The sequence below is a fragment of the Eubalaena glacialis genome, chromosome X (genome assembly GCF_028564815.1).
Source record: "Eubalaena glacialis isolate mEubGla1 chromosome X, mEubGla1.1.hap2.+ XY, whole genome shotgun sequence".
NCBI classification, from domain to species: Eukaryota; Metazoa; Chordata; class Mammalia; order Artiodactyla; family Balaenidae; genus Eubalaena; species Eubalaena glacialis.
The window spans coordinates 94,602,874-94,747,052 of record NC_083736.1 but is presented as its reverse complement, the minus strand read 5'-3'; the positions used below and the strand labels follow the sequence as shown (position 1 = coordinate 94,747,052).

At 40.4% G+C, this 144,179-nt stretch overlaps 5 protein-coding genes across 5 annotated transcripts in view; 2 read left to right on the top strand and 3 right to left on the bottom strand.

Annotated features, from left to right (window-relative positions):
* Positions 1–5,788, bottom strand: part of LOC133081853 (nuclear RNA export factor 2-like) — a 10,051-nt gene extending 4,263 nt beyond the window's left edge. The window contains exons 1-15 of the mRNA XM_061178181.1: positions 5,637–5,788; positions 5,250–5,403; positions 4,556–4,639; positions 4,336–4,440; positions 4,139–4,219; positions 3,931–4,000; positions 3,698–3,784; positions 3,469–3,578; positions 3,167–3,276; positions 1,283–1,358; positions 840–908; positions 700–755; positions 449–556; positions 284–342; positions 60–175 (exon numbers count right to left, since the gene is read on the bottom strand). Of these exons, the coding sequence (XP_061034164.1) occupies positions 60–175; positions 284–342; positions 449–556; positions 700–755; positions 840–908; positions 1,283–1,358; positions 3,167–3,276; positions 3,469–3,578; positions 3,698–3,784; positions 3,931–4,000; positions 4,139–4,219; positions 4,336–4,440; positions 4,556–4,639; positions 5,250–5,345 (1,227 nt within the window). The 5' untranslated portion in view covers positions 5,346–5,403; positions 5,637–5,788. The remainder of the gene's footprint in view (positions 1–59; positions 176–283; positions 343–448; positions 557–699; positions 756–839; positions 909–1,282; positions 1,359–3,166; positions 3,277–3,468; positions 3,579–3,697; positions 3,785–3,930; positions 4,001–4,138; positions 4,220–4,335; positions 4,441–4,555; positions 4,640–5,249; positions 5,404–5,636) is intronic.
* A 25,605-nt stretch (positions 5,789–31,393) lies between these two features.
* Positions 31,394–93,925, bottom strand: LOC133081852 (melanoma antigen preferentially expressed in tumors-like). Its single transcript, XM_061178180.1, has 5 exons — positions 93,766–93,925; positions 93,416–93,683; positions 33,800–34,099; positions 32,743–33,345; positions 31,394–31,907 (listed from the first exon to the last, which is right to left on the bottom strand). Exons 1-5 carry the CDS (start codon positions 93,923–93,925, stop codon positions 31,394–31,396), a joined length of 1,845 nt encoding a protein of 614 aa, XP_061034163.1.
* BEX5 (brain expressed X-linked 5) lies at positions 93,127–95,415 on the top strand. The gene is made up of 3 exons (XM_061178850.1): positions 93,127–93,247; positions 94,376–94,442; positions 94,877–95,415. The coding sequence occupies exon 3, from the start codon at positions 94,907–94,909 to the stop codon at positions 95,243–95,245; it is 339 nt and encodes a 112-aa protein (XP_061034833.1). The 5' UTR covers positions 93,127–93,247; positions 94,376–94,442; positions 94,877–94,906; the 3' UTR covers positions 95,246–95,415.
* Positions 95,416–109,891: 14,476 nt separating this feature from the next.
* TCEAL2 (transcription elongation factor A like 2) lies at positions 109,892–110,617 on the top strand. Its single transcript, XM_061178756.1, has one exon. It carries the CDS (start codon positions 109,907–109,909, stop codon positions 110,585–110,587), a length of 681 nt encoding a protein of 226 aa, XP_061034739.1. The 5' UTR covers positions 109,892–109,906; the 3' UTR covers positions 110,588–110,617.
* A 12,356-nt stretch (positions 110,618–122,973) lies between these two features.
* Positions 122,974–123,576, bottom strand: TCEAL6 (transcription elongation factor A like 6). The gene has a single exon (XM_061179095.1). It carries the CDS (start codon positions 123,574–123,576, stop codon positions 122,974–122,976), a length of 603 nt encoding a protein of 200 aa, XP_061035078.1.
* Positions 123,577–144,179: the final 20,603 nt, after the last annotated feature.

Sequence of the window (144,179 nt, the reverse complement as noted above, 5' to 3'; positions counted from 1 at the left end):
CCACCTCCGACCCACCTGCGGCTTCCTGGGCCCGCCCGACGGAGGAAGCAGGCGCTCACCGTCTGGAACCACATGTCCACCACGAAGGAGCTGAAGTCATGCTGAGTCTTGGGCAACACACAGAGGGTGTGCACAATGTCACGTTTTGTGTGCTTCAGCAGCTGGACCCGCAGGTCTGTGAGGGGAGGGTAAGCGAGCGAAGGTCAGGGGCTGCCACACCCTGGGCCCTATGATTGACCCCTTCACCGCCCTTTCCCACCCAGTCTTCCCAACACACACTCACGGGGGTCCTTGAGCTTCTTCATATTCCTGCTGTCCTTGAAGTACTCGCACAAGCTGCTTCTAGGAGACAAAGAGCAACAGTGGGTGGTGGGTGTTTGCAGGAGCTGGCCTGTGTCTGCTGGGGAGTCACACGGCCCGGGAGCAGAGTCTGGGCTGTGATACTCACATGGCTGCATCCTCGGAGTGGAAGGGAATGGTCAGGGAGAAGCAGGCCTCCTCATGATAAGCACCAAGGAGATGCTGTCGGTCTCCACAGTCATGGATCAAGTAATACCTGAGCGGGAGTAATGAGGACAGTTGATCTCTGTGGTCTGGACCTCAAATGAGACTTGAGAACTCTGATGAGCAGGCCTGTGCTTAGGTGGCCTCAACTGTCCTAGCCCTCCTCCCCTTGCTCAGATTCCCAAGGGTACTTACTGCTGCAGGAATTGCAGGACTAGACTCTTCAGTGTCTCAGATCCTTTATAGCTTTCCTGTAATCAAAAGGCATTTGAGACTGTGTGGCTGATAAAGCCTCTCCTGCAACTCGCCAAATGTTGTTTGATCCTCTTCCTCACCTTGCAGGGCTTTATTACGTAAGGAGTGTCAACGTCAATGATAATTGGTGAGGGTAACTCCTGGCCATCCTGGAGAAGGGAAGAGGAAGTCAGGAGTGGAGACCAGGGGAGTGGCCCTGGATGATCCGGGAAAAGGATGGGCCCAGGAGGGTGAGGGTCAGAGGTCAGGTGTGAAAGGGCCCCTGGAAATTCCATGGGAAAGCTTACAGTGGATGTCTTCATCATGAGGTCTTGGAAGTCTCTAGTGTTATATGCAACGTGTGTGTGTGTGTGTGTGTGTGTGTGTGTGTGTGTGTGTGTGTGTGTGTATTTAACAGTATTTTTCCAGGAATTATACCCATGTCATTTTCAGGAGACCATGTGCCCCAAAATGGTTAAGGCTCTGATGCCAACATGTAATCTAGGCAAGAACCAAGGGGCTTGAGGGCAGGTGCAGCGGTCACCGACATTAGTACGAGGCAATGATTTTCATAGTCACTTAACAGGCATAATAACTTCGGGAAACATTCTCTGATGGCCCTGTCCAAAACCAAAAATAGAGAAGAGGTGGTTGATAGTTCAAGGCTGCAATGCTTCCTTTGAGTTAAAACAGTAATACCATAAACAGAGATCAGTGTGGTCTGGCCCACCCAGCAGCCCCCTTTGCCCACCTCTGCTTCTGATTTTAAGGGTTTTCGGTCCACTTCCCTGTTGAGCACTGAGCATCTGTCATCTTACTGTGTGAAAGGCACTGTCTCCTCATCTCTCTCAATACCTTCACTTTAATAGTCCTTCCCTCCCTCCCTTCCTCTCCTTCCCCTGGGTAGCTCCCACCCAGACTACTCGGACTCCCTTCTCCAGTGCCACACGGACCAGCATTTCAAACCCATGCTGCAGGGCTTCCTTCCCCTCCCTTCCTTCCTCCAGGGCCCCACTGAAGGCTGTGGAGAGAAGAGGGAATGGGGTGGGAGCCCGGGGCTCTGCTACCTCACTGAGGGTCCAGGACTCTGCCAAGGCCCGGACACCCCCGAGGGATGGCCCACGATGCGGGGGCAGGGAGGTGAGTGAGGCGGGGCTCAGGAGGCAGGAAGGGAGATGGAGGGGGATGAAGACAGAAAGAGAGTGAAGGTAGGAGGGGAGAGATGAGAGAGACATAGGGGCACAGAGACAAGGGAGAGAGAGAAAACAAAGGGAAGGGAAAGAAGCTCTCCCATGGTCGGGGTCAGGGAAGAAGAGAGAAGAAAGGGGAAACGGCACACCTTTTGCGGCTCTTCACCTGCCCCAGAATCGCCCAGACACACCAGGTAGGAATGGAAAATATGCCCATGTTGGGCTGGGGGGCCCACTGGATGCTGGCTGAAACTTTGTCACCTGTGTGAGCTCAGCCAGACTTGGGCATGGGAAACAGAGCAGCCATGGGGGAAGATCTTCCCCAGAAGGAGGAAAGGGTCAGGTCCCAGCTCAGTATGGGGCTGAGGATCCGTGGCCCACTCTTATGATCACCGTCTTCTCTCCCGATGACCCCTGCACCTGTCTGAGTTGGTTCTTTATCTGAGGAATCATACCTGTCTCAGGCTGCCCAGGGCTCCTGTGAAGGACCAGATGGGATGATGTGACGTGTGCAGGGAGGGATGGGAAGTGCCCCTGAGAGCCCTGTCCTTCTGTCTCCTCTACCACCTCTGCCCTCTGCCTTCCACTCCTGCCTCAGGAAGCCCTCTGATCACTGGCGGGGGCCCACGTCTGGCCCCTTGACTCAAGGAGCCCTGCTTTTTCCCAAGGAGGGTCCAGCTCCTGGCATTGGGCCAGCAGAATGGATGTCATGACAGCAGCCACCCACGGCCTCAGCCCTCAGCATGGCGCAGGAAAGCCCCCATGTCAACCTGAGAGAGGAGGGGGGACCCCTTTGGAGGAAGGGGAAGAGGGCCCCTCTCAGAACGGGGGAGGCAAACGCCATCTCAGCACAAAGAAGGAAGGCTTCTCTCAGCATGAGGCCCTGGGCTGGAGGACCCTTCTCAGTCCAGGGCGCCAGCATCTGGATCAGGGCTGGTCGCTCCTGGTCCTGGTGAGGAGGAGAAGCCCTGCTTCCTGGGGCACACTCTTGGGAGGCCTTGGTGGAATATAGCTGGGCACAGAGAGCTGGAAACAGACCCCAGAGCCCCTGCAGAGGTGAGCAGGTCAGGGGAAGGGAACTCCTCACCGGTGATAGGCACAGAGAGAGCAGAAGGTGGGGCCTGTGATCCTCCCAGAAGACCAGGGCTGCCACCTTTGGCAAAGGGGCACTGTCACAGATAGTCTAGGCTCCCATGGGTGAAGGTCACCAAGAAGGGTGACAGGGTGTTCACACTGACCTTACATAGGTGGACCAGTCTGGGAAGGTGCCACACAATGGGTTCCCTTGCAGCCACAGCTCTTCAAGCTTCAGCCCTTTCATCTTGCTCAACTCCCACACAGACTTCAGCTGAGAAATATGGGGCGGAAGTGGGAAAAGGAATCCCAGGGAAAGAGGGACATCCGGATCTCTGCACCCCCAGCGCTCTCCCTCCCTTCCCCACAGGTACCTTCACCTGCCTCCTGTCATCACTCTGATGGCCACTAACACGGCCCCCCCCCCAAATCTCAACCCAACTTTGATCTGGCTCCCCCTTCTCACCTTATTTTTGGAGAGGTTCAGGATCTTGACCGTGGGGGCCATCTGTAAAATATCAGACAGGCCATCCAGCTGGTACAGTTTGTTGCTGCTCAAGTTCAAGGACAACAGTTTTGGGGCAAGAAGAGGTAGAGTGAAGGTTACTATCTAGGACCTTGGAGACAAATCTGCCCTCCACCCCATCTCTTCCACCCCCTACACTAATACCAGCACTGGGCCTACAGCCTCACCTCAGGGAAATTCTTTTCGATGATCTGCAGGGTGGCAGCCACGCAGTTTCTTCGATTCAGAATTATGTCAATACCATGGCCCAACAAGCCTTCAGGAAGGAGATGGGAGGGAATCAGATGGCTGAGTGGGGTCTGGGGCCAGCACCAGACCCGCCCCACGTTACCATCCCTAAGTCTCCCTCCAGGAAGACCCCTCTGCCCTCGCCCGCCCTAGAATTACTGCTGTCAGCCGTACCTGGGTCAACGCGGAGCCTCTGGAGGTCAAGAGCTTGCTGGGAGACATCAAATCGTTTGCTCAAGGTCAGCTGCAGAGAGAGAGATGGAGAGAACCGCTCTGAGGCTGTGGTGGTGGCAGGGAATTCGGGGGCGAGGGGGACGGGGGGCTGGAGGAAGGAGAGGTGGGTCTGAGCGTTGGCACACAGCATGCCTTGAGTCTGCATTACCTTTAGCTGCTCCATTTCTTCTGGCTTCAACTTATCCCGCACAGAGTAGGGAACAGCGGAGGGGCTGACAAAGACAAGTATCTGCAGGAAGAAGAGGTGGGGTAAGCACCAGGAACTCTAGTTCCAAAGAAGACAACCAGCCCCTGGCCTGTACTCCTTCCTCAGGATGAGGTACAGGTAATGCCCGCGACACACACCTTTCGGCTCTCCTCGTCACAAATCTTGTTGCTGACATCCATCAATGCAGACGCAGTGCTTGCTTCCTGGACAAAGAACTGAGCCCCATTGTGCATAAAGTGGAACTACAGGGATTGAATGCAACAGCAATAGTATCAGAAGCCAACAGACCCTGCTGAACCAGGTCTCTCTCTCCCCCTTCCCTGTGCCCACGCGTCTGGCTTCGGCATCCTCTCTTACGTCCACTGGAGTGAAGGGGACACCGCAATGGCTCTGGATTGAGTTCATTAGCCATGTCTTGTCATACTGTATCCCACAAGGAATCTAAGGATGAAAAGAAGGGATGGGAGAGAGGACAGACAACAGGGAATTTAGGCTGGAGGACGAACCTTTTCCTGTTCTTTTCCGGCCTTCTACTGAGCTTGAAAGGGCTTCTAAAGAAGGGACCACTGGCATGATTTCTTATGGGTGTGTGTAATATGGATTTCCTAAATACTCTTTCTCTCCAGTCAAACTCTCTTCCAAATAATCAAGGTGTCAGAGATGATCTTCCTTTTATAAATTTCCAGGAGATCCTACCCAGTGCAGACACTGCTTGCCCCTCAGACAAGGTCTCCAGAGGCTCGACCCTCCATCTCCCACACTCAGCTTGCCAAACTGAGACCTCCAATGTGGCGTTGCTCTATATCCTTGGCAGTAGTTTCCATCTTTGCTCTGAGACAGGCTCCTCCGTTCTCCTCACAGTCAGCCTGTTTCCTTTACACTGCTTCTCTGAATCTGCCCTTAGATGAACAGGATTGTTAACTCCTGGTCATAAGAAGGACAGATTACAAACTGTCCCCAGTGAAATAAACCAGCATCTCTACATGAGACCAACACAACTCCCCCTGACTTTTCTCTCCTGCACATTCCATACATTTTTCAGGATACTCACTGTGACCCTGAACCAGCTCCCTGGGGTTCCATCTTGTGTGTTCTCCTGCATTTCTCTCTCCAGAGGTTTTCTGTTTCTCCACACAGTCATATGCATGCGGCCTTCACTGTGCCATCTCACTCTCCTCTCGTTGCCTCGGATGGTACAGGGAGAGCTGCAGGGGGGATGTGGAGTGAAGGAGGGTGAGTGGTCATACGTGCTAAGAAAGTCTTCTGTACACCCTCGTCTCTTTGACACCAGCACTACAATTAGGATTGCTCAACCATTATTTCACTTCTAGCATGCTTCAGTTTTGCAGTGACAGAAGAGAAACAAGTCCACGGAGAGTGAGAGAGGTGCATAGTCCCAGGGGCTGCTGTGTACAAACCCTGCTGCCTGGTCACTTACTGTCTTACTTCGGGGTCCTCCTGGACATCCCTCTTCACCACGTTTCCATCATCCTCTTGGAGGTGTGAGGGCTGAGGCTCACATCCATCGTGTTCATAATGAGGGCTCCTCTTGCCAGAATTACCTGGGAAAGAACTACAACCTTTCTTTCTTCCTTGAGGTGGTCTACCACCATCACTGTATTCTGAAAAGAGGAACAAAAATACAGGTTTGAAGACACATCTGTGGTGCACTTACCACGTACCATGTCTTAGGCTAACAGGATGGTAGGGCAGGCACAGTGCCAACCTGGCCTAAGGGACCAATCCCACAAACCTCAGAAAGGACACTCTTCTGCCTGTGCAGAGAGGACAGCCTTATCCGACAGATGGCACTATCGGGGGAAGAATCGAGGAGGAGCAGGATGAGGAAGAGGAGGACAAGGAGGAGAAAGAGGGAGGAGAAGGAGGAGGGAGGAGAATGAGGAGGGAGGAGAGGACAACTGCGTTGAAACTTTTAACACAGTGGAGCAGGACTGATAAGGAACCGAGGTGTATGCGTCCATGGGTTAGACTGGACACCAGTCGTATATGTACCAGGAAGGCACCCGAATCTTGCCTTCTCTCAGGACTTTCCAACAACCACACCAATACCTCTCTCGTGCTTCCCAAATCCAATCAGCCACCAAACCAATTCCACTAACAACCAGCAAGCTAGCTGGACTTCCTTTGCCAGTGCACTAGGAGCTTTAATGTCAGGTGGCACTGATGTCACAGCCTCCTGAACTGTCTCCCTCCCTCCAGCCTTGCCCTGAACAATACTCTGTTTGAAAGAGCCAGGGTGAGCTCTCTTTTGGGCCAGCCTGAAATGCCTTTCAGCTCAGCAGGCAACTCTTCCTCACTTCAGCTCTTCTATAACAAAGGTGTGAATGGTAACCTGGAATGATGTGTCAACCACCGTTTCCAAGTGTTTAGGGATTCTTCTTTTTGTTTTCTATTACTGGTCTCTAATTTGATTCCATCGTGGCCAGGGAATACACTCTGGGAGATTTCAATTCTTCTTTTTTTATTTTTATTTTTTTTTAATAAATTTATTTCTTTATTTATGGCTGCGTTGGGTCTTCGTTGCTGCACACGGGCTTTCTCTACTTGCGGCTAGCAGGGGCTACTCTTCGTTGCGGTGCACAGGCTTCTCGTTGCGGCGGCTTATCTTGTTGCGGAGCATGGGCTCTAGGCGCGCGGGCTTCAGTAGTTGTGGCACGCGGGCTCAGCAGTTGTGGCTCGAGGGCTCTAGAGCGCAGGCTCAGTAGTTGAGGCGCACGGGCTTAGCTGCTCTGCGGCATGTGGGATCTTCCTGACCAGGGCTCGAACCTGTGTCCCCTGCACTGACAGGCGGATTCTTAACCACTGCACCAACAGGGAAGTCCCTCAATTCTTTTTGAGTTTACTGAGGCTTGTCTGATGGTCGAGGAGATGGTCTAACTTGGTGAATGTTACAGAGACCCTCGGGGAAAAACCTGTACTCTGCTGTTGGTGGGCGGACTGTTCTATTTATGTCATGCAGATCTCGTTAGTTTCCTGTGTTATTCAGGTCTCCTATATCCTTGCTGATTTTCTCTCTGGTAATTCTGTCACTTGCTAAGAGGGAGGTGGGTGTGGAAGGCCCCCACTATAATTATAGATCTGGCTCTTTCTCCTTTCAGCTCCACCAGTTTTTGCTTCATGTACTTTGAGGCTCTGTTGTTTGGTGCATACACATTTAGGATCTTTATGTCTCCCTGGTGTCCTGATCCTTTCATCATTCTGTAAGGCCTCTCTTTGGCTCTTGTTCATTTTTTTTACTCTGACATCTACTGTACTGGATACTGAAGCCACAGGCACGCTTAGAAAGTGTCCTGGGTATACCTCACCTTGTATTCACTCCTAGGAGTTGTGTTGCTGTTCACCCCCACCCCCGCCCACAAATTCTCCCCTCCAACATATCTAATTCACCATGGGAAAAGATTTGGAAGTTTTTCGGCACCTGCAGAAATAAGATCGTGTCAATTCTCTTCCCCATAGGTGGATTCACTAAGGGTATTTTATTTTTAACACATTCCACTGAAACAGTGAACCAGCAGATAATCATACCAGTGGCTTGTGGGGAGGGAGGATTATGGTAATTACACTGTTAGAAACCAGCTTCCTTTGGGTTGTAATACTTAAGGCTCTCTAGGTTTGTGGGCTGTGCCTTTTGTACATTAACTATTCCATGTTGTCTCAGGTCACGCTTATGAGTAAAGATCCGTCCAGGGCTGATCACTCCACGATGGAGTGACTACGACCAGGCCTCAGATGAACTCCTCTGGGGAGCCGTTGCTTTCCCTGTGCGGCCCGCTGTCAGGGCAATCCTGCTACTCACAACCTTGGGACTTTCCCTGTGTGGCACTGGAAGTGAAAGTAAACACAGATAGGGCATTGGACCCACAAATGCCACTTGCTCAGTCCCCAAACCTCGGAGGGGGCTTGGCGTGCTCTCTTTCTCCCACACTCCACATCCAACTGGTCAGGAAATTCCCTCGGCCCCTCTCTCAAAGTATGTCCAGAAGCCAGCCACTTCTCACCACCTCCATTACCACCACCCTGGCCAAGATACCAACATCTATCTCCTGGACTGTACTGCTGTCCAGCTGGCCCCTCTGCTTTCATCCTGGCTCCCTTACCTGTCTGCTTTCAACCCAGCAGCAGAGCGCAAGTCAAATCATTTCACTCCTCTGCTCAACACTACATAACAATGGTTTGAAGCCCACCAACATGTTCAAAAGCCAGGAGTTCATAATGATACTCATCAACAATAACAACAACAAAGAGGAAACTTATTGGTGACCTTTGGAGAATGCCAGGCAACCAACTCGTTTTCAGGAAAATCCAGCAATGAAAGGGAAAAATTCACATTTTAAAGGGAGCAGTAAGGGCATGTGGTCTACGTACGGTGTATAGGAAGAGTCAGAGTCATTTGCAAGAACGCACATTCCTTCCGAAATAACGTTGCCGAGGGGAAAGCGTAAAAGGGAGCTAGCTAACATCTACCGCAGTCCCCCCGCTGACCAACTACATCGGGTGCCTAAACAGGGCTAGAGACCTCCCTCAGCAAGGTGATTAAGACATAGGAATCTCAGGCATTGCCTTGTTTTGGAACTCTTCCAGGAGAGTGGGTATGTGATCAAAAGCCACAGAGGGGTCATCACACACACACGCGAGCCCACACACACGCTCACACGCACACGCATACATTCACTTACTGAACATTTGCAACTCAGTCTGATCCCTGTCTCACAGTCGTGCTGCCAGAATCAAAGGCGATCACAGGAGTATTATAAAGCAACTAGTGCCTCCCGCTCAGGCTGCCTGGGTTGCCCCTCAGGCTCCACCACTTATGAGCTGATCCTCCCACGAAGAAATAGTCGTTAGTATCCTTTATGACATCATGTGTATTCATATGGTGACTTCCTGTGTCGTTTTGGAATTCTGCCTACGTCATTGCTATGCCACTGAGTACATGGCAACAGCATCCCCGCTATGGTAGGGAGAGAACACGGTGAGAAGTAAGCCAACACTTGCCCAGCAGCAACCAACATTTGCTCAGTGTTGGGCAGACTCACTAGATTTCTTTGACCTCTTCACAAATACCCCATGACGTTTGTATCCACGGTTCCTTCTCAGGCTCACAGGGGTTAGATACAATAAATTTTCCAGGATTCTCAGCCAAGTAAGTGGCAGAAGGGGGATTGTGTCCTCACCTATCAGTCTCCCTCCACATCTTAAGTGTTCCTCCAGCTACTGCACTGGTTCTCCTTTAATGGTGAGCTTTCAGGTCTCGGGGACAGATTTCTGTGAGCAGACCTGGGATGATGTTTTGTGACCAGGTGCTAGTCGCTCCTGCTTGGGTGGGTCCAGGTACCTCGGACCAAGTGGAGATATCTGTCTTGAAGTAGAGGAGAAATCAGTCTGGATCACAGGGTTTGCAGATTAGAAATCCCTTTGGGCTGGCAATGCCTGGTGTAGAATAACAACTAATTAATATCTGTTAAATGAATGTGTGTAATGGCGACTTGGGATCATCAACAAAGCCACATTTGAGAATCCGCAGATCTCAACCATTTCCACCCACATCTATTTATTTCAGACAAAAAAAAGAAAAAAGAAAAAAGAAAAACTGGGCTGCAAAACTGTTTCATAACCTGCTTGTAAAACTCGCATGTGTTGATTCTTGCTTTTGCAAAATTAATATTTTTCATTCATGTACAGTTAGAAATAGAGCTAAGCCCCTCCCTGTTGACTAACACTAAAACTACAGCTTTTCTGATCACAGGAAGGGAGGCTTTTGCAAACAGTGGGGACACAGAAACAAGGAGAAACTTTCTTTGAATCCAGCAGACACAGCTTCTTCCAGGATGTCTGATGGGTGGGGGAAGAAAGTTCCGGACCCACAGGCATGACTGTGGGTGCTCAGCTTTGTGACAGACAGTAAGCATGGCTTACTTCTCAGAGGAAGAGAAAAGTGTGAGTGTGCATGGGTGCGTGTTAATATTTTGCATTATAAGCATTTATAAAAAGGTTACAGATACATGTATTCCAAATCATGTTGGTAAATGCACTGCCCCCCTAACTGGATCCTACTCTACATTTTCTGGATCCCACTGTATTACATATGACCAGTTTTTGCTCCTTGGTCTTAGTCTTAATATGCTTTTTAATGATTTTTTTTTTCATATTGGTGTTTGACTGATTTCTTTAAATTACGAAAGTACTGTGATAGAGTTCTCTGTACCAAAAAAAAAAAAGGAACAATACCCATGGGTTGACCAGGGTTATAGAGCATCCCCAGTGGTGGAGGCCAAAGAACCCAGTGGAGCACAGCTTGGGCTTCAGGGTAAGTCCAGGACTTGAGTCTCTGTTCTTCAGCTTCCCAGAAGAACCATACCAATATTTTTCAATGTAAAACATAGTTTTCTAAGGACGTGTGATGACAGTTACAGCAATATGCATTTCCTCTAACAGTGTATGAGAACCTAATTGCCTACAGTATGCTTAAACCATTCAGAAGTCATTCTTATACTTTGACCCAAACATTTCCCTTTTTGAATTTATCATACAAAATGTTTCCTGCCTAAATATATACCTACAGCTACACGGCTGTGCTTTACAGGCTCTTTGGCACAGAAGGACGATGGGACCAGAGTGGCTGCTATTGTCACAAGAGGGGTAGAAATGATTGTCATTGGAATCAAGCACAGGTGGAAAAGAAGGGACGTGAGTACCTGACATACAGAGTGTAAAGGCCAAGGGATGGATGTAGGGGCCGGAAAAATGAGGGTGAGCACTGGGAAGAGAACGAAACACAAATGAAAAAAGCCTCTAAGGACTGAATTCATCCTGGCGATATGCACACACCCTCTGGAAACCTTCCTTTCTTTCCATGTGTAGCTTGTCTGTCTCTGTTACTTCACCTTCAGTTTGAACACCAGAGAAACAGTTCCCACACAGTCTGAGAAAGGAGAGACAGTACAGGGCAACAGCGTCCAACGATAGGCCTCTCAGACAGAAGGCTGGAGTTCAGGGCATCTTGGTCCCAGACCCCACACTCATCACTGCCTACCCGACTTTGTGAGTCCCATCCCAGTGCTCGTTTCAGTCTGAACACAGAGTCACACATTAATGATTATGGGCAAAAGATTTGAGGTCAGATCGATCAGAGTTTGAATACTGGTGCTAAATTCTATGGTCCAAGGCAAGTAACTTTGACCTTACGGTGACTCAGTTCCTCCGCCCCCCCCCCCCACCCGGCCAAAGTGAAGACAGTAATAGTTTTTACCTCATGAGGTAATTGTGAGAATTGAGTTGGTATGTGGAAATACATGGAAAGCCCCTGGAGAAGTGCCTGTGACCTAATGAGCACTACAAATAAGCTAGCTATTCCTAGGTCAAGTACTTAATACAGTATCTGGTGTTCAGTAAGGGATGAATGTGTATTAGTAGCATTTGTTGTTATGAAAAGGAAAATGGATGGCTGTATGGGGGCAGGTTGCAGTGTCAGCTACTAATGTATCTTATAAAGTGGCAATAGTAAAACCGGGCAGCCCCAGTGGGAAGCAACCTGACATACTGTTTAAGGGGACCAAAATTAAAAGTTCAGAGCCTGAAACAGGCATGTGGAAGGATTAATGGGGCGGGGGGGGGGCTGAAGTTCCCATTTCCAAACGCTGCACAAAAAAAGAAAAAGCATCATTGTTCAAGAAACAGTTTGGGTTTAAGTGGTAGGTTACAAAAAGCAAGACAGAATATTCCTGACACCGCATGATACAATGTGAAAAAAAAAAGTCAGGGTATAAAACTGTATATTACAGTATGGTTCCTCAGAAGAAGATATTAATGAATGTTAATGTTTTTATGGCTCCTCAGAAGAAGATATTAATGAATGCTTATGTTTTTATGTGTAATTATAAACATTAAGAAGTCAAGGCAAAGGAACGCGTGAGAGTGTCAACTATGTTTATAAATGGGTGATTGGAATGCACAATAGTTATTCGTTCAGATCTATGCTTTGCTTGTATAAAAGGATGTTTGTGTCTGGGTCAGCGTCTTCCCAGGTGCTTAGGGTGAAGCACTATACCTGTTGGCTCCGTACGCAGCATAACAAGGACAATTTATCATTGATAAGCAGATATGAGTATCTCCTCGCTGATTAATAAGCTGCAACACTTTACATGACTCACCCAACTTTTCCTGATCCCCGGTTCCTTACATGTAAAAATCAGGGGTTAGGGCTAACCGCCAGCTTAATCAAGATATAGAACACATACCACACTCCCTAAAGGTTCCCAGTTAATCTCCTCTTCTTCCTCTGGCCCCATGCAAACTTTGATCTGCTTTCCATTTCCATACATTAGCTTTTCCTGCTCTAGAATTTCGTATAAATGGAATCACACATCCTGTACTCCTTTGTGTCTGGCTTCTTTAACTTAGCATAATTTTTTTTTTTTTTTTGAGATCCACCCGTGTTCTTGCCTTTTTATTGCTGGGTAATATACCATTGTATTGATTTGTTTACCTTTAATGTTGTTTTAATGAAGTTTCAGGAGGAAGTGAAAGTCCACCCTTGTGTTCAATCAGCCATCTTCCTGGTCACTGTTCTGTTCTTATACAATGGATATAATTTCAACCTTTACCACTCCTTTATCTCTCTAGGGAAATACTACCTTTAGGTCTTTTCCAGGCTTTTCTATTTTTCCTATTCCCTCAGTACCAATCACTCCATGTGTTGCGTTTGTTCTGTCCCTTCCACGCTTACCCTGGGTTGTGACCGTCTCCTGCAGAGAAGACTTCACTGTCGAGTCAGCCCTGGGCTCCTGGGTGCTTGGCTTTAACCCATACCTGGCTCTGGGCTCATCAGTGGTTTAGCCTTCCTCCCTGACCCTACCACTGGTGGCCCCTGCCTTACCACTGTGTTTTCCCATTCCCTCCCTCCCTCGCTCGCTCCCTCCCTCCCTCGCTCCTTCCCTTCCTTCTTTCCTTCCTTGAAGGACAGCATTCTCCGTTTATTACATGGGAATTCTTATTTCATACTTTCCAGCACAGTTATGTATTCATTACGATTGGACTATTCTATGTATTCATTATTGGAATATTATTATTCCAAAACCACAATTATAAGATTTTTAAACTAAATATTGTAAAATACTTGCACTCTCATCATTTAAATGGTTCAGGCAGTTCTCAACCTTGTTTACACACTAGAGTCACTTGGGAAGATTGAAAAAATCACTAGCGCCAGCCTACACCCACAACAATTAAAACAGATTTGGGGGCAGACCCAAGCAATCACATTTTTAAAACTCTTCATGTGATTGCAGTGTGCAACCAAGGTTGAAAACCACTATGTTAAAAGGCATCAGCTTTGGGGTGATGCTTATGCTTGCCAGAAGACCTTAGGAATGCCTGCCACCTCACTTTGCTGACTTTCCACTCAGTGCTCTTTTGGGGACCTAGTGATTCCATTAGCTTACAGTGGGGATTGGTAAACTATGGTCCATGAGCCTGTTTCTGTATGACCTGCAAGCTAAGAATGTTTTTACATAGTCGAATGGTTAAAAAAATCCAAAGAAGAATCGTATTTCCTGGCATGTGAAAATTATTTGAAATTCACATGTCCCTGTCCGTATATAAAGTTTTATTGGAAGACAGCCATGCTGTGTCTGGGGCAGCTTTTGCTCTACAATGCAGATCTGGATAGCTCCATCGGAAACTGAAAGGCCTGCAAAGCCTCAAATATTTGTCATCTGGCCCTTTCCAGGAAAAGGTTTCTGAGCTCTGGCTTAGAGCAAGTGTCCTTAAAGCAAATGCACAGTAACAGTGGTAAATGGCTGACGGTCCCTTTGGCTAAGCCTGGGAAGAAGATTTACTGTAGTAACTTGCGACTTCACCGTAGGGTCCTTCCTCAGTAGTCCACTCATTCATGGTGTTCTGGCTCAAGTGTGGGAATTGAGTAAGGGACTACCATTTGCCATCAAGATAGGTCAAGTCACCAGATCTAATGCTTGATTTATTTATTTTTATGTTCTTATATTTTATTACAAATATTTATTTATATTTTATTGATTTTTACACTGATCAAATGCAACTTTGGAGTATGTTCAGATATTTCAAGATCCAAGGGATCTGTTGATCAATTAGCCACCTTCAAAGATTGCTGTAGGTCAAACCAATGTGACTACCCTTCCAGCCTTGCTGCTTATTAAGGTAAACAGCACTCACCTTGAGGCAGGAGGTTAAGTGCTCCTACTGGGCCTGCAACTCCAGGACCCCAACATCCCCACTGAAATGAGGGGATCTCCCATCTCATCTGTGGCCTACACAAGCCAGCCACTTCAGAACACTTCGAAGATGAAGGTGCCCTCCGCACTAATGTGTTTCTCAGTGCTGTGGGGAAGGGAGCGTCCTCTGAGTCCCTAACAGCATCTGTTTGGTCCACCGACACATTGACTTCAAAGGCATTTCATTCAAGTGACCACAGGCGACAACTCCTGCAACTGTTTCACCATTGTGTGCCATGGAACACCAATATTTCATCCTCTAATGTCAGTTGGATCCTTACTGTCTTCAGATGCACCTAAGCCAAATAACTTTTCTCAGATTCCCACTTCCTTCAGGGCCCTTGGCTTGCAACCAATTTTGGTGTCAAGTACTCTATCAATCAAAGTTCCCACTTGCCTATGCCAGCTATTCGTTCTAATAGCTATTTTATAAAAATAAGACCTTGTTAATAAAATATATTACATAGCTGACAAAAACTCTGTGAGGGCCAGAAAAGCCGGCTTGGATGCTATGCAGCCAGGGGAAACCCACTCACGCTATGGGACTGCTATAGCTGAAACACCACTGCTGCCTGCGTGCTGACATGTATGCATTCCAGGCACTCTGCTGTGACTGCTCCATAAGAACCAGAGACCCCTCCCATCATACACAGTTGACCATGTCACTGAGCCATACGTGGCTCCCATGTCATTCAGTTACGCCTCCAAGTCTCAGGATGGTGCATATGCTTGATACAACCGAGATCCCATTTAGAACCCGAGCTGTGAGGGGTTCTGGTTAATGTGTACACACACACACACACACACACACACACACACACACACACACACTGGTTTCATGTTTTTAGCTTTTTGGTCACTAAAGAACAGGAAAGCATATGAGTGTTCATGTATGTCAGAAGAGTTGCCAATGGAATCCTATTCATAGTTGATTTTATAGAACGTTATAATTTTTGCTTCTGTAAATGGTATATTCAGAATGAAAATGGTACTTTCTATTTGTTACAATCATTTTGTGTATATTAGTCTTATACTCAACAAACTTATTAATCTCTATCTTAATTTCCTTAGCCTCTCTTGAATTTACATGAAGGTAACTATGTTACCTTGACAGCTTTATTTTCACTTGTACACATTTATTAATTCACATGTGTATAGATGCATATATACATTCTGGCTCACTGTACTGCCTAGGAGATGTAGTATGATGCTAAAACAAAGTGGTCATGTAAGTCATCTTTGTCTCTCTTCTGATTTTAAAGGGAATGCTTCCAACATTTCGCTATTAAGTATGATGTTTGATGTAGTTTACTCCTTTTTTAATATTTGTTGTCAGTCTAAAGAAACATCTTTCTATTTATGAATTGCTGAGAATTCCTGTTATTGTCAGTTTTACTGCTGATTGGTTGTTTCAATTTTTGTAGGCCTTTTTTTACTGAATATTTTGTGATAATCCTCCTTTCCTCCTTCCTTTATTTCACTAATGGGCTAAATTAACTTCACAGATCTCCTAATGTTAAACCAACGTGGCATGCTTGGGATTAAACACGACTTTGTCATACTGTGTTTCCTGTCTTAGCCGTGGCAGGATTTAGCTTGCTATTAATTTATGCATACTTTTTGCATTTGTGTAACTAACTGAGATTGGCTAATAATTTTGCCTTCTCGTGTATTCTTTGTCAAGAATACTTTTAATAATATTAAGATTTTCTGTTTCTTTAGCATGGAAAATCGTGTTTTTCTCTGGGATTTATCTGTTTTCTCTAAATTGTAAATTTATCAGCATATCTTTTCCATAACACTGTTGTATCTTTTGAATCTTTGCTGAAACTGAAAGTGTGACAACTTTTCTCATTTCAGAGTGGCTTCTCTGTGCCTTATCTCTAATTTTCTTGACCCTTGTTGCCAGATGTTTCCTTATTATCTTATCTCTCTAAAGTGCTTGCAGCTAGCATTTTGTTGTTGTTGTTGAACTCTGTCATATCTGTTATCAGTTCCACTAATTTCTGTTCTTATTTTTATTATTTTTCCTTGACAAGAGTGGAAAGACATGAGATTAATTTTTATAAAGTAAATGATCCATAACAGGCTTTTCATCTACCACCAGGTTTTATTTTCTAATTTTTATGTTTGAATATAATGAACACTCAAATATCCAATCCATTCATCTGTTTGGAAGAGGCCCGCAGCTTTGCAATGCTGCCACTGCCACCACGTCTATTCAGTTCCACTGTTGGCATATCAGATGATTAAGGAAGAGGGAACTGGAGCACTGAAGTAATAGGATCTCTACTATAAATACAGCTGACCCTGGAACAACAGGGTTTGAACTGCGTGGGTCTACTTATACGTGCATTTTTTTTCAACAGATGTATAAAAAATACACGTGTAGAACATCGTGTACAAGACAGGTATCGAAGTGGATAGCCTATCCTTACACAGGCATAAGGTGAGTGATATTTAATAAAAAACTAATGACGTGTTAGTTTTCTTACTGTTTTATAACTTTGCTTTCAAAGAATTACATACCCATACAGTACGTCTCTCTGTCTCTCTGTCTCTGTCTCTCTCATAGCTGGAGAAACTACGTATCAGCCTATCATCACCACAGGTATGTGTTTTTTTTAGTATAACAATGTTTCCAATGCTGTATTGTGAATATGACTGTGATACTGTATGCCATAAAAGTTTTATAATGATTCATTCATTAGTGTATGGTCTAGGCTACCATGAAGCAATGGTATCCATCACACTAGACAACCATAAAGCAATCATATTGCTGCTTCTTCGTTATCAATGCACGAATCCCTATACCCGTAAAAAAATATGAATTTCTTTTTCACACGATCTTTCTACTTTTGGTGTCTAGTGTTAGTAGTACATATAACATCTACCATGTTTTGTATCATATAAGACAGTATTGATGTAGGAACTGACGAACAGACGATTCATTTTGTAAGCAGATGATGCAAACTTTCGGTATCAATAAATACAGTACAGTACTGTAAATGTATTTTCTCTTCCTTATGATTTTCTTAATAACATTTTCTTTCCTCTGGCTTACTTTATTGCAAGAATACACTATATAACACATATAACACACAAAATATCTGTTAATCCACTGTTTATGTTATCAGGAGGGCTTCCAGTCAACAGTAGGCTATTAGTAGTTACGTTTTGGGGGGACTCAAAAGTTATCTGCGGAGTTTTGACTGTGCAGGGGGTCGGCGTCCCCAACCCCCGCATTGTTCAGGGGTCAAGAGTATATATGTATTTCATTTAAGAGAATAGCATACAATATAGAAAAGAGTATGTAAAGAACATCGACTTTGAAAACATACCTGTGTGGATTCAAATCCTGCTCTGTCCCTTACTGCCCATGTGACTTTACGCAAGTACTCAATCTCTCTGCATTCCAGTTGCATCATGCAGCAGTCAGTGGTCCTGTTTGCCAAGTGTTTCCATTTCTCCCCTGTTCCAGGCCCCTGGCAGAACTGCACTTCTTGCTTTATCCCCTTTGTTTGGGCGGGGCCATAAATGTGACTAGTTCTGGCTAATGGGTTTGAGTGATATGTGAAATAATTCTGGGCCACAACATATGGTTGTTGGTGTGAGACCTCCCCCCAGGCCCAGGGCCCTCTTTCCCTCAGGCACAGCGATCGACAACTTTCTAGATGGTGGCTGCTCTGTCGGTTTCAGTCTCCAAGTCATTCCAGTAAGAAGAGATCCGATCTCCGACATCCACCATCCTGTGATCAATGTGCACCTGCCATGGACATGTAGTGGGAGTGAGGAATAAGCCACTGAGATTTGGGGATTGTCTATGACCACAGCATAGCTCAGCCTCTCCTGACTCACGTGTCTCGTCTGCCAACTGAAATAACACCCTCTCAGGATTTTTCTGAGGGTGAAATGACTTAACTTACATGACGAGGTTATCACAGTGCTTGGCACATAATAGGGACTCAAAACATGGCAGCTTTAATTATTACATAATAATAAAACTGTTTTGGAAAAGTGTGGGATATTTGTATAAAATGAGAGGTATTGCGTCTGCTCATCCTGACAGGTAAGTTGTACTTTGCTTTCCAGAGGGGGCCGCTATATTTGTTGCTATAGATAAGACTGCTTACTGATTTGCACTTATGCACTTGTCTTTGCCACCACGCTAGCAGACATATGTTTAGAAATTGAGGTTACCTCTGAAGACTAAAAAGTGAATAGATTTAAGCAGGAGAGAGACTGGCTGATGAGATAAGATAAAATGCATTTCAGAGCAATAAGTAATTTCTTAAAGAGAAGAAGAATAGATTATAATAATTATAAACATACATTCCCTTGCTCTTAGTAAGCAAAGGCACAAGGTTTTAAAGTGGTAGGAGATTTAGTGTGGACAGGTCTTCCCAGAATATTTTCTGGGAACACTCGTTCCTCAGATGCTCTGTGGAAAAATGTATCATCCCCGCATAAGTTGGAGAAACTATCCCTCCCTTTGACATTCATATTGCATATTAGCATATTATCTAAAAAACATCCTACGGTATGGAAATTCATTTACCTTTAGTCCTGTATGTTCCACACATCTCTGAAGTAGAGTCCAATTTCGTTGTTGCTGTTTTTTTGTGGCCCTAGTGTTTTGCAGAACAAGCTTGGAAATGCTGAAGTGAGAGAAAAATAAAGTGGATTATTTAAGCATCATGTAATATAAATTATCACAAGTGACAATATTCTTGAGCCATGTATCAAGAAGTATTTATCCCCCATAAATGTAAACACAATCTCGCTATCTGCTCAACTTGACTCATTCAATACCACTTTCATGACGGACCAGGATCCTGCTGCTGAGAGATGACATCCAAGTCCATGAACTCCAGCCACCCCGTCCACGGCCGCCCCACCCACCCAGGCCAGGCCATCCTCCTCCTCCACTTCACTCTCTACCAGCAGCTGCTCCCGTAAGTCCAGGTTCAGGTCGCACACACCCAGAGGCTTTCTCTGCCAGCTGTACAACAGTTAGGCCGTATCCAGAAGCCCCCTCCCCGCCCCCACCTCCGTCCAACACTCTCTCTCGGGCCCTCGGCTCTTTGCCGGACCTCGGTCTGACGTTGCTTGGGCACCTCTAAAAGCCCAGTTCCCTGAGTAAACTTCTAGTACCGGCGGGAGCACCTCCTACCCGAGTACCGCCCACCGCAGCAGGATATAAAAGTTGGTGGAAAGGTTGGGATCTGAGCCTGAGTCTCCTCAAAGTCCCCCCTCAGCCAGAGCGCCCACCACAGGTCTAAAGGTCTTCTGCACCTATGGGTCTGACTCTTCTGAAGGTTAAGCCGAACTGCAGTTCAATAGACCCTCCCCACTCTTAAAAGGCAGACCCTCCTGCACGACCGTAGGTGATCACATGACGTCGGGGACCACCTGAACCACCGAACTGAGGAGCCCTCAATCTTCACGTGACTGAGAGCGCTGAGTCTCACGTGACCACATCCTGGCACATGACCATAAGGTCCACTTGACCAACAGCGGTCCAGAAGCTGCAGAGCTCACATGAGTGGAAGAACTTTGGGTGCCACGTGTGGTAGGAGCCACACTGTTGCCCATACATGGATCTACAGCGTTTGGTAGCCCACAACCTTCACGTGATGGAGATTGCTGAGCTTGACATGTACCATGCTGGGAAGGGTACCAGACCATAGCATCCACATAACCCTAAGCAGTAGATCACATCAAGGGCTGAGGCTACCACATGCTGGTAGCTAGTCAGGGCCACATGACAGAAGGAGCCACGTGACACGCAGGGTTTAGGAGTCCACCATGCTCTAGTGACTTGAAGGGCTGGATCTACCACAGGGTCATGGCGGCAACAGGGCCAAAGTGACCACATGCCCTTTGGGTTTAAGAGCCCAAGGTTCTGACCGGACAAGAAGGGCTGGGCCTGTCAGGTAAATATTGTCCACAGGATGGCAGCATCCACATGACCCACAGCCTTAGGAACCCACAACGCTCATGTGCCTGGGAGGGCTGAGTCAGCTTTCTGACAGTAGGGTCCAATGACAGTAGGGTTCTCCTTGATCTGCATGTTTCAGGGGAACATTACCTTCGGGAGGACAGGAGATCTGAGATTGCCCACATTCCTCATCTCCTCCGTGATGTTGGTGCCTCCGAGTGACCTTCTAAGCGCACAAGCTTGGGCTTTACCTACACCCACCCCTCTCTAATGTGTTAATTTTATGTGCTTTTTCCCCCCCCTGATAGCACATGAAATTTAACACATACCAAATGAACACATAAGGATGAAATAAGTCCTCCCCAAAACCACAATCCTGGGCATGCTGTAGAGACTACTGTTAAGAGCCTAAGCTGTGGGTACAGGTAAGCGCTGTTGACTTCAGTTTCATGCAGGTCTAAAGGAAATTAAAGCAAATCTAATGAGTTGTAGTTTTTAATTTCGGAGGAAAAGTGTATAGTGATTACTGCGGGCCACGCGCTTGAAAAGGATAACTCATTTAAGAGAGGTAACTCTATAGATTACGTACTGTTACAGAACTTTACAGATGCGAACACTGAAGTCCAGAGGTATTAAATCAATCAGTTGACTAAAAGGTCACGGATATTGCAGGTGGCACACCAAGAGTGGCCCACAGGCCGTCTGGCTCCAGACTCTGTGTTCTGCTCACCCACCAGGTTCCTCACCGGAAGGAAACATTGGGTTCAGCCTTACTAATTCACAAAATCTGGCAAATCAGCTGCAGTTACTGAAAAGTTGAGATCATGAGAGATCTCTTTGGGATGCCACACTAATTAGACCCAGTCAAATTTGAGTCTATTTCATGGCCTCTATTTAAGGTGTGTGTATAGATGTAAACGTATCTCTAATATGTGAAATATGTGCATATGAGTGGTTTATGAATTGCTTGATGATAGCTGAAAACATTTCCTTCTTTTAAATAAACACTGAAAAGAAGGTATCATAAAGTTTAGTCACCATACTCCCCGTGCCTGAATTACAACAATTACAAGTGAGTGGAATCTGAATTCATTAGATTTTACAGTGTATATTCTGTCTGTGTCTCCCCAGAAAGAACAGAGGAAGGAGTAGGAGAATATATATTGTAGGGTTTATTTTATTGCAAATCCAGAAACACCTATTTTGTGGATTTGTGTGGGAAACTGCAGGATCATCAGTATGTCCAAAATAAGTGTGATCTGATCTTTCTGGTTTGCTGGCTTTGGTAAACAATGCTATACATTGTTCGGATTATTTTGCTAGGTTCCTGCAATGTGGCATGGCTGCATAAATGAGCTGAAGAAAATGCAACAGATCAAATTTTCCACTGTGGTTAAAGTTGAGGTATTTAGAAAAGACAAGAGACTCTGTGGTTCTAGGCCTACTGAAAAATGTCCTAGTTTGGGGTAAAGAATAGTAACAGAAGACAGTTATTCGTGCAGGTCACTGTGTCTCATGTAACTGTGGAGAATTATTTGTGGGACACATAAATTCAGGAGACAAAAAAGGAGGCATATCTTTATTTAAAATAGAGCCTATTATGAAACTTTACGCTGGATTTAGGAAACATCTCCATGTAGTCATAGGATGGAATCTGACACCAAGACCTGATATAGTTGTTATGATTAGATACAGATGAGCAGGTCAACAGTGTAAGATGCAGAACAATTTTATCGAGCCTAACTATGCTCACCTGATGGTGATTGGGGTCAACTTTTTTGACCAAAAGACCAATTCTGGCCTCCTCATTATCCCTCTTAAGTCAGATTTTGCTCCTGTCAGACCTGATAACTCAAATCAATCATTCTTTCTCTGAGATGACGATCAGGAGTTCCTCAGGACCTTTCAAAAACATTTAGTTACATCAGTGGGGCCCTGTCACCACCCTCTACTATATATCGCGGGGGCGGGGGAGGAACTCTATGGTTAAAGATCTGTGTATCTGGGGTCCAGTTTAGGCATTACATTTATCAGGCACTGTGTTGTTTTTTTTTTTTTTAAACCATTTCTCTTGCATGTGATTTGGCAGGATTTCACGGGAACAAATTTTCCTTCTTTTATCTTTTTTGTTTTGAGGTGGCCACTTTGGAAGTTGGTGCCAGTGGTTTTAGGAGGAGTGGCTTTATCTAACACAGAGAAGTGGGAAAGGGGAGCAACAGAACAGTTGTGATGCTGTTTACCTAAAGGTAAATACTCAAATTCTTCTGGTTCTAACACACATATGTACAACTGAACTAGATGTCCTATGTGGCTTTACTTTCAGAAAGCAAAGTTGACTTACCTAGCAATAGTACACAGGAGATAGCGTCAGACGGGGCTGTATCATTATGGAAATTGCATTCAGAACCTGTTTTTCTTTGTTTCTTTGTGAAATGCGTTAAGGTATATGGAAGTAAGTTTAGTGTCAGTGTTAAGCAGTGAGAAAGAAGAGAAACGGTTGCAGTTACTGTCCTGTGGCGTAGAGTTGAGTATCCCTACCCACCAACCATCACGATGTAAAATTCAACAGCCCTAGGTTGAATATAATAGGTCGAATGAGAGGCTCATCCTGTGAGGATTACCATAGCATGGAAATAGGAAATTACATCCACAATTAAAATTTCTTCCGGGCAAAGGATGGAGAGAAGTGAGAAGATAGGGATTCTGTACAGGGTGTTTATTCATGAGCTGTGTCATTTGTGATGATATGACTCTCCAGTACAATTTGGAAACCCCTTCCACGTGAAAACCATTGAAAATAAATTGTGGTTCATAGATTTTCATAGTACTAGTCGAGAATGAACTTTTTCCTGGGCTGCTTCTTTTTATCCACTCAAACATTTTTCCATTCAAAACATAGTTCTAGAGTGTGACGTCAGGAAGTTGGCAGAATAGGAGTCTCCAAATAAACATTTTGCCTAATCAGCCATGGGCGAGAGTGTTTTTGTGGGAGCCCCGGTATCCAGTGATGAAGCCCCAACACCCTGATCCATTAAAAGAAAAAAAAATCCAAGAACAGACACGTTGAAGAGAGTAGGAAGAACAGCTTCACTTTACCAATATCAAACTTCCCCCAAGGCTACACATATCAATGCCTAGATAGATGCACTAGGCCTGCAATTCCTCCCTTGGGGGAAAGTGAGAGTGTGGTGAGCACCTGAATACCCAGTGGTGCTAGACGCTGCCCAGGAATCCCACCTCTTTCTTGCCCAAACCCAGAACCCAGAGGTGATGAGCATGGCTGAATAGTCTTGGGATAGCAAGGAGAAGGGGAAAGGGCAAGGGCTCACAGCAAACAGGGCACCAAGCTCAACAAAGGGCTGCAGTTTCTACTAACTGCCTCACAGACTGTACCCTACAAACCTCATAGGACCCATCACCTACAGAAGCCTCAATTTGCCCACGAGCACATCCAGCACTCCATGTGCCTGTCCCCCTCAGAACCAGCATTCCATGGACACCCCTGCAGAAGGTGCACTCATGCCTCTACAGATCATGCACATGTGCATAAAGAGAACTGGCACCACTCTGCTGGATGGTGAGAACAGACATACCTTAAACACTTCAGGGTACCGAAATGGGGAAAATAAACAGGAGGCTGTCAGCATGTGTCCTGGCTTTGTGCAATTGAGAAAAGGCGTGTATCATCCAAACACTTCCTTCACAAGATGGAACAAGAGGGGCAGAGCAGGTGAATCCACAGAAGAGGCCTCAGAGACCCCCCAGTATCCCTAGCTTGGCTGACTGGTGCAGGTGTTTCTCTCCTGAAGAAAGTCAGTAAAGACTGATGGAGGAGATTGCTTCCTTAAATGTGAAGACACCAACACGAGATTTTCAGGGGCAGGAAAAATCTAGGAAGCCCAACACCCCACCAATGAAACAAGAAAATTTCCCAGTAACTGACCCCATAGAAATGGAGGTCCATGAATTGCCTGACAAGGAATTCAGCATGATTGTTTTAAAGATGCCCAGCCAGCTACAAGACAACTCAATGAAATCAGAAAAGCAATACCTGAACAAAATGAAAAAGTCAACAAGGAGATAGAAATCATAAAAAGGAGCCAAAGAGAAATTATGGAGCTGAAGAATACAATGGATGAATTTAGAAATATAATAGAGAGCTATAACAGCAGACTTCATCAAGCAGAAGAAAGAATTTATGAACTCAAAAAGAAGTAATTTGAAGTTATCTAATCAGAGGAGAAAAAAAAAAGAATGAAAAAGAGTGGGGAAAATCTATGGGATTTTTAAAACACCATTAAATGGACTCATATATGGATGATGGGAGACCCTGGAGGAGGAGGAGGGGAGAGAGAGAGAGAGAAAGAGAGAGAGAGAGAGACAGAGACAGAGACAGAGACAGAGAGGCAGGGGGGGGATTTTATTTATAGAAATAATGGCTGAAAACCACCCAACTTGTGGGAGCAACATGGACACCCAAGTTCACGAAACTCAAAAGTCCTCGAACAGTATCATCTCATAGGAGGTTATATGAAGACACATTATAATAAAAATATCAAAAGTCAAAGACAAGGAAAGAATTGTTTTTCTTTTCTTAACTGTCTTGATATTTTACTTATTTATTTTGAATACTTACAACAATCTAGAATTTTTGTCAACTTTATTAAAAATTAATTTTTATTGGAGTATAGTTGCTTTACAATGTTGTGTTAGTTTCTGCTCTACAGCAAAGTGAATCAGCTATATATACATACACATATATCCCCTCTCTTGTGGATGTCCTTCCCGTTTGGGTCACCACAGAGCATTGAGTAGAGTTCCCTGTGCTATACAGTAGGTTCTCATTGGTTATCTATTTTATATATAGTAGTGTATATACGTCAATCCCAATCTCCCAATTCAAACCACCCCCACTTCCCGCCCTGGTATCCATATGTCTGTCCTCTACATCCGTGTCTCTATTTCTGCTTTGCAAATAAGTTCATCTGTATCATTTTTCTAGATTCCACATATAAGGTGTATGATATGATATTTGTTTTTCTCTTTCTGAATTACTTCACTCTGTATGACAGTCTCTAGGTCGATCCACGTCTGGGCAAATGGCACAATTTCGTTCCTTTTTATGTCTGAGTAATATTCCATTGTATATGTGTACCACACCTTCTTTATCCATTCTTCTGTTGATGGACATTTAGGTTGCTTCCATGTCCTGGCTATTGTAAATACTGCTGCAATGAACATTGGGGTGCATGTATTTTTTTGAATTATGGTTCTCTCAGGGTATATGCCCAGGTGTGGGGTTGCTGGGTCATATGGTAGTTGTTTTTTTTTTTTTTTTTCAAATAAGCTATTTTAAATTTTTTATTTATTTATTTATGGCTGTGTTGGGTCTTCGTTTCTGTGTGAGGGCTTTCACTAGTTGTGGCAAGCGGGGGCCACTCTTCATCGCGGTGCGCGGGTCTCTCACTATCGCGGCCTCTCTTGTTGCGGAGCACAGGCTCCAGACGCGCAGGCTCAGTAATTGTGGCTCATGGGCCTAGCTGCTCTGGGACATGTGGGATCATCCCAGACCAGGGCTCGAACCCGTGTCCCCTGCATTAGCAGGCAGATTCTCAACCACTGCGCCACCAGGGAAGCCCGGTAGTTCTATTTTTAGTTTTTTAAGGAACCTCCATACTGTTCTCCATAGTGGCTGTATCAATTTACATTCCCACCAACAGTGTAAGAGAGTTCCCTTTACGAGGAGAGAATTGTTAAGTCTGTGAGAGAAATGCCACTTGTCATATACAAGGGAACAGCATAAGGCTATCAGATTTCTGAAAAGAAACCTTGCAGTCCAGGATAGAGTGAGATGATATATTCAAAGTGCTGAAAGAAAACAACCGACCACCAAGAATACTCTATTCAGAAAAGCCGTCCTTCAGAAATGAAAGATAGATGATGACATTCCCAGACAAACAAAAGCTGAGGGAGTTATTCACCACTCGACCTGCCTTACAAAAAGTGCTAAAGGGAGTTCTTTGAGTGGAAACAAAAAATTAACAACATGAAAACCTACGGAAGCATATAACTCATACGTAAAAGTAAGCATATAGTCAAATTCAGAACACTCCAACATTGTAATGGTGGTGGGTAAAACACTATTAACTTTAGTATAAAAACGGAAAGACAAAAGTATTAAAAATAAATACAGTTGCAATAATTCATTAGTGCTCACAATATAAAAGATACAAACTGGGACATCAATAACATAAAATGAGGTGGGAAGAGGTAAAAGTGTAGAGATTTTGCATATGATCAAAGTTAAGCTGTTATCATCTTAAAGCAGACTGGCATAACTAAAGATGTTTTATGTAAGCATGGTGTTAACCACCATGGTTAATTAATTTTAGTTTTCTTTCTTTTTATTGGTAAGTCTTTGAAATGCGGTGCATTATCTCAATATGTAAGCAATATGAACAGATTATTAAATAATTTTGCATCCTTTCTCTTCTTTTAATTGAAATATAGTTGATTTACAATATTATATTGGTTTTAGGTGTACAGCAGAGTGATCCAGCATTTTTTCAGATTATACTCCACTACAAGTTATTATCAGATAATGCCTATAAATCCTTGTGCTATACAGTACATCATTGTTGCTTTCCCATTTTATACATAGTAGTTGTATCTCTTAATCCCATGCCCCTAATTTGTCGCTCCAACCTTCCCTCTCCCTTCTGGTAACCAAAAATTTCTTTTCTATATCTGTGAGTCTGTTTCCATTGTGCATGTGCATTCATTTGTATTATTTTTTAGATTCCACATATAAGTGGTATCATACAGTATTTGTCTTTCTATATCTGACATTTCACTAAGCATAATATTGTCTAGGTCCATCCATGTTGCAGCAAATAGCAGAATTTCATTCTTTTTATGGCTGAGTAATATTCCACTGTGTGTCTGTGTGTGTGTGTGTGTGTGTGTGTGTGTATGCCACATTTTTCTATCAATTCGTCTGTTGATGGGCACTTGGGTTGCTTCCATATCTTTGTTATTGTAAATAGTGCTGCTATGAACCTTGGGGTGCGTGTATCTTTTCAAATCAATGCTTTTGTTATTTTTCTGTATATGTATCCGGGAGTGGATTTGCTGGATCATATGGTAGTTTTATTTTTAGTTTTTGAGGGAGCTCCATATTGTTTTCCATAGTGGCTGCACCAATGTACATTCCCACCAACAGCATACAAGGATTCCCTTTTCTCCACATCCTCTCCAATATTTGTTATTTGTTATTTGTAGACTTTTTGATGATAGCCATTCTGACAGGTGCGAGATGATATGCCATTGTTGTGATTTGCATTTCTCTAAATATTAGCGATGCTGAGCATCTTTGCATGTGCCTGTTAACCATGTGTACATCTTCTTTGGAAAAATGTCTATTCAGGTCTTCTGCCCATTTATCTTTGGGTTGTTTGTTGTTTGGGTATTGAGTTCTATGAGCTGTTTATATATTTTGGATATTAACCCCTTGTCGGTCACATCATTTGCAAATATTTTATCCCAATCCTTAGGTTTTCTTTTCATTTTTGTTGATGGTTTCCTTTCCTGTGCAAAAGCTTTTAAGTTTAATTAGGACTCGTTAGATTATTTTTGTTTTCATTCCTTTTGCTTTAGGAGATTTATCCAAAGGAATATTGGTATGATTTTTGTCAAAGAGTGTTCTGCTTATGTTCTCTTCTAGGAGTTTTATGTTTTGAGGTCTTGCATTTAGGTCTTTAAACCATTTTATTTTTGTATATGGCGTGAGGGAATGTTCTAATCTTTGTTTTACATGTAGATGACGAGTTTTCCCAACACCACTGATTGAAGAAACTGCCTTTTCTCCATTGTATATTCTTGCCTCCTTTTCTGTAGATTAATTGACCATACGTGCATGGGTTTATTTCTGGACTGTCTATTCTATTCCATTGATCGATGTGTCTGTTTTTGTGCCAGTACCATGCTGTTTTGATTAGCTTCGTTGCATAGTCTGAAGTCTGGGCGGGTTATACCTCCAGCTTCACTCCTTTTTTTTCTCAAGATTGCTTTGGCAATGTGGGGTCTTTTGTGGTTTCATATGAAGTTTTGGATTCTTGGTTCTAGTTCTGTGAAAAAAGGCATGGGTATATGATAGGGATTGCATTAAATCTGTAGATTGCTTTGGGAAGTATGGACATTTTAACAATATTAATTCTTCCAATCCAACAGCATGGGATATCTTTCCATTTCTTTGTTCATCTTCAGTTTCCTGCATCAGTGTTTCATAGTTTTCAGATAGGGCTTTCACCTCCCTGCTTAGGTTTACTCCTAGGTGTTTTATTCTTTTCAATGTGATTTTAAACGGAGTTATAAAAAAAAAACTTTGTGATATTTCATTATTAGTGTATAGAAATGCAACAGATTTCTGTATTTTAATCTTGGATCCTGAAAGTTTGCTGAATTCATTCATTAGTTCTAATAGTTTTTGGGTGGAGGCTTTAGAACTTTCTATACAAAGTATCATGTCATCCGCAAAGAGTAACGGTTTTACCTTTTCCCTTCCAGTGTGGGTACCTTTTATTTCTTTTTTCGCCTGATTGCTGTGGTTAGGACTTCCAATACTATGTTAAATATAAGTGGTGAGAGTGGGCATCCTTGCCTTGTTCCTGAACTTAGTGGAAAGTCTTTCAGCTTTTCGCCATTCACTATGATGTTGGCTGTGGGTTTGTCGTAAATGCCCTTATCATGTTGAGACATGTTCCCTCTATACACTTTGTTGAGAGTTGTTGTCATGAATGGATGTTCAATTGTGTCAAAAGCTTTTCCTGCGTCTATTGAGATAATCATGTGATTTTTATCTTTCATTTTGTTAATGTGGTGTCTCACACTGATTGATTTGCAAATGTTGAATCATCCTTGTGACCCTGGAATAGATCCTACGTGATTTATGGTGTATGGTCCTTTTGATATATTGTTGGATTTGTTTTGCTAATATTTTGTCCAGGACCTTTTCATTTGTATTCATCAAAGATATTGCCCTCTCATTTCCTTTTTCTGTAGTGTCTTTGTCTGGTTTTGGTGTCAGGGTATTGGTGGCCTTGTTGCATTCTTATTTTATGATGTCTTTGAAACGCCATGTGTTATCATTTCAACAAAGCAACAACATATACAATTCATTTAACCTGTTTGTCTTTCTAAGTCAGAAATGCAGTAACAAAATGGAGGTAGGAACAAGTTATTAACTATTTTTAATAATTATTAATTTTTACATTATTTCCTCTGTTTTTGAAATGCAGTTTATCACTTCAACATGTAAGCAATAATAAAAAATAATTGTAAAAAATTTTTTACTGAGTCTTTAAAATGTGTGTGTTATCATTTCAACAAGGAAACAATGTAAACTTCATTCATTACTTTTACATTCTTCTTTCTTACTAAGTCTTTAAACTGCAATCTGTTTTCATTTCAACAAGGAAAATGCAATCTGTTTTCATTTCAACAAGGAAACACTATACACAAAATACTAATTATTTTTCCATTCTTTTCTGTTATCAGATCGTTGACATTTTCTGTGTTACCATTTCAACATATAAACAGTAGGAACAACCTATTAATTAACTTTATTTTCTCTCAGTTAGTCTTTGAAATGCAATGTTTTATCCCGTTGACACGTAAAGATATAAACAGGTAATTATTATAACATTTTTCTTACTAAGTCTTTGAAATACAATGCTATCATTTTAACACGTAAGGATATAAAGAATTTAATTTACATTCTTTTATCTTTACTGTCTTTGATATGCAGTATGTTACCATTTCAACAGGTAAACAATACACGTAAATTATCAATTAGTTATTCTACATCCTTTGTTTCCTACTAACTCTTGGATACACAGTGTGCATTCAACACCTAGGGTACATCACATTTGAGAGTAGCCAAATTTCTAGAGTTCAGAAGCCACATATGGTTAGTGTGCACCATACCGAGCAGTGCAACTCTAGTGGAAGAGCAGAGGGAGCAAATACATATGCAACAATGTGTACCATGAAGGAAATATACATGGTACATTAAGAACAAGCAGCAGCAGAATAAATCTACTTAAATGGGGAAGTAAGAGAAAACCTATCTGAGGAGGTAACATTTAAGCCATGACCTGAGGCCCGAGCAGCTATCCAACAGCATAAAAAGGCCAACATCATTTGAGCAGACTATGTAAGGGGAAAAAGTGAAAAAAATACTGTGTTATGGGGGAATAAATAATTTCCCAAGTCCTCTAAGAAAGAGTAGAGAAACTGATAAATCATAGGAATGTCTACACTCTGAGTGAGATCAGGGACTTTATCTTTCTTAGCACCTGGAAAAGTACCTAAATCATAACAGATACTTGGTGAATGTGTGTGGAATAAGGAATAACTGAGCCAGGGGTCTGAGACCTGGGAAATCAGGCAGCAATATGCTGATGAAGATACCAGTAGGTAGTGGGCATAGTTTGTTTGTTTCCTTTTAGTTGCATATGGTTTCTCATAAGCCACCTGAGGTAATCAGAAACACAAGAAGTTTGCAGGTCCCTAGAGGGTAAAATTATTCAACAACTACCACCTCTAGGAAGAGTTTCAATTGATCTGACTTGTGTCCAGTGCCCATAAATGGATAAGTGAACCAATCAGTGTGGATAAGGAAATGATGTACCATGACTGGGTCAGCTTACGTCACATACCCAACACTCTGGTTAGTAACCAGAAGACGTAGAGGGCAGTGGGCAAGAGATCCAGAGGACCTTTCAAATTCCTGTATTTCCTTTTAAAAGTTCCTCTTTTATAGAGATCAGTTTACATATCCAGTGTTCCTAACCCCAGTTTCCTAGAACAGTAGAACTTTACATATGTGTCTCTACAAACTTGGGCTTCAGGCAAAAAAAAAAAAAAAAAAGTGAACGCTTTAATGGCCACACATCAGTGTTGAAACACCTCCTTGTACTGTGGACATCACTTTGAACAAGTGGCCCAGTTCATGTCGTCCCGCTGTGCCCCGTGCAGCATCGCCTCCAACTGAGCCTGAACTTCAGCAAGTTTCTGTCGGTCCAAACTGTCATGAAAATTCCATTCCTCGTAGCAATGGACAGGGACAGGATAAATCACATACTTCAGCTTCGTCAAGGATGTCAAGTGCTGCAGAAGGCTCTTGAGCACAGGCATCGTAATGGGATTGAAGGCAAAGCTAAGGACACGGAGGTGGGTACAGTGGCTCAGGGCTGGGAGGACGGCAGAGAGAGTAGAATCAGTTATCATACAATTATTTATCTCCAGATGTTGCAGGGTGCTTGAGACCTTCTCCAGCAGAGTCTGGAAGGGCTCATAAACTTCTGAGAAGATCTGGTTGTTACTGAGACTCAATACCCTTAGGTGGGTGGCCTGAGAGCTCTGGGACAGGACAGTGACATCTCTGTTAGAAAGGCTACAGAAAGGTAGATACAGTGTATCCAACTGAGGTGGCACAACTCTATAGAGAGAAAAAAGTAAGTTTATTTCAGAAGAATGAGGGCAATGAGCCCCAAATCATAGGTACCTAAGGCTCTAGAATAAACTACTGTGTTCATGGTTTGCAATAGGTGGTTAACAATGTGGACTTTGGGATCAGACTTTATAGATTTGTGACCCTGAGAAAGTTACTTTACCACTCTGAGGTACAGGGTTTTAATCCTGAAAAATGTGCACAGCAGTAATTATTATACAGAAGTGCGGGAAAGATTAAGTGAAGAAATTGCATGCACTTAGTATATACGACACAATCAGTGTGGGATCTGATTCACTAATTTGGCGAGGATGGGTCTGGGAAAGCAGCCAACTGAGGGTTTCCTTTGACTAGTTCCCAGATGACAAGCTCTCAGTTCAGGGTCTAAGCCTTGGGGAAAACACAGGAGCAAAATTATCTGGCAGTGTTAACTATTGGGGCCCATCCATGGGCATGTGCATTAGTCCCATAGCTTAATGTTTCTCCATCTGAATGCCTCCCCTTCCTCTCTAGAGAGCTGTAAAGTCCAATAGGAGAAGGACTGAGTCTTTTTCACCAATATATTTACAGACTTATTATAGTGTCTGCCCACGGCCACTGAATGAATGAATGAATGAATGAGCACAGCTTCCTTTTCTAACCTCATCTGCTGCTCACCATAAGGTAGCCCTCTCTCCCCCGGCTAGGTTCAAACTCCCAGCAGTGCCTATGCTGAGGCAAAAGGAGAAATGGGTTACAAGGAGCTTAGGAAGATCCAAGCATGGTCTCTTCTGTCTTAACAATGAGGTGTTCAGGGAACCCAGGTTCCTCCCCACCCCCTCACCTGAGCAGTTTGTGCAGTTGATCTGTGAGGCAGAAGAAAGTCAAGCTGAGCTCCTGGAGATTGTCCAGCTGCCCAAGGCAGAGGAGAAAAGATCTGAAGTTCCTTCTCTTATAAGACTTAAAGGGGATGTTACACAGAGTAAGGCTGTTCAGGTGGATCACCCGAGCCAAAAGGGTGACGACTTCACTCAGATTAGCCTGATCTATTTCCAGGTGCTCAATGCACCCCAGATCCAGAAACTGCAGGATACTTTTGTGGGCAGACATTCTATCGATTCGCAAACCTCTGCAGCAGAGGTGCAAGGACCCAAAGTTCTGCTGAACTTTACTACAAAGGAAAGAGAGGAATTGCTCTGTTCTCAAGGTACTATTGAGGGAAATATCCACTAGTAATTCCATGGGTTCCTGAGCTGACTGAGGCTCAGACCCGGAATTACCAATCCCGAGGCACCTGACACTATGCTGAGCTTCCTCTATCTTAAGGATAGAGTGCTGAGAGTAAATGCATGACTGAAAACAGAAAGGGAATGCGGTCCCAATCTCAGAGCATATTGTCTCACAGTCCAGGTCATGCCTTAAATCTAGGATCCTCAGTTTGGGCCCCCTGTAAGGAAAGGAAGAGACAGAACACATGAGAGATAGCTGATTTTAATATAACCCAGCAAGATCAATGATGAGAAGCAGGGACAGAACACTTTAACCCTGGTTTTCACTTCATTGCCATTCACCAAGAAGTTCTTGCCACACAAATGCAGCGTCTTTCATCCTTTCCCCACCCCCTCCTTCACCTCCGGTCTTTCCCTGTCTCAATGCCCATATTCCACTTCCGTGTAATCGCACTCAGATCCATTCATAGTGTCCTCAAACACCTCTGTTCTATAATCAACTCTATAAGGCAATAGAGTCCCGAAGGTGACCCCAAGTGCTGACCGACAGCTCTGCAAAGACTGCAGTATTCACCGTTGGCTACTGTTGGGAGACGGTTAGGTATTCCCCAGCCCCAGGCTACAGCATACCCTCCTGCTGACTCCCTGTGTCTCTACTGGTCATAGTCTTACCAAGAGGAAGAGTTCTGGGCAGGGAGGATCTGCAGACCATCAATCATGGCTTCCAAGATGTCACAGTATGACTCTCGTGTGTTCAATGACCCAATATGGAGACAGCGAAAAGGCCAAACCCGCACCATTGCCTTTAGCATCGTCTTATGCCCACCCAAGAAGGCAGCATTGAACAATGGAACAAAGAGGTCTCTTGGGATTTCGTCCAGGGCATGGATAGCTGCAGGCTCATTATTCAGCAGACTCTTTGCAGCAAGCTCTAGGAGTGTGACTGTGGTCTTTTGGTCCATCTTCAAAAACCTGCTTCAGAGTAGAGAATATTTAGAAATCCTGAGAAGATATCTATAGTCACTTGTTTGCTTCCAGGGTTAGCTATGGACAAAATACTTATTGAATAAGTATGTGGTGAATCATAGGGCCAACTCAAGTGACCTCTACTATAGGAATAGAATGAAAATGGACTTGTGTGTATATTTAATTATATATGTGTAAACACACACGCGTGCGCACGCGCGCGCGCACACACACACACACACACACTTACATGAGATAAAATGCCATTAGAAATCAGAGGTCAGTTAGCAGAAGACAATGCTGACCACCTAGCTGCCTTCCTCAAATTACTTCCTTCTGAGGAGCTTCAAGATGGCAGAAGATAAGACGCGGAGATCACCTTCCTCCCCACAAATACATCAGAAATACATCTACATGTGGAACAACTCCTACAGAACACCTACTGAACACTGGCAGAAGACCTCACACCTCCCAAAAGGCAAGAAACTCCCCAAGGACCTGGGTAGGATAAAAGAAAAAAGAAAAAACAGAGACAAAGGATAGGGATGGGACCTGCACCAGTGGGAGGGAGCTGTGAAGGAGGAAAGGTTTCCACACACTAGGAAGCCCCTTTGTGGGCGGAGACTGCTGGTGGCGAAGGGGGGAGCTTCGGAGCCACGGAGGAGAGCGCAGCAACAGGGGTGCAGAGGGCAAAGCGGGGAGATTCCCACACGGAGGATCTGTGCCAACCAGCACTCACCAGCCTGAGAGGCTTGTCTGTTCACCCGCCGGGATGGGTGGGGGCTGGGAGCTGAGGCTCGGGCTTCGGAGGTCGGATCCCAGGGAGAGGACTGGGGTTCGATGCGTGAACACAGCCTGAAGGGGGCTAGTGCACCACGGCTAGCTGGGAGGGAGTCCGGGAAAAAGTCTGGAGCTGCCGAAGAGACAAGAGACTTTTTCTTGCCTCTTTGTTTCCTGGTGCACGAGGAGAGGGGATTAAGAGCGCTGCTTAAAGGAGCTCCAGAGAAGGGCGCGAGGAAATAGTTAATCAAGTCCAGGAAGCACAGAGAGTCCCATACAGGATAAATCCAAGGAGAAACACGCCAAGACACATATTAATCAAACTATCAAAGATTAAACACAAAGAACAAATATTAAAAGCCGCAAGGGAAAAACAACAAGTAACACATAAGGGAATCCCCATAAGGTAAACAGCTGATCTTCCAGCAGAAACTCTGCAAGCCAGAAGGGAGTGGAAGGACATATTTAAAGTGATGAAAGAGAAAAACCTACAACCAAGATTACTCTACCCAGCAAGGATCACATTCAGATTTGACGGAGAAATTAAAAGCTTTACAGACAAGCAAAAGCTAAGACAATTCAGCACCACCAAACCAGCTTTACAACAAACCCGAAAGGAACTTCTCTAGGCAAGAAACACAAGAGAAGGAAAAGACCTACAATAAAAAACCCCAAAACAATTAACAAAATGATAACAGGAACATATATATCGATAATTACCTTAAATGTAAATGGATTATAGGCTCCAACCAAAAGACACAGATTGGCTGAATGGATACAAACACAAGACCTATATATATGCTGCCTACAAGAGACCCACTTCAGACCTAGGGACACATACAGACTGAAAGTGAGGGGATGGAAAAAGATATTCCATGCAAATGGAAATCTAAAGAAAGCTGGAGTAGCAATTCTCATATCAGACAAAATAGACTTTAAAACAAAGACTATTACAAGAGACAAAGAAGGACACTACATAATGATCAAGGGATCAATCCAAGAAGAAAATATAACAATTGTAAATATTTACGCACCCAACATAGGAGCACCTCACTACATAAGGCAAATACTAACAGCCATAAAAGGGGAAATCAACAGTAACACAATCATAGTAGGGGACTTTAACACCCCACTTTCACCGATGGACAGAGCATCCAAAATGAAAGTAAATAAGGAAACACAAGCTTTAAATGATACATGAAATAAGATGGACTTAATTGATATTTATAGGACATTCCATCCAAAAACAACAGAATACACATTCTTCTCAAGTGCTCATGGAACATTCTCCAGGATAGATCATATCTTGTGTCACAAATCACGCCTTGGTAAATTTAAGAAAATTAAAATCGTATCAAGTATCTTTTCCAACCACAACGCTATGAGACTAGACATCAATTACAGGAAAAACTCTGTAAGAAATACAAACACATGGAGGCTAAACAATACACTACTAAATAACCAAGAGATCACTGAAGAAATCAAAGAGGAAATCAAAAAATACCTACAAACAAATGAAAATGAAAACACGACGACCCAAAACCTATGGGATGCAGCAAAAGCAGTTCTAGGAGGGAAGCTTATAGTAATACAATCCTACCTCAAGAAACAAGAAACGTCTCAAATAAACAACCTAACCTTACACATAAAGCAAATAGAGGATGAAGAACAAAAAGACCCCACACTTAGCAGAAGGAAAGAAATCATAAAGATCAGATCAGAAATAAATGAAAAAGAAATGAAGGAAACAATAGCAAAGATCAATAAAACTAAAAGCTGGTTCTTTGAGAAGATAAAGAAAATTGATAAACCATTAGGCAGACTCATCAAGAAAAAAAGGGAGAAGACTCAAGTCAATAGAATTAGAAATGAAAAAGGAGAAGTAACAACTGACACTGCAGAAATACAAAGCATCATGAGAGATTACTACAAGCAACTCTATGCCAATAAAATGGACAACCTGGAAGAATTGGACAAATTCTTAGAAAAGCACAACCTTCCGAGACTGAACCAGGAAGAAATAGAAAATATGAACAGACCAATCACAAGCACTGAAATTGAGACTGTGATTAAAAATCTTCCAACAAACAAAAGCCCAGGACCAGATGGCTTCACAGGCGAATTCTATCAAACATTTAGAGAAGAGCTAAAACCTATCCTTCTCAAATTCTCCCAAAATATAGCAGCGGGAGGAACACTCCCACGCTCATTCTACGAGGCCACCATCACCCTGATACCAAAACCAGACAAAGATGTCACAAAGAAAGAAAACTACAGGCCAATATCACTGATAAACATAGATGCAAAACTCCTCAACAAAATCCTAGCAAACAGAATCCAACAGCACATTAAAAGGATCATACATTATGACCAAGTGGCGTTTATCTCAGGAGTGCAACGATTCTTCAGTATACGCAAATCAATCAACGTGATGCACCATATTAAAAAACTGAAGGAGAAAACCCATATGACCATCTCAATAGATGCAGAGAAAGCTTTCGACAAACTTCAACACCCATTTATGATAAAAACCCTCCAGAAAGTAGGCATAGAGGGAAACTTCTTCAACATAATAAAGGCCATATATGACAAACCCACAGCCAACGTCGTCCTCAATGATGAAAAACTGAAACCATTTCCACTAAGATCGGGAAGAAGACAAGGTTGCCCACTCTCACCACTATTATTCAACATAGTTTTGGAAGTTTTAGCCACAGCAATCAGAGAAGAAAAAGAAATAAAAGGAATCCAAATTGGAAAAGAAGAAGTAAAGCTGTCACTGTTTGCAGATGACATGATACTATACATAGAGTATCCTAAAGATGCTACCAGAAAACTACTAGAGCTAATCAATGAATTTGGTAAAGTAGCCGGATACAAAATGTATGCACAGAAATCTCTTGCATTCCTATACACTAATGACAAAAATCTGAAAGAGAAATTAAGGAGACACTCCCATTTACCATTGCCACAAAAAGAATAAGATATCTAGAAATAAACCTGCCTAAGGAGACAAAAGACCTGTATGCAGAAAATTATAAGACACTGATGAAAGAAATTAAAGATGATACAAATAGATGGAGAGATATACCATGTTCTTGGAATGGAAGAATCAACATTGTGAAAATGAGTCTACTACCTAAAGCAATCTACAGATTCAATGCAATCCCTATCAAAGTACCACTGGCATTTTTCACTGAAATAGAACAAAAAATGTCACAATTTGTATGGAAACACAAAAGACCCCGAATAGCCAAAGCAATCTTGAGAAAGAAACACAGAGCTGAAGGAATCAGGCTCCCGGTCTTCAGACTATACTACAAAGCTACAGTAATCAAGGCAGTATGGTACTGGCACAAAACCAGAAATATAGATCAATGGAACAGGATAGAAAGCCCAGAGATAAACTCACGCACCTATGGTCACCTAATCTAGGACAAAGGCGGCAAGAATATACAGTGGAGAAAAGACAGTGTCTTTAATAAATGGTGCTGGGAACACTGGAGAGCAACATGTAAAAGAATGAAATTAGAACACTCCCTAACACCATACGCAAAAATAAACTCAAAATGGCTTAAAGACCTAAATGTAAGGCCAGACACCATCAAACTCTTACAGGAAAACATAGGCAGAACACTCTATGACATAAATCACAGCACGATCCTTTTTGACCCAGCTCCTAGAGGAATGGAAATCAAAACAAAAATAAACAAATGGGACCTAATGAAACTTAAAAGCTTTTGCACAGCAAAGGAAAGCATAAACAAGACGAAAGGACAACGCTAAGAATGCGAGGAAATATTTGCAAATGAAGCAACTGACAAAGGATTAATCTCCAAAGCATACAAGCAACTCATGCAGCTCAATATCAAAAAAACAAACAACCCAATCCAAAAATGGGCAGAAGACTTAAATAGACATTTCTCCAAAGGAGATATACAGATTGCCAACAAACACTTGAAAGAATGCTCAACATCTTTAATCATTAGAGAAATGCAAATCTAAACTACAATGAGATATCATCTCACACCGGTCAGAATGGCCATCATCAAAAACTCTACAAACAATAAAACACATATCACATTATTAAACTAGGAATCTTGTCGAACAAACCAATATCATACAGATGAACAGAATGAAGGGAATTCCATACAAAACATTGTAAAAAAAAAAAAAAAGATAAGGAAACAAAAGTGCACACATATTAAACAGCCACGAAGGAGAAAAAGACTGGAAGTCAACACTCCAAACAAAATTAATTATACTCAAGCAAGCATTGGAGGATATGAAACCCACCTTAAATAGAATATTTTAAAAAATCAAAAGACAGAGATTGACTAAAAAGAAAGGCCGAAGCAAAGATTTTATAACCAACTGGGGTGTCCTTTAAATATCACAGCCTACAGAAAAAGCTTTTCAACTTGTAGAAACTTAGGAAATTCTGCACCCCTCAGCCCTTCCTAAGGAAGCTACTAGAGCAGGGGTCTGCAAACTGGCCCACTGAGCCAAATCCAGCCCACTGCTTGATTTTGTAAATAAAGTTTTATTGGAACACAGCCATGATCAATCATTTATGTATTGTCTATGAATGCTTTTGCACTACAGTAGCAAAGTTGAGTAGAGTGACAGCGACACTGTGACCCAGGAACTTACAATATTTCCTATACTTCTCTTTACAGAACGTTTGCCAAGTAATCTAAAAGAGGAACTGGGATTGTGATCCCACTGCGATGAGAAGGAAAACTTCACCAAAATACCTAATGGTGAGTATTTTACATACAATAAAAAATCAAGGTGGAGGAAAGGGGAGAAGACTAATGTACAAAAGTTTTATGCTGTGAAAAAAAAACACGGAAACTGTGCAACTAAAAATGAGAGAAGGGAGAGAAGTAGAAGAAAATAGAACAAACTTTTTATCATAATGCACTAGGTGAGTGTTAAATGATACTGGAGGAAAAAACGCATAGACCAGAGAGTAAAGTGTTAAGAAAACAGGTGGTTCAGGATGATTTTAAGAAAGCGTTAAATGTGACCAAAAACATGTCTTAATGATAAAAGCCAAAACTCACAATGAAGATATAAGCCTTAGGAATATTTATGCACCAATAACAAACAAACACCTTTATAAAGCAAAAATGCAAGAAGACATAGATAAAATAATAATAATAACAGGAATCAGTAACAGTAGGAGATTTAATACACCAAACTCAGTCTAAGGCTGATCAAGTCATATAAAAAAAAAGAGAAAGCTAATCAATAATGTTATATAGGGAATATATTCTTGTCAAAAATGCATCATAATTATCTCACAGAGTTGAGATAATTAATTTCTATAAAGTAGAAATAGTACAAACAATCCTCTCTAACCCCAATGCAATAAAAGTTAGTAACAAAAATTGAAAACAGAAAGGCCTTTCCACCTGAAAAAACTTTTTAAAGCTTCTCTTAAAAAATGTTGAATATAAGAGGAGATGCAAACTCAAGTTGTAAAGAAATTTTTTCAAAGAATGACTATGAAAAACTACATATTGGCATCTATGGGATACATTTAGAGCGGTGATCTGAGGCAAATTCACACAGTACACACTTTTATGAGTAAAAATGGAAGAATGAAGATAAATGAATTAAAGCATGGCCTCAAAAAACGAAAAAAAAAAAAACTAGGAAAAAAAGAACAACTAAAGAAAGCAAAACATAAAACAGAAATGAATGAGATACAAAATAGAAAAACGAAATCTTGCTTTTCAAAACGGACAAACCCCTAGCTGGCTTGATGAAGGAAGAAAGGGAGAGATCACACATAGACAAAATAATAAATGACAAAGGAGAAATAATCATTGAAACAGAAAATAGAAGAGATTACTTTGCCAACCTCTATGCAAATAAACTTGAAAATCTATGTGAAATAGGTAACTTCCTAGATAAATACAGATTACCAAAACTCTGATTCTAGTGTTAGAAAGCTTAAATTAGGCAATTTTCATAGAAGAAATAAAGTTATTACAGCAATACCCCCAAGAAGCACCTGGCTCAGATGGTTTTACAGGTGAATTCTAGTAAACCATCAAAGAACAAATAGTACCAAAGCTCTATGAGTTATGTAAGAACATTAGAAAGGAAGGAAACTTCCCTAACTTCTTTTATGAAGCCAGTAGCATGCTAACAGGTAAAACGTAGATACCAAAATACTAAATAGAATATTAGCAAACATCCAACAATACATTTAGAAACTAATATACTGTCATCAAGTGCAATTTATTCCATTAATACAGGGCTGGTTCTATATTAGGAATTCCATTGATATCATTCACCATAGTAATATAATTAAGGACAAATATCATATGATTAAAACCACAGATGCCAAACAAATCTTTGGGAAACTTCAACACCCATTCATGTTAAGAAAAGAAAAACCTCAAGGAATGGGAAAGAGGGATGCATTCCTAACATGATAAAAGATATATAATTAATTCCTCATGCAAGTATTTTATTTAGTGGGGGACTACCAGAGGTTTTCCAATAAGGTCAGGAACAAGAAAAGTATGCCCATTATATCATTCCTGTTCAATCTTCAACTACAAGCATTAGTCAGTTGACTAGAGAAATCAATTAGATTTATGAGAATGAATAACAAGAAGTAAAGCCACCTCTGTGTGCAGATGATATTACCGTACACCTGAAAAGCCCTACAGAAACAATGACAGATTAAGTAAAACAATCAGAGAAATCAGCAAGGTAGTAGGATATAAAGTTACATACAAAAGTCAGTGGTCTTTGTGTACACACACACACACAGCTGGAGGACACTTTAGTAGAGAAAATTCCATATACAGTAGCAAAAACAAAGCTTAAGTGCATAGAAATGAACTTAATGAGACCATCTATGCAAGGAAAATTTTTAGACACTCCTGAATGACATAGAAGGAAACTTGAATAAGCACAAAGACATTGGTCAATGTTCTTGGATAGAATAACTCAACATTAAAAAGATGTCGGTTCTCCCTAAACTGATGTATAAATTTAATATAATCTCAAAAATACCAGCAAACGTTTTTATGGAGTTAGATCCATGGATAATAAAATTAATATTTTTTTAAAAATCATGCAAGAATAGCCAGGATATAAGTGAAAAAGAAAACCTATAAGTGGGGAGTAATGATACCAGACATTAAAGCACGCTATAAAGCCTCGGTAATTATAACACTGTGGTACTGGTACATGAATAGACAAATAGTCCAGTGAAATAGAATAGAAAACCCAGAAAAACAACAATAATATATGGAAATTTCAGTATATGATGAAAGGGCATTTAAAATCACTGAGGCAAAGATGGACGTTCAATAAATGACGCTGGAACAACTGAGACATTTGGGAAAAGAATCAATGTAGATCCATATCACACACCATACACAAAAATAAACTGTAAACGGGTTAGGAATCTAAACAAATGAAACCATAACAAAATCTTTAAGAAAATATGGCAGGACTCTGCTTTAACCTCAGCGTAGGGAAAGGCTTTCTAACTGTGACTCAAATTCCAGAGGCAATGAAAGAAAACAGTGATCTATGTGACTACAAAGGATTTTTTTAACGTACAGCAAACACATCATAACTAAGTCAAAAGGCAATTGACAAACTGAGATAAAGTATTTGCAGCATGCCTCACGGACAAATGAATAATAGTCCAAGTATATACAGAACTCTGAAGTATTGAAGGACAAAAGGCTAATATTTCTACAGAAAAATGGGAAAAGATATGAACAGAAAATTCACAAAAAATATATAAAACAGTCCTCAAAATGTAGAGTCAAACTTTCTCATAATTAGACAAATGCATACTAAGACAATGCCAAGATATCATTTCTCACCTACCACATCAACAAAGGTCACAAAAGTAGGGCAACATGTTCTGTTAGTGAGTCTGTGGGGAAACAGTCACAGTAGCTAGTGGGAGTGAAAACCAGTACAACCCTTCTGGAGAGAAATTTGGAAATACCTAACAGAACTACACATGCACTTAACTTTTGGCCCAACAATACTACTGCTGGGAACAAAACTTGAAGATCCATTTCCACCAACACAAAAATACTTATGCCTAAGGTTATTCACTGCAGCACTGTTTGTAGTTGCAGAATGTTGAAAACAAGTTAAATGCCCCTACATATGTCAGCGGAGTCCAATGCAGCTGTAGAAAAACAAAAACAAAAACAAAAACAAAAACAAAAACAAAAACAAAAACAAAAAACAATGAAGCCCTCTATGGCATAAAGAGATTTTTTATGGAATGCTGTTAACTGAAAAAGGAAAAGTGCAAAGGAGCATTATAAAATGCCGTCCTTCATTTAATAAACAAGGGAATATAAGAACACATATATGTATCAGTTCATTTGTGCAGAGTAAATACAGGGAAGATTAAACCAGAAACTAAAGAGATTGGTTATCTACAGGGGGAGTGTGGGAAATAAGTGGGGAACGGGAGGGGGTTAGAAGGCATGAGGAAAGAGTGACAGTTGTCTAACAGATGTTTCTGTGCAGCCCTGACTCTTTGAATCACAGTAATATTTCACATACCCCAGAATTAAATAAAAAATTAAAATCAACTAAGACGTGGGGAGGAGGCAAACTCAAACACAAACACCAACAAATTAACCTAACTATACTACAAATGAATGTCTTAACCACAACTGAAGAGGTGAGAAAGAAAATAGCTAAGCTAAGCAACTTGGGAAAATAGTACTTCTTTGATTGCATCCTCTGAGGCCTAAGGCGTAAAGAACTGTACACAAACACAAGTTATCAAATCTGTTTCTAACAGGTGTATTGGGTAGCATTTCTGCAGCTACTTCATGAATATATCAGGAATGAACAAGTAAGTAAATAGTGAAGATAAGGAGAGCCAGGTCGGACAAAGAAGTTACAAACAAGGCTACAACGGATTAAAATAAGAAGTATCAGTATGAGCTCCTGGCTTTCAATATCTATACACATAGGTAGAGAAATTGAGAAGTATCTGTAAGCACGAGTATATACATACAATATATTTCCTTCATTTGTGGATGGAGAGGGAGGACGTAGCAGCAATGAAACCGCAATAGCAATGAACACACACTGAGATATTGGTTTCTAAATGTCATTTTCCAAGAAAAGGAAGCATGGCTCTTTGCAGAAGTGTTTTGATTTCAGGGCCGTGGTGGGGACAAAAACACAAGACGAACAGGAATACCTTACAATGCCAGCAAGGAAGTACACAAAAAAGGATCAGGTCATGCTGAAAGAGCACAGACCCCACCAAAAGGAGCTTGCAGTCACCAAAGCTGGAACAATTCAAGAAACTAAATAATGATATAATTTGATTATAAGTCACAATATAACATAGTTATTCATGATTCAATACTGACATAAATAATTTGATTAGTTATTTGATTCAATAATTTGAAATAACTTTTATAAAACAATTTTTATAAACAACTTGAAAATTTATAAATAAATAAATGGGGGAGAAAAGACAGCTCTTCAGAATTCCAATGAACCAATGTAGTAGGAATAAGGAAATAGAAAGTCACCATTAAGTCATAATTGTTGTAGGCAAGATCAACAGATGGATTTCAAAAGTCGTGAATAACAGTCTGAGAAGAAATAGGACATTTTCATAGTCTGAAAGTATTTCCTACACGATATTTATTACTTACAAATAGGAAAACAGTACCATTACAATGGAGCAACACAGTTGTCCCTACCTTAATCAAGTGTTGCAAATGAATATCATCATTAATACAACATATGGACATCATGTACCCCCTCACATGATGCTTGCAGAAGGGAACAGAATCGCTTTTGCAGCGCCGTGGTATAAGACCTAAAATTAAGGCACAGTGACATGTATGCCTTGACATTCGGGGGAAAACCCAGAGGGTCTCAAATGGACTAACCACAAGTTCCCAGTCCCCTTTTGTGCTCCCAGGAAGAAGGTCCCCTAGCCAAAGAACCAGCCTTATCATGGGAACTAGCCACAGTGCCTGCTTGCCCCTGACTATCGGGTTTCAGTTCCCTACCAGCTCACAGAAGTATTCAAACAAGCCAATCACATCCTCCCATGTGAACCAAGGGTCACCTCGTCCTCTTGCTACTACAGACTGCCCCCCACAGCCCCTGCTTGTTCACTCTCTTCCAGAGAATGACTCCTGTGAGGCTCTACCTGGCCCGTAGTGTCCTCCTCCCCAGGCTGTGAGTAAACGTTACTAATAAGCTGCTGTGGGTAGTATCTGTCCAGTGTCAGGTGTCGTGTGTTCAGCCACCCCCAGAGCACTAGGGTGGAAATTCCTCCATCACCAATGGGATGAAGGGGAGGAGAATAAAACAGGTATTGTTGCCAAAAATGTATAAGTTCAATCAAATCACAAGAACACATCAGACAAACCCAAGTCGACAGACATTCTATAAAATACCTGACCAGTATCTTCAAAAGCGTCAAGATTGGGAAAGACCCAGAAAGCTTAAGGAACTGTCAGCCTGGAGGAGACTAAGGAGAAATGATGGCCAAATGCAATGTGGTATCCAGAATGGGATGCTGGAATAGAAAAATGAGATTACTGGGACAAATGGTGAAATTCAAATAAAGTATGTAGATTAGTTAATAGTACTGCATCAATGTTAATTTCCTAATTTTGATAATTTTTCTATGGCTATGTAAGATGTTAACATTAGGGAAATCTAGGTGAAGGCTTTCTATACTATTCACAAAGTTTCTGTGAGCCTAAAATTATTTCAAAATAAAGCATTAAAAAAAATTCAGTGGTTAAAGGAATGGTTATTGTATAAACGACACTGTTTAATAATAGTTTAACTAATTGAAATACCGTTAGGAGGATGGATAAATGCTCGTGCCGCATCATCCATTACAAAACTATTTCAAACTGCTTTAGAGAGCCCATTAAAATAAATGAAAGTGCAGACATCTCCAAGATGTAGATGAGTATTTATCTGCTCTTCAGAAGATAACCATTTTAAGTATAAAAGCAATGGAATACCATATATATATATAGAGAGAGAGAGAGACCAGAGAGAGACAGAGAGAGGTGGGGGAGGGGGGAGAGAGACATACATTTCAATACTTACAATTTAAAGTCTGAGATATGGAAACAAACCGCAAACAAAACTGAGGTGCAAAGGAGAAATACAATTTTTTTTTTAAGAAGCGGAAGGCTGATCGAGGGATTTTAAAGAGAGAGCGCGAAATGATTAGCCACACGACTGAAGCGAATCACAGCTGAGGAAAGAGGAACGCACAGAGCGTGGACAGGACAGTGGACCGAGCAATCCGTTCGATTGCCTTTCTTATTAACCCCCAAACCTTGACCCTGGGTAATTTAATTTAGGTCAACAGAGGCGTAATTTATAGAAAGAATGCTGTTGTAACTTACCTGATTGGAACAAGAGTTGGAAAAAACCTGAGCTGTCCAAGACCCCAGCAGTAGGAGCACGTTCCTCCCTCTCGGAAGCTCGCAGTCGACAAGCCTCAGTGTTACCGGCACTGGGCGTCTTAACGCTTCTCTCTCAAAGTTAAACTCGCCGGAAAAGGACTTGGATTGGTGCAGCTCAGGTCAGGTGACCCCTATCACTCAATCTACTGGGAGGCGGGGCCAGATTCCCGACCCCACCCAGAGGGACCGAGGGGAGAGAGCCTTATGCGTGAGAGGGTTCTTCTCAGGCGCCAGCCCCACCCTCCTACATCTCCTCGGCACAGTGTCTCTCCTCGTGGCCTGGGCAACGCCTGGCCAGGGTTTCTGCCAGGCCTGGTCTCAAACCTAGAGAACTGACGTCCAAATTGATAGGCTACACAACAGAGGGTGTGAACTTCAAAACGAGTGGCCACTGATGACAAAAAGCCGTCAGACTTTAGTGTCCCTGGGGCTCTGCTATATATATATTTTAACATCTTTATTGGAGGATAATTGCTTTACAATGGTGTGTTAGTTTCCGCTATATTAAACAAGCGGTCGAGTTCCCACCAAAAGATAGGAAAAATGTATTCTTGCCTCTGTGCAGTAAAGCCAGCATAGCATTTACATTATTTGACAAAAGCAACGGAATGGAGAAAACTGCTGCCCACTGATAACTCTCCTATCAATTGCAAGGATAGCTAATAGTATTTGTTTCCAACCCTCTCCCTGGACTCCTGATTCCACTTCTTCCCTGTCTGCTTCCTTTTCTGGTCCCAATTGTTTACCACCTTTTGGAATACAATACACTTTATTCATATGCTAATTTGTAAATTGGCCATCTCCCGTGGTGGAAAAATATAAATTCCAGGAGGGCAGGAATCTTTGTTGGTTTGTTCATTAACATATCCTAAGTGCCTATAGCAATGCCTGGTTCACCGGATACTTGAATATTTGTTGAATGAATTTTTCTCCAGCCACAGTAGCCTCTTTTTTGTGCCTCTAACCCTAACTCACCAAACATGTTCCCCTACAATTATGTGTTTTCCTGTAACAGCCTGCCCCAGATAGCCCTATAACCACCTTCCTCACTAAACTCACATCTCTGTCACCTTATCAGACAAGCCTTACTTTTCTTCATGACACAGCATTTGATCATAGCTTTTCTGGGTTGTTATTCTTTGTTCGTTTTTTTTCCTTTTTGTTTTACTTTAGTTTACTTTTGTTTTTTTCTGTTTTCTTTCTTCAACACTTTTTCTTTTTTTTTCTTTTTGGCTGCATTGGGTCTTTGTTGCTGCGCATGGGCTCTCTCTAGTTGCGGCGAGCGTGGGCTGCTCTTCATTGCGGTGCGCAGTTTTCTCATTGCAGTGGCTTAACTTGTTGCGGAGCACGGGCTCTAGGTGTGTGGGTTTCAGTAGCTGTGGCACATGGGCTCTGTAATTGTGGCTCACATGCTCTAGAGCACAGGCTCAGTAGTTGTGGTCCACGGGTTTAGTTGCTCCCTGGCTGTGGGATCTTCCCAGACCAGGGCTCGAACCCGTGTCCCCTGCATTGGCAGGCAGATTCTTAACCCGTGCGCCACCAGGGAAGCCCAATGTTTTTTCTTATACTCTAATTGCAGACAAAGAAGTAGACCAGCCATGGCCATTTTAATTTTTTTTTTTTAAAGACACTCTTCGTATTCTTTTTTTTAAAATTAATTTATCTATTTATTTATTTTTGGCTGTGTTGTGTCCTCGTTTCTGTGCGAGGGCTTTCTCTAGTTGCGGCGAGCGGGGGCCCTTCTTCATCGTGGTGCGTGGGCCTCTCACTATCGCGGCCTCTCTTGTTGCGGTGCACAGGCTCCAGATGCGTAGGCTCAGTAGTTGTGCCTCACGAGCCCAGTTGCTCCGCATCATGTGGGATCTTCCCAGACCAGACCTCGAACCCGTGTCCCCTGCATTGGCAGGCAGATTCGCAACCACTGCACCACCAGGGAAGACCCCATTTTAATTTTTGCAGTACAATGTCATCTTTCAGTAGATGGGGTAATGGCATCAAATATCTTAAGACTGGATCCCTGGTTTTATGGCTTTACCACTTAGTGGTACCACAAGCTACATGACCTTGGCCAGGCACATCAACTCTTCCAAGATTTCATTATCCATATTCTAAAGGAGAATGGCAATTTTTTTTTGGAATTTTATTTATTTATTTATTTATTTATTTTCAGCAGGTTCTTATTACTTATCTATTTTATACATATTAGTGTATACATGTCAATCCCAATCTCCCAATTCATCCCACCACCACCCCCAACCCCCCTCCACTTTCTCCCCTTAGTGTCCATACATTTGTTCTCTACATCTGTGTCTCTATTTCTGCCTTGCAAATCCGTTCATCTGCACTATTTTTCTAGATTCCACACATATGTGTTCATCTACGATATTTATTTTTCTCTTTCTGACTTACTTCACTCTGTATGACAGTCTTTAGGTCCATGCACGTCTCTACAAATGACCCATTTTTGTTCCTTTTTTATGGCTGAGTAATATTCCATTGTATATATGTACCACATCTTCTTTATCCCTTCATCTGTCGATGGGCATTTACGTTGCTTCCATGTCCTGGCTATTGTAAATAGTGCTGCATTGGGGTATGTGTGTCTTTTTGAATTATGGTTTTCTCAGGGTATATGCCCAGTAGTGGGATTGCTGGGCCATACGTTAATTCTATTTTTAGTTTTTTAAGGAACCTCCATACTGCTCTCCCTAGTGGCTATATCAATTTACATTCCCACCAACAGTGCAAGAGGGTTCCCTTTTCTCCACACCCTCTCCAGCATTTGTTGCTTGTAGATTTTCTGATGATGCCCATTCTAACGGGTGTGAGGTGATACCTCATTGTAGTTTTGATTTGTATTTCTCTAATAATTAGTGATGTTCAGCAGCTGTTCATGTGCCTCTTGGCCATCTGTATGTCTTCTTTGGAGAAATGTCTATTTAGGTCTTCTGCCCATTTGTTAATTGGGTTGTTCTTTTTTTAATATTGAGCTGCATGTGCTGTTTATATATTTTGGATATTGATCCTTTGTCCGTTGATTCACTTGCAAATACTCTCTCCCATTCTGAGGGTTGTCTTTTTGTCTTGTTTATAGTTTCCTTTGCTGTGCAAAAGCTTTTAAGTTTCATTAGGTCCCATTTGTTTATTTTTGTTTTTATTTCCATTACTCTAGGAGGTGGATAAAAAAGATCTTGCTGTGATTTATGTCAAAGAGTGTTCTTCTGATGTTTTCCTTTAAGAGTTTTAAGGTGTCCCGTTCTTACATTTAAGTCTTTAATCCATTTTGAGTTTATTTTTGTGTATGGTGTTAGGGAGTGTTCTAATCTCATTCTTTTACATGTAGCTGTCCAGTTTTCCCAGCACCACGTATTGAAGAGACTGTCTTTTCTCCATTGTATATCCTTGCCTCCTTTGGCATAGATTAGTTGTCCATAGGTGCATGGGTTTATCTCTGGGCTTTCTACCCTGTTCCATCGATCTATGTTTCTGTTTTTGTGCCACTATCATATTGTCTTGACTACTGTAGATTTGTAGTATAGTCTGAAGTCAGGGAGTCTGATTCCTCCAACTCCGTTTTTTTCCCTCAACATTGCACTGGCTATTCAGGATCTTTTGTGTCTCCATATAACTTTTAAGACTTTTTGTTCTAGTTCTGTAAAAAATGCCATTGGTAATTTGTTCGGGATTGCATTGAATCTGTAGATTGCTTTGGGTAGTATAGTCATTTCCAGAATGTTGATTCTTGCAATCCAAGAACATGGTATATCTCTCCATCTGTTTTTGTCATCTTTGATTTCTTTCATCAGTGTCTTATAGTTTTCTGAGTACAGGTCTTTTACCTCCTTAGGTAGGTTATTCCTAGGTATTTTATTCTTCTGTTGCAGTGGTAAATGGGAGTGTTTCCTTAATTTCTCTTTCTGATCTTTCGTTGTTAGTGTATAGGAATGCAAGAGATTTCTGTGCATTAATTTTATATCCTGCTACTTTACCAAATTCATTGATTAGCTCTGGTGGCATCTTTACAATTATCTATGTAGAGTATCATGTCATCTGCAAACAGTGACAGTTTTACTTCTTCTTTTCCAATTTAGGTTCCTTTTATTTATTTTTCTTCTCTGATTGCCGTGGCTAGGACTTCCAAAACTATGTTGAATAATAGTGGTGAGAGTGGACATCCTTGTCTTTTCCTGATCTTAGAGGAAATGCTTTCAGTTTTTCACCATTGAGAATGATGTTTGCTGTGGGTTTGTCATATATGGCCTTTATTATGTTGAGGTAGGTTCCCTCTATGCCCACTTTCTGGAGAATTTTTATCATAAATGGGTGTTAAATTTTGTTGAAAGCTCTTTCTGCCTCTATTGAGATGACCATACAGTTTTTATCCTTCAGTATGTTAATATGGTGTATCACATTAATTGATGTACATATATTGAAGAATCCTTGCATTCCTGGTATAAATCCCACTTGATCCTGGTGTATGATCCTTTTGACGTGTTGGTGGATTCTGTTTGCTAGTATTTTGTTGAGGATTTTTGCATCTATATTCATCAGTGATATTGGTCTTTAATTTTCTTTTTTTTTGTAGTGTCTTTGATTCTGGTATCAGGGTGATGGTGGCATAGTAGAATGACTTTGGGAGTGTTCCTTCCTTTGCAATTTTTTGGAAGAGTTTGACAAGGATGGGTGTTAGCTCTTCTCTAAATGTTTGATAGAATTCACCTGTGAAACCATCAGGTCCTGGACTTTTGTTTTTTGGAAGATTTTTAATCACAGTTTCAACTTTATTACTTGTGATTGGTCTGTTCATATTTTCTATTTCTTCCTGTTCATTCTTGGAAGGTTATACCTTTCTAAGAATTTGTCCATTTCTTCCAGGTTGCCCATTTTATTGGCATATAGTTGCTTGTAGTAATCTCTTATGATCCTTTGTATTTCTGCTTTGTCTGTTGTACCTTCTCCTTTTCATTTCTAATTTTATTGATTTGAGTCCTCTCCCCCTTTTTCTTGATGAGTTTGGCTAAAGTTTTATCAATTTTGTTTATCTTCTCAAAGAACCAGCTTTTAGTTTTATTGATATTTGCTATTCTCTTCTTTGTTTCTTTTTCATTTATTTGTGCTCTGATCTTTATGAATTCTTTCCTTCTACTAAATTGGGGTTTGTTTGTTCTTCTTTCTCTAGTTCCTTTAGGTGTAAGGTTAGATTGTTTACTTGAGATATTTCTTGTTTCTTGAGGTAGGATTGTATTGCTATAAACTTCCTTCTTAGAACTGCTTTTGCTGCATCCAATAGGTTTTCCGTCGTCGTGTTTTCATTGGCATTTTTTTAAACATCTTTATTGGAGTAAAATTTCTTTACAATGGTGTGTTAGTTTCTGCTTTATAACAAAGTGACTCAACTATACATATTCATATATCCCCATATCTCCTCCTTCCCTCTTGTGTTCATTGTCATTTGTCTCTAGGTATTTTTTGATTTCCTCTTTGATTTCTTCTTGATCTCTTGGTTATTTAGTAACGTATTGTTTAGCGTCCAGGCGTTTGTGTTTTTTACGTCTTTTTCCCTATAATTTATTTTTAGTCTCATAGCTTTGTGGTCGGAAAAGCTGCTTGATATGATTTCAATTTTCTTAAATTTACTGAGGCTTGACTTGTGATGCAAGGTGTGATCTATCCTGGAGAATGTTCCGTGTGCACTTGAGAAGAAAGTGTAATCTGCTGTTTTTGGATGGAATGTCATATAAATATCAATTAAATCTATCTGGTCTATTGTGTCATTTAAAGCTTGTGTTTCCTCATTAATTTTCTGTCTGGATGATCTGTCCATTGCTGCAAGTGAGGTGTTAAAGTCCCCCACTATTATTGTGTTACTGTCGATTTCCTCGTTTATAGCTGTTATCATTTGCTTTATGTATTGAGGTGCTCCTATGTTGGGTGCATATATATTTATAATTTTTATACCTTCTTCTTGGATTGATCCCTTGATCGTTATGTGGTGTCCTTCCTTGTCTCTTGTGACATTCTTTATTTTAAAGTCTATTTTGTCTGATATGAGTATTACTACTCCAGCTTTCTTTTGATTTCCATTTACATGGAATATCTTTTTCCATCCCCTCACTTTCAGTCTGTATGTGTCCCTAGTTCTGAAGTGGGTCTCTTGTAGACAGCATATATATGGGTCTTGTTTTTGTATCCATTCAGCAAGCCTGTGTCTTTTGGTTGGAGCATTTAATCCATTCACATTTAAAGTAATTAGCAATATGTATGTTCCTATTACCATTTTCTTAATTGTTTTGGGTTTGTTTTTGTTGGTCCTTTTCTTCTCTTGTGTTTCCCACTTAGAGAAGTTCCTTTAGCATTTGTTGTAGAGCTGGTTTGGTGGTGGTGAATTCTGTTAGCTTTTGCTTGTCTGTAAAGCTTTTGATTTCTCTGTCGAATCTATTCTTGCCGGGTAGAGTAATCTTGGTTGTAGGTTCTTCCCTTTCATCACTTTAAATGTATCGTGCCACTCCCTTCTGGCTTGTAGAGTTTTTGCTGAGAAATCAGCTGTTAACCTTCTGCAAGTTCCCTTGTATGTTGTCATTTTTCCTTTGTTGCTTTTAATAATTTTTCTTTGCCTTTAATTTTTGTCAGTTTGATTACTATGTGCCTTTGTGTGTTTCTCCTTGGGTTTATCCTGCCTGGGACTCTCTGTGCTTCCTGGACTTGGGTGGCTATTTCTTTTCCCATGTTAGGGAATTTTTCGACTATAATCTCTTCAAATATTTTCTTGGGTCCTTTCTCTCTCTCTTCTCCTTCTGGGACTCCTATAATGCAAATGTTGGTGCGTTTATTGTTGTCCCAGAGGTCTCTTAAGCTGTCTTCATTTGTTTTCATTCTTTTTTGTTTATTTTGTTCCACAGCAGTGAATTCCACCATTCTGTCTTCCAGGCCTCTTATCCGTTCTTCTGCCTCAGTTATTCTGCTGTTGGTTCCTTCTAGTGTATTTTTCATTTCAGTTATTGTATTGTTCATCTCTGTTTGTTTGTTCTTTCATTCTTCTAGGCATTTGTTCTTTCATTCTTCTCGGTCTTTGTTAAATGTTTCTTGCATCTTCTCGATCTTTGCCTCCTTTCTTTTTCTGACATCCTCGATCATCTTCACTATCATTATTCTGAATTCTTTTTCTGGAAGGTTGCCTATCTCCACTTCATTTAGTTGTTTTTCTGGGGTTTTATCTTGTTCCTTCATCTGGTACAAAGTCCTCTGCCTTTTCATTTTGTCTATCTTTCTGTGAATGTGGTTTTCGTTCCACAGGCTGCAGGATTGTAGTTCTTCTTGCTTCTGCTGTCTGCCCTCTGGTGGATGAGGCTATCCAAGAGTGGTAATTGATGTGATTTCTTAAGACTGTTGATTGTGTTCCATCAGATAATGCATATATAGGGCTTAGCACAACACTTGACAGTGATGATAAATGGATAATTATGATCATTATCATTGACTTATGTTATCAGAATTGAGCATCAAGAGATCTGGGGTTCTTCCTAGTCTCTATTGCTTAAAAGTATATTTTTCAATTTCCAAGAAGTCACCTTAAACCACACAGTGCTTTAGATTGTGTTTCAGTCCAAGGGAATAATAACCACTCTCAATACTATTTACCATAGGTGGTTTAAGGAAAATGTAAGTATTTAACGCATCTCAAACCCAGTATCACTTTTTTAATGGGTAATTGCCAGTTGAAGTCCTTAGGGTGTCCAGAAAAATTTCTAAAGAGCCCCAGGGAATGATAATGAAAAAGCCAGTTCTCCCTCCATCAAAGGACAAGACATTAGCCCAGCCTAATGTCAGGTTCCGCCCAGACAATCCCGAACAGAAAACAACTGATAAGTTGAATTGGTGTGCCACTTATACAGACAGCAACTGGGCAGGGCGCAATGATAATGCACTTAACATCTTCCTCTAGGTGGACCATTGCTGGGTGAAGATCCAGAACAGCAGAAACTTTTCAAAAGAAGAATTTTAAGGTAATATTTTCCTTCTCATACCCCTACAAGAATCTTGAAAACAGGTTTCTCATATTTTTAATTTGCAAAGGATGTAATTTCTGGTATATTGTAGATATACTAGTTGGACATGTTTTAGATATCCTTTTTCCTAATCTTGGCACTATAAGTATAGTTCACTCAGTTTATGGAAAATGTTTAGCATATGACTGAACAATTGGAAATATAGTTCTCATCGAAAAAAATTTCAAATGTGAAGAGAATTACCGTTTATAAGTAAAAGTCTGACTTCATTTGTCAATTTTAGTAAATGTATAAATGACACTCTATTGTATCTTCCTTCTGAATTCCAAATCTAATATTAATCGTTGGATAGTAAGATAGAAAGCAAGGTAGAATAAGCCCACTTTGTGGTCTCAGAACTATCTCCCAGGATCCATGCAGTTTCAATAAGAGAGACACTATTTTGAGTTCTATAGTTTCCACTTGTTTCTTTCTTTTAAATCCCACTTCTTTGCTGAGATTTTCATTTGTTTTAAGAGAATTTGTTACTGCTTCATAATTACTTTTAGGATGGTCACTTCAAAATTCTTGTCATTATTCCAACATTATTCACTTCAGCATTGGCATGTGTAGGTTGTCTTTTATTATTCAAGGTGTGATTTTCTTGATTCTTGGTATTGTGATCTCTATCATATCCTGGGCATTTTGAATACCACATTATCAGACTCTGGACCCTATTTATCTTTATTTTTTGTGTGATTCTTGGGTGTAACACAGAGTGGTATGGGTTATATGTTCAGATTCCTGTTCTGATTCCACCCTAGCAAAAGTGGATTACTCTGTCACACTGCCTCAGTGGCAGCTGAACTCCCACCCCAGCCCTGCCTACCTTTCCAATGAACGACAGGCACCAATTCACAACATTTTGTTGCCTCAGAATGGGAGTATAAGCTCAGTTCCCCTCTGGGCGTTGGACACCATGGAAGGGGGAAGGGAATGGCAGACTGAATAATTTGTGGCTGCCTGCAGGGCTGGGGGAAGAAGCTTGGCTAGCTTGCCACTGGTCTCTGAGACATCAAGGGGAAAAGGGGGAAAGCTGAGTGCTAAGCAACCCTGCCTCCCACTACCGGGTTTTGTCTTGATGATTGGTGGAGGTGAGGTGAGGCTCTCAAAAGAGCCCAGCACACAAAGAGGGGTGAGGGAGAAAGTGGAGTGTTGAGTAGTCCCACCTGATACCACCTCATTAATGCCGGGTGGATGTGGAGGTTCAGCTAACCACTGGCATCACTGACACCAGAAATGGGGATAAATGGAATGCTTACTAGTCCCAATCTTCACTGCCTCCTTCAGTGTCATTGTTGTTGAATGGGGGCGGAGCCTTAGGTTGCTGCTGGACCCCTCTGACATTACCCTGACGGACGAATTGAATGGTCATCACCTGCTTCAGAGAGGCAGGGTGGCAGATTAGCCCCCCACCCCGGCCTCTGAAACCTCAGGGGTTGGGGTAAAGTTCTTCCATTGATGTTTGTCTGGAGAGGAGGTACATTATTACCAAACAGGTTTTCTGTGTTTAGACTACTCTTTTCATGATCCTTTGGCTAGAGGAATAGACTTTTCTTAGAGCTTTGTGTGTATCATTGTTGGTGTTTCTGAGGCTTCTGCAGTGCCCTATCTGGGATATTTTGGAGGAAATAAGAAAACTGAGGGAACTTTACTCTTGTGTCCTTGTCCAAGTCCCAAGGACAGTAAGCAGTTCATCTTCTGCCTTCTACCCTTTACATTTTCCTTTGCTTTTTTGCTATGCTATAGCCAGGTTGTTGTTATGATGTCCTCAAGCTTAGCCGGCACTGGAAGTTTCAAGGAAATTGATTTTAATCAGTATTTTTTTTTATGTGACCATTTTTAAAGTCTTTATTGAATTTGTTACAATATTGCTTCTGTTTTACGCTTTTGGGTTTTTTGGCTGCGAGGCATGTGGGATCTTAGCTCCCCGACCAGGGATCAAACCTGCCCCCCTGCATTGGAAGGCAAAGTCTTAACCACTGGACCATGAGGGAAGTCCCTAATCATTATATTTTGATGACTCTGTTGAGCTTACCAAAATCTGCTCATCTTTTGATCACGCACTGGATTGGAAAGCAGTTCCTCAATAAGAAAATGTAACATCAAGCTTGCCGTTGCAGTCCTTTGCTTCTCCTTGAATTTCCTGATGCCTGAGCTGCCATGGCCCATCATGGGCTCTTTCTAAAATGTGGCAGATCAAATTCATTTTCTGTGTTTTCAGGTTTCCAAGTACGATGCTCATTTAACTCTCTAAGTTACATATTATTTTTAAAATATGTTTCTCTGAGTAGTAAGACAATACTAGTTGCAAACCACTGAGTTTTGCTTATTCAAAAGTTTTCTTTACCAGTGAGAGTCTAAAAGATCTGGTCTGGTTTGCTGATGGAATTCATGAATGAAAATTTCAGCTACAGAGAAGAGACTGGTAAACTTTTCTCTCAGTTTAGAGACTGGTGTCCTAGTTTTGATAACTAGGTTCAAGACTGGAAGCCTGTGAAACCTTCAAAATGTGAAAAAGAGTATTATGTTTTTTTGTTTAATGAATTCCATGGGTTGGGAAGGGGGTCATGAAATTCTTGAGTGAATGTGAAAGAATGGAGAGAATATTATATGAAGAACACATAAAGTTCCTATACGAATGAGTAAAAAGGCCAAGTATCCATTCTCTGTCATCTCCTTTTAATGATTGCTATTTTTTTTCCTGCAGAATTTGTTTGCATATGTATTTGTGTCTGATTTAGCATTAGACTCATTGGTCAGGTTGTGGAGCTGAAGCTGTGAGCTCTCTGTCTGTGAATCTGTAAATGAAAAGCTTTTCTTCCTAAGATTGTGAGGGTTTAATATTTTTTATACTTAAAAGGATTTAATAAGTCTGATTATTTTCTTAAAATTAATCATATCCTAGTTTGTTTGGCTTATTGCATCTGAAAAATCTTTAAATAGCTTTAATAAAAAGAAATACAATAAGTCCCAGAGAAGAGACTAATCTTCCACTACTTTCAATTTGCTGGCCTTTCAATATAAGATCAATATACAGAAGTCACTTGTCTTTCTACACACTTGTAATGAGCAATCTAAAATGAAATTAGGAAACATTTCCATTTACAATGGTAGCAAAAAAATAAAATACTTATGAGTTAATTTAACAAAAAAATCACAGAATCCACATCTGAAAAATACAAAATATTGTTGAAAGTTATTAAAGAAGATCTAAATAAATGGGAAAATATCCCATGATTGTGGATCAGAACACTTAATATTATTAGGATGGCAATACTCTCCAAATTGATCTACAGATATAATGCAATGTCTGTCAGAAACACAGCAGATTGCTTTGTAGAATTTAACAAGCTGACTTTAAAATGCATACATATGGAATTGTAAGGAACTCAGATTAGTCAAAACAAACTTGAAAAAGGATAAAGCAAGAGGACTCCCAGTTCTCTATTTCAAGGCTTACCACAAAGCAATGGTAATCAAGATACTGTGATACTGGCACAGGGATATACATACAGCTCAACAGAATAGAATGGAGAGTCCAGAAACAACACCAAGCATCTTTGGTTAAGCAATTTTTGACAAGGGTTTCAAGGCCATTCAATGGGAAATAAGAATAGCCTTTTCTGCAAATGCTGCTGGGACAACTAGAGAGCCACACGCAACAGAATGGAGCTGGAACTTTAATCTCACATGATATACAAAATTAACACCAAATGGATCAAAAAACTAAATGTGAAATCTGAATCCATAAAATCCTTAGAAGAAAATATAGGGGTAAATCTTGATGACCTTGGATTTTGCAAAGAATTATTAGATATGTCAACAAAAGCACAAGCGAGAAAATATAGACATTAGGGACTTTATCAAAAGTGAGACTTTTCTTCAAAGGACATCATCCAGAAAATGAAAATAGCACCCACAGAATTGAGGGAACTATTTGTAAATCATATATCTGATAAGAGACTTGTATCCTTAATATGTAAGGAGCACTTACAACTCACTAATAAAAAGACAACTAACCCAATTTTTAAAACTGGCAAATGATCTTAATAGACATTTCTCCAAGCAACATATAAAAATGGGCAATGAGATACTCAACATCATTAGTCATTGGGGAAATTCAAATCAAAACCACAATGAGATACCACTTCAAACCCACTAAAGTAGCTGGAATGAGAAAGTCAGGTAACACCGAACATTAGTGAGGATACGGAGAAATCAGAACCCTCATACACTCCTGGTGGGAATGTAAAATGGTACAGCCACTTTGTAAAACAGTCTGCAAGTTCCTGAAATGAACAAACAGAGTTACCATACAACCTAATAATTCCACTCTAGGTATATATCTATGAGAAATGAAAACATATGTTCACACAAAAATTACAGATTAAAGTTTATAGCAGCATTATTCATAATGGCCAAAAGTGGAAACAATCCAATTGTCCATCAACTGACTGACAGTTAAACAAAGTGAGGTATATCCACACTACAGACTATTATTCAGAAATAAAAAGGAGTGATTTACTGATATATCCTACAACATGGATCAACATTGAAAATATATACTAAGTGAAAGAAGCCAGTCACAAAAGACCACATATTATATAATTTCATTCGTGTAAAATATCCAAAATAAGCAAATCTATAAAGACAAAGTAGATTATTAGTTGCTTAAGGCTTAAGGGATAGGAATATAAATGGTGACAGCTCAAGGGTTGGGTGCTTCTTTTTGAAGTGATGAAAAAGTTCTAAAATTGGCTATGGTGGTGGTGGCTGTGAATATCCTAAAGACAACTGAATTGTACAGTTTGGGTGAATTATATCTCACTGAAGCAGTTAAATACACAAACAAAACAAAAAAAAACCCCAAGAGACATAAATCTATATATTTCAAACTTAAAATATATTTCAAATAGACAATTTTTATAAGCCTATATCTGTTAAAGAAATTGAATCAATAACTAATAACTTTTTAAAACAGAAAGCATCAAGCCCAGATGGTGATTTATACCAACACATTTATGTTGGTGATTTATACCAACACATTTATGTAAGAAATTAGACTAGTTCTCTATAATCTCTTCCAGAAGATAGAAGCAGAGAGAATACTTCCTAACTCAGTCTATGAGGCCAAAATTAACCTAACACCAAAACCAGACAATCACCGTTACAAAAATAGAAATCTACAGACCAATATTTCTCATGAAGATAGATGCAAAAATCCTCAGCAAAGTGTTAGCAAATAGAATCTAACAATATGTTTAAAAATTATACACCATGACCATGTGGGATTCATTACAAGTATGTAAGGTTGATTCAACATTTGAAAATCAATTAATGTAATCCTTCAAATCAACAGCATAAGGAAGAAAGCTCTCATGATTATATTAATCGATGCAGAAGAAGTATTTGACACAATCCAACACCCATTAATGATAAAAACTCTCAACAGACTGGAAATAGGGGATAATTTCCTCAACCTAATAACAAACATCTATAAAAACCCTGCAGATATCATTATACCTAATGGTGAGAAACTAGAAACTTTCCTGCTAAGATCAGGAAGGAGACTAGGATTTCCCCTCTCACTTCTCATTTTCAACTGTGGACCGGAAGTCCCAGCTAACGCAATAAGGCAAGAAGTGAAAACTAAAGGTATACAGATTAAGAAGGAAGAAATAAAAATGTCTTTGTTCACAGATGATATAATTGTCTGTGTGGAAAATCTGAAAGAATCTACAAAAATCTCCTGGAACTAATAGATACAGCAAGATTTCAGGATACAAGATTAAGATACAAAAGTCATTCACTCTCCTATACAGTATGAGGACATCTACCAAACTCTGATGAATAAAATCAAGAACTAAATAAATGAAAATGTTCCATGTTCATGAATAGGAAGATTCAATGTTATCAATATGTCATTTCTCCCAAACTTTATCTATAAACTCAGCACAATCCCAATCAAAATACCAGAAAATTATTTTGTGTCTACCAAAAAACAAATTATAAACTTTATATGGAGAGGCAAAAGACCCACAATAGCCAACATAATACTGAAAGAGAAGAACAAAGTTGGAGGACTGACACTACCCAACTACAACACTTATTATAAAGCTACAATAATCAAGACAGTGAGGAAATGGTGAAAGATCAGACAATAGATCAAAGGAACAGAATAGAGAGCCCAGAAATAGACCCGCATAAATAGAATCAACTGATCTTTGACAAAGGTGCCAAGACATTACAGTAAACATAGTCTTTTCAGCAAATTGTCCTGAAACAACTGGACAGACACATGCAAAAAATGAATCTAGACACAAACCTTACACTCTTCACAAATATTAACTCAAAATGGATTACAGGCCTAAATGCAAAATGAAAAACTGTAAGATACCTAGAATATAACACAGGAGAAATTTTAGATGACTTTGCATTTGGCAATGACCTTTTAGATATAATATGAACAGCACAGTCCATGAAAGAAATAATTGATAAATTGGACTTCATTAAAATTAAAAACTACTACACTGTGAATGACACTGTCAAGAGAATGGGAAGACAAGACTTTGAGAAAATATTTGCAAAAGACATATCTGATGAAGGACTGTTATCCAAAATATAAAAGGAACTCCTAAAACTCAACAAAAAGAAAATGAACAGTGTGATTAATAAGTGATAAAATATCTGAACAGACACTTCACCAAAGAAGATATACAGAGAGAAAATAAACTTATGAAAAGATCCTCAATACACTATGTCATTAGGGGATTACAATTTAAAACAACAATTGCATACTATACAAAACTTTTGGAATGGCAAAAATCCAAAACACTGACAACACCAATTGCTGTCAAGGATATGGAGCAATAGGAACACTCTTTTATTGCTGGTGGGGATGTAAAAAGGTAGAGCCACTTTGAAAGCTAGTTTGGCAATTTCTTTCAAAACTAAACATACTCAGAACTAAACAAAACAGAAGCTTTAAATGACACAATAGACTAGATAGATTTAATTGATATTTATAGGACATTCCATCCAAAAACAGCAGATTACACGTTCTTCTCAAGTGTGCACTGAACATTCTCCAGGATAGATCACATCTTGGGTCACAAATCAAGCCTCAGTAAATTTAAGAAAATTGAAATCATATCAAGCATCTTTTCTGACCACAACGCTATGAGATTAGAAATGAATTACAGGGGAAAAAACGTAAAGGCACAAACACATGGAGGCTAAACAATACGTTACTAAATAACCAAGAGATCACTGAAGAAATCAAAGAGGAAATCAAAAAATACCTAGAGACAAATGACAATGAAAACACGATGACCCAAAACCTATGGGATGCAGCAAAAGCAGTTCTAAGAGGGAAGTTTATAGCTATACAAGCCTACCTAAAGAAATAAGAAAAATCTCAAGTAAACAATCTAACCTTACACCTAAAGAAACTAGAGAAAGAAGAAAAAACAAAACCCAAAGTTAGCAGAAGGAAAGAAATCATAAAGATCAGAGTGGAAATAAATGAAATAGAAACAAAGAAAACAATAACAAAGATCAATAAAACTAAAAGCTGGTTCTTTGAGAAGATAAACAAAATTGATAAGCCATTAGCCAGACTCATCAAGAAAAAGAGGGAGAGGACTCAAATCAATAAAATCAGAAATGAAAAAGGAGAAGTTACAACAGACACGGCAGAAATACAAAGCATCCTAAGAGACTACTACAAGTAACTCTATGCCAATAAAATGGACAACCTGGAAGAAATGGACAAATTCTTAGAAAGGTATAACCTTCCAAGACTGAACCAGGAAGAAACAGAAAATATGAACAGACCAATCACAAGTAATGAAATTGAAACTGTGATTAAAAATCTTCCAACAAATAAAAGTCCAGGACCAGATGGCTTCACAGGTGAATTCTATCAAACATTTAGAGAAGAGCTAACACCTATCCTTCTCAAACTCTTCCAAAAAGTTGCAGAGGAAGGAACACTCCCAAACTCATTCTATGAGGCCACCATCACCCTGATACCAAAACCAGACAAAGACACTACAAAAAAAGAAAATTACAGACCAATATCACTGATGAATATAGATGCAAAAATCCTCAACAAAATACTAGCAAACAGAATCCAACAACACATTAAAAGGATCATACACCACGATCAAGTGGGATTTATCCCAGGGATGCAAGGATTCTTCAGTATACGCAAATCAATCAATGTGATACACCATATTAACAAATTGAAGAATAAAAACCATAAGATCATCTCAATAGATGCAGAAAAAGCTTTTGACAAAATTCAACACCCATTTATGATAAAAACTCTCCAGAAAGTGGGCATAGAGGGACCCTACCTCAACATAATAAAGGCCATATATGACAAACCCACAGCAAACATCATTCTCAACAGTGAAAAACTGAAAGCATTTCCTCTAAGATCAGGAACAAGACAAGGATATCCACTCTCACCACTATTATTCAACATAGTTCTGGAAGTCCTAGCCACGGCAATCAGAGAAGAAAAAGAAATAAAAGGAATACAAATTGGAAAAGAAGAGGTAAAACTGTCACTGTTTGCAGATGACATGATACTATACATAGAGAATCCTAAAACTGCCACCAGAAAACTGCTAGAGCTAATTAATGAATATGGTAAAGTTGCAGGATACAAAATTAATGCCCAGAAATCTCTTGCAGTCCTATACACTAATGATGAAACATCTGAAAGAGAAATTATGGAAACACTCCCATTTACCATTGCAACAAAAAGAATAAAATACCTAGGAATAAACCTACCTAGGGAGACAAAAGACCTGTATGCAGAAAACTATAAGACACTGATGAAAGAAATTAAAGATGATACCAACAGATGGAGAGATATACCATGTTCTTGGATTGGAAGAATCAACATTGTGAAAATGACTATACTACCCAAAGCAATCTACAGATTCAATGCAATCCCTATCAAATTACCAATGGCATTTTTTACGGAGCTAGAACAAATCATCTTAAAATTTGTATGGAGACACAAAAGACCCCGAATAGCCAAAGCAGTCTTGAGGGGAAAAAACGGAGCTGGAGGAATCAGACTCCCTGACTTCAGACTATACTACAAAGCTACAGTAATCAAGACAATATGGTACTGGCACAAAAACAGAAACATAGATCAATGGAACAAGATAGAAAGCCCAGAGATAAACCCACGCACCTATGGTCAACTAATCTATGACAAAGGAGGCAAAGATATACGATGGAGAAAAGACAGTCTCTTCAATAAGTGGTGCTGGGAAAACTGGACAGCTACATGTAAAAGAATGAAATTAGAATACTCCCTAACACCATACACAAAAATAAACTCAAAATGGATTAGAGACCTAAATGTAAGACTGGACACTATAAAACTCTTAGAGGAAAACATAGGAAGAACACTCTGACATAAATCACAGCAAGATCTTTTTTGATCCACCTCCTAGAGTAATGGAAATAAAAACAAAAATAAACAAATGGGACCTAATGAAACTTCAAAGCTTTTGCACAGCAAAGGAAACCATAAACAAGACGAAAAGACAACCCTCAGAATGGGAGAAAATATTTGCAAATGAATCAACGGCAAAGGATTAATCTCCAAAATATATAAACAGCTCATTCAGCTCAATATTAAAGAAACAAACACCCCAATCCAAAAATGGGCAGAACATCTAAATAAACATTTCTCCAAAGAAAACATACAGACGGCCACGAAGCACATGAAAAGATGCTCAACATCACTAATTATTAGAGAAATGCAAATCAAAACTACAATGAGGTATCACCTCACACCAGTTAGAATGGGCATCATCAGAAAATCTACAAACAACAAATGCTGGAGAGGGTGTGGAGAAAAGGGAACCCTCTTGCACTGTTGGTGGGAATGTAAATTGATACAGCCACTATGGAGAACAATATGGAGGTTCCTTAAGAAACTAAAAATAGAATTAACATATGACCCAGCAATCCCACTACTGGGCATATAACCAGAGAAAACCGTAATTCAAAAAGACACATGCACCCGAATGTTCATTGCAGCACTATTTACAATAGCCAGGTCATGGAAGCAACCTAAATGCCCATCAACAGACGAATGGATAAAGAAGTTGTGGTACATATATACAATGGAATATTACTCAGCCATAAAAAGGAACGAAATTGAGTCATTTGTTGAGACGTGGATGGATCTAGAGACTGTCATACAGAGTGAAGTAAGTCAGAAAGAGAAAAACAAATATCGTATATTAACGCATGTATGTGGAACCTAGAAAAATGGTACAGATGAGCCGGTTTGCAGGGCAGAAGTTGAGACACAGATGTAGAGAACAGACATATGGGCACCAAGGGGGTAAAATGCGGTGGGGTGGGGATGGTGGTGTGCTGAATTGGGCGATTGGGATTGACATGTATACACTGATGTGTATAAAATTGATGACTAATAAGAACCTGCAGTATAAAAAAACAAAAAAACAAAACAACTAATACTAAACTTTCATTGGGTTATTTGTATGGAAATATGTTAATATAAATGTTTCAGACATTACATGAAATTTCTAAAAATCTTATATGTTCTGGTATAATGTTATAAGTCATAATCCTAGTTATTACTTTAAAATGTATATCTCAGAAATAAAAAAAAAAAACTAAACATACTCTTACTATATGATTTAGCAATTGTGTTCTTTGGTATTTACCCAAATGAATTGAGAACTTATACCCATACAAAAACATGCAAATGGAAGTTTTTAGCAGCTTTATTCATAATTGGAAGCAACCAAGATGTCCTTTAGTAGGTGAATGCCTACATAAACTCTGGTACATCTCTATGATGGAATACTATTCAGCACTAAAAAGAAACGAGCTATCAAGGCATGAAAAGATGTGAAAGAACCTTAAATGCATATTATTAAGTGAAAGAAGCCAATATTATAAGGCTACATAATGTATGATTCTAATTATATGATATTCTAGAAAGGGCAAAACTATGGAGACAACAAAAAGATCAGTGGTTGCTAGGGGTTGGGAGGGATAAAGGGATGAGTAGTTAGAGCACAGAGGATTTTGGGGAAAATGACATTATTCTGTATGATACTATAATGGTGTATACATGTCATTATACATTTGTCCAAACCCCATAGAACATACAATACAGAGTGAATCCTAATGTAAACTATGAACTTGGGTAATAATGATGTGTCAATGTAGATTTATCTATTGTAAAAATTGTACCACTCTGATACGGGATGTTGATAGCAGAGGAGGCTGGGGGGTGAGAGGTATCTGGGAACTCTCTGTCCTTTCAGCTCAATTTTGCTATGAAGCTAAAAGTGCTCTAAAAAATAAAGTCCATTAAAAATACATTTCACAACTTCAGATTTGAGATTTCTTCATCAAAACTGAACAAAACAAAAATTAGAGACAGAAGAGAGATAAAATTATATAGAAAAGTGAAAAATAAGTTTGCAATATTTCAAAGAGAAAGCATGAAATTATGGAAACAAGATGTGAATATAAGAAAAAATATTTTTAAAAGATTTTGGGAAAGTGGAGGAGCCAATGGCATTGGCCTGGAAGTCCCAACTGTATTGAACCATAATTATGAGTAAGCACTTGAACAAGCCAGTTGGAAGGAGGAAAGGTTGTAGCCAGAGAGTGGGAAGTTTGAATTCATTGTTTCAGAGATAATGAAGCAGTTTTGAGTTATTTTCATTCACTCATTTAATACATTTTTATCAGATGCCTACTATGTGCCAGACACTATTCAAGGTACTTGAGATAACATCAATAAAAAAAAAAACAACAACAAAGATTCATGCCATTGTGGAGTTGACATTTTAGTAGCCTTTTGCTTCCTGACAAATTACTCCAAAATATATCAGCCTCCAACGATAAACATTCATTATCTTACACAGGGCCAGGAATTCAGGGGAAGTTGAGACTCTTTCATGAGGTTACAGTTAATATGTCGGCCAGGGCTGCAGTCATCTGAAGGCTTGATGGGCTGGAGGATCGGCTTTCAGGTTCACTCACATGGCTTTTGGAAATGGCCTCATTTTCTTGCTAGCTGTTAGCCAGAGGCCTCATCTCCTCACTATATGGGCCTCACCACAGGACTTCTCATGACAGGGCAGCTAGCTTCCCCCAGAGTGAATGATCTGAGAGTGAGAGAGAGAAACTAAGATACAAGTTCTTTTGGAAACAAATCTCAGAAGTAGCATACTAGCATTTCTGTCACTTCTAGATACTGAGGATAAAACAGTGAGCAAAGAGGTCAATACCCCTGGCCTCTTTCAGGAGAATCAGCAGGCATGAGGGCCTGGAGATGTACATACAGTTATAGTAGCTCCAGGGCAGATGAATTAGAGTAGAGGCAGTCAAGGCGTTCTCTTTAGACTGGGTAAATTTGAAGGATGGAAGGCTTTGGTCATGAAGATTTGTCTATGCCCTTTGGGATTCAGGCACCAGATCTTAATATTCAGAAGGATTAACCTCTGAAGGCTGGGAATTGTCAAGTGATGGCCCAAATAAGATCAAGGACTTTTGTCTTGCCCCTGCCCTTGTGCACAATGAGAAATGCTGCCCTAACACAGAAGTGAGGGGCACCCTCACCCCTAACTACAGATTATGATCAGTCATAAACTCTTTTAGAACAAAGCCTTTCTCTGTCTCCATAGTGCCTAGCACAGGGCCTACCACATTGTATGTGCTCAATAAATGTTTTGCCCTGTGCTTGGAACAGGAGATTGTGTGATACATTCCACATATTAGATGCCCCCCCCAATATTTGAATCAATGAATTAAATCCAATAATTCCTACATAACATGTCTCAGCTGCATCAGAGAAGAACCCAGAAAGGACAGGCAAGATGAGGTCTCTACATGATTTCACGATGTGAATGAGGTGAGCTAAGCAGCACTACTGAAGTTGACTGTTTTTTGGCTAGAAAGTCCACTGAGACAAAACATAAAATATAAAAGTGAGTTGTTACCATATACTTAATTTTATTTCCTTCAAGCTATCTTTATTAATATGTCCACATCAATATGTTGCAAAAAGGTAGGGAACATATTAGCTAGAGCCACTAATTTAAACATTTGTTGGCCACAACCTATAACAAAATTGACATTGGAATATAATTGGCATGCCCCTCTAGTTCTAACCCTAGTAAAATAAATATGCCAGAAATATCAAATATATTACATTTGATATCCAATTATCATCTCCAGAAGTATTTTCCAAATCGGATTGCCTTGCAGCTGGTAAAATAATATTTTGTCTTCCTGAGTTCATAGATCCTGATTGGAATTTTCCTTACAAAAACATTTTGATATGAATCAAAACTACACTTTGATATGAATCAGTTTAAAAATATTCAGTAACCTTATTTGTAATAAAATAACCACTGAACCATTTTTTATATAGCCACATTTGGTGGATTTTCTTTGGATGCAAACATTTCTCAATGTATAGAATCATGTGATTGTAAATAATTTTGTTATTAGTATCTATGTTAGTTCAGGTTCCCTGAGAATCAGACACCAGGTTGAGGCTTCTAGGAAAGAGATTAATTGGGGGAAAAGCTTGAAAAAAATAAAGGGGAGGGAGTAGAAGAGGGCAGGAAGAGCCTTCAGACCATAGTGCAGAGATGACATCTGTGAAAAGAGAGAGAGAAAGAAAAAGGATTTGGTAGGAAGACTCTCAGACTGCCACACAGTTCTAAGGTTTCTGACAGGCTGATAGAGATACCATGAGCCAAAGTTGCCTGTTAGAGGGGTCCCCATCCCGAAAGAAAGGATATGCATTGGTAGCCCCCACCTACACTATTACTTCCCACTTAGTGATCATTTGGGAGCATTTCAAGGGAAGCATGGTTTTGGTACAAAGGCAATGGTGGATGGAGGGGGGCAGCAGCTGAGGCTGTCAGTCAGCTAGGCTCCCCATAGCCACCAGACCTCATAGCAGGAGATCTGAGTGGCACATTTTCATAGCCACCACCATTCACCTTTGTACTGCACAGATCTACTTCTCAGTGCAGGTTTAGAGAACAGCTCCTCCCTCATTCTTGCGGGCCTGTCTTCATGAGGAGAAACTTTGAAGGGAGAGGTTAATAGGATAAACTACGGCCCCTACTGTTGCATTTTGTCTTGGGGCCAGAATTCATAATTATTCTTTTCCTTTTCCACTCTCCATTTTAAATTTCCCTCACTCTCAGTTATTATCTTAACAAGTCTTGGAGGCTTATCTAGTTGTGTGAACCAAACCTTCATTCCTGAGGGGCCTGAACCCTTAGCAATAATATTCTCCTCAGACTGGGATTGCTGCATATCCATTAAGTTACAATAGGGCAAGAGAGTACCAGGAGGCACCCAAGTAGATCACCTGGTTCCACATGCATTTCTCCCTGACCCATTGTATAAAAGCAGCCCTACCTCCTCCTATTGATCATAGTCAATTATTCCTGCCACAATGTGATTTCTCTTCTTGCCTGCAGGTCCCTGGACACCAGTAGTCCAATGCTTGTCATTTGACGGGATACCTGCTATGACCCCATGGGCCATTTTGGTGGGAAGTAGACACACTCCTGCTTCTACCCTTGATTCCAGATCCAATTCTTCCAATTAAGGCCAAAGCCCAATATTGTGGTCTATATACTGTATCCTAGAGAATGATACCTATTTTTTTCAGTGTTGCCTTTGGTGCTTTAGCTGTGCCTTTAAACGTGTTCTATGTGGTCAGCTGTTTCTGGATAGTGCAGAGTGTGATATGACCAATGGATCCCCTTGTCATGGACCCATTTCTGCACATCCTTTACTGTGAAATGGCTACCCTGTACAGATGTTATTCTGGGTGGGATTCCATGACCATGAATCAGGCATTCAAAAAGACCTCAGTTAGTGGTGCTTACTGAGGCTGTGCAAGCAGAAAACAAAATCTCATACCCTGTCAGCATGAACCTCTGACCCTTCCAGGATAGAAGGGGTCCAATGTGGTCAACTTGCCACTAAGTGACCTGTTGGTCTCCTTGAAAATAATGATATATTTGGGAAGCAGCCTTGGCTTCTGTTGCCACAGGTTGGATATTCATAACAGGAAGCAGCTAGAATGTTTTAGTGTATAGATTTTTATGCTATTGGGCCCATACATAGGCTCCATTTCTGCCACCATGGCCACTCCTTTGAGGTGCCCATTAGGCCAGTCCTGAGGTAGCCAAGATGGATGCTGGTTAATGTCAATTAGCCAAGTCACTTTGTCTACTAGTTGTCCAGTTACTCTTTTATGATGGATAGTTTCAAGTAGCCATTAACGTAGGATTGATTAAAAAAAATCTTCCTATTTCATGACCACTCCCATATGTCCATTCACATGCCTCTACTCCAGATTACCTTTTCTCTGATCTTTTCTTTCCAGGCTCCTGACCAGATGGCCAGATCATTGGTCACTACATATGAATCCATGTATACTCTCACCTTGAGCCACTTCTCCTTCCATACGTAGTGAATGATCAGATGCACTGCTTTTAGCCCTACCCACTGGGAAGATTTTTCATCCTTGCTTCTTTTCAGGACCACCCCTAAATGTGGCTCTAATGCATTCACCATCAATTTTTACTTGCATCCACCTACCAAGCTGATCCACCTATAAACCAACCTTGAGCTTTTTTCCCTCCTCCTTCAGTAGGTTATATGGGACCACACACTCTCCCCACCCATAAAGCTAAAGGTACAAGCCAAGAGAGAGGCACTGGTACAATTGTGGTGGGCAACATGCGGACCTAAGCTACCTGCTCATGCACCTATCCTGTGCCTTCTGGTCCTCTTTGCAACTAATTCAGATGTTCTGTTTCCAACTTATGGCCTGAAAGAATTCTGTGGATACTGAAAGAATCCATATTAATGGATAGTTCCATATGTATGGTCACTTGGTGTTACATAGTCAAGCATTCTCTGTCTACCAGATCCTGGTACCAAACCAGGAGCTCTCTCTCAAAAGGGATATAATTATCAGCTGTGGATGGCATGGCTTTACTCTAGAATCCTGGGACTTCTCATAAGGTCCACATTGCATCCTTTTCTACCCAAAGCACAGAGACTACTGAATCATGTGGCCCAAGCAACAAAGCTGATGGCAGCATGGGCTGGCCCTACTGCAGAAACCCTTCCTGCATAGAAGACTCCACTGAAAGCTGGAAGCCTTCTATGCTAACTAGGATATAGGCCAGAGCAGTATACCTAAGTGTTGCTTCCAAAACCCAAAGAGGCCTCCCAAGTGCTGTGCGTCCTTATTTGTTGGAGGGGATGCAAGGTGCCGCAACTTGTCTTTTACTCTGGAGGAGGTATCCTGGCATCCTCTTGACCACTGTAATTTAAAAAAGGTTAATAATGTAATAAGTCTCTAAATCTTCTTAGGGTTTATCTCCCACCCTCTAGAGCACATGTGTCTTACCAAGGCCTCTAGTGTAATAGCCCCTTATTGCCCTTCCTTTCCAATCAGTATAATGTAATGGACATAACAGATCAGTATGATGTTCTGTGAAATGGCTTGGCAGTTCAGATCTTGTTTGTGGTAAGCAAAATCTATAAATGAATATGTTATCTATTCCAGATGTGGATGTGAAATTTTTCTTTTCCCCCCAGATTTATTGAGATATAATTGACATATAACGTTGTGTGTGTTTAAAGCTTACAACATGGTGATTTGATACACCTTTATACTGAGAAATGATTACCACCATAGGGTAAGCTAACATCTCCATCACCTCACATAATTACCATTTTTTTAGAATGAGAACATTTAAGATCTATTCTCTTAGCAACTTTCAAGTATATAATACAGTATTATTAACTATAGTTACCATACTATACATTAGATCCCGAGAACTTATTCATATTATAACTGGAAGTTTGTGCCTTTTGACCGACATCACTACATTTCCTCCCCACCCCAGTCCTTGGCAACCACCATTCTACTCTCTGTTTCTGTGAATTTGGCTTTTTTAGATTCCACATATAAGTAATAACATACAGTATTTGTCTTTCTCTGTCTGACTAATTTCACTTAACGTAATACCCCCAAGTTTCAATCATGTTGTTGAAATGGCAGGATTTCCTTATTTTTCATGGCTGAAAAATATTCTGTTGTACATATATACCACAAGTTCTTTAACCATTCGTCTATCGACAGACACCTAGGTTATTTACATGTCTTGGTTACCGTGAATAATGTCATAATGAACATGGAAGTGCAGATTGTTTTTTTGCGGTATTGATTTCATTACCTGTCTTTGTGAATTTTCCATAGTGGTGTGTTTTGCTTCCCTTAGCTTTATCTTTGTGTACCTTCTGGAGGTTTTTGCTTTGTGGTTACCATGAGGTTTACATAAAGTACACTTATAGATATAACAGTCTATATTAAACTGATAACAATTTAAATTCAATCACATACAAAAGCTCTACCAATGTATCCCCCAACAATTTTATGTTTTTGATGTCACACTTTATCTCTTCTTATATTGCGGATCCATTAACAAATTATTTTAGCTATAGTTATTTTTAATACTTTGTTCTTTAACCTTCATACTATAGTTAAATGATTAACATACCACCATATTACACTACTAGAGTATTCTGAATTTGACTATATGCTTACCTTTACCAGTGTGTTTTATATTTTAATATGTTTTCAAGTTATTAATTAGGGTCCATTCATTTCACCTTGAAGAACTCCTTTCAGCATTTCTTGTAAGGCTGGTCTAGTGATGATGAACTCTCTTAGCTTTTGTTTGTTTGGGAAAGTCTTTATCTCACTGTTATTTCTGAAAGATAACTTTGTTGGTTAAGTATTCTTGATTGGCATTTTTTTTCTTTCAGCACGATGAATATACTATTCCAATCTCCCTTGTTCTGTAAGGTTTTGGCTGAAAAATCCACTGATAACCTTATGGAAGTTCCCTTGTATCTGAGGACTTTTTTCCTCTTGCTTCTTTCAAAATTCTGTCTTTGTGTCTTGTTTTAGGTAATTTTATTATAATGTGTCTTGGAGATGATCATATTGCACTAAAAGTTTCAGGTGGCCAATTAGCTTCATGAACTTGGATGTCTAAATCTCTCCCCAGATTTGGGAAGTTCTCAGCCATTATTCCATTAAATAAGCTTTCTGCCCCTTTCTACCTCTCTACTCCTTCCGGGACTCCAATAACACATAGGTTGTTTCTCTTGATGGTATTCCATAGTTCACATAGGCTTTCTTCATTCTTTTTTTCTTTGCTATCCTCTGACAGGATAATTTCAAAGGTCCTGTTTTCTACATCACAAATTCATTCTTCTGCTTGATCCAGTCTGTTGTTGATGATCTCTATTACAGTGTTCATCCTATTCATTGTAATCTTTAGCTCCAGAATTTTTGTTTGGTTCTTTTATTATGATTTCTATCTCTCTGTTAAACTTCTTTTTTTTATTGGAGTATAGTTGCTTTACAATGTTGTGTTAGTTTCTGCTGTGCAGCAAAGTGAATCAGCCACATGTATACATATATCCGCTCTTCCTTAGATTTCCTTCCCATTTAGGTCACACAGAGCATTGAGTAGAGTTCCCTGTGCTATACAGTAGGTTCTCATTAGTTACCTACTTTATACGTAGCATCAGTAGTGTATATATGTCAATCCCAATCTCCCAATTCATCCCACCCTCCCCTTTCCTCCTTGGTATCCATATGTTTGTTCTCTATGTCTGTGTCTCTATTTCTGCTTTGTAAATAAGATCATCTATACCAATTTTTTCAGACTCCACATATATGCATTAATATGCAGTATTTGTTTTTCTCTTTCTGACTTACTTCACTCTGTACGACAGTCTCTAGGTCCGTCCACACCTTTACAAATGACCAAATTTCACTCCTTTTTATGGCTGAGTCATATTCCATTGTATACATATGTACCACATTTTCTTTATCCATTCCTCTGTTGATGGACATTTAGGTTGCTTCCATGTCCTGGCTATTGTAAATAGTGCTGCAATAAACATTGGGGTGCATATATGTTTTTGAATTATGGTTTTCTCTGGGTATATGCCCAGTAGTAGGATTGCTGGGTCATATAGTAGTTCTATTTTTAGTTGTTTTTTTAAATTTTATTTATTTATTTATTTTTGGCTGCGTTGTGTCTTCATTGCTGCGTGAGGGCTCATCCCAGTTGTGGCGAATGAGGGGCCACTCTTTGCTGCGGTGCACAGGCTTCTCATTGCTGTGGCTTCTCCTGTTGCAGAGCACAGGCTCTAGGCATGTGGGACTCAGCAGCCGTGGCACGTGGAATCAGCAGTTGTGCTCACAGGTTCCAGAGCGCAGGCTCAGTAGCTGTGGCACATGGGCCCAGCTGCTCTGCGGCATGTGGGATCTTCCCATGTCCCCTGCATTGGCAGGTGGATTCCCAACCACTGCTCCACGAGGGAAGCCCTATTTTTAGTTTTTTAAGGAATCTCCATACTATTCTCCATAGTGGCTGTATCAATTTACATTCCAACCAACAGTGTAAGAGGGTTCCCTTTTCTCCACACCCTCTCCAGCCTTTATTGCTTGTAGATTTTTGATGATGGCCATTCTGACCAGTGTGAGGTGATACCTCATTGTAGTTTTGATTTGCATTTCTCTAATAATTAGTGATGTTCAGCATCATTTCATGTGTTAGTTGGCCAACTGTATGTATTCTTTGAAGAAATATCTATTTAGGTCTTCTGCTCACTTTTTGATTGGGTTGTTTGTTTTTTTGATACTGAGCAGCTTGAGGTGTTTGTATATTTTAGAGATTAATCCCTTGTCAGTTGTTTTGTTTGCAAATATTTTCTCCCAATCTGAGGGTTGTCTTTTCAACTTCTTTATGGTTTCCTTTGCTGTGCAAAAGCTTTTAAGTTTAATTAGGTCCCGTTTGTTTATTTTTGTTTTTATTTTCATTACTCTAGGAGGTGGGTCAAAAAAGATCTTGCTGCGATTTATGTCAAAGTGTGTTCTGCCCATGTTTTCCTCTAAGAGTTTTATAGTGTCCAGTCTTACGTTTAGGTCTTTAATCCATTTTGAGTTTATTTTTGTGTATGGTGTTAGGGAGTGTTCTAATTTCATTCTTTTACATGTAGCTGTCCAGTTTTCTCAGCACCACTTATTAAAGACACTGTCTTTTCTCCATTGTATATTCTTGCCTCCTTTGTCATAGATGACAAATGGATGATCTGTCCATTTGTGTAAGTGGGGTGTTAGTCTCCCACTATTTCTGTGTTACTGTCGATTTCCCCTTTTATGGCTGTTAGCATTTGCCTTATGTATTGAGGTGCTCCTATGTTGGGTGCATAAATATTTACAATTGTTATATCTTCTTCTTGGATTGATCCCTTGATCATTATGTAGTGTCCTTCCTTGCCTCTTGTGACAGTCTTTATTTTAAGGTCTATTTTGTCTGATATGAGTATTGCTACTCCAGCTTTCTTTTGATTTCCATTTGCATGGAATGTCTTTTTCCATCCCCTCACTTTCAGTCTGTATGTGTCCCTAGGTCTGAAGTGTGTGTCTTGTAGACAGCATATATATGGGTCTTGTTTTTGTATCCATTCACCCACTCTGGTCTTTCGGTTGGAGCATTCTCTGTTAAACTTCTTATTTTTTTCATGTACTGTTTTCCTGATTTCATTACATTGTCTTTGTTTTCTTGTAGCTCACTGACCTTTTTAAAAAGCAACTCTATTAAATTCTTCATTGGGCAAATCACAGATCTCCATTTCTTTGGGATCAGTTACTGGAAAATTATTGTGTTCCTTTGGTGGTGTTATGTTTCCTTGATTTGTCATGTTCCATGAAGTCTTACAATGCTGTCTTCACATTTGAAGGAGGAGTCATCTCTTTCAGTCTCTCCTGACTAGCTTCAAATAGAAATACCTTCCTTAATCTTTGTTAGGGATTCTGAGGTTTTCTCAGTCCCTATTTTATGATTATGCCTGCTCCACACTCCTTGTTCTCTCTTGAGGAGGAATTCTTAAGATTGTATGCCTTCTTTTCATCCTGCAAAGCCACCTACCTTCTGTAGTCTCCTGTTTTCTTCATAATTTATTTATTTATTTATTTTTGGCTGTGTTGGGTCTTCGTTTCTGTGCGAGGGCTTTCTCTAGTTGCGGCAAGTGGGGGCCACTCTTCATCGCGGTGCGCGGGCCTCTCACCATCGCGGCCTCTCCTGTTGCAGAGCACAGGCTCCAGACGCGCAGGCTCAGTAGTTGTGGCTCACGGGCCCAGTTGCTCCGCGGCATGTGGGATCTTCCCAGACCAGGGCTCGAACCCGTGTCCCCTGCATTGGCAGGCGGATTCTCAACCACTGCGCCACCAGGGAAGCCCGTCTCCTGTTTTCTTGCTTTCCTTAGGGTGGTGCTGAATTTTTAATTTTTTGGCTTTCTCCCAGGGTCCTGCCAGCTTTCTGCACATGTTCACTAGTCATCTGCAAATGCTTACTCTTGCTGCCCTTGGGGGCATGCACAGGGAGCCAGCTATGTGATGCAGGTGGGTGTGGATGAGACACATGGAGCATTGGAGGTGCCCATGGGCCAGTTAGGGGTATCTCCAGGTGAGGAATTGCCAACAGCAGCTCAGAGGCAGGCTTCCTGATGGAATGCATGAAGTGGTTAGTAGGATCTGCATCCCTTTGATGCCCTTTGAGACCCCTGGCTGCTGGTCTCCTAGCCACTCCTTGCCACCCAGCCATACAGTACACTTCAGTCTTCTGGATGGGGTGAAAAAGAAGTGGGTCTCTTTGTTGTTGGGTCTCTTTGTGGGTCAGCAACCCACAGAGCTGGGGGAGCTGGGTGCTCACTCACACACTCTTAATTTCCCCCATGGGTGAAATCACATGCTCAGAAGTTCTCTCTAGGCACTGAGCTGTACTGCCTTGGGGGAGGGGTGATATGGGTAAAGTGAAATTGTTCCTCTTACCATCTTCAGTGGGTCCAATCTCGGCATTTTTTATTGTGTGTGTGTGTGTGTGCTCCAACAGTGTGCTGGAATTTCTCTGCTTTACTCCTGGACTTTAACTCACCTGTGAGTGATTGTCAAAATCAGTGTTCTTTGAGGGGAAGACAGTAGAACACTCTTTTTACCATTTTGATGATGTTACTCTCAAAATGTGAACTGCTTCTGATTCTCTTTTCTAAGTAGATACAAAGAACACATTCACCAAATGAATAGCTACATAACATGTACCTTAGGCCTTATAAATCTGCTCTAGCAGTGATACCACATCCAGCACAGCAGCTCTGGGGCTACTATTTGGTTGAACTTGTGGTATTATACTGTTCTTCTCCAGGATTGAATAAGTTTCTGCAAGAGCAAGACTGACAAAGTAAATGGAGATATGATAGAGACCATGCCCTTGTATCCATTAGGTCTTTAACAGTGGCACTAATTTCCTTCTTTATCCCAAGGATGTTATATTATTTAGTATTATTTAATTCCTTGTTCAAGTGGAAGGACATTTTCATAAGTTTCCACTTGACTTTTCCCACTATGAGAGCTCACACTCCACAGGCCAATGACTCAATAGGGCTGTTACTCCAAATACAAAATATATATTACAATTTTATAGTCAGGGAGTGGGGGAAAGCACATGGAAGCTGTGACCCCCAATGTGAGCTAGACTTAACAGAGGAATTCATTCATTACATGGTCTCTCTAAACCCTTGCTCTAACAGTTGTGCCATGATGATGCTTTAGGTCTCCAGATATCAATGTCAAACACAGGTCCTGTGGTCAGTAGTTGTTGAAATGTCTGGGTATTCTTATTTTCCTTGTATACAGTCACCTGAGTGAATAGCTATAGTTCCCTTTGGGGAAGGACTAGCATAATCATTATAGTATATATTTATTATGACGTTGCAAGGTTCTTTCTTCTAGAGACCTGGCTCCCTCTTTAATAAATGTGTTCTGGATGTTAAAATTTGGTTGGGTCCAGAAACTAAGCAAGGGGTCATGACATTTTATTGGGGACACCTCCCTCAGCCTGCTTCTCTTACACTCTTAAATTTTTCAGCTGATAGATATTGAGCAACACCCTTTTGGGCTGTCCAGCTATGTTCCTCCAAGGGACATCATGTTCCATTAACCATCTCCACAAGTCCCTATGGGTAAAGTCCCTCGGTTGCCCCACTGATGTGGCTGATTGTTATTGTAATTGTGGCCTCCTGGCTTCAGGAAGTTAAGACCTGCCTTCATCCCCATGGATATTAATGAGCCCAGCTCTGTGACTGCCTCTCCTACCATCATCCCTGGTCTGCAGAGAGCCACCAATAAACTTCTTATTGATGCTGGTGCCCCTCTCCCTATAGATTCCTGATGGCCTAGATGAATGGTGTGTCCTCTGGGACTCTATCCTCAGCTGGGTCTTTCCGTCTCCCATGAAATAGCCATTCCATCTTGGCCACCTCCCTGAGACTTTGTATTTCTTCCTCTATTGTATACCAGGGTACCTCAAGCATTTCCACTTCATTAAGCATGGGCCATTGTGTTCTCCAGGCTTCTAAGAATCACACTAACAGCAAATTTGCCCTGTCTCCTGGGGTCCTTGCTATCGTTGAATCCCGTGTCCCTAGAAAGTGCTCCCAAGTTAATGAATTCTTGCTTATCCAGTCTTACATTCAGGTCACCTTGATCAAGTACCTGCAAAATCCAATTCCAGGAGTATATCCCTGGCTTCGGCTGGTACATGCTAGGTAATTCTTACATGAAGCAACTTCGAGGTATTATCTCTTTTCTTCCTTATCATTCCTTCCTCAGAATGTTCCCAGATGGGTCATTCTGTGACTTAATACTAATTAATGGTCTGGCAGCCTTGTGAGGAAGTAAGTGCAACTCCTGAGTGTAACACCTATTGCATTGCTGGGGCGAGGCCTCTGTAGTATAGGGGAAGTGCTTACGCTTACTAGACAATCATGGGCCATCTCTGCAACTTCTGAGGGTTCAGAGTAATCTGCAGAACCAACATCCTCAGGGATGCCCTCGGGGACATCAGTCCAGATGTACCCACCCCATGTTTCCGTATTTTGAATATTTTCAACCAGGGTCCTGACATTAATATAACACACTTGCTCTGGTTGAGTACTTAAATGTCTCTGAAGCTCTGCAACTCTATCAGGGTCCAAGTGTGCTACTCAGCTGTTTCTGCTCTTCTACTGAAGGCGATAAGAGCCTCTTTAAAAGCTACCAGAAAGGTCTCAGATTCTCATACTTAGCTTTAATTGCTTGTTGATGACTTTCTCATTGTCGCTCTGCAGAGCATCAATAAAACTTAGCCAACTATTAATAGCCAACTCCACTCTCTTGATAGGCATTATCCCTCCCCTTTCTTTTAAATGTCTGTATACCAGTAAGGGTGGTCTCATACAGGATATTTTTCCCAGCTCAAGACTAATGAAATCTCTAGCCATTTGGCCATCTTCTTGTGCCAAAACCTCTCTGTGTCCCCATACCATTCAGGATATTGATTTGCCTGTTGGGCAGTAAGTGAGCCAGAACACAAACTCCCCCTTACCCTCAATTTTCTTGGGCAATTCCTGACACCATTTGTGTTAACACTGGTCCTCTGAGAAGTAGCCACCCAAATGGGAATAGATGAGCAAGAGATTAATTGGGGTAAACACTGCTAAGGGTAAAAGGGAAGGAGTGGGAGAAGGTGAGGAGAGGCTTTGGATGGCAATGCAGATCTGACGTTGATGAAGGAGAGGAGGAAAAGAAGGAGGATTTAATGGGAAGAGGCTTAGACTACAGTGCCATCCTAGGGTTTCAGCTAGGCTGAAGGGGAGCCCTGGAGCCAAAGACTCTGGTTAGAGAAGTCTCACGTCTCACAGAAATGCAACTACATTAGTACCATTTATTGGCAAAGATTAGCCCATGGGATGCATGGCCTCAACATGATTGTGGTGGTGGATTCAGAAGGCCAGCAGCTGGGGTCATCAGTCAACAATGCTCTCCATCACAGGAGATCTGTGGTGCGTTTTCGTGGTTGTTAATAACAGAGGTAAAATTCCAGTTATATGGATGCTTTACTACTTATGATCCCTTTAGTTTTTTCAGCTTATATTGATCAATGATGCATTATTCCAATCTTGTAAGAATATCTAATGTATTCATGTGTGAATTTACATTTGAATCAGCCATCAAATTGTACCTAAAGATCATCTCACCACAGATATAAGACATAAACTAAAGGTGTCATACAAGCAATACCGGAACTTTTATCAACTTGGATTATAAAATATATACCAGACTATAAATGTGTTCTATAACAAAATAAATTCAATGAGATATTGTGTTATGTGTTGTGATAATTTTAATTTATTCAAGTTTTAAACCAAAAATCTTATGCATCATATCCAGATTGGCTGGTCATATATTTATTTCAGCAGCTGTTATGCCATTTTCTCTTTTGCCACACAATATGGAACTACATATGGCAATGATAAAATTTTCTCACAACAGTCATTTAGCAATTAGGAAGAAATCTCAACATGTTCTTTTTTTTTTCATTTTTGATAGTGTATACAAGGCTTACTGACAAGCTTAGCCTTCTGTGTTTTCAATCATCTTCTAAATTTTGAAGGCTTTGAACGTTCATTTGTGGAAACAACATTAAACATATGTTAAGGCCTTCATTTTCATTGGGTTTTGTACATTTGAAAAAGCATGTTTTAAATAATTTTAATATAAGCAAGTATTTTTTTAGGAATGATGTTCAAACAAAGTTGAAGTTTGCTGTCTGTAGGGGAAAATGTCCTCAGTGTTTTGTTTTTTTTTTTTAACTTTCTCATCCAGATCCAGAATTTGACCATGAATATGCCACTTTATTTTTGCTTCATCATTAAAATCATCCAATATAAGGACATTTGTATTAATTAAATTAAAATGTTACCGAGTCTCAAGCATGAAAAACATCCCATTTGATAAGCTTCATTTCTTTAAAACCCCAACATTTCAAAACTGATATGTTGCCAAAAGTGAAAATAAACCTTCTCCACACCTTACTTCACAAGTAACTGAATTGTGTTAATAAAAAATCAGACTCTGCCTTTTCAATTATCCTATTAAAGTGATGTTTAAATTGAAAAATAAGTTGAGACACTAGTGAGCATTCTATGGAAGGGCAGGCATTCATCATACCACTGCTTTGAGACTCTCATTGGCTTTGATGGATTCAGTATTTGTTGCAATGTGCACAGTTGTTGCTACACCTGTAATGATTTCTAATTTTCCCCTTTTCTATTGTTTTCTAACAAACTCCTAGTCATCACCCACTATGTTGGTTTAATGGCCCACTAATGGGTCTCAACTTGTACTTTTGGAAATGTCTCTCCTGGAAAATGAACTACAAGTTGCCAGTGTTTGGCAAGCTGGCATATCGGTTACATTTAAGAGAAGGAATGCAGATTCTTCCTAATTCTGGCAAGGTAGGTAAGTGGAAATTGGTTAAAGAGGCTTCTACTATAGTTTTATCTGGAAAAATTCTTCCCCACCTCCTCCTCTAGCTAGTGTCATTCTGGGGACGGTATCAAGCACCAAAATAAAAAAAAATAATAACAAACGAAAACCAGCAATGGCTAGAACAAATAATACAGTATGACAAAGTTGTGCTTATCCTAAGTGTCCAATGTTGATTTAACATTAGTGAATTAGTAATTAGTAATTTGCCACATTCATAGACTAAATGAGGGGAGAAAAAGATGATTTTCTAAAAAAAATTTCCAGAAAAAAGTATACAATGAAATTAAACAACCATTCTTTATTAATAAACAATTTAGGGACTTCCCTGCTGGTGCAGTAGTTAAGAATCCGCGTGCAAATGCAGGGACATGGGTTCAAGCCCTGGTCCGGGAAGATCCCGCATGCCCCGGAGCAACTAAGCCCTTGCACCACAACTACTGAGCCTGCGAGCCGCAACTACTGAAGCCTGCACGCCCAGAGCCCGTGCTCTGCAGCAAGAGAAGCCACCGCAATGAGAAGCCTGCACACCGCAACGAAGTGTAGCCCCCACTCACTGAAACTAGAGAAAGTCCGCATGCAGCAACAAGGACCCAACACAGCCAAAAATCAATAAATGAATAAATAAATTTATAAAAAAATAAACAATTTAAAAACAACAGTAAACTTCAGCAAACCTGGAATAGAAGGCTGGTCTTTAAAATGATAAATGGACATCAAACAAACTATAGTAAACACCATACTTAATAGTGCAACTAGAAACATTCTCTTTAAACAGAAGGATGACTCCTATAACCATTCTTGTTCAACATGATACTGAGTGTCTTAGCCAGTGCAGTAAGACAGAATAAATATATGTATACATATATACATTATTAAGTGTATAAAAGTGAAAAGTAAACTGTTAATATGACTGTCTTCATATAAAACTCAAGAAAATCTACAGAAATTTATAATAATAGTATGTATTAGTAGTTTGCTGGATGTAAGACATATGCACAAAACAATTGCAGCAAATACAGTTTTCATTGTGAATATACAATTTACAATAGCAAAAAAAAGTTTTTTAAAGAATTTGAAATATACTATGAGTTAGCTCACTTGGAAGCTATTCCAACTCTCTTATTTGCTTTCTTGTACTATAAAGTCTGGAAAGCTAAAAACAAGAAAGTAGACCTATATGAGTGTGTGTGTGTGTGTGTGTGTGTGTGTGTGTGTGTGTACACGTCAACCAGAACCCCTTACATTTGGGTTCTAAATGGGATCTCGGTGTATCAAGCATATGCACCATCCTGAGACTTGGAGGCGTAACTGAATGACATGGGAGCCACGTATGGCTCAGTGACATGGTCAACTGTGTATGGTGGGAGGGGTCTCTGGTTCTTATGGAGCAGTCACAGCAGAGTGCCTGGAATGCATACATGTCAGCACGCAGGCAGCAGTGGTGTTTCAGCTATAGCAGTCCCATAGCGTGAGTGGGTTTCCCCTGGCTGTGTAGCATCCAAGCCGGCTTTTCTGGCCCTCACAGAGTTTTTGTCAGCTATGTAATGTATTTTATTAGGGACATCTTGTTTTTATAAAATAGCTATTAGAATGAATAGCTGGCATAGGCAAGCAGGAACTTCATAGAGTACTTGACACCAAAATTGGTTGCAAGCCAAGGGCCCTGAAGGAAGTGGGAATCTGAAAAAAGTTATCTGGCTTAGATGGATCTGAAGACAGTAAGGCTCCAACTGACACTAGAGGATGAAATATTGGTGTTCCATTTTCACACAACGGTGAAACAGTTGCAGGAGTTGTCGCCTGTGGTCACTTGAATGAAATGCCTTTGAAGTCAATGTGTCAGTGGACCAAACAGATGCTGTTAGGGACTCAGAGGACGCTCCCTTCCTCACAGCACTGAGAAACACATTAGTGCGGAGGGCATCTTCATCTTCAAAGTGTTCTGAAGTGGCTGGCTTGTGTAGGGCACAGATGAGATGGGAGATCCTGCCATTGACATGGTCACCCTCATTTCAGTGAGGATGATAGAATATAGAACAGTTCCATCAAGTCAAAGCATTTCCCCGTGCCACTTTGTAGTCACAACCTCTATCCACTGATCAGTTTTTTATCCCTATAGTTTTATCTTTACCAGAATGTCTTATAAATGGAATCATATTATAGCTGTTTTAAATGTGTCAACCTGGGTAGAATGGACTAAATTTTCTAGGATTCACTTACCTATATGTCTGTGGTTAGAGTTAGTCACAAGAGAGATTATTAAGGGAGATTTTGAGTGTAGAAGTGAAGACATTGCCTCTTTGTAGTTCAAAGACATTGCTGGCTCACCTCAATGGTGTGAGACATCAGCCAAGCCTGCAACTGTTCCAAATTTCCCCTAGATCCTCTTTGCTTTTCTGACTTCTGGGTCTGGCATGTGTATTTAGATATATGTTTAGGGGTCCCAGATTCTGCATGACACCCATGCCACTAAGTATAGAGGCCCTAAGAACATACTCAGTCTGTTCTCAAGGTCTCCAGCTTGTGCTTATGCATTATGGCTTGTGCTTGTACTCCCCCAGGTTACACCTAGTTTCTCTTTATGACTGTTTGCACTTTGGTCTTCAAGCTTCAGCATCAGATGTGAAGAGACAGCCTTACAGAACCTGCCTAGCTCCCACAGTTGTGTGAGGTCAAATATCCGTAGTGATGAGCTGATTGCAAGGAATACCAGCCCCAAAGAGACACAAAGTAATTTCTCCAAGTCAGCACCCACACCCTCCTCCAGTTCCATGCCCATCTTCTCCTACGAACAGCTAGAAATGGTGCAGGCTGTCTCCACTCAGTCTAAAATAAAATTTGTTTGGTGTTATAAGAGAGTGATGGGAATATACAGGGATAGGAGTGAGTTGAGAGGAGCAGGGGAGTAAATAATGGGATCTCATAGATTTTTTAAAAATCTCTATAAATACATCCAAATTAAATTATAATATATGTAAGCAAATTTTAAACCAAAAAGATGTTCCACTATTCATACTACTATAGTCATTCCCTTTTTTATCACTCAGTACCCAGAACATCTTTCTCTCTCAGTAAAAATTAAGCCACCTTTGTGCTTTGAACATGTGTACAGTAATGTTCTGAATTCCATGGACCCTGTTCCATGACTGACATTTAGATTTACACAAGTTTTTCCCCAATACACACTGTGCCACAGTGTCCATTCCAGGGCATATGTCACAGCAAATTTGAAGGGATGTTTTTGTCACATAGATTAGGAAATGGCACTGTGCAGTCAGTGTGTCTCCACTTTGGTCCTAATGGATGCTGTCCGTCTTTCATCCACTCCAGATGCCTTCATGACAACCACTGGACTACATCAGAGCCACAAAGTTTCTTGCTCTGCCCAAGGTGAGATCTGGGAATTGAGTTGAAGAAAGTAGAGGTTAGATGGCTTGGGGATGAAACTCAGGGCTCCTGGCACTGATGATCCCCCAACTCCCTCCTTTCGCTTCCTACAAACTGTAATCAAGGTCCAAGAAGAGGCTTTCATGAAAAGATCCACGGTCCTGAAAACAAAAACTCTAAAAGAAGCACTGGACTTGTAATCATCATTCTAATCTTCCTCTTTTCTCTAGCCTGTGACTGAAGTGAGAGGTACAGATTGTCCAGAAAGCAAAAGCTTACCTTGGAGGACTGACACTCATCCACCCAAAAGGTCAGTTGTTCTGTCTATTTGTCCTACCCAGAATCCCTACTTCTTTTCAAAATAAAGAGTGATGTTGTTTGTTCTGTAAGTGATGTTAAATGTTGTATGTTGTATATCCTGGATTACTTTTTCCAACCATGAGCCAACAGGGCCAGGACCAAAAGGTCCTACCTCACCACTCAAATCTGGGCAATCCCTAGCACTCACATTACTTCAGTGTAGCCCCAGAGAGTTGTAAATAAAACCTGATGAATGAGGGCACACATTGTTCTGGGGAGGAGACTTGGAGACAAGGCGACTAAGCCAGATGCCATATCTGGAGACTGGCAGAAGCAGGGATGTTATCTGGCTAACAGGACTTTTGCAAGGGATGCCCACTATCTCAATGGAGTAAGTGGAAGTAAGGCAATTCCCACTGTTAATTCACACACTTTTTATTGTTTGAATTATTTCTCAAAGAGCATATAGCACATATTTTTAAGATTTACAAAAATAGGAATTGTATAGTGGCCTTATTAAACTTCTCACATACCTTTCATCAGTCTTCATCCTAAATACCTACCAATAAAATACTGTACTCCTTATCCATGTACCCAAGAAATTTTGACACAAAACAATATGAATAGAAAACATCAGTCAAAGTAACTATATGGGTAAAAACAAAAGTCAGAATTTTATTATGTTTTTGGCTTGTAACTCCTCTTTTTTTCCCTACATTATTTAAAAGACAAATACATAAAATAATCATTATAAATCTATATTAATGGGCACAAAATGTATATAGATGTAATTTGTGACAATAATAACATAAAGGGAAAGGATAAAATTGTATAGAAGCAAAATTTATGTAAAGTATTGAAACTAAGTTGGTATTAATTCAAACTAGATTGCTATAAATTGAAGTTACTAATTGTAATCCCCACAGTAACCTCTATGAAAAAAGTATATAAATTACTTAAACACAAAAGAAAGCAATGGGGGAACTGAGAACAAAATAGGTATAAGATATACAGAAAACAAATAGTGAAATGACAGAGAGAAGTCCTTTCATATTAGTAATTACTAATTAGTAATTAGTAAATGTGAATGGACCAAACTTTTCAATTAAAGTACAAACATTGAAAGAATGGATAAAATAACATGATCAAACTATATGCTGTCTACAAGAGACTCATTGTAGATCCAAAAACACAAATAGTGTGAAAGTAAAATGATAGAAAAGATATTTCATGAAAATTGTTATCAAAGAAGAGCTGGGTGGCTATACTAACATTAGACAAAATCAACATTAAGTAAAAAGAAAAATTATAAGAGATGAAGAAATATATAATATATTGATAAAAGGGTCAATACATCAAGAAGATAACAATTATAAACATATGTACACCTAACAAAAGAGCCCCAAAATATAAAAAGGAAGAACTGATAATTGAAGGGAGAAATAGTTCTAGAATAATAGTTGGAGAATTTAATACTCCATTTCCACTAATGGATGGCACAACTATACAGAAGATCAATAAGGATAATAGAGGACTTGAACAACACTCTAAAATCCAGTAGGCCAGATAAGTATATACAGAACACTCTACCCAACAGCACCAGAATACACATTCTTCTCAAGAACATATGAAACATTCTCCAGGATAGACCATATATTAGGCCAGAAAACAAGTCTCAAAACATTTAAAAAGATTAAAATCATACAAAATATCTTCTAAAACAACAATGGATGAAACTAGAAATCAGTAACAGAGGAAAACTGGAAAATTTACAAATATGAGGAAATTTTAAAAAGCACTTATAAATAACCAATGGGTCAAAGAAGAAATCACAAGGGCAATTAGAAAATATTTTAAGAATGAAAACAAAAACACAATATACCAAACTTATGGGATGCAGCTAAAGCAGTGCTGAGGGAAATGTACAGCTGTAAACATGTACATTAAAAAGAGGGGCACACTAAACCCAAAACTAGCAGAAAGAAGGAAATAATAAAGATTATATTAGAAATAAATAGTGACTAGAAATCAGTCGACAAAATCTTCAACATGGAATTACCCTATGACCCAGCAATACCTTCCTAGATGTATACAGAAAAAAAATTGAAAACAGGTGTTCAAACAAGAATTTGTATACAAATTTTCATAGCAGCACTATTCATGATAGCCATTAGATGGAAATAACCCAAATGTCCATCAGCTGCTGCATTAATGAAGACAATGTGGCATATCCATGCAATATAATATTACTCAGCCATAATAAGGAATGAAGTAGTAAAACTGCATGGGTGAACTTTGAAAACATCATGTTAAGTGAAAGAAACCAGAAACAAAAGGTGATATATTGCATGATTCCATTTATATGAAATATCAAGAATAGGAAAACCCACAGAGACAGAATGCAGATTTGTGGTTGCCAGAGGTTGTGGGGAGGCAGTAATAGGGAATGATTGCTTAATAGATATGGGATTTTCTTTTGGGGTGATGAAAAAATTTATGCAACTAGATAGGGGTGATGGTTGCAAAACACTGTCAATGTACTAAATGCCACTGAATTGTACACTTTCAAATGGTTAAAATGTTGAATTTTATGTTAGATATATTGTATCTCAATTTAAAAAGAAAAATGGTTTAGGTAGTGTGGTAGAGAGAATTCTAAGATACCCCCCACAAGATTCCAGACCCCTGGTTATTCTATCACATGCTAATCAAGGCACTTCTGCAATTCAATTTGGCACATGTAATTAAAGTCCCAAATGAGTTGACTTTAAAAGGTTAAGATTATCTAGGTGGATTGGACTTAATCACATGAACCATTCAAAAGTAGACAATTTTCTCCAGCTTTAAGCAGAAGTGGAAGTCAGAGCAATTCTAAGTGTGAAAGGGATTTGAAGTAAGGGCAGTTCTCTCTTGCTGTGATTGAGAGAACCACATGGTAAGATATGAGAGCAATCTGCAGTTGCTGAGAGCAGTCCCTGGTTGACAGCTAGTAAGAAAACTGAGACCTGCATCTTACATCCCCCAGGAACTGAATTCTGACAATAATAAGAATGTGTTTAAAAGCAGATTTTTCCCTAGGCTTGTCACCAGATGAGGACACAGCAAGCCAACTTCAGCCTTGTGATTCTCTGAGCAGGGAACCCAGCCTTGTTGTGCCTGATTTCTGACCTATGGAAACTGTGAGATGAATTTTGTTGTATATGCCTCTAAGTTTATGGTGATTTGTTACACAGCAATAGAAGACATGGAAATATGTCCAAATATACTGTTAAGTTTTTTTTAAAAAGTCTCAGGAAACTATACATGGTTCAACTAAAATATGTGCATATATATTGTGTTATTTTAGTAACATATTTTAATAAAGAAAACAACTTTTGTAATGTGTTTAAGATTGGGAAAGCCATTAGAATCTCCTTTATTTCTACTACAGAAGGGAGATTTATTTTAAACCATTCTTATTAATATTATCAAGAAAAACTGAGTTTTAATAGCATTTGGGTACAAAGCTTTCTTTAACAAAATCTTACTAAGCTTAACAAAGGGATGTTTTACATTAGCCAATAGAATTTTTTAAACAATAATTTTCCCACTAATCTTTGCTGTATGACTCATGCTGTATTACAATGTTTCAAAATTTTTTAAAGCTTTTGAAGTAACAAAAGAACAAATAATCTTTTATGACCATGAAATTTTTACAACTTTTAGCATTAGAAAAAAATTGTAATCATTAAAAAAAAAACCTAGTTGAGCGGTGAACAATAGTTTCTTGTGCTGAGTAAATGGGGAAAAATGTAGTGACTTTAAAACTATTTTTCTTCAAACTTTCATCTTGCTGTTAAGCATAGTTCTGTACCTTTCTTAAAGGAGAAGCTCACATTTATATAATTCTTCCCTGATTTAATAACATTTTCCTTTATATAAGTATATGCATAGAAAACGATTTCCAATAATATACACCAAAGTGGATGGTTTTATTTCTGAAAAACAATTCAATCATTAAAATTAAACAATTTAAAAAGAACAGAGACTGAAATAAAAGTAGAAGAAACGGAAATTACAGATCAATGAGGGACGTGTGTGTGTGTTTGTGTGTGTCTTAACCAATTTCAGGGTTTACCAAAATAGATTGTTTGCTTGTACAGAAATCTTAGGGAAATGTATTCAGTTTGAAACTTTTCCCTTCAACCTAAAAATCTGTTTTTAAGTGTTACTCTATTTAGAAGCTATGTAACATCCTAAATATTAAAGAACAATTTTAAGTAATATTTCATCCTTGCTTGAGCTAAGAAAGTATTCCTATACATAAATACATACAAAATAAAACTTCTGAAAGACTATATAGCAAACTCATGCACTTTCTACATTATTCAGATCTGTATTACTCTACTTTTAAAAACCTAACCATTAAGGATAATAAAGATATTTAAAAATAGAAGTTGAACTACACTAAGAATTAAAGAAAATAAATCAGCAAATTAATGGGATAATTTTTAAAACCCATCAAAGTGTTTCCCAGACTTGCCTGATCTTATAAATTACCTGGGGTACTTCTGAAAATACACTCTCATGTCCCATCCGAGACCTACTAAATCAGAACCTCCAGAGGAAGAACCTGTGTATCTAGGTGTTATTTCCATATCTAGGATGACATCCCAAAAGGGGCAGATTTGGAAAATCCTGGCAGATGAGGCTTAACAACAACAACAACCCTAAAAACTAAAAACAAATAAATGCAACAAAAACAAAATTTTGCTGTTCAAATGAAGAAGTACAAAGGAGCCATACACAAGGATGTTCACTGAAACTATGGCTATATTAGAAAAAAATAGGGAAAAAATTTAAATGTGCATCAACAGGAAAACAAAAAATGAATTACAATACAATTATACAACGGAATACTATACTGCTGTAAAAATAAAGGACCTACATCTATATATATATCAACATAGATGAATCTCAAAAACATGATTTCTAAGAAAAAGTAGGTTGTGTAAGAAAAGTAGGTTGCGTGTTTGTGTATGTATGCATATATATGTGTGTATGTATATATACACACACATTTAAAGTACATAAAATAACTATGTATGTGTTTATATATATACACATGTATGTATTTATTATATATATTTCAAACTATATATATTATAAAAGTATGGATGTATGCTGTATTCTCTCAATCTAGTTTTATATGATTCCAATATTTCATAAATTAGTATGATTGGTTACAACCTGTGTTGGTGAGGGTGTGAACAATCTTTTTGGAGGGCAATCTGCATATACACATTTATTGAAACAGTACTGATTACTGTAAATATATGGAAATAATACCCATATGAGTCAATTGGGGATTGGTTAAATAAATTATGATAATTTGAACAGTTTTGAGACGTTAAAAACAAGGAGAGTAGTAAAATTGTTACTAACCTGAAAATATTTTTAAGCAAATAAATAAGCAAGTAGCAGACCAGCTTATGGTATATTATTCCATTAAAATAGATGCATGAATAAATTATGTATAATACTGAGTAGAGAACATTTAGTAAGATTATACACTAAAATATTTATCTTTATACATTACAAGTTTATGTGTGTATATATATATATATATATATATATATATATTTTTATATATAAGAAATCTCCAAAGACCAAAACATAGGCTCATCTTTAAGAAAATTTTATATGGAATGAACTGAAGTAAATATTTTTAAATGACCATTCGATCTTCAACTGACTCAAATGGTTCAGAAAATAATATGTCCTTCTACATGAAGAGAGAATGATAACGCAAATGTAGCAAAATGTTAAAACTGGGGAATACAGTGAAGGACACGTGGGGGTTCTTTGTGCTATTTTCAAAACCATTCTGTAATTTTGAGGCTATTTCATAATGGTAACAATGGGAGCTTTTAGGTTTGTTTCATTTTGTTTTTTTGCCTATGACATGGATTCCCAACCCTACCTAATATTAAGAATTGTGTAAAAACCTAAGTGCAAGTTCTCAGGCCTGGCTCCAATCTACTGAACTAGAATCTTCAGAGAATAGTCTGGGAATCTTAATCTCAGGTGTCTGCTATGATCTGGCAGGTTTAGAAAACATTACCTGATGACTATGACAACACTTTTTTAAAGAATAAATGAAATAAGACAAAATGAAACAAAATATAAAATAAAACAAAATTTAAAAAATATAATAAACCAGTGTTGGTGAACACATAAGCAAACAGGAATGCTCATACATTATAGGTGCCAAATTGGGACAATATTTTTCAAGGCCAATTTCTATGCCAGTTAAAAGCATCCATAGTCATGTACAGCAATGACCATTCTAGGAATTTAATACCTTCATATTATTATCAAAACTTTATGTACAAAGAAGTTCAATCAACATTGTGTCTCATAATGAAAACTACAGACAGCCCAATATCCATAAACATGGGAATGGATGTGTGTGTATTATCTTTATTTTGAAGGTAAATATTTGGGCTGATTTAGAGTAAAATGTGAATAGTATAATTCTTGAGGCAGGGATAAAAACGATATTGTCCTTCCACTTTATCTTATTTCTAAATTTTACTGAGGGCTTTTTCTGGCACCTTGGGAGCTTGCTCAGCCCAGGCTTAGGACAACCTAGATGTGCCAGAGATTTTAACATTCCTAGGGTAACATCCACCAATAAAGGACCCACATCTGTGGATAAATGCTCCAGTTTCCCATCTTTTATTGGGATAATTCTGAGGAGCATTGTACATGGTTCCTTAGACTTAGAGGGTCCCCAGCAGGATTGGACCAATTGTCTTTTGGCTATGTCTGTCTCTGGTGCTATATTTTTAAAAAAACATTTTCATCCTAAAATTATATACAAAATAACATTTCTTATATACTATTTCAATGATTTATGTCTTTTTATCTAAATATTTAGTGTCTGTATTTAAGTGTATAACAGGAATAACACACTTCGTTTTTTTCCCAATAGTTAACCAATTATCCCAGCACCATTTCTTCAGTAAACTAACCTTTCCCCACTGATTCAAAATATTTCAGATTACTAATATTTCTCCATATTTGGGTTTGAAAATTGGCTTTCTCTTCTGCTTCATTTGTCCTATATTTATTCTGGTATAATATTGTTTTAATATTGTAGCTTCACAATACTTTTTACCTGTCAGCATAACTTTCCCAAATTACTGTTCTGAATTGTTGGAAGACCTCAGTGTTGCTCTATTTTAGAAGCTATGCTAGAGTCTTTTTGTAAAGTGAAGTTGTACTAATATAATTTAAATATAATTTAGAGGAGATGATAAATTTGTCACAGGTTCTCAAAATCTGAAAATCCACCATCAAGACTCCATTAGACTCACTGCCTCATCTCATAAAAGGACTGCACAGAGGCCCTTCATAAGGGAAACCAGCAGCATAGGTTTATATTTCAAAGTCCTTAAAAGGGGGTGAGGGTGCAATCTGGAGGGTCTATATTTATAGGATGATTCAACAGCAGAAACATGTTGCCAAGTTTTTGCAACTTGAAGTCGGTTTTCAACTGAAAATAATTGCATTGTCTAATTATAACAACCAAAAAATGAATGCATGCTGATGGGAAACAGAACAAAAACAATCACCCACCCCTTCAAAAAGTAAATAAACAGAAAGGGAAATAATTAGAGTGAAAGTGTTTTTAAAAATGCTACCTCCGGGGGCTTCCCTGGTGGCACAGTGGTTGAGAATCTGCCTGCTAATGCAGGGGACACGGGTTCGAGCCCTGGTCTGGGAAGATCCCACATGCCGCAGAGCAACTAGGCCCGTGAGCCACAACTACTGAGCCTGCGCGTCTGGAGCCTGTGCTCCACAACAAGAGAGGCTGCAATAGTGAAGAGGCCCGCGCACCGCGATGAAGAGTGGCCCCCGCTTGCCGCAACTAAAGCCCTGGCACAGAAACGAAGACTCAACATAGCCAAAAATAAATATAAAAATAAATAAATAAATAAAATATTAAATATCCTGTGTCAGTAAGTTTACCATTAAAAAAAAAGAAACGTTACCTCCTACCTATTTTCCAGACTCCCTAGCCTTGCACCCCCCTCCCCCGTCCTGGTTCCAGCCTGGGACAAAACCAACAAGACTGGTAGGGTCAATTCTAGGCTTTACTTGCTGGTGAGTGGAAGGGAAAGAAGTGGGCATTTAATATTATAGAAGAGGAAGACGCAATTCTTTAAAAGCTCCAGCAGAAATCAGGACAAAGGCAAATACAAACGACAAAATATTATGACCCGTTTGGTGTCGAGGATGCTAAATAGGAAAATAAATAAATAGATAAACAAACAAACAAATAAATAGATAAATAAATAACGGATGGGCAGTACCCAGTGGTATTGGTGGGGGGAAGGTGGGAATGAGGAGAAAGGTGGCCCCGCCCACAACCCTCTGCAGCACCGCAGGTACGAACCATAATTGGGGATCTGAGCTCACAGTGACGTAGCCCTTACGAGACCTAGATCCCGCCCTTGGATTAGTCTCTCCTCCCAGTTGCAGTCCTTAGTCGTTTGTGGCTGTTCGCCGCCTCGCTATTGCCTTGAAGACGGGCGAACCTGTACCCAGGAAGGAGGAAGTCGTAGAAGCTGACCCAGATTCTTGGCAGGTTGGAGGGCGCTGACTGGGGAGGGGAGCGGGGGCCTCAGGGCAAAGACCAGAGCGGGTCCAGGACTGGATTCTCTCTATCCCTTCCCCGATGTCCACACGTTTGGTGCAAGAAATGGAGGGCTTGGTGGGAGGAGATCAAGAGGGGCCAAGGGTTAAGAATGGGTACCAGTTGGTATCTCCTAGGAGGTGGGCGATCGGGCGACGCCTGGACGGGAAGGACCAGAAAAGGAGACGGCGAGGAAACGGCCTGATTCCTGCAGGGCGACGGGAGGGGGCGCGCAACGGGTGACCCTGGGTTGGGGATGGCGGACTCTGCATCGGGTCTAGGCCACCGTTCCCGGTATTTCTTCTCCACCCTCCTTCCATTTTGGAGCCGGAAATGGTGGGCTGCGGGAACTCCGGGGAGGGGTGGGGGGCGGGGACCGGGGCGGCTGCTGCAGAGGATAGGGACAGGGATTAGGTCTGGGGAGCACGTCCCTTCTGTGGAGGAGGCAATCGATCGGGCGGGCTACCGACTTCGGGATATAGGCGGGGAACGAGAAACAGTTTCTGGTCCCTGCAGGTCGGTGTAAGCGTGGGCGCTGCCTGCGGACCCTGGGGTAAGCCTGACAAAGCGCTGGCGCCGCAGCGGGGACAGGTTTGCAATGCCCACGTTACCTCTTCGCCCTTCATCCATCTTGATGCATAGAATGGTGGGCAGTGGCCCGAGGGTGAGCTCCAGAAAGTCCACGGGGTCCCAAAAGGTCCTGGCAGATACCCAGATTGAAATTCTTTATAAATGAACCACGTAGCCACCCAGCAAGCTCTTCGGACTCCCCCGCCCCGCAAGTTGTCCATTTGCGTTCAAGAAATGGTAATTAGATGACGGGAAGGACGAGACAGTGGAGATAAGGGGCCTAAAGAAGAGGTGAAACTGGTTTGGAAATAATCAGCTTTGATTTCTTCTGGAAGGCAGGGTAGCGCGTCACAGGGCGGGAAAAGAAGCTGTGAGACAGGATGGAGGAGAAAGAGAAGGCAGCAACATATTTCTAGCAGAGTCCTAAACCAACAACGGAGCTGGTGTCCCCCGATACTGGTCCTTTAATCGAGTGATCAGTCCTGGCCATTGTCGAATTTCTGTCTGCAGGTCTTTAGGTCCGTTGGTGCAGCAGATTTCAAGGCTACGAGAGGAAGACTGCTTCTGATTCCTGCAGGTATGGGAGGTGCCTGGGACCCTTTGGTGTAGGGGTATCAGGGATCAGAACAGAATTTGGGGGACTCCCAGCCATCCCTGCCCCCCTTAAGTGCAGGAGAAACCTGGCCTGAGTCTTTAGAAACTGTGGGCCTGTGGCTGGTGAGGGAAGAAGGGAGTAAAGGGGCAAGCTCTGGGGTGCCCCTGGAGGGCATATGAAGATCCCTGGAGGCTAAGACCTGGTTTTTCAGCGACGGTCCAGCCCACTACCTGTCCTACGTTTTTGTGCCAGGAGTGGCCCTGGGAATGATTTTCAGGGAAAATCGTGGGCTTTGGGGCAGGGCTAGATCTGGGGCACCCCCTAGAGGGCACATGAAGTCTCTCAGGTGGGAAAACCTTTGCTTACAGAGCTCTGAATCCTGTTGTTACAAAACATTCAATCCTTTTATCTACTAGGAAGAAGAAGCAGGAAAAAAAAATCTCAAGATGGAAAATGTCCCCAAGGAAAGCAAAGGAGAGGAGCAGGTTCCAGTGCAGAATGAAGAAGCCCGCCCTTTGGGAGGTGGTGAAGGCCAAGAACCTGGAGGAAACATTAGAGGGGAATGGGCTCCACCTGCCCAGGATTTTAGAGAGGATATGCCCAATAGGCTTGTCAATAACATTGACATCATAGATGGAGATGCAGATGATATGGAAAGGTTCATGGAGGAGATGAGAGAGCTAAGGAGGAAAATTAGGGAGCTTCAGTTGAGGTACAGTCTGCGCATTCTTATTGGAGATCCTCCTCACCACGACCATCATGATGAATTTTGCCTTATGCCTTGAATGCTGAGGTTAATAATCGTAAACCCCCCTGCTTCCCAAACTTGCATTTTCTTGATGTACCCTTTACTGTGAACCTTTCGTGTTCTGTCATTTTTCTGATTAGAGATTTAATTTTCACTTTTGACTTAGTCTGTAAGTTTTTCTGTCAGCAGGGGAGATTTTATCAACTTGCATGGAAAGATGTCTATTACATATTGTAAAGCTAATAAAGCAGTTTAGAAAGCAGTCTGTAGATATACTATCTCATTTAAAAGCATGCATATTATTTATATATATATATATATATACACACATCAGAATGCGTCTTTTTCTTATTTTCTTTATTTTATCTGTTTTTTCCTCATTTTTCCAAAATGAATACACATGTGTCAGAAAAAAATGTAAGATGCAAATAACTTACCAATCAGCTTATAAAGGGAATGGAGACAATAAATACTTGAGGCACAATTTAAAGACATAAATCTTATATTACCTCTGGATCTCTTATTTAGAAGCACAAACCTGGCAATTATTACAGATATGTTTCTTTAAAATCAGCCTATTCGTCTATAAAATGAAGATAGTACATGCTTTATAGAGCTACTGTGGGAATCAAATGAGGTAATGACCGAACTCTGTGGCTGGCTCAGTCGACACATGCAAGGCCCAGCCCTCTAGGTGTCCTTCATATTTAGGTAAGGACCAAAGGAGTAGGCCTACAAGCAAGTCCAATTGACTGCCAGGTAGGAGACACCTTTCTACACCTATGCTGCTGTGTCTCCTTTCCCTGGATAATGCCATGACTGCTAGGCACTCCTTCCCCTTCTGCTAGGTTTTCCTCCCTCCACTGGTCCCCACCACTGCTGATGTGCTGGAGTCTTAAAGGTGACAAAGACCCACTGATTTTTTTGGAGCCCTCAGTGGTCTGAATCCCCAGTTTGCCCATTCAGAAATGTGGAGAATGCCCCTTCCTGCTTTAGAGTTATACTTAATTCAGGTGGGTACTTCCCCAGTGCTGCTTAGGGATCCAAACAGCCCTTTGCGGTTTTTCTCAGACTTTTGTCCTCACCCCCCTTCCCCAAGATAAATCTGAGTGACACTCATGATAGTGTGCTCAGAATTCAACTATCTCTTCTATCCTCCCATGAATATGGCCCAGTCTTCTTGGCAGTCCATTTTCTGCATAGACACTGCTACAGGTTTCACTCTTTGCATACACAGGTGTTGTGGGGGTGGCTTTATGTCCCCAAGACTGTTCTGGTCCACACCACCCTCACCGCAGGAGTCCCTGGTAGTCTCTACTCACACCAACCTACATGGATCCAGAGCAGTTTCCCTCTTCCTTTACTTTGATTTTTGCTCTGCTCAATAAACCTGTAATCACAGATCAGTGGGAAACAGGCTGAGACTGGGGATCCAGGAGATGGACCCTTGTTTTAGGACATGTTCCACCACCCAGTCATCACTGCTCCCTAACTAGACTGCCCTTCTTACAGTAAATATATTGTCTCATTTGTCCTGGTACCCTCAGTGCCTAGCACAAGGTCTGGTAAGTTGTACGGCACTGCAGGTAATTATAACTGAGTTGAAAGTCCTGCAAGCTGGGCCCAGGTTTGCCTCTGATCATTTGTGAGCAAGTGACTTCTTTTCTCTGTAGACTGTAGCTTGCAATTGAAAAAGGAACACAACGGAGAAAGCATTATACATCAGTTTCAACGCATGGACGTTGTAATATTAATATATGTCAGTGTTTATCAACGTGTGTTATAAAGACCAGCTGCATCAGAATCACCTGTGAACTGATTAAAAATTCAGGAAACTAGGTTTTACTCCACACCCACTGCATCCTACAAGTTCATCAGACATCTCTGGACTTAAAGTGGAGGCCCCAACTTTAGTTCAAGTTTGGACACTCCCCTCCTCATTATACACACACACACACACACATCAGACTTTATTTTACCACTAGGCCATCCCCTTTTTAAAGAGACAACTGTTCTATTTTTATGCTGTTATCTTTAGTGCATAGGTTGTAACCTTGGCTGCAGGCTTGAATTACCTCAGATTTTAAAGTGGAGCTCAGGACCCAATTCCAACCTATTGAATCAGACTCATTAGAAGTGAGATCAAAGGATCATTACATTGTAAAAGCACCCACAATGATTCTGATGTACATGTAGAGTTCAGAACAACTGGGTATAATTTGTCACTAAAATATCTTTGGTTTATTTTCTCTGCACTATCCTTGATTGACTGTGTGAGCCTAAGGAAGTCATTTCATTTATCTAGAATGTTTTTCTTGTGAAAGACACATCAGAGAGGAGGAATTACACCCCAAAATCAACACATGAGATCCTTTTAAGATAGTAATGTCAGTGCTCCTCGAAGTTTGCTAGCCTATCAAATGCTTCAGAATCACATGTGGAGCTTGTTTAAAATACAGAATCCTAGCCCCACACCAAAGAACCACACTTTGATAATGGTGCCCAGGTAACTGCATTGTTAACAGGCTCCCAGGCAATTCTGATGCACACTGGAGTTTGAGAATTACCCATGCACATATTTTTATCCCAAGTATATTGAGGACAAACCAATAAAATAACTAAAAGAAAATATAGATATATGTTAATCTGAATCCAAGGAAAAGATCAGAGAAGAGAAGGCCTGCCTATCTGAACATTAGAAAAAGAAGAAAAGATGAAACTATAAGGGGAACAATTGGTATATACTATGTAAAAATATTAAATATTCTGTAAAGCAAGACTATAAATAAAAGTTCAAGGGGAGGGTCTGTATGTCTTAAGATGAACTGAACACCATGTAATGCCTTTCACTCTCTTTACAATATGGGGAAAATATAAACAATAAAATTAATAAAAATTACATTCCTTTTGCACATTTAAAACCTTGCTTGAGGGACTTCCCTGCTGGCACAGTGGTTAAGAATCCACCTGCCAATGCAGGGGACATGGGTTTGAGCCCTGGTCCGGGAAGATCCCACATGCCACGGAGCAACTAAGCCCATGCACCACAACTACTGAGCCTGTGCTCTAGAGCCCACGAGCCACAACTACTGAGCCTGCGTGCCACCACTACTGAAGCCCACGTGCCTAGAGCCCGTGCTCTGCAACAAGAGAAGGCACCGCAATGAGGAGCCTGTGCACTGCAACAAAGAGTAGTCCCCCGCTCACCATAACTAGAGAAAGCCCACGTGCAGCAACGAAAACTCAATGCAGCCAAAAATAAAATTAATTAATTAATAATTTTAAAAAAACTTGCTTGTAAGAGTCTGTCCTAGCCATTTTGGGTTTATCCATTAACAAAGGGGAGTTTATCTGCTTGTCTCAGGGAAAAGGTGGTAAGGTGAAAATAGGGATAAATACTCATTTGCCACTGAGCCTGCCACTCACCATTGGTATTGGTTTCCTGTGGCTGCTGTTTAAAAAAAAAAAAAACACAACAGAAATTTATCCTCTCACAGTTCTGGAGACTGGGAGTCAGAAATCAATGTCTGGGCAGGGCCAGGCTCCCACTGGAAGCTCTACTGGAGAATCCGTTCATTGCAATGTAACCCCTATCAAAGCTACAATAATCAAAATAGTGTGGTACTGGCATAAAGACAGACATATAGGCCAATGAAATAGAATAAACATCCAGAAAGAAGCTCGCACAGATATGGTCAGATGATTTTCAACAGGGTGCCAAGACCATAAAATGGGAAAAGGACAGTCTTTTCAACAAATGGTGTTGGGAAAACTGGATATCCACCTGCAAAAGAATGAGGTTGGACCCTTACATTACACCATATACAAAAATTATTTCAAAATGGATCAGAAACCTAATGTAGGAGGTGAAACTGTAAAACTCTTAGAAGGAAACATAGGGGGAAATCTTCATGATTTCTCCCTTTGGAAAAAGAATGTCTATTTTATGCCTATTTCACCACTGAATTTGGAAACATGTAATTTCTTAATTTCACAGGCTCACAACTGGAGAGGAGTTTTGCCTAGGAATGAATTATACCTCAAGTCTCATCCAGACATGATTTAAATGATATTTAGATGAGACTGAACTTGGAGTTGATGCTAGAATGGGTTAATGCTTCGGGCCTGTTGGGATTGGATGAAGTTGTCTGTTTTTTTTTTTAATATGAGAAGGACATGAATATCGGGGAGACAGAGGGTTAAATGTTAGGTACTGAACTGTGTCCCATAAATTCATAGGTTAAAGCTCTAACTTCCAGTGTAGCTATATTTGGAGATAGGGTCTTTAAGGAGGTAAGTAAGGTTAAATGAGGATATAGGGTGGGGCCACAATCAAATATGCCTAGTATGCTTGTAAGAAGAGGAGGAGAAAAAGGCCAAATGAGGGTATAATGAGATCTGGAGAAAGCAAACCCGCTGACAACTTGATCTTGGAGTTCCAACCTCCAGAACTGTGAGAAATTAAATTTCTGTTGTTAAGGTCACCTAATCTGTGTATTTTGTTATGGAAGACCTAGAAGAAGACCAATACAAGTTATAACACAGATTGATGGCTGCCAGGGACTGGGGGGAGAGGGTAAAGGAGGGAAACTGCTTAGTGAATAAGGAGTTTTACTTTGGGGTGATGGAAATGCTTTGGAACTAAACAGAGATGGTGGTTGCACAACACTGTGAATGTACTAAATACCACTTTATTGTTCTCTTTAAAACGGTCCAATTTTCTAGATTTTTTATTGTGGAAAAATATACATAATATAAAAATTACCTTTTAACCATTTATAAGTGTGCAATTCAAGGGCATTAAAGTACATTCACATTTTTGTGGAAGCATCACCACTATTCATTTACAGAAATTTTTCATCATTCCAAACTGAAACTCTGTACCCATTAAACAATAACTTTCCATTATTCCCTTCCCCACAGCCCCTGGTAACCACTATTCCACTTTCTGTCTATATGAATATGACTATTCTAGGGAATTTACATAAGTGGAATCATACAGTATTTGTCTTTTTGTGTCTGGCTTATTTAACTTAGCATAATGTTTTCCAGCTTCACCCGTATTATAGCATGTAGCAGAATTTCATTCCTTTTTAAGGCTGAATCATGTTCTATTGAATGTATATACCACATATTATTTATCCATTCATTTCTCAATGAACAACTGTGTTGCTTCTCCCTTTTGACTATTGTGAATAATGCTGCTATGAACATGGGAGTACAGATATCTGTTTAAACCTCTGCCCACAATTCTTTTTTGAGTATATACCCAGAAGTGAAATTGCTGGAATATATGGTAATTATATGGATTTTTTTAAAGGAAATGACAGTTTCCCACAATAGCTGCACCAATTTACATTTCCACCAGCAGTGTACAACTGTTCCAATTTCTCCATATCCTCACCAACACATTATTTTCTGAGTTTCTTTTTATAGTAGCATCCTAATGGATGTGAAGTCATATCTCACTGTGGTCTGGGTTAACATTTCTCTAATGTTGAGCATCTTTTTACATACTTTGGCCACTCGTGTGTCTTCTTTGAAGAAATGCCTATTCAAGTTCTTTGTCCAATTATTAGTTGGGTTCTTTTTGTTGTTGTTGAGTTGTACGAGTCCTTTATATAGTCTCGATATTAACCCTTTATCAGATATATGATTTGCAAATACTTCCCAATCCTGTATATTGCTTATTCACTCTCTTGATAGTGTTCCTTGATGCACAAATTATTTAATTTTGATTAATTCAAATTGTCTTAGTTCTGCTGCTATAACAAAATAATATAGACTGGGTAAATTAAACAATAAATACTTATTTCTCACGGTTCTGGAGGCTGGGATGTCCAAGATCAAGGTTTTGGCAGATTCAGTGTCTAGTGAGAGCTCTCTTCCTGGTTTGCAAATGGCTGATTTCTTGCTGTATCCTTACATGGTGGAGAGAGAGAGAGCTCTGGTCTCTTCCTCTTCTTATATGGACAATGATCCCATCATAAAGGCTTCACCTCTGTGATCTCATCTAAATCTAATTACCTCCCAAAGGCCCCATCTCCAAATGCCATCATATTGGGGATTAGGGCTTCAATATATGAATTTGGGAAGGACACAAACATTCAGTCCATAGTATTCCACCCCTGGTCCCCAAAATCTCATCTAAATAGTATCTAAATGAGATATGGGTGGGATTCTAGGTGTGATTCATCCTGAGGCAAGATTACTCTCCATCTGTAAACCTGTGAAACTGAATAATTTATGTGCTTCCAAAATACAATGTGGAACAGGTATAGGATAGACATTCTCATTCCAAAGGGAGAAATAGGAGATTAGAAAGGGGTGATGGGGGACTTCCCTGGTGGCGCAATGGTTAAGAATCTACCTGCAAATGCAGGGGACACGGGTTCGATCCCTGGTCCTGGAAGATCCCACATGCCGCGGAGCAACTAAGCCCGTGTGCCACAACTACTGAGCCTGCGCTCCAGAGCCCACGAGCCACAACTACTGAAGCACGTGCGCCTAGACCCTGTGCTCTGCAACAAGAGAAGTCACTGCAATGAGAAGCCCGCGCACCACAATGAAGAGTAGCCCCTGCTCGCGCAGCTAGAGAAAGCCCACGCGCAGCAACGAAGACCCAACACAGCCAAAAATAAATAAATAAAATAAATAAATGTATAAATAAAAAAGAAACGTCACATGTAAGAAGCACCATTAAAAAAAAAAAAAAAAAAGAAAGAAAGGGGTGATGGGTCCCAAGCAGGTCAAAACCTAGCAAGGTAAATCCCATTACATCTTAAGGCATGAGAATAAACCTCTTTGGTTCCATGCTCTGTCCTTTGAAGTTTTGTTATTTTTCTGAAAAGTTCATCAGCCACTGCTTCATGTTTATTCCTGCACCGTGTCTTCTCAAAGCTCTTGTTTAATTTTTTTAGTTTTGAGTGTGCTATTGCTGTATTCACTGTTCTAAGATACATACTTTAAATGGGAAATGCCTGAGAGATCTCCTTCTAACCCCTCCTTGTTATTCGAATGTGACCTCAATAGGTTTCCAATATGTTCACTTTCCCTCTGACATGGGACACGACACCCAGAAAGGTCTTCCTGGCATTGAAGGACAAAAGGCCACTGAATCTAGTAAAACCTGACTCTTGATCAGTAATGCTTTCAGAGAAAAATTTTGATCAAAAGGGTGAAAATATGAAAACTAATAAACAAAAACCTCTTTTAAAATGGAGTCAGGGGGCCAGAACGGAAAGCTCTCATGCCCTGCCACTCAAAGTCAATTGCAGACCCAACAGAAAGAGAAGTAACTTTACATCCCCAACAGGAAGAAGGTTACTACTTTACTACCCAGCAGGAAGAAGGAAGAATATCTCCTTGCCTGGTACAGCTCAGCCAATGAGAGATTGTCACAGCTCAGCCAGTGAAAAGCCACTACACTTTGAACTCTCAATTTCCTCCAAAGGACTCTTTGTATATAACAGCTCCTCCCAACTCCCCCTTCTACTCTATTAAAGAGCATTCCTCTCCTCTGTTCCCCAGACTTTGCCTGTGGTTTGCCATAGCTTACATGTCCCGAATTGCAATTCTTTGCTATTCCTGAATAAATCTATTCTGTTGGTAAAATAACTGGCTGTTTTGGGACTTCTCTGGTGGTCCGGTGGGTAAGACTCCACGATCCCAATGCAGGGGACCAGGATTCGATCCCTGGTCAGGGAACTAGATCCCGCATGCATGCTGCAACTAAGAGTTCACATGCCACAAGTAAGAAGTCTGCACACCACAACTAAAGATCCCGCATGCCACAATGAAGATCCCACATGCTGCAACTAAGGCCCGGTGCAACCTAAAAAATAAATAAATAAATATTTAAAAAGTTAAAAACTGGCTGTTTTATTGTTTTAGGTCAACAGCACCAATTATCTAACTATTTTGTCTGTGCTTTGGGTGTCATATTCAATAAATAATTGCCATATTCAATGACATGAAGTTTTTCCCACCTTTTTCTTCCTTGGTGTTCAAAGTTTTAGTTCTTATGTTGAGATCTTTGATCCATTTTGAGTTAATTTTTATAAACGGTGTAAAGTAAGGGTCCAACTTCATTATTTTGCATGTGGATATCCAGTTTTCCCAGCACTATTTGTTGAAAAGGCAGTTTTCCCCCCATTGAATAGAAAGTAACTGGAATGAGAAATTCACTAGAGCACCTCATTAGTGGACTGGCTGATGAAAGAGTCAGTGATATTGAAGATAGGCGAATAGAGATTTTTGAGTCTGAGAAACAAAAAATAAATAAAAAATGAAGAAAAGTATACAGACACAGAGAATCCTGAGACACCATCAAGCATACCAACATAGACATAATGAGAATACCAAAAAGAGATGAGAAAGAGAAAATGTCAGGAAAATACATTCGAAGATCAAATATGATGAAAAACACTAATCTATAACTGACTTCTAATCAGAAATCATGGTGATCAGAAGACAGTGGCACATCATTTTCAGAATGTGGAAACAAAATGACTGTCAACCAAAATTCCTTAACCAGAAAACTCTCCTTTAAAATTAAGGATTAATTAAGACTTTCCCAGATAACAAATACTGAGAGAATTTTAAAATATTTAGTACTGTTCTATAAGAAATACTAAACAGAATCCTTCAGGTTGAAATGAAAGGACACTAGATGGTAACTTGAGTCCACATGAAGAAATGAAGAGCACTGGCAAGGTAACTAACTAGGTAAATATAAAAGACAGAGTGGTAGGCCAAATAATGACCTCCCAAAATATATGCATGTCCAAACTCTGTAACCTATGAATGTTACCCTATATGGCAAAAAGGGACTTTACATTTGTGATTAAGTTAAGGATCTTGAGATGCAGAGATTATTTGGATTATCTGGGTGGACCCTAAATGCAATCACAAGGGTTCTTATAAGAGAGAGACAGAAGGAAATTTTAAGCAGAAGAGGAAAAAAGTGATGTGATGATGGAAGCTGGGAGACATTTGAAGATGCTATGCTACTGGCTTTGGCGATGGAGGAAGGGGACACAGTCAAGGAATACAGCCCTAGAAGCTGGAAAAAGGCAAGAAAATGGATCCTCTCCTAAAGCCTCCAGAGGCAATATAGCTCTGCTGATACCTTGGTTAAACCCCATGAAATTATTTCAAATTTATGAACTCCAGAATTATAAGAGAATAAATTTCTGTTGTTTTAAGCCAGTAAATTTGTTGTACTTTGTTACAGCAGCAATAGAAAATTAATACAGACAGTATATGTATATTTGTTTATAACTCTTTCCTCTCCTATTTGATTTAAATAGGATAATTATAAAACAGTGTTCATGGGCTTATGATGGCTAAAGATGTGGTTTCAATGACAATAATACCACAAAGGAGGAAGGAGGGAATGCAGGTATATCAGAACAAACTTTTTTATACCATTGAAATTAAGTTAGAATTGACAAAAGTAGATTGTTTTAATCTAAGATATTAATTTTAATCCCTAGGGTAACCACTAAGAAAATAATTTTTTAAATATTGTAAAAGAAGCATCAAGAGAATTAAAATGGCACAAAGATATTTTTCTATCTTTAAAAAAGAATCAATAGTGGAGAAACAGAGGAACAAAAAAGGCAGAAGACATATAAAAACAGATAATAAAATGGCAGATATAAATCCTACCTTATCCATGTTTATATTAAATGCAAATTGATTAAATGCTCCATTCGAAGGGAAAATTTTAGCAGAAAGGGGAAAAAAAGCATTATCCAATTATACACTATCTAGAAGAAAAACATTTTTAGGTTCAAAGAAAGAAATAGAATGAAAGTGAAAAGACAGAAAAATACATACCATGCAAAGGGTAACAAAAAAGGAGTGGTTATTTTTAATAGCAGATAAAATAGACTTTAATACAAAAAATGTTACTGGAGAACAAGAAAGGTGTTTATAATGATAACAAGGTCAATCCATAAGGAATATAAAAAAATGAACATATATGAACATCAAAATACTTAAAGCAAAAACTGACAGAGTAAAAGGAAAAAACAGACACTTTGATGATAACAACTGCAGACTTAAAAAAGACAATTTCAAAATTTGATGGAACAAGTAGGAAGAATACCAACAAAGAAATAGGACAATTGAATAAAACTACAAACCAACTAGAATAACAGACACCTACAGAATACTCCAAGCAACATCAGAATATACATTCTTGTCAAGCACCCATGGAGCATTCTCCTGGATAGATCATATACTAGGCCATAATAAAATCCTATATAAACTTAAAAGGATTGAAATCATACAAAGAATATTCTCTGATCATAATGGAATTAAATTAGTAATCAACAACATAAGGAAATCTGGAAAAGCTACAAATACATAGAAATTAAACAATATACCTCCATTTAATCAGAAGAAATCATAAGAGAAATTATAAAGTACTTTGAGATGAATAAAAACAAAAACACAACATACCAAAACATATGGGATGTAGTTAAACAGTGCTTAGAGGGAAATTTATAGCTTTAAATTCTTATATAAAGAGAGATGAAAATCTGAAATCAATCATTTAAATTTCTACCTTAAAACACTAGAAAAAGAAAAGCAGCTTAATCCCAAAGAAATCAGACAATTAGAGTGGATATAAATGAAATAGAGAATAGAAAAACAATGGAGAACATTATTAAAACGAAAAGCAGGTTCTTTAAAAATAGTTTTTTTAAAAAAACCTACAAACCTATAAGTAGACTGCCAAGGGAAAAAGGATGAGGATTCAAATTAACGAAATCAGGAATGAAACAGTGGACATCACTCTCAATTCTATGGGTTTAAAAAGGATTATAGGATAATACTATGAACAACTGTATGACAACAAATAAGACCAGATAGATGAAATGGACAAATTCACATAAAAACACAAACTACCAAACTTGACAAATAGAAATAGAAAGAAAAGTAACATTACTGAAAGTGGCAGGGTATGGAACTCCAGGACTTCATCCCCTGGCCCCCAAAAGCAATTAATAAACTGGTAAAAACTATCAGAATCAACTTTTGCAGAACTCTGGAATCTAGTCAAAAAAATTACAACTGGGGGAAATTTGGCGCAGAAAGAAGCTCCTGCTTTGTGGCAAGAAATTTTAAACTGCCTGTCTACCATCATCCATGCCCCAAATTGGCAGTAGTTTGTGGATGGCAGCCCACTATCCTGGTTAAGATTGCTAGTGACAGGAGGAGGAATCTGGATCCTATTCTCATAGAATTGTGTTTGATCTTGGTCTGTCTGGTGGCGGCCTCAAGGACAAGCACAAAATTTCCCTTTGTCACGGTAGACTGAGAGCATTCCCAGGACTGGAGCTGGAACAGTAGCTTCCTGGGTGGCATTTGCCAAAAGTATTTAAAGTCATAGGTATTGGCCACAGCACCCTGGGGCAAGGAACAACATTTGGGATAAGCAAGAGACAGACTGAGAAGCCTAGGTAGGAAGCATTAGGGAAAAGAGATACATGGCGAAACAAGCGCTTTTAAACACTCACATATACTGGGGAATCAAGAAGCTTATGTACATGCCCGAGATTGAACACATGCTCAGAAAAGGCCACAGAAGACCCTAAGCATTCACCTTAGTTGGCCTTCAGGCTCTGCACAAGCAGAAAGTAAAGCATTTAAAAAGTGCTCCAGCGCAGAGCTCATCTGTAAAGACTGGGAAAGTAGTTTCTTTTTTCTTTTGTTGGCTGTAGGCATTTAAAGTAACTCTGTCCGAACACCAGTTGACCACTGAGCTAATGAAACACAGACTTCAGTGGCCAAATATGACCAAAAATGCAGAATTTAAAAAAGTATTTTTTAAAAGTCTCTAAACAAGGAAACAATAACCCACAACAGAGAGCAACAAATCCTGTGAAGTGGGGGAATCTGATTTCTAGAGTTGACACTTGCTAATATTCAAAACACTCAGATTCCAACACAAATTGTGAGGTATATAAAGAAATGAGAAAGTATGGTCCATTCACAGGAAATTTAAAAAATTATTAGAAACTGACTGAGAAAGTTCATGTATTGGACTAACTAGGCAAAGATTTTAGATGAATTGTCTTAAATATGCTCAAAGAGCTAGAGGAAACCCTGGATAATGGACTAAAGGAAATGAGAAGAATGCCTCAGAAGATATAGAATATCAGTAGAGAGATAGAATATAAAGAGAATGAAACTATGAAAAGAAACTAAACTGAACTTCTGGAGCTTAAAAGTACAATAACTACAATGAAGAGCTCAGTAGAGGGGTTCAACAGCATGTTTGAGTAGGGAGAAGAATGAATAAGCTAACTTGAGGACAGGTCAATTGAGATCCTTCAGTCTGAGCAGCAGAAAGTGAAAAGAATGAACAAAAATGAACAAAACCTAAGAGACCCATGAGACACCATCAAGCATACTAACATATTCACGATGGGAATCCAAGAAGCAGAAGAGAGATAGAAAGGGGCGGAAAGAATTTTTGAACAAATAATGGATGAAAATTACTCAAATTAGAAGAGAGACAATAATCTGTGCATCCAAGAAGCTCATTAATTCCAATCAGGATAAACTTAAAGAGATCCAAACCAAGACACCGTATAGTCATATCATCAAAACCAAATATATGGCACTACACTGTAGCAACTATAATATTGTCAATTTTCTAGTTTTTGAGTTGGGTCGTGGTTTCACAAGTGTGAAAGAGGAAAGGGAAGGGAAGGGATGGAAGGAAAGGAAAGAGGGTCAACACGGGTCAATGATAAGAGTAAGCTGTGAACCAAGGATTTTGATGAATCTGTTCATCTGTGGTCCATAATTTTAAATGTTTTAATGCATCCTTTTTTCTTTTTTAACATTTTAGCTGTCTGACATTCTCTCTAGATGAGACTAGTTTAAATGTTGGAGTGCAAGTTTCCAGTGTGGAGAGAAGTGAACAGAGAAGGCGAGAAGGAAGTTGGTAAAATCAGTTTGGGGTTATGGATTTTGAGGTCCCTCAGGGACATTCAGGCGGTGGTGTCCAATAGACAGTTGGCAAAGAAGGTCTGAGACTCAGGGGAGGGAATAACCTGGATATGTAGATTTGGGAATCATCTGTGTTTAGAGGGAAATGAACAGAGACCAGCCAGGAAGAGAGAACACATGGACCGAGAAGAGCAGAGGCTCAGGACATAGCTGCTACTCAAGGAGGCAGCGCAGCTTCCTGGCAGACACCACCACCAGCGCTCTGGAGTCAGGCGGAGCTGGTCTTGAAAGCGGGCTGTGGGGCTCCGTGTGGAGCGCTCTTGGAGAAGTCGGGTACCCTCCCTGTGATCAGCTGTCACAACTGGGGATAATGGGCATCTCAGAGGGATGCTGAGCGAGGACCTGAGAGGCGCCAGGTAAAGCACCTGCAGTCAGGAAGCCTCCCCCGACCTGCCCTGTCGGTAACTCTTCCTTCTCCAACCACCCCGCCCCCCCACAGTCCTCAGCTGTACGGTCCCTCTGGGATGGGGGTGACGGGCGGGATGGGGGGGGAGACTGAGCTCCGGTGACGTGGCGCTCACGTGACTGGCCGGGCACCCTGCAATCTGGTCCCGGAGCCGTCCGCTCGCGTTGCCCGCGCGGAACCAGCTCCCGGAGCTGCCCGGGCGGCGGGCGAGGGGCGAGCGGGCTTAGGCGAGCCAGAGGAGGCGCAGGCCCGGCCTGGGCGCTGCAGGTCAGTGTGAAGGTGGGCGCTGCTGGCGGCCCGGGTGGGGGTGGAAGCGGGTGGGACTAGGATTCGGGAGCAGCGGGGAGAGGGGAAGAGGTCCCGAGATGGGTGAGGAGGGGCACGGGGCGCGGCGTGGGCAGGTGGGAAGGGAGGACCCTGCAACTGGCCCCGCGCCTCCTCGACGCCCCTCCTCTGCGCCCTCCATCCATTTTCTAGCCTGAAATGGGGTCGGGGGGACGGGGGGGTAGCAGTGCAACCGTGAAACGTAGACAAATTCTGGAAATAACCCCCCTCTCACACTCTGAGCCTATGAGGAAATATTGACCTCAGCGTAAAGGGGTGGGGGCGGGGCGGGTTGCCTGACGGGGAGGGGTCCCAGCGACCCAAACAGTTTGTAAAGCATCCTGGTCTGGTCCTGAGGCCTGACAAAAAGATATGGCGACTGAGGTGCGGGGTCAAGGGAGGTGGGGGAGGCAACGGTGGATGAGGAGGGCCCCGATTGCGTCCTCGGAGCTCCCAGCCCCTTCTGTCTGTCTGCAGGTCTGTGAGGCTGTTGTTCCCAGCATTCTGCTAGGCTACAATAAGAGGAGAAATTTGTCCAGATCCCCGCAGGTCAGTGAAGGAGGAGGGCACTGGACAGGGACCCAGAGGGGTGGGGAGTGTGGAGGGCACGGCCCGGGCAGAATTGGGGGCCCCACTGCCCACTTCCCAACACATTTACACACACTCTGCCTTGCTGAGCAAGCGTAGGGAAAAATGGCAGGGTCTGTCTGGGAAATGGTTGGCTCACGTGTGCACGAGGAATGGTGGGGTAAAGGGTGGGAAGAAGGCACACTAGGAGGGCCGGGCCAGGTCAGGGGACCCCTGACAAGGGGCGAGAAGCGACTGCTACTATCCGGACCTGCATTCCATTCCCAAGCCCTCATCTCCCTTGTTTCCTCTTTGTCTTCTCTTCCCCTTGCCCCATCCCCCAGGACAGAAAAGGAGGGGACACTCAACATGGAAAAACTCTGCAGTGAAAATGAAGGAAAGCCTGAGAACCAAGGCAAGATGGAAAACAAAGAACAGCCACTGGATGCGGGAAAGCCGGGAGTAGCTTGTACTGTGGAAGACAAGGAAAAGTTAGAAAACAAGGGAAGGACAGATCTCAAGGGAAAGACAGAAGATGAGGAAGTACTAAAGGATAAGGAAAAGCCAGAGAGTGAGGCAAAGCCAAAAGAAGGAAATCCAGAGACCCAAGCAAAGCCAGTGAGTGAGGGAAAACCAAAAGAAGGAAAACCAGAGAGTGAGAGAAAGCCAGTAAGTGAGGGAAAGCCAGTGAGCGAGGGAAAGCCAAAAGAAGAAAAGCCAGCCAGCGAACCAAGGGCTGCAGGAAAGCGCCCAGCTGGGGATGATGTACCCAGGAAGGCCAAAAGAAAAACCAACAAGGGGCTGGCTCAGTGTCTCAAGGAATACAAGGAGGCCATACACGATATGCATTTGAGCAATGAAGAGATGATAAGAGAATTTGACGAGATGGCCAGGGTGGAGGATGAGGTGAAGAAAACCAGACAGAAATTGGGGGGGTTTATGTGGATGCAAAAAAGTTTACAGGACCCCTTCCACCCGAGGGGCCCAAGGGAACTCAGGGGTGGCTGCAGGGCCCCACAAAGGGGCTTTGAAGACATTCCTTTTGTGTAGTGCCCCTGGCAGGCGTTTACCAGGCCCTGTGCTTTAAAGTTTTGCAAATACTTTGCTTTAGGCGTCACTCTTGTTATCAACAACCTTTTGATCCAACTAGAGTACTCTGTCAGTAGGGGATTTTTACCCATGTGCATTACAAAGGTGTTATGATTCTTGGAAAAATAAAGCAGCTTATAATATCATCTACAGAATCGGTCCACTTTTGTAAAAGAACAGAAATTTATATAGTACATCTATGCACAGGAAAAATAGAAAACTTTGTTCACTAAAAGGTTAACAGTGGTTTTATGAGTTGTGAGATTGTGGGTGATTTATTTTCTTTGTTTTCTTTCTACTCATCTGTTTAATTTTTCCTAAGGAACACAGATTACTTTTCTTATAAAGAAATGCTAAAACATAAAAAAGGAAAGCAATACATAAAAAGCAATACAAAGAACTGTTTACTGAGTTTATGAAGGCAGTGGAGACACTGTAAATTCTTGTTGTCAGAACTTAAAATGTTATGTAAAACTCACATTACTTCTGGACTCGTATCTGGAGGAATCAACTTGGCAGTTATAACAGATCAATTGCTATAAAGAGCAGTCTTGTCATCTGTGAAATGGGGATAATAATTGCCTCACAGGATTGTGGAATGGATTAGATGAGGTACTGAGTATGTAAGCTGTGTTAGGCTGGCTTCTACCTTTCCCCTATACTAGCAGGACCAGGACCCCATCAGACACTTGGAAGAGGGTTGACGTACATCTCACCTATGCCCAGGAATAAGTTCCAGGAAGCCAAAAGGTGGGTACAACCCTCCCCTGGGTATTGCCATGTCTGCTGGGCACTGTGCCACTTCTCATGAGTCCTCCATCTTCTTAAGGTCCTCACTGCTGCTGATGGACTGATGTCCTCAAGATGACAAAGCTCAATGGATTTCCCTGGAGTCCCCAGTGAGCCCTAAACCTGCCCCACACCATGACACCGATTGAAGTGAGGATAAAGCCCTTTTCTTCACTTTAGAGTTATACTTATCCAAGTGGTAATACCTCAGTGCTCCTTTGGTCACTAATGGATTTCAGGTTTTACATACAGCCATCTTTCCATCAGATTCAGATATGGGAAGCTGGGATAAAATTTGAGTGGCGCACACTGTGCTTTTCTCATCTGTCAGTACCTTCTCTGCTCCATTCCTTTTTCCTTAGAGGAAATTATCTCCTAGGAGACTCCTGCTGGGTCCTGCATTACAAGGTTAGCACACCTACCCATAATTGTGGTTTTTAGAGCATTGCTACTCAAATAGTGGTCCATGGACCAGCTGCATCAGCATCATCTGAGAGATAGAAATGCAGGATCTCAGGTCCCCATCCTAGACCTACTGATTCAGAATCTTCATTTAAACAAGATCTTCAGGTGATTCCTGTGCACTTTGAAGTTTGCAAAGCACTGGTTTATAAGGAGACTCTCCTTAGCCTCCCACTCCCACCATCATGTGAAATATGTGCCTAAAAGGATAAATACATGTGCTACATGTATTTATAAGATACATCCTGCAGATTATTAAGTAGGCCTGTGTTTGTTGAACTGCAGTTCCACATCCCCAACAGTAGTAGAACCTGAAACAAATTCAATGAGTCAATACCTGAAATTGTTTAATGAAGTAGGGTAGAATAGCATTGGTTAGAGCTAAACAGTAAATATCAGATTGTATCCCAGGTAGGTAGGGTGAGTATTGTTTTGTGAAAATAGTATTTCACTTATATATGTACGTATGTTTGTACACCTTGAGTTGTGATGAAAAATAAATTTCTGATTGTGGGCTAAATTTTTTAAAAATTGAGAAACACTGCTTTGGACTCTGCTTCTCAAAGCACAATTTGTCCTTTTTATCCTGGTACCTCTAATGCCTAGCACAGTGCCTGTCAAGTAATAGGTTCTTAATAAATTTGTAAATGATGATAGCTGAGTTAGGCATTCTTGCCTCAGATCATTCCAGGTCTAGATAAATAACTGTGGACTCTATTTCTCTAGCAGGGTTTACTTGCAGTTCCAAACGAAACGCCATGTAGAAGGGTTTGTACCACAAATTTAACCCTATCTCATTTCATTAATGCATGCATGTTTTTAAAGTGTGCAAATTTGCCACGATAAAATCACCAGAGGACTTTGTTGAAAATGTGAACTCCTGACCCCCACTTCGGATCCACTGAGTGGAGCGCTGGAATCTCCATTTTTAACAAGCTTCCTAGGTGATTCTGATTCACACTAAAGGCTAATGTCCACTGACTTATATATTCATTATGATTGCAGTTGTATTAAGTGTAAACCATAAGGTGAGCAGAAGAGTTGCAATGTTTACTTGGTGGGTGTGGGGGAGAGCTGAAGGCCTTTGTAAGGTATAAAATTTGGGAGTAAGAATCCATAAAGGCAAGGATTAATATATCTACTGAAGAGAACCTGAAAATGTTTTTAGAGCAAATCATGACTATAAACAAAGGCAAATGGAAGGCATCTCATAAGATGGTGTATTTCCTTCTTTAGATGCCATAACTATGACAGCTAAACAGTTCCATTGCTAAAGAAGACTCATGAGACCTCAAATGTCAAACCTTGCAAATCTGTAGTTTAGCACAGGGGGGAAAAAAGGATGCAATGTAGCAACAGCATTGAGGATATGCCTCACAGCCAAGAGCTGTCTCATACCCAGGGGTCTAAAGTGGCCAGATGCAAGCTCCAATTGCCTTCCCTCTCTATAAGAGCCCTGGAAATATGCACTTCTTTTGGAATAGGAACCACTGATGTGTTCACAGAGTACCTTAGAACCAGAGACCACAAAATGGAGTCTCAGCCCAGGATTCTCTTGCAGTGATGGTTACGTAGGCATATTCTTGCTATGTTGTAGCTCTTCAACAGCAGAGCTCTTGGTGGGGATGTTCACCAAGACCAGGTGCAAACGATCAACCTTTTTGTTACCAATAAGCAAAGCTGACAAGCTGGTACAAACCATCCAAACTCCTCGGACCAGTGGTTCTAAAACAACACTCTTAGTATGTTTCATGCCTTTACCATGAGTCAGTAACTCACAGGTGCATTTCTTATTTTAGTAGACCAGCTTGGGCAAATCCCAGTCTTGCTGGAATTAACCCTCTAAAAACAATATGCCTTTTACCCTCCTCCTCACAGTGTAATAACAGCTGAATAGGGGTACCCTTTCTCACTGCAGGCACAACTCCCAGTGAGTACTGCTAACATGGCCCTCGCTTATTTGCTAGAAATCTCTCCATCTTCCCATTGGGATTCAGTCTCCACCCTCCTCCACCCTGCTCTACATCCCAGGGAATCTGACCTGTATTGATTACATCAAAGGGCTCCCTTGTCCTTTGGGAGTAAGTGGTGGACAATGTGGTCAGGAACTTTACTTCCCAGCTTGTTCCCTGTAGTGTCACCAGATGCTGACTGAGTCTCTTCTCTAAAGTTTCCTGGGGGGTTGCCCTCTCCAAATAGGCTCTGTATCTCAAGCTTTCAGTAACCCCTCTTTCCCTTTGTCCCTCAGGCCTAGATAATCCTACCTTTACTAGCCATGGAGTATTGCACTACCCCGTGGTTCTCCAGTACCCTTCCCACATCTTTGTATATTGTACTTTTTTAAAAAGTCTCAAATTTCCTAATGCAGATGGGCTCCCTCTTTCCTGTCATGCACTTCTCAGAATCAGTTACCCCAGAAATTGGGTTACTAATTTGAGGAGGGAAAAATAACCTCTTTGCAATGGGGGTTGGGAGAGTAGGGGGCAGGTGTTAGGAGAGGTTCCTTGGTACATGGCATGTAGTAGTATCACACTTACTCAACACCACAGGTGGCATAGAATGAAGTACAGGTGGAATCCAAAGTTTGGGGAATCAAGCTGCTGTGTCATTTAAGCACTGTGTCAAAAAGCATTATCCAAAAGGTTGTGGAGTTTCCCATGTTCATCTGATGGTCCTAAAGAATATGCATAGGAAAAAGGAAATTGAAAGCTATATAATATGACAGAAAACACATGTAGAGCGCCAGAAAGCCTGCATGGCATGTTTGAAGAAGTTCCTCATCTTAGGGATGGAAAAAAAGGTGAGGACAAAGCTCAGGTCCTCATACTGTCACCGAGTTCCACTGCCAATTAAATGCCCTACCTGCTATGGATTTTACAGTAAGGTAAAGACACTAGTAGGGAAAGAGTGGAGCCCTGATATATGGGATAGGGTATTTGTGCAGACATGCTCCAAGGCATTAAAAATCATTGGTGAGAGGGTCACGGACATCCTTGAAGATTTCTGTGGGCCTGTGCTCTGTAGGCTGGAGATGATGGTGGAGAATGCTGCAGTGGAATTGGGCTACTTGATCTTAATGTGAATGAAGGGATCTTAGAGTGCTAGAGGTCAGGTGATAGTGCTTAATCATATGTGACAAGGTGAGTGCAACTACTACAATGAGCCACAGGGATAAAATGGTAATTAGAGGATGTTTGACCCACAGGGATCTGTGGTGATGGCTAATCAGAGCATTCTTAAAAATGAAATAATTGGGCAGCCTATAGGATGCTGCCTGACATATTGAGGCAGAAAAAAATTCTAGGTCTGCTGTTTCCTAATTTGAGTTGCTGTAGTGGGGTTTTTCAACTTCTCATCCAACTGAGGGGAAGGCAGGTTACCTCTAAGGTAGGACCCGGCAGCCACTGGTGTATACTATGAATCTTACATGAAATCTTTTCCAGTGGAACCTGCAGACACTTTTCAGGGTGACTGTGCCCTAGGGACATAGAAATACCAAGACCTCCTGGGAGTTACTAGCTAAAGGCTCTAAACTGGTGCTAATCTCTAGACTGAGGGAGAGAGAGAGGCAAAAGGATAGACAATACAGAAAAGATTGTGACAGTCTAATGGGATATGGTGGGGAAAAAAATCTAATGTATATACAACTGACCCTTGAACAACATGGGTTTGAACTGCTTGGTCCACTTATATGCGGATTTTTTTCAAGAAATATACAAAAATATGTGTGTAGAACATTGTGTGCAATATTTATATTGAAGTGGATAGCCTATTCTTACATAGGCATAAGGTGACTGATATAAAATTAATAATGTGTTCGTTTTCTTACTGTTTTATAACTCTGCTTTCAAAGAATTACATTACCATACAATATACCTCTTTCTGTCTCTCTCACAATTGGAGAAACTGTGTATCAGCCTATCATCATCACAGACAGGTGTTTTTCTTTAATGTAATAATGTTTCAGTGCTGTATTATGAATATGACTGTAATACTATATGCCATAAGAATTTTATAATGGTTCATTCATTAGTGCCTAGGCTAGGCTACCGTGAAGCAATGGTATTGATTATACTATGCTACTATAAAGCAATCATATTGCTGCTTCTTTGTTATCAATGCATGAATCCTTATACCTGTAAATAAATATGAAGTTCTTTTTCACATGATCTTTTCATTTTTGAAGTCTAGTGTTAGTAATACATATAACAGCTACAGTGTTTTGCATCACATGACATTATTGATGTAGGCATTGACAGGCTATGTAAACAAACAACGTAAACTTACAGTATTGATAAATACAGTACAGTACTGTACATGTATTTTCTCTTCCTTATGATCTTCTTAATAACATTTTCTTTTCTCTAGCTTACTTTGTTGTAACAGTATATAACATATAACACACAAAATATGTGTTAATCGACCCTTTGTGTTATCAGTAAGGCTTCCATTCAACAGTAGACTATCCGTAGTTAAGTTTTGAGGAAGCGAAAAGATGTACATGGATTTTCAACTGTGTAGGGGGTCAGCACCACTAAACCCTGCATTGTTCAAGGGTCAAATGTATAATCAAAGTCTCAGAAGAAGAGGGGATGAAATACTATAAAGAAATAATGGAAGATTGACTTCTGACATGGCAGCATGAGGAGCTCCACTGACCTGATCCCCAGTGAAAGTAGTAAAAATCATATTTTAAAAAAACGAAATCAGCCATTAAAGGCCTTTGGAAATGGTCCTAAGGACAAACAGCACACGAAGAAATATCTGCTCAAGAAAAGCTACAAAAATTCAGTAAGAAAGCTAAAAGCCTCTAATATATGAACCAAGACTGCTTCCTCCCCACTTTCCAAGTTCAGTGAGGTGGATACTCCATTCCAGACTGCCGTAGCCAAAACACAGGGCTCCCTCCTCCCCACATCCCAGCTGTGTGAGACACTGTCAGGTAATAAATGTCTTATTTTAAGCCACTAAATTTAAAGTAATTTGTTACATAGTAATAGAAAACTAATACAGATATTGGCATTGAAAGTACCAAATACCTAAAAATGTGGAAGTGGCTTGGTAACTGGGCAGTGGGTGGAGGCTGGAAGAACTTTGAGGAACATTATTGCTTTGAACCACCTGTAAGTAAAAATATACACCTCATAGACCCTGCTAGCACAGGTCCAGAAGGATGTGAGGAGCATGTTATTGGAAACTGGAGGCGTGAGATCCTCATATGCAGTAGCAGAATGATTAGTGAAATTATCTCCTACAGTTCACTGGAAAGCAGCACTTGTAAGTGATAAACTTGGACATTTAGCTGAAGAGATTTCCAAGCAAATTGCTGAGGTATGGCCTGGTTTCTTCTTACCATTTATGTCAAAATGTGGCAGGAGAGAGACAATGAGGGAATATCTGTTAAACAAAAAGAAAATAGGACTTGATGATTTGGGAAATTCCCATTCTATTCAAATGGAAAAATACACTCAGATTAAGAGATACCTTCTGAAAGAATGGCATAGAGAAAAACTTGAGTGTGTAACTAGTATAACCTTTTGCTGAAACCTCCAAAAGTTAAAAAAGTCAGAGTACTCAGTCACACAAAGCTCATTTTTCAGCAAAACCCGACAGCCTCTAGGAAGCTTAAGGGGTCTAGAGGTCAGAGACAAAGAAGTCAATAATTTGAAGTATGAGAATGATTTAATGTACCACTACTGGCTTGGTGATGGAGGCACCATGTGGCAAGGAATATGCACATCCTTTAGGAGCTGAATGCATGCACACTCAGCCACCTCAGCAGGAGCCAAAGATAGAGAAAAATGATCTCAGAAATAATTGTGTGTGTGGATTTTGTCCAGTGGAGTAAAACCCAGTACAATTTATTCCAGACTAACAAGGTTCTTAAGAAAATTATATCAATGGAAATATTGTCAGCTTGTAATGAAAGAGATAGAAGAGCACAAAATGAAAGCAGAATATCTGAACCCCCAAATTTTTATGGTGGGAAGCAGCCTGATAAAGCTACTTAACTGGGAACACATGCTACCTTTAATTAAAAAGGAAGGATGAATCAGAGGACAGAACCAAGAGCTCAGAATACAGAGCTAAGAGTCAAGAGTCTGGAGCCATGAGCACAGAGGGTGAAGCTAAGAGCCGCAGAGGATTATTCTCAGGCCTTGAAATCTAATAATGGAAGTCCAGCTCTTTTGGGATAGTGACTCCTTTTTATCTTCCATTTTCCCCATTTTCATCTATAACTGTTATCCTGTGCCTCTCCCATCATTATATGTTGGGAGTTTTGTGGGCAGAAAATTTGTGTCTTTAGTTTCATAGGTCCACAGAGGAGAGGAATATCTTTAGGAACTGCACTTAATGAATTATGCCCAAGATTCTCATCCACATCTGGTTTAGATAATTTAGATGATGAGATTTTGACTTCTGAGCTAACACTGTAATGGGATGAGATTCTTGGGAACCTTGGGAGAAGGTGAATGTATTTTGCATTTGGGAAGGACATGAATCTTTGGGGACCAGAAGGCAGACTGTGGTAGGCATAATTTTAAGATGGCCTACCAAATTACCAGCCGATAGTGTATACATACCTTCTTCCAGTTATTCAGTCAAACACTAATCCATATATTTCTGTGAAGTCACCTTGTAGATGTAATCAGGGTCTCAAATCAGTTGGCTTTAACATAGGAAGATTATCTGGGTGGGCCTTACCTAATCATATCATCCCTTTAGATAAGGGGTCTAGAGTTAGAGACAGAAAAGTCAGAGATAAGAAGCATGAGAAAGAGTCAATGTGCTATTGCTGGCTTGAGAATAGAGTGAGTCTCATGGTAGAGAATGCAGGTAGCCTCTACAAACTGAAAACAGCCTGACCACCAGCAAAAAAGTGTACGACCACAATCCTACAGCTGCAAGGAGCTGAATTCTGAAAACATCATAAATGAACTTGGAAGCAGAGTTTTTCCCCAGAGTTACTAGAAGAGAACTTGGTTTGGCTGACATCTTGATGTTAACCTTGTGACACCCTGAGCAGAGAAAACACAACCATGGTGTGCCAGACTTCTGACCTATAGATGGGTGAGCTAATAAATTAGTGATCTGTTAAGCAGCTAAGTGTGTGGTAATTTGTTGTGCAGTAGTAAATGATTATATCTTGAGACATAAATATCTGTACCATCTGTGCCCTTTATGAGTGGCCATCTACAAACCTATTCCTCAGACTCCCTCATCATTAATTTTCCAATTTAATTCTCTCCAAGTCCCTGACCAATCTTTTAATCATTGCACATGAACCAGAGTAGATCCATACTTACCGCCATGATGTCTTCACACAAAAATTCTACCCACTGGTATCATTTCTCTTTCCCACTATTTTCTGAGTCATTCCTGAGTGGGGCTATAGTGCAGCAGACACCCATTTGCACCTACTGTCAACATACCAAGAAAATACATCCATGAACTGGACCACTGTTGTATCCCTCTTTTTCTAACTGGTCTTGAGGAACTCCCCATGAGACAATATATGTTTTGAGAGACAGACAATGAAATAACAGGAGTAGGTCTGTAATTTACTTGTGCCTTCTTTACTTACTCAGGCCCAGTCTTTTAAATCCATTTGCAATTAATGGTAGAAAGCTGGTGCTCACACCAAACTTTATTATTCAAAAGAGTATATAGAAACAAGTTCATAGTGGATGTCTCATTTGTGCAGAAAATTAAAACCTCATGATCAGATGTTAAGTCTTTACCAAGGACTGGTAGCAAGCTACAAGCAGTTTTCAAATGGAGACTAGCTGCCAACAGAAGAGGGCATGTTGTTTTCTCTAAAACACTAGGGTGTGTATTGTAATTCTACTACTGGGGCTTTCTAAGGCTTCATAGGCTCTGTCTAGCAGGAGTACAATACAATCAGGTCTGCAGAGTCATGAAGCTGAAGTGTCAGAGAAACTTGCCCTACAGCCTGGACCTACTGTAGATCTTTTTCTTGCTCTGGGCACCACACAGAACTGGAAATCATAGGGAGTTCAAGCACAAAACCAACATGATATATGTTGTCTCTAAAACCCGAGGCCTTGATTCCCCCAGGCTAAGTGGAGAAAGACCATCTGCTGGTAGCTCAGCTGCTATCCCTCCAGGGCAGCCCCTCACCTCTGGCCTCCCACCCTGGCAGGCATGCTTCTGTTCTTTTGTGAGGCTATGCTCCTGTGGCAACACAGATCCCTTCACTGGGCCCTTTTACAGCACAGATTCCACAGCTGTGGAAGGTTCACTTTGCAGAACCTGTCTTCCTGGGCTTAAGAAATTCCACTTTCTCCAGCCCAGGAGCTCTCCTTGGTGCTGCTGAGTGTATATTTCTTTTACTAATGACAGCTCTAGCTGTGAATTGCAGTAGTTCCTATCCAGCCTGTGAAGCCCAAGGCTTGTGGATCATTTTGGAATTGTAAGTAACCCCTGTTCGACAACTGAAGTTATTTTTCCAAGGTTATTTGTGTAGACAGAGGCTAAACTTGGAGAAAAATTTGAGTTCCTAAATTAGTCATTATCATTTACACTTTTAATAAGTACCTACTATTTGTCAGGTACTGTGCTGGGCACTAGGGATACAAGTACGAAATGGACTGGATATTCTTTGCAATGCAAAGAGTCCAGTGCCGAGTTTCTCAATTTTTTAAAAACCACAGCCCACAGTCAGAAATATACTTTTCATCACAACTCATGGTGCACATACATACATACATACATACATAACTGAAACATAAATTTCACAAAACAATATTCACCCTAACTACCTTCAATTTGATATTTTATATTTGACTCTAATCAACTTTATTCTAGTTCATTAAAAAATTACAAGTCCTGACCCAGTGAATTAATTTCAAGACCTACTAATGCATGGGGGGAGGGGTAACTGCAGATTGACAAACATGGGTCTGTTTAATTATCTATGATGTGTATCTTATATGGGGCATATATTTATCCTTTCAGGCACATCCTTCATGTGAAGGTGGGAGTGGGGAGCCTAAAAAGAGTCTCCCTCTAAGCCAGTGCTTCTCAAACTTCAATGTGCATAGGAATCATCTGGGGATCTTGTTAAAATAAAGATTCCAAGTCAGTAGGTCTGAGTAGGGCCTGGGACTCTGCATTTCTAATTAGCTCACAGGTTATGCTGATGCAGCTGGTGTATGCACCACATATTCACTATTAAGGATCTAAAAATCAAATATGTTGATGGGTCTGCTGAACTGCTAACGCAGGGCCTGACAAGAGTTTCCTGGGAGAGAATTCAACCTAGGAAAGAGAGACTGCAGGTGAGATATTAACCTGTGAGAATAGCACAGTTTCTACCATGCAGATATTTCCCCCCTGGTCTAACCTGCAACATCTGAATTTGGTAAGAAGGATGCTTATGTATGCAAAAACACGCAAACCAACAAAATACACATAAATGATCATTTTGCTTAAAAAGAGTCTGAAAGGTATTAGTCTCAAGTAGCACTAGGGGGATACTCACAGGTAACAGGGTAACCGTAACTCTAAAGTGAAGAGAGGGCTTTATCCACACTTCTATAGAGGTGGGCACTGACTCCAGAGAAATTGATATGGCTTTGGCACCTTACACCCTCCAGCTCATTACACAGTATCAGTAATGAGTACAGGACCCAGGAGAAGAGGCACAGTGCCCAGCAGATATGGCAGTATCCCAGAGAGAGTGGCACCTATCTCTCATCTGCCTGAACTTGTTCCTGGGCACAAGTGAGACCTCCCTCAGTTCTCCTCTAAGAGTCTGATTCCATCCACGTACCTGCTACTGCATGAGAGTGGTATAGGAGCCATTCCTCCCCCAGGTATCTGGTGGGGGCTAGGTCACAACACATCTCATATACTCAGTACCTCATTTGATCCACTTGGCAGTCCCATGAGGCAAATATTATCCCCATTTTACAGATGACAACACTGACCCTTACAACAGTGTGTCTGTTATAACTGCCAAGTTGATTCCTCTAGCTCTGGGTACCAGAGTTAATATGAGTTTTACCTATTATTGTACATTCTAACAACAGGAATATTGTGTCTTCATTGCTCTCATAAACTCACTGAACAGTCCAATCACTTATCATGTATTGTTTTCTGGTCTTAGTTTTTTTTTTCCCCCCCAGTACATTTATTTATTTATTTATTTATTTTTGGCTCCGTTGGGTCTTCGTTGCTGCACGCAGGCTTTCTCTAGTTGCAGCGAGCAGGGGCTACTCTTCTTTGTGGCGTGTGGGCTTCTCATTGCAGTGGCTTCTCTTGTTGTGGAGCATGGGCTCTAGACACGCGGGCTTCAGTAGTTGTGGCTCGCAGGTTCTAGAGCACAGGCTCAGTAGTTGTGGCGCATGGGCTTTGTTGCTCCGCGGCATGTGGGATCTTCCCGGACCAGGGATCGAACCTGTGTCCCCTGCATTGGCAGGTGGATTCTTAACCACTGTGCCACCAGGGAAGTCCCTTAGTTGTTTTTTAATGACTAACATAATGTATATCATTTAGGAAAAAGTGGAGATGAGTGAGCAAAGAAAGATAAAGAATCACACATGGTGGGAGCCATAGGACGGTAAAGGCCTCAGAGAAGGGATAGCAGTGCCCATTGACATGGTTACAACTAGGAGAAGACATGGGGATGGGCACATCTGCAGAGGAATGGCATGGAGGTACCATCAGGTGACTGGAATTATTTTTGAGTGCAGGTGAGACCTATTTTTGGCTACCATTCAAGAAAAAACCATCAGTTAATTTTTAGTTTTCTCTGTGCACAGATGCATTACACAAACATTTATACTTTTACAAAAATGGTTTGATGCTATATATTCCATTCTGAAAACTGTTTTTTCTTTATTGTTATTTTACAGTGTACCATGAACATCTCTTCCATGCACGTGGGTGAAAATCCCCTACTGAAACACAGAGAGCACTGTAGTTGGATCAAAAGGCTGCTGGTAATGAGAGTGACACCTAAAGCAAAGTATCAGCTTAAGGTTAAAGCACATAGCCTGGCAAATGCCTGCCAGGGAAAGCAGGGTCAGTGATATTCTCATCAGAGGAGTCAGAATTGAAGGTCAAAGGCATTAAAGGTATGGGATATCATGTAAGCCCCTCTGGCCCCTACCTCCGTCCCTCATTCCCCTGACACCCCGTTGGCCCCTTTGGGTGAATGGATCCTGTACATCTGTTTGCATCCAATGAAAACCACCCATTTTCTGTCTTTTCCTTAGCTCTTCCTGAGCCCTTGACATATCTGCACATTCTCTCATCATCTCCTCACTGCCCAGATGCCTTTCCTGTAAGTTGTCCTGATAGTCCTTGGGGGAATCGTCCGTCCCCCTGTCCGTTTTTCTTTTTGCTTTCCGGGGCACATAGTCTTCAGCAGGGCGCTTTTCAGCAGCCCACAGCTGACTCTCTGGCTTTGCCTGGGATTCCAGCTTGCCCTCACTGTGTGGTTTTCCCTCAGCTTCAGACTTGCCCTGCTTTTCTTGCTTCCCCTCATCTTCTGGTTGTCCCTCATCTTCTGGCCGTCCCTCATTCTGGAGCTCTCCCTCATGTTCTGTCTTCCCCTCCACTTCCGGCTTTTCTTCCTCATCTGACTTTCCTTCATTTTCAGGCTCTACTTCATCTTCTGGCTTTCCCTCGCCTTCCAGCTTTCCTTCATTTCCATTGCAGAGTTTTTCCATGTTGAGATGTCCCCTCGTTTTCCTGTCCTGGGGGATGGGATGGGGTGGGGTGGGGGGAGAGAGACAAGAGGAAACAAGGGAGACTGAGGGCTTGGGGGTGGAATGCAGGTCCGGATAGTACTGGCATCTCAGCCTTGTCAGCATTCCCCTGACCTGGCCCAGCCTAGTGTGCCTTCTGGCCACCCTTTACCCCACCATTCCTCCTGCACTGAGAGCCAACCATTTCCCTGGCAGGCCCTGCCACCTTGTACCATCCTTCAGCGTGGCAGGAAGTGTGTATATTACATATGGTGGGGGGATGGGCAGTGGGGCCCTCAAATTCTGCCCAAGCTGTGCCCTCCATACCCGGCCCCCAGCCCCATGCCTGTCCAGTGCTTCTCCCTCCTTTCACTGACCTGCAGGGTTTCTGGACAGGTTCCTCCTTTTCTAGCCTTGCAGAGTGCCGAGAACAGACACGCAGACCTGCAGACAGGAGACAGAGAGGGGCTGCACGGTCAGTGGATTGAGGTCCCTTTCCTGAATCCGGGCCCTCCTCATCCAACGGTTCCCCCTGACCTCCCCTGACCCCGCACCTCAGTCGCCATATCTTTTTGTCAGGCCTCAGGACCAGACCAGGATGCTTTACAAACTGTTTGGGTCGCTGGGACCCCTCCCCGGCAGGCAACCCGCCCCGCCCCCACCCCTTTACGCGGAGATCAGTATTTCCTCATAGGCTCAGAGTGTGAGAGGGGGGTTATTTCCAGAATTTGTCTCCGTTTCACGGTCGCACTGCTCTCCCCCCCCCGTCCCCCCGACCCCATTTCAGGCTAGAAAATGGATGGAGGGCGCAGAGGAGTGGCGTCGAGGAGGCGGCGGGGCCAGTTGCAGGGTCCTCCCTTCCCACCTGCCCACGCCACGCCCCGTGCCCCTCCTCACCCATGTCGGGACCCCTTCCCCTCTCCCCGCTGCTCCCGAATCCTAGTCCCACCCGCTTCCACCCCCACCCGGGCCGCCAGCAGCGCCCACCTTCACACTGACCTGCAGCGCCCGGGCCGGGCCTGCGCCTCCTCTGGCTCGCCTAAGCCCGCTCGCCCCTCGCCCGCCGCCCGGGCAGCTCCGGGAGCTGGTTCCGCGCGGGCAACGCGAGCGGACGGCGCCGGGACCCGATTGCAGGGTGCCCGGCCAGTCACGTGAGCGCCACGTCACCGGAGCTCGGTCTCCCCCCCCATCCCGCCCGTCACCCCCATCCCAGAAGGACCGGACAGCTGAGGACTGTGGGGGGGCGGGGTGGTTGGAGAAGGAAGAGTTACCGACAGGGCAGGTCGGGGGAGGCTTCCTGACTGCAGGTGCTTTACCTGGCGCCTCTCAGGTCCTCGCTCAGCATCCCTCTGAGATGCCCATTATCCCCAGTTGTGACAGCTGATCACAGGGAGGGTACCCGACTTCTCCAAGAGCGCTCCACACGGAGCCCCACAGCCCGCTTTCAAGACCAGCTCCGCCTGACTCCAGAGCGCTGGTGGTGGTGTCCGCCAGGAAGCTGCGCTGCCACCTTGAGTAGCAGCTATGTCCTGAGCCTCTGCTCTTCTCGGTCCATGTGTTCTCGCTCCCTGGCTGATCTCTGTTCATTTCCCTCTAAACACAGATGATTCCCAAATCTACATATCCAGGTTATTCCCTCCCTTGAGTCTCAGACCTTCTTTGCCAACTGTCTATTGGACACCACCGCCTGAATGTCCCTGAGGGACCTCAAAATCCATAACCCCAAACTGATTTTACCAACTTCCTTCTCGCCTTCTCTGTTCACTTCTCTCCACACTGGAAACTTGCACTCCAACGTTTAACCTATTCTCATCTACAGAGAATGTCAGACTGCTAAAAAGTGAAAAAAGAGAAAAAGGATGCATTAAAACATTTAAAAATATGGACCACAGGTGCACAGATGCATCGTGTAACCCATGTTTGTCCCTCTTCCTTCTCTTCCATTCCCTTTTTTTCCCCCTCTTTCACATTTGTGAAACCACCACCCAACCCAAGACTAGAAAACTGCCAATAGTGTAGCTTCTACAGTGTTGTCACAGACACACACACAAACACACACAGGGTATACGTGTGTCTGAGTGTTCATATGTGTAACTATGGGACACCACCGTTTCTATTTTGATTTGCAAAATACCACATCTTCTTTACACAATTATTAATTACATGTGTGACACAACCAATTCTGATTATATTTCTGATGCATGTGTTTCTTAATTTAGTAAAGCATTTATCTTCCTACAACATTTTGTTCCACCAAAATGTGTATTCTCATTAACACATTAACACCACATCACAAGTAATTTTATCCTCAAAGTTGAATTTATTAACTGAATTCACAATGCCATTAATAACAAGGCTACATGTTTCCCTTTCATCAATAATACAAAAAATGCATTATTATTGTATTATTATTCCATTAATTTGATGAAAGTAATATCAAATCACTGTTGCTAGTAACTGATTTTCTTTGTAATCATCTGATGATGCTGATTTTAACTATCATCAATAATTGTTTCCTAAGTTCTTTTGCTAACAGAGCCAACATATTAGGAGCTATCGCTCCTACCTTTGAATATGCACACAAAAACTTGGGATTCAAAATCTGAATAATTAAATTAGAAGAAAAATAATTTCTTCTAAATTAGAAGTTCTGTTCATAGAATGAGAAGTTAACACAACTTCTGCATCTGTATGTACTAAATTGACATATTCTTTTAAAAATAACTACTATCTTCTGAAGTAGATGCGAATGTTTCTTTAGCAGGTTTGTAGATTTGGGTTTTCTTGAGGTCAATAATATCACTACAGTCCCCTTGGTGCATAGTAAATGTCAGCAAACATTTTGTGGGAGTTAAATGTTTATCACCAAAGAAAGCAGAATTCGTTACTTAATTTTTCATTCAATCTTATTCAAAGATTGAAGAATCATTTCCAACAATAAAATAAATATAGATGTAGATTTACACTGCATAATAAATGACAAAACCACTGTACCAAGGATGTTCAAGCTCCATGGCAGCACAGCTCAGCTTTTACTTCCCTCACATATTTCTCATACATTTTCATGCATTTTAAATGTCCTTGGCATGGTCATGGCCCAACTAGCTAATCACATATAACCAGCAGAGGTAGCAGCATCAAATGCTTTTGTCACTACCACTCAGGACAAAAAGGGGCTCGCTCTCTAGCTGCTCCTGTGTGAATTTACTTCATTTTAATAGTGAATACCCTGCATGTTGTCCTTGAAAGGGATGTGTTAATTATGTTGAATTAGAAAAGGGACTTTGCAAATGTGATTAAGTTAAGAATTTTGAGACAAGAAGAATATCCCGGATTATCCAGGTAGGCCTTAAATACGATTACAAGTGTCCTTATAAGAGGGAGATAGAGGGAGATTATACTACAGAAGGCGGCAATGTGACAACTGAAGCAAGGTGCTAAATTGCTGGCTTCAAAGATGGAGTAAGGAGCCATGAGCCAAGGGATGCAAGGAATGCAGCTCTATAAACTAGAAAAGGCAAGAAAATGGATTCTCCTCTAGAGCCTCCAGAGGGAACACAGCCCTGCCAATAAACTTGATCTTAGCCCAGTAAAACTGATTTTGAGCTTTTGACTTCCGCAGCTGTAAGATAATAAATGTGTATTGTTCTAAGCCTTCAAGTTTGTGGTTATTTTTTTACAGCAGCATTAAGAAACTAATACAAGTAAACAAGGTCTACTAAACCCATTCTGGCTTACTTTTGTAACAAGGAAGAACAACTCTTACTCTATCTTGAACCTATTTTAGTTCTTACCTTTGTATTCTGTTGTTAGTTGCCTTTGCTTAGTTATGCTAGCTCTGCACATAACCACATTAATCATTGAAGGAATTTTGCCTGCAGCTTGGGGTGTAGGTGATAGCCCCCTTTTGAAAAAACTCTACTTCCCCCCCCCCCGAGGTGATAAGGAAACAAGAACAAGAAAAATTAACCTTTGTCTTATCTAGTTCTGCAGGAACATCTTGACCAGACCTGATTAACTTCAATGGGAGTTTCATAACCTCCCTCAGACCACCACCCACGCACAGCTGCTTGAGGCTATTCCTCACCACCCGACCTCACCTCCTCCTGCTTCTCCTTTTGCTAGCATAAAAGAAGGTTGAACTCTACCCCAAATTAACATGGTTCTTTAGGACATTAGTCTGCCATCTTCTCAGTTTGCTGGCTTTCCAAATAAAGTCGATTTTCCTTGCCCCAACACCTTGTCTCTCGATTTATTGGCCTGTCTTGTGGCAAGTGGTGTGAGCTTGGACTCAGTAACACTTTAATGTAAATATCAGCAATAATAATACATTGTTTAACAATGAAGATTTTTGGACAAATGTTAAACTATATGCGATGCCAGGTCAACAGGCAACCCTTCTGTTCAGGGCAGATCAGGAAGTATTTTTATCCTAGAGGTAATTCATGTAAAGCCACATGCCTGGGCTTCCCTGGTGGTGCAGTGGTTGGGAGTCTGCCTGCCAATGCAGGGCACACGGGTTCGAGCCCTGGTCTGGGAAGATCCCACATGCCGCAGAGCAACTAGGCCCGTGAGCCACAGCTACTGAGCCTGCGCGTCTGGAGCCTGTGCTCCGCAACAAGAGAGGCCACGACAGTGAAAGGCCCGCGCACTGCGATGAAGAGTGGCCCCCGCTCGCCGCAACTAGAGAAAGCCCTCGCACAGAAACGAAGACCCAACACAGCCAAAACTAAATAAATAAATAAATAAAAATTTTAAAAAAAAAGCCACATGCCCCACTGCCTAGCACATAGCAAGTGTTCAATTGGAGGTGAGTTTTCTTAGTTTCCTAAATGAGAAAAACCTATTTTTAGACAATTGTAGATTTACAGGTATTTGTAAGAAACAATAGAGAGAGATGTCTTATGCCCCTTACCCATTTTCCCTCAATGGTAACTTGGGTAGCTACAATAAAATATCACAAACAGAAGATTGACATTGATATGATGAAATAAAATTCATAGTTTAAGGTAAGACAAGAAAAATTTAAACATAAAAATTTTTCTCCACTTCTTTGGTCCTTCTCCCTCTCCTCTAGTGTGCATTGTGCATCTGCATTATGCATTGACCAGACCTCCCCAACAGCAGAAATACCTGCTCAACCACAAAGGACAATTTTTCTTTTTCTGATGCCAGCCATGTAACTCCTTAGAAGATAACATTGCTTTCTTAATCATGTAAGGGGACACGATGACCCACCGTTCACCTTGTACATACAAACATCTTTGGTGAACTTTATGTACAATGCCAATATATCACTTCCCGTAAAGATAGTGATTGGTGAAGAACAGGCTGGTCATATGACCTGGGGAGGTACTGGGCGCCCCACCTAATGGAAGGTCTTAGCTTAAACACTTACTTATGACCTTACTAATGTTACTATGTATATTACTTGTATTCTGCCTATTTTATGATTTTTTTTTCTTGCATTACCAAATGTGTGACTGAGACTCCAATAAAAATAATGAAGACTAGGAGACTTGAAACAACTGACCAAATATGTAATTCTATATGAGAATAATGATTGTAATAGTGTAACTCTAGATATGTGAAGAAGCAACAAGAGGGAATCTTTTCCTGGACCATAACAAACTAGTAAGACAGGCGGTCTAGAGAGTTTTAGCTACTGTTAATAGGGCTTAGTCCAGTAATAGCACATTGAGTGGCCTGTCAACGAAATCCTGGCCTGACCTGGGAATGAGCATTTCTAACACCATGGGACAAAATGGTCATGAAATGTCTCCCAACCCTTGGTCATATTTATGACTATGAGGGAGCCGTGCCAACTAAAGAAGGTTGCTTACCATGAGGCTCTACAAGTCTCTGACCTTCAACACACCCTGAAAGGAGTTCAGGGTGGAGATCAGGAATGAGGCACTCTGTGCTCTGGGAAAAGTGGCAGAACTGGCCTTCAGATAGCTAGATATTTTCAGGAGAAAAATTTTATGAATCCAGTTTCTTGCATCTTCTCATACTTAGAAAAGCACTAAAACCATTAACTAAGATATCTGTCCCTTGCGAATAGCAGTAACCTTCTACCAAGATGTGTGCTTGATTGTACATACCTCTTCTCTAAAATCACATATATACTGGTCTCCCCTTTTACCTCTTTGGAACAGTACCCAGTGCTTTCTGAAAGACTGTCTCCTGGGTTGTAATCCTCAGGTTGGCTTGAATAAATTTTCCATTTCTTTCTTAGATTGACTGTTGATTAATTTTTTTGTCAACAGATATAACCCACCAACCTTATTCAGATTTCACCATTTTACATGCACTCATTTCTGTGTGAGTGTGTGTATTTAGTTATATGACATTTTATCATATGTGCTTTCCCAGATGGGATCTCATAAAGCCCTGCATCTATCTGGGATGTTATCCAAAAAACAACCAGCACAGGGGAGATTACTTACCCAAGACCCTATGGTGTGCCTGGTCCCCAATGTTCTATTGCATTGCTCCACTGCAAAGCCTCTTCCTTATGGGTCACATTGCACAAATTATTCTTGAGAAAATAACGTAGAATTAAAAAGTAGGATGGGGAAATATATGAAATAAAATGGGATGGGGTGATGGTTTTCTTTTGCAAACCCTATGGAACTGGCCCAGTGATTGTTTTTCTTTTTTCTAAATTATCAGAGAGATCACATCCATACATAGAAATGACACTGAAGTTAATACTTAATGGAAGCTTGTACATTTTCTTAATTAACATTTCCACATGATTAACATGTAATCATGCTATTTGGATTATGTCAAAGGAGTCTTCTTTAAAGGACGGATGGATGTGAGAAAGGAGGGGAACTCACGTCTGTTGAGTACGAAATAACCATATGCTGTGTATGACACTTGAAATATTTTGCTTTTTTGCTTCTCACATTAATTGTCTGATATAGATAAAATTATTCCCATTTTACAAATGAGAAGAAGAAAACTCAGAAACATCAGGTAATTTTTAAACATCTTCCCATAGGTATAGTGATCACAGAAAAACTAACTCTGAGCCAGTAGTTCTCAAATAACACACTGAATCCTTTTTATTTTGCGGTCATGCGGGACTTAGGGATAAGTGTTTTGAAATGTGTATGTTCTTTTTTTTTTGTGGCTGTGTTAGGTCTTCGTTGCTGCACGCAGGCTTTGTCTAGTTGTGGTGAGTGGGGGCTACTCTTCTTTGCAGTGCATGCCCTTCTCATTGAGGTAGCTTCTCTTGTTGCAGAGCACAGGCTCTAGGCACACAGGCTTCAGTAGTTGTGGCTCACAGGCTCTAGAGCACACGCTCAGTAGTTGTGGTGCACGGGCTTAGTTGCTCCACAGCATGTGGGATCTTCCCGGACCAGAGATTGAACCCCTGTCCCCTGCATTGGCAGGCAGAATCTTATGCATTGCGCCACCAGGGAAGCCCGAAATGTGTATGTTCTTGTTGATAATTCATGCATGTATGGATGGATACTAATACTTTTCTTTCTTCAAGTGGTCATTTCCAATAAATATAAGCATCTAGATCTCAGAAGAAAGATCTGGGACATGAATTTTGGCTGTAGTGTCTGGCAAATAATAAACACCCAATAAATATCTGTTGAAATAATAAATATATGTATCAGTGAAAGATATTAGCCATAATTCCTTAAGAGCCCCTATAACAAAATAGCAAAATGGACAAAATTTGTAAACAGTGCACAGATGACGAAATGTAGCTGGTCAATAGCTACAAGAAAAAGTTCAAACTTACTAATAATTTAAGGAATGCAAATAAAAGCATCTAAGTACACTTTTATCACCTATCATCTGACAAAAATTAAGTATAGAAAGAAGCCCCAAAAATGGACCAAAATTTACACAAGAAGAATTTTAAAATTGGCTCTGTATGTGTGTGGAGAGAGAGAGAGAGAGAGAGAGAGAGAGAGAGAGAGAGAGAGAGACTCAGTTTCAATACAAATCAAGGAAATAGAAGCACACTTATCAATTAGACATGAGTTTAAATATTTTGGTGACACCAGGAATAGAAGTGAAGTGAAGAAATGAGAACTCTCATATACTTTTTGAGAGAGTTTAAATTATTGAAATAAAATCCCAGGGAATATATGTGTAAGCATGTAATATAGGGAAATTTTCTCACATGTACAAGAATAGGCTGGCAAAAGGATATTCGCTTCAGCATTGCCTGAAACAGAAAACAAAAAGGGGTGAAATAAACAGTCCAAAAACCTTTGTCTGTCTGTCTATCTACCTATCTACCTATCTATCTATTCCTTACTTAATAGATAATTTCAACTAGTTCATGATATCTATACAATTATGACTCGCCAAGTCCATACCTCACTCCTGATATCTGGGTAATATTATTTGACTTGCTCTGCAATTCATTCTTTTCCCTTTAAAATGCATTTCAGAGAACTTTCCATTAATGAACGCACTTCATAATTTATTTAAATATTCTACTTCTTTATGAAAATTTAGGTTGTTTCCAATTTTCTTTACCTCTACAGGACACAGCTATACTACATTGTTTAACTTCCCTTGTAATTAGGTGAAGGTCATGTGTAGCAAGAAGTTTTGGTGCCTCCTATCATATCTCCTTGGCATGCATCCACAGCTATCGTGGACAGTTGCCTGTGAGCTCACACTGATAGCAGCAGTGTCCTACTCAAGCAGGCCACTTTCATTCACCTTCTTGTATCAGATTCTTCTTATTCGACTCAAGCAACCCTCATAACCCCCACAGAAGCTCATCCTTGAATTGCAGGGGAATTAATGCCCTCCCCCACTCCCGGAGCAATCCTTAACCAACAGAACATGGAGACATGGAGAGATAAATAAACCTTCCAGCCCTCCAACTTTTTAGCAGACAATTCTGGGAGACATATTGTATGCTTCTCAGAGGTCACAGCTAACCCTAGTCCCCATTCCTTACCTACAGCAGTCATGTTGACAATGCACCATTATATTGGCTTTAACTCTTTCTTGACTCAATTCTGGCTCTTACCTCTTTGTTGCTTCCTGGGATCACCTCCCAAATAAACTATCAGCACCCAAATTCTGCTTTGGGGGGAACCCAAACTGAAACACGGAACAATGGAGTTCTATCCAATGGATGTGGACAGAAGTGATATTTGTCACTCCTACATCTGTCTTCTAAAAACCTCCCAAGCAATACTCCATGCCCTCACTCTCTGTCAGCAGAGAATTGGTCATAGAACTCTGAGTATCAAGGGAGTGGCAAGGCTACAGGATGGAAGAACCTGGGTCCCTGTAACCCCCTTGCAGGGAAGGCATCCATGAAAAAAACCTGACAAGTAACACCAGAGTTGGACTGTTTTATGAGAGAAGAATAAACTTCTATTATATTAAGTCAAAGAAAAATTAGCACTGTATGCTATACCATCTTGAAAAATACAGTTGGGTACCATCTTTTTTTTTCCATTGGTAACAGTTTAGAAGTTATAAATCATTTCTCATTGTTTTCTCATAATGAGAGTGCAGGCATCCAAATGATGGAGCAAATATCTCTCTGGTTGGTCTTAAGTTCAAAGGTTTGGGGACAGAGGTTCTCTTCTTTCTAGGGTGATTCACAAGCTCATAAGAACTGTTCCACACTGTGCCTCTGAGCAGATCCTAATCCAGTTCCCCATGCTGGGAAGACAGACTTGCCTTTGACTCACCTGATGAGCTCAGTGAGAGATGGCACCAGGGCAGCAAGCTGTGGTGTTTGCCTAACTGCTGCTCCTGGACTGCTCTGTATGTTAATACATTTATAGGAAAATTCTGGACCCATCCCACAGTCACCAGTGCAGACATCCTCAGAGCATGCATTACCTAGCAGCTACATCCACCAGGACTCCAGCTACCTGTTGCCTCCCTGAGAGGCGAAAATCCCAAAAGGACTAGCACTCCTTTGATACACGAGTACTCATTTTTCTATTCACTAATAACTAAATGCATATTGAGCTTAAGACCCATAATGTTCCATTAGAGGTGTCATTAAACCTATAGAGGAAATAGGAGGGTAAGGAGGGAAATGAATATATGGGAAAATTCAAGGATTAAATCTGAGAAAAGATGGCTCTTTAACATTAACTTTTAAACTTACTCAAGTTTCAAGGCATTGAAGATTTAAAAAAAAAACTCTCTTTGGACCCCTCATCCCCACTCAGCCACAAGATATCTCTCTCGCTTCACCCCCAATGTCCCTCTCTCTCTCTCTCTCTCCCTCTTCAAAGACATTTTCTGCATTCCCTGTTAACATTCTTCACTTCCAACTGACTCATTATCCCACTGCACTATGGATTCTGTCACGTGCTCTCAAAATGGTCACAAAACACCTTTTTGTCACTAGGTCGAGATATTTTGCATAATATATTAACATACTTAGTGCTACTTTTAATGACCTCCTAAAATATGAATGTTTGTGCAGACTGCTCCTGTCACTTAACAAATCTTTGACAGTTTCCCAGGCTCTGGAGCATGAGGTTCTGGGTACAAATCCAAGCTGTCCTGCTCCCTAAATGTTCAGTCCTGGGTCAAGTCCTTATTTTCCCTGTCCCTCAGTTTTTCATCTATAAAATGAAGATTAACACCATATCTACCTTATAATGGTGCTGTGATCATTAAATGACTCAATACATGAAAAGCACTCAACACATAAAAATTTTACTCATTTTAATTTATTTTTCTCTATCTTTATCAGGCATTAGTATACCTACTATCCATATGGTATAGACTGATGTTTATTCACAGTCACTGACTGAGGAATGTTATTAGTGAGATAAGCAGGTTACAAAACTAAACGTAAATGTGACCTTATATTTGTACATAAATCTATAAATGCATGCACACATGTATAACTATATAAATTCTTGCATAAGAAAACTACTAGAAGAATACAATGCAGATGAAAACATTAGTGGTTTTTCTGGGTTGAATTGTATCCCCTGAAAGATGTATGCTGAAGTCCTAATCCCAACTATCTCAGAATGTGACCTTGTGTGGAAATAAGGTCTTTACAGAGGTAATCGAGTTAAAATGAGGTTATTAGGGTGGGCTCTAATCTGATATGACTGGTGTCTTCATAAAAAGGGGAAAGTTAGACACAGAGACACACACAGATAGAAGATAATATGAAGAGACAGAGGGAGAATGTCACATGGAGACGGAGGATTGGGAGTGATGCATCTACAAGCCAAGAAACACCAGAGATTGCCTTCAAACTGCAGGGAACTAGGAAGAGGCAAGGATGAAGTCCTATAGGTTTCAGAGAGAGCATGGCCCATTGATACCTTGATTTTGACTTTTAGCCTCCAGAACCATGAGACAATAAACTTCTGTTTTTAAGCCACCTACTTTGTGGTACTATTTTAAGGCAGCCCTAGGAAACAAATACAGTGGGTATGCTTTAGATGGTGTGTTTTGGGGTAATGTTATTTTATTTCCTTTCTATGTTATATATTTTTACCTATAGTACACATTTATTGATCTTGCAGCAATACAAAATAATTAAATGGTATGGAAACAAATATTTTCAGTTCTACCAACAGGAAACTCACTCAGCTTTAGAATGGGGAATGCACCTGAGGCACAGGAAGGGAAACAAGATGGGGAGAACTTTTGCAATATACCAGGACACATTTCCCCAAAACTCCAAACCACACTGATTATTATCAATATTTTAAATTTCTGCCTAGTTAACTGGGGAAAAAAAACATGGCACCTCAGGTTCTTTTATCTTACTTTGCCCTGAATAACAGTAAGGTTGAAGGCCTTGTCATAGGAGAGGCAATAGCATATCCTGGTTAGATGTATGGGCTCAGGAGCCATACAGTATATCTTACCCTTACCACCTGCTAGCCCTGCCCTTAGTTTCTTTTTTTAGAATTTATTTTATTTATTTATTTTTGGCTGGGTTGGGTCTTCATTGCTGCGCATGGGCTTTCTCTAGTTGCGGCGAGTGGGGACTACTCTTCTTTGAGGTGTACGGGCTTCTCATTGTGGTGGCTTCTCTTGTTTTGAAGCATGGGCTCTAGGCATGCGGGCTTCAGTAGTTGTGGCACACGGGCTCAGTAGTTGTGGCTCACGGGCTCAGTAGTTGTGGCTTGCAGGCTCTAGAGTGCAGGCTCAGTAGTTGTGGCGCACAGGCTTAGTTGCTCTGTGGCATGTGGGATCTTCCCGGACCAGGGCTCAAACCCGTGTCCCCTGAACTGGGAGGCGGATTCTTAACCACTGCACCACCAGGGAAGCCCCTGCTCTTAGTTTCTTATGTTTAAAGTTGGGCAACAATAGCTCCTCCTCATAGGTTGTGCTGAGGATTAAATGAGTAATATAGGTTTAGCACTTATAACAGTGTCAGGCACTGAGGAAGTCAGCAATAAATAGTAACCATTGCCATCATTATTTTCATACCTGAATTGACCATTAGTGCTTCTATTGTCATTTTAATTATGTGGATTTATATTGATCGGCATGGATTGACATTCATAATATGATGTTTGTCTATAAATAAATCAGTTTGCAAAACTGTAAGATAACATCTCATTGTTACTCTTAAATATGGTTATAATTAAATATGTGGCTATATTTGCATAGAATTCTGAAAACAATATGTATGTTCAAATGATAACAGTGCTTACTCAAGACTAGTAGAGTTTTAAGGGTTTTTAATGATTTTTTTTCTTTCCTGCATTTTCCATCTTTATCTACAATGAAAGTGTCTTGGTTTTGGAAGTGAAAAGATAAATAAAAAACTTCCTAGCCCTTTCCATAGGAAAGTGCCTCAGTGTCATAATGGGGAACATCCTTAAGCCAAGGCTACCACCTGACAATCCCCATTTGGCAGCTCCAGAGAAATTAAAGATGTTTAGGGGAAGAGCAAGCACAAGCATGTCTCTCAAATAAACCTATATTCCACAGTCAGACAATGTCTCCACTTCTCTGGATATTTGTGAAGTTCATGAGATGAAAATAGTTTCACAACATGCTTCTTTCTGTTCTCTCCCAAGTAAAGCCCCTTGAATTGAAACCATATTTAACCACCCAGTTAGCCAAGTAGTGAGTGCCTAAGGGGAGGGAAAGGGTCTGCATGAGATCACCCATCATTCGGCCCCACAGCTTCTAGAAAGGGAGAATTCTTAAACAGAGGCTTTCAGAGTAAAAGTTTAATCACAGTCTCTTTCAGCCTAGGACCCCAGGGCAATCGACACAGGCAGATTAAAACACCTTTGATATATTTTCCCTGTGCAACTAAAAATAATAAAAGGAGAGAAAAATACAGTTGTCCTTCGTTATTCACAAGGGATTGGTTCCAGGATGCCCCACAGACAGCAGAATCCATGGATGCTCAAGTCCCTTGTATAAAATATATAAAATGGTGTAGTATTTTCATATAACCAATGCACATCCTCCCTCCCATATGCTTAATTTTTTTAAATTAATTTTTATTGGAGTATAGTTGCTTTACAATGTTGTGTTAGTTTCTACTGCACAGCAAAGTGAATCAGCTGTATGTATATATATATCCCCTTTTTTTTGGATTTCCTTCCAATTTAGGTCACCACAGAGCACTGAGTAGAGTTCCCTGAGCTATACAGTAGGTTCTCATTAGTTATCTATTTTATTCATAGTACCAATAGTGTATATGAGTCAATCCCAATCTCCCAATTCGTCCCACCACCACCCCCCTTCCCCCCTTGGTGTCCATACGTTTGTTCTCTATGTCTGCATCTCTATTTCTGTTTTGCAAATAAGATCATCTATACCATTTTTTTAGATTCCACATATATGCTTTAATAGACGATTTTTGTTTTTCTCTTTCTGACTTACTTCACACTGTATGACAGTCTCTAGGTCCATTCACATCTCTACAAATGACCCAATTTCGTTCCATTTTATAGCTCAGTAATATTCCATTGTATATATGTATCACATCTTCTTTATCCATTTCTCTGTTGATGGACATTTAGGTTGCGTCCATGTCCTGGATATTGTAAATAGTGCTGCAATAAACATTGGGGTTCATGTGCCTTTTTGAATTATGTTTTTCTCTGGGCATATGCCCAGTAGTGGGATTGCTGGTTCATATGGTAGTTCTATTTCTAGTTTTTAAAGGAACCACTATACTGTTCTCCATAGTGGCTGTATCAATTTACACTCCCACCAACAGTGCAAGAGGGTTCCCTTTTCTCCACACCCTCTCCAGCATTTATTGTTTGTAGATTTTTAAAAAAAAATTATTGGAGTATAGCTGCTTTACAACATTGTGTTAGTTTATACTGTACAGCAAAGTGAATCATCTGTGTGTATACATATATCCCCTCTTTTTTGATTTCCTTCTCATTTAGGTCACCACAGAGCACTGAGTAGAGTTCCCTGTGCTATACAGTAGGTTCTCATTAGTTATCTATTCTATACATAGTATCAATAGTGTACATATGTCAATCCCAATCTCCCAATTCATCCTATCCCCCCTTTCTCTTGGTAGCCATACATTTGTTCTATGTGTCTCTATTTCTGCTTTGTAAATAAGATTGTCTATGTCAATTTTTTCAGATTCCACATATATGTGCTAATATACGATATTTGTTTTTCTCTTTCTGACTTACTTCACTCTGTATGACAATCTCTAGGTCCATCCATGTCTCTACAAATGACCCAATTTCATTCCTTTTTATGGCTGTATATATGTACCACATCTTCTTTATCCATTCCTCTCTTGATGGACATTTAGGTTGCTTCCATGTCCTAGCTATTGTAAATAGTGCTGCAATGAACATTGGGGTGCATGTGCCTTTCTGAATTATGGTTTTCTCTGGGTATATGCCCAGCAGTGAGATCGCTGGGTCATATGGTAGTTCTATTTTTAGCTTTTTAAGGAATTTCCATACTGTTCTCCATAGTGGCTGTATCAATTTACATTCCCACTAACAATGCTTGAGGGTTCCCTTTTCTCCACACCCTCTCCAGCGTTTATTGTTTGTAGATTTTTTGATGGCCATACTGACTGATGTGAGGCAATATCTCACTGTAGTTTTGATTTGCATTTCTCTCATAATTAGTGATGCTGAGCATCTTTTCATGTGTTTGTTGGAGATCTGTACATCTTCTTTGGAGAAATGTCTATTTAGGTCTTCCACCCATTTTTTGATTAGGTTGTTTGTTTTTTTTTGATGTTGAGCTTCATGAGATGTTTGTATAATTTGGAGATTAATCCTTTGTCAGTTGCTTCATTTGCAAATAATTTCTCCCATTCTGAGAGTTGTCTTTTCGTCTTGTTTATGGTTTCCTTTGCTGTGCAAAAGCTTTTAATCAGGTCCCATTTGTTTATTTTTGTTTTTATTTTCATTACTCTAGGAGGTGGGTCAAAAAAGATCCTGCTGCAATTTATGTCAAAGAGTGTTCTGCCTATGTTTTCCTCTAAGAGTTTTATTGTGTCTGGCCTTACATTCAGGTCTTTAATCCATTGTGAGTTTATTTTTGTGTATGGTGTTAGGGAGTGTTCTAATTTCATTCTTTTACATGTAGCTGTCCAGTTTTCTCAGCACCACTTATTGAAGAGGCTGTCTTTTCTCCATTGTATATTCTTGCCTCCTTTATCAAAAATAAGGTGACCATATGTGTGTGAGTTTGTCTCTGGGCTTTCTATCCTGTTCCATTGGTCTATATTTCTCTTTTTGTGCCAGTACCATACTTTCTTGTTTACTGTAGCTTTGTAGTATAGTCTGAAGTCAGGGAGCCTGATTCCTCCAACTCCATTTTCTTTCTCAAGATTGATTTGGCTATTCACCTCCCGTATATTTTAAATCAAATCTAGATTGCTTATAATACCTAACTCAATGTAAATGCTATGTAAATAGTTGTCAGTTTGTGGCAAATTCAAGCTTTGCTTTTTGGAACTTTCTGGAATATTTTTTTTCAACTATTTTCCACCCATAGTTGGTTGAATCTGCAGATGTGAAACCCGTGGAAACAAAGAGGCAACTATATACACATGACCAGCACTTGTAATACAAAATCAGCTAAAGTTCAAAATGGAATGCATCTTTATACCAACCTAAGGTTATGGGTGTTAGTCAGGACACCAGAAAACTAATCTTTTGTGTCTTTTTTCACCAGGATGGCCCAGATTAAGTTCTGGATATACAGGCCTAAAGGAGTAACAGCATGAATAAAAGACAGAAAATTAAGCCTAGACAAGTATGAAGATGTTTCATGTTCAGAATACATTGAACATTGTTTTAGAATAGCTGGTACCAGGGAAACTCTTAGACTTTGAACACATCAGGAAAAAAGTGCTTGCAAATAGTATGTGCAGATTCTGTTAGTGCCTCCTTCAGCATATTAAACTGAAAAAATAATGGGTGTGTCCATTTTAGAAGTTCTGAAAGAGAATACACATTGCAAGGAAGGCACATATACAGGTCATACTGTCAAGCTGTTATGTGTATTTGTTCTCCTTTTTTTTGTTCTTCCTCCTTTCTATCATTCATCCAGGCATCTACAGATAAACACACGCAACAAAACAGTACCATATTTCACTTAGGAATATATGCATATGTAATAAAACTATAAGTTCCTAAGAATGAAAACTCAAATTCTTTATAGTAGTTACCTCTGAGGAAGAAGGAGACTAATGTAATCATAAAAGAATTCAAAGTGCGTTTCAACTGCATATGTAATGTTTTATTTCTTAAGTTGAGTACATAGAAGTCTGTTTTATTCTTTTCTGTAACTTTTTGAATATCTGAAATATTTAATAACAAGTAATGTTTCTATGAGCTTTGATTTTGATTTTTAAAATGATCCATACAAATTTAGAAAAAGTGGAAAACATAGTAAAGTACAGAGATAAATGTGTAACTAATCAGTAACACTACCACTCATTAATTTTTAAAAAATGTATATTGTCTGGCATTTTCTCTCATTATTGTGTTTATGCATGCATATAACAATGAATATACATATATCATTTGCAAGATTAAGATCACATACATAATTTTCAGCATCATGCCTTTTTCACTCATCATGATAGCCTAGGATATTAACTTGAATTTCTTTAGCTGTTGTAATTTGGTATATTTTAGAAAGTTTTATCAGTCTGTATATTGCTTTTTTATGTGAATTATCTGCTGATATCATTTGCCAATCTCTCTATTCATTATGTATATATACACAAATATATATCATTTCTATGTATGTATAATCCATATGACAAAACTGAGCCCAAATGACCAAACACATTGGTCATATCAAATACTTGTAAATGAGCTTAACTCATCTATTAAAAAGTTTCTCATGTTGCCTATCGAAGCAAAACCCAACACAATGCTTTTTCAAATGATATACCTAAAACAAAGACAGTCAGAGAGGTTAAAATTCTAAAATAAGCAAATATATACCAGGCAGTTATAAATAAAAAGAAAGAAAAGGTTATAATCTTGGTGTTTAAGGAGTAAGAATTGAGATCAAAATGGATTAAAAGAGATTTTTAAAAACACACTTGATAACTGTAAACACTAAAATTCACAAGGAAGATGTGTTATTAATATTTATGTCCACAGACACATAACAAAAATATTCATAAAATAAACACCACAGGAGGTGTAAGGAGAAATAGAAAAAAACACCAATAATATATAATTCTACTATAACTTGCCTCAATCCAAGAATATTCAAGTGGACAAAAAATTTCAGTTAAGTATAGAGAAGCTCTAAAGAACATAATCCAAAGGGTAGATCTTATGTATTGAACTATGATGCCTGCTAACAGAGAACAAAACTACAGTTCAGATAAACATGGAATATTTATGCAAAGTGACTGTATCTGAGGCTCCTAGACAAATTTGGGATAAAGTGGAAACAGATTAATTTTGCACAATTTGATTACAAAAATGATAATGAAAATACAACATATCAGAATCTACAGCTAGAGCAGTTGTCAGAGGGAATTTTTATAGTATTAAATAACTATAACAATAAAAATTAAAATAAATTAATATTCATTTCAAAAGCCTGATAAAGAACCACAATATAAGTTTAAAAATGCAGAAGGAAAGAATCATTAAAGGTAAAAGTAGAAATGAATGAGTTAGAAAAAACTACAGCAGAACTTAGGTCAACAAAATGAACAAATCCCTAGGTAAATTAATCAAGAAAACAGAGGGAAATGAACATATACAACATCTAAAATGTCAAAGGAGAAATAGTCATCCAGTTTTATCTATTTTTATTTTATTTATTTATTTATTTATTTATTTATTTTGGCTACACCGAGTGGCTTGCAGGATCTTAGTTCTCAGACCAGGGATTGAACCCAGGTCCTCGGCAGTGAAAGCACCAAGCCCTAACCACTGGACCGTCAGGGAATTCCTGAGAAATAGTCATATAACCAAAGAAAAATTTCAAGATTCTTAAGTGAATAATTTACATAACTCTACTTAAATACATTTGAAAACACATATGAAGTAGATGTTTCTAGAAAAATGCAACTTATAAAAATTTACCCCAGTAGAGACAAAAAGTTCAAACAGACCAATTACATTGAAGAAATAGAGAAATTGGTTAAATTTCTCCCCTGAAAATGTAGCAGGCTCAGATGCTTCAGTAGGAGAATTCTACCAAACCTTTTTGTTTGTTTATTTCTTTTTTTGGTTTGTTTTCTACCAAACATTTAAAGGTAAGATAATCCCAATGCTACTCACACTATTCTGGGGGTATGGAAAAGAAGAAACACTTCTAAATTCTTATGATGAAGCAAGTATATAATTGATTCCAAACCTAATAAAGATTGCATCACAAGTGAGAATTATAGAACAGTTTCCTACATGAATATGAAGGAATATTCTTAAGTAAAATATTAGCAAACACAATCCAACAGCACATTAAAAAGTAGATCATAACATGTGGAGCTTATTCTAAGAACAGAAGGCTGTTTCAATATCAGGAAATCCATTAATATAATCTAGTGTAATAATAGAGTCAAGGAGAAAAATGCCCACGTCTATAGATGCTTTCAAAAGGTATTTGAAAGCATTAACACCCAGTAGAAGTAGTGAAATGTTAACAACAACAGACAGTGATAATATATCTCTAGCAAAAAATTCTATACAGAGAGATATACTCAAAAAAACAATAAATAAATAAAATTGGAATTCTAAAATTTGTTCAAGTAACCTATAGGAAAGCAGGGAAAAGAAAACAGAGAAACAAAAAAGAGAGGGAACAAACAAAACAAAAAATAAAATTACAGACAATCCATTACATATCCATGATTACATTAAATGTAAATCATTTAAATATACCACTTACAAGACAGATATTGGCAGAGTGGATTAAAGAAAAGAATGTGACCCAACTCAATGCTGCCTATAAGAAACTCACTTCAAATACAATGATATAGGTTGTTTGAAAGTGAAAGGATGTAAAACGGTAACAACAGGCAAATTTTATTGATAGAAAGCAAGAGTGGATATATTTGCATCAGATAAGGTAGACTTCAGAGCAAAGAAAATTACCAGACACAGAGAGGGTTATTACATAATGATAAAGGGGTCAATCCACCAACAAGATATAGCAATCCTAAATGTGTATTCATTGAACAGCAGACCTGCAAATTATAGACATATAAACATATAACTACATTTCAGATAGGACTGAAGTAAAAAAAATCTACAATTTATTCAGACTTCAAAACTCCTTCCTCTAAAATTGATACAACATCTAGACAATCTCTGTCATTTAATTGGTGTGTTTAGACCATGTACAGTAATTGTTAAAGTATTTGAATTTCGGTCTACCACTTTTTTTTTTAAATTATTATTTATTTATTTATTTATTTATTTGGCTGTGTTGGGTCTTCGTTTCTGTGCGAGGGCTTCCTCTAGCTGCGGCAAGCAGGGGCCACTCCTCACCGCAGTGCATGGGCCTCTCACTATCGTGGCCTCTCTTGTTGCAGAGCACAGGCTCCAGACGCGCAGGCTCAGTAGTTGTGGCTCACGGGCCTAGTTGCTCCGCGGCATGTGGGATCTTCCCAGACCAGGGCTCGAACCCGTGTCCCCTGCATTGGCCGGCAGATTCTCAACCACTGTGCCACCAGGGAAGTCCGGTCTACCACTTTGTTGTTCCTTTTCAGTCTGTTCCCTCTGGTTTTCATTCCTCTGCTTCCTCTTCTTTGCATTCTTTGCTTTCTTTTGGCTTATGTGAACATTACTTGATACTTCATTTTAATTTTTCTATTTTGATTTTGACAATGTCTCTTTGTATAACATTTTTGGTTTTGTATAACCATTTTTAGTGGTTGCTATAAAACTCCCTATTCAACTTTTCAAAGTCTGTTTAAAATCAATATTTTACCACTTCAAATGACATGTAGTAACCTTACCATGTTGTAGATCCCTTTGCCCTCTGCTCTTAAGGTTATGGTTCTCTAATGTATTTTACTTACATTCACTGACATGTCATCAGAAAATGTTATATTTTTTGCTTTCAATGATTAAAAATTTTAATGAACTCAAGAGGAGATGAATAGTCTATTATATTTACCCAGACATTTACCATTTCTGTTGCTT

What these genes read in the sequence shown, in the direction of transcription:
- LOC133081852 (XM_061178180.1), bottom strand. Translation starts at nt 93,925, where the DNA reads ATGGATGAAGGGCGAAGAGGTAACGTGGGCATTGCAAACCTGTCCCCG. An exon ending in GCCCAGAACTCTTCCTCTTG is followed by an intron (nt 33,346 to 33,799) that starts GTAAGACTATGA and finishes CTTTCCTTACAG; the next exon opens with GGGGCCCAAACTGAGGATCC. An exon ending in CAACTGCACAAACTGCTCAG is followed by an intron (nt 31,908 to 32,742) that starts GTGAGGGGGTGG and finishes TTCTCTCTATAG; the next exon opens with AGTTGTGCCACCTCAGTTGG.
- BEX5 (XM_061178850.1), top strand. Translation starts at nt 94,907, where the DNA reads ATGGAAAATGTCCCCAAGGAAAGCAAAGGAGAGGAGCAGGTTCCAGTG.
- TCEAL2 (XM_061178756.1), top strand. Translation starts at nt 109,907, where the DNA reads ATGGAAAAACTCTGCAGTGAAAATGAAGGAAAGCCTGAGAACCAAGGC.
- TCEAL6 (XM_061179095.1), bottom strand. Translation starts at nt 123,576, where the DNA reads ATGGAAAAACTCTGCAATGGAAATGAAGGAAAGCTGGAAGGCGAGGGA.